At 32.8% G+C, this 144,179-nt stretch overlaps 8 protein-coding genes across 15 annotated transcripts; 6 read left to right on the top strand and 2 right to left on the bottom strand.

The window, feature by feature from the left end:
• The first annotated feature begins 2,578 nt into the window (after positions 1-2,578).
• On the top strand, positions 2,579-15,087 carry LOC100852663 (putative disease resistance protein RGA1). Of its 5 annotated transcripts, none has more exons than XM_059735203.1 (13): positions 2,579-6,202; positions 6,934-7,171; positions 7,286-7,765; positions 8,346-8,898; positions 9,666-10,076; positions 10,197-10,626; positions 10,804-11,328; positions 12,143-12,664; positions 13,273-13,345; positions 13,448-13,653; positions 13,740-14,029; positions 14,118-14,217; positions 14,627-15,087. In XM_059735203.1, the coding sequence occupies exons 1-2, from the start codon at positions 2,685-2,687 to the stop codon at positions 6,935-6,937; spliced, it is 3,522 nt and encodes a 1,173-aa protein (XP_059591186.1). In that variant the 5' UTR covers positions 2,579-2,684; the 3' UTR covers positions 6,938-7,171; positions 7,286-7,765; positions 8,346-8,898; positions 9,666-10,076; positions 10,197-10,626; positions 10,804-11,328; positions 12,143-12,664; positions 13,273-13,345; positions 13,448-13,653; positions 13,740-14,029; positions 14,118-14,217; positions 14,627-15,087. The 5 variants fall into 5 exon arrangements, with proteins under 5 accessions (XP_059591186.1, XP_059591183.1, XP_059591182.1 ...); XM_059735200.1 differs by having other exon boundaries at positions 13,448-13,659; XM_059735199.1 differs by having other exon boundaries at positions 13,448-14,029.
• Positions 15,088-34,391: 19,304 nt separating this feature from the next.
• LOC100257609 (putative disease resistance protein RGA1) lies at positions 34,392-44,698 on the top strand. Of its 4 annotated transcripts, XM_019217304.2 has the most exons (8): positions 34,392-37,991; positions 39,123-39,675; positions 40,371-40,781; positions 40,903-41,332; positions 42,939-43,150; positions 43,231-43,520; positions 43,609-43,708; positions 44,291-44,698. In XM_019217304.2, the coding sequence occupies exons 1-2, from the start codon at positions 34,471-34,473 to the stop codon at positions 39,127-39,129; spliced, it is 3,528 nt and encodes a 1,175-aa protein (XP_019072849.2). In that variant the 5' UTR covers positions 34,392-34,470; the 3' UTR covers positions 39,130-39,675; positions 40,371-40,781; positions 40,903-41,332; positions 42,939-43,150; positions 43,231-43,520; positions 43,609-43,708; positions 44,291-44,698. The 4 variants fall into 4 exon arrangements, with proteins under 4 accessions (XP_019072849.2, XP_019072848.2, XP_019072847.2 ...); XM_019217303.2 differs by having other exon boundaries at positions 40,903-41,311; positions 42,939-43,520; XM_019217302.2 differs by having other exon boundaries at positions 42,939-43,520.
• Positions 44,699-48,048: 3,350 nt separating this feature from the next.
• On the top strand, positions 48,049-48,384 carry LOC104877781 (glutathione transferase GST 23). The gene has a single exon (XM_010646761.1). It carries the CDS (start codon positions 48,049-48,051, stop codon positions 48,382-48,384), a length of 336 nt encoding a protein of 111 aa, XP_010645063.1.
• A 6,992-nt stretch (positions 48,385-55,376) lies between these two features.
• On the top strand, positions 55,377-58,064 carry LOC132252572 (putative disease resistance protein RGA4). Its single transcript, XM_019217340.2, has one exon. It carries the CDS (start codon positions 55,459-55,461, stop codon positions 57,877-57,879), a length of 2,421 nt encoding a protein of 806 aa, XP_019072885.1. The 5' UTR covers positions 55,377-55,458; the 3' UTR covers positions 57,880-58,064.
• A 7,486-nt stretch (positions 58,065-65,550) lies between these two features.
• Positions 65,551-81,904, top strand: LOC100852412 (putative disease resistance protein RGA1). Its single transcript, XM_019217315.2, has 12 exons — positions 65,551-66,614; positions 67,418-67,829; positions 69,044-70,338; positions 70,493-70,677; positions 71,269-71,528; positions 71,847-72,175; positions 72,437-75,285; positions 77,666-78,123; positions 78,444-78,619; positions 80,574-80,659; positions 81,204-81,291; positions 81,392-81,904. The coding sequence occupies exon 1, from the start codon at positions 65,602-65,604 to the stop codon at positions 66,589-66,591; it is 990 nt and encodes a 329-aa protein (XP_019072860.2). The 5' UTR covers positions 65,551-65,601; the 3' UTR covers positions 66,592-66,614; positions 67,418-67,829; positions 69,044-70,338; positions 70,493-70,677; positions 71,269-71,528; positions 71,847-72,175; positions 72,437-75,285; positions 77,666-78,123; positions 78,444-78,619; positions 80,574-80,659; positions 81,204-81,291; positions 81,392-81,904.
• Positions 81,905-93,378: 11,474 nt separating this feature from the next.
• On the bottom strand, positions 93,379-94,243 carry LOC100852878 (transcription factor JUNGBRUNNEN 1; the record flags this gene model as incomplete). Its single annotated transcript, XM_003634757.1, has 3 exons — positions 93,379-93,390; positions 93,460-93,834; positions 93,941-94,243. Coding segments are annotated over 3 exons (690 nt in total), but the record flags the coding sequence as incomplete, so codon positions are not given.
• A 3,786-nt stretch (positions 94,244-98,029) lies between these two features.
• On the top strand, positions 98,030-123,613 carry LOC100259335 (putative disease resistance protein RGA4). The gene is given in 16 exon segments (XM_059735171.1): positions 98,030-98,169; positions 98,914-100,304; positions 100,306-102,987; positions 104,880-105,032; positions 105,604-105,748; positions 106,416-106,764; positions 108,015-108,736; positions 108,891-109,076; positions 110,242-110,380; positions 110,458-110,565; positions 110,826-110,921; positions 112,641-114,918; positions 119,219-119,264; positions 119,404-119,464; positions 119,572-119,681; positions 123,060-123,613. Coding segments are annotated over 2 exon segments (2,808 nt in total). The 5' UTR covers positions 98,030-98,169; positions 98,914-98,924; the 3' UTR covers positions 101,734-102,987; positions 104,880-105,032; positions 105,604-105,748; positions 106,416-106,764; positions 108,015-108,736; positions 108,891-109,076; positions 110,242-110,380; positions 110,458-110,565; positions 110,826-110,921; positions 112,641-114,918; positions 119,219-119,264; positions 119,404-119,464; positions 119,572-119,681; positions 123,060-123,613.
• Positions 123,614-129,406: 5,793 nt separating this feature from the next.
• Positions 129,407-131,313, bottom strand: LOC100243956 (transcription factor JUNGBRUNNEN 1). The gene is made up of 3 exons (XM_002265555.5): positions 130,986-131,313; positions 130,063-130,376; positions 129,407-129,956 (listed from the first exon to the last, which is right to left on the bottom strand). The coding sequence occupies exons 1-3, from the start codon at positions 131,170-131,172 to the stop codon at positions 129,555-129,557; spliced, it is 903 nt and encodes a 300-aa protein (XP_002265591.3). The 5' UTR covers positions 131,173-131,313; the 3' UTR covers positions 129,407-129,554.
• Positions 131,314-144,179: the final 12,866 nt, after the last annotated feature.

Genomic DNA, 144,179 nt, shown 5'->3' with positions numbered 1-144,179 from the left:
TAGGATCATTTTTTTTTTCCCCCAAATATCATTATTGGGGAAAATATTGGAATTTTCATGTGAAAGTTAAATAAAGTGCATGACATAGGTGTACAATCATTGGGTGATAAGGAAAATAAAAAAATGGTTTAAAATCGATTGAAATCATTCACAAAAGATAATCTTGTACACCTTTGTACAATTAGTACATTTTCCTTGTACAATTAGTGTAATACTCTTGTACAATAACACAAATTTCATATCTCTTCTAAGTTATGTGTTCACATAGAAGTGTTTAACCATATTTCCAATGATTTAGTTGAGAAGATGGTGGATGACTTAAGGTCAAAAATTTTTTTCCCATATATCATTATTGGGGAAAGTATTAGAATTTCCATACGAGAATTAAATAAAGTATATGACATATGTGTACAATTCGTGAGTGATAAGAAAAATAAAATAATAACTCATAATCGATTGTAATATTTCACAAAGAGTAGCTTTGTACACCTTTGTACATTTAGTACATTTCCCTTGTACAGTTAATGTAATATAATTGTACAGTGACACACAATAAATGAATAAATGATTTTTTTTATTTTCATATAAAAAAATAGGGTTTTCCATTTTCATTTTCAAAAATAGTTTTCATTTTTTAATTAAATGTATTTTCAAAAAGAGACAATATAGAAAATAAAAATTATTTAAAAAAAATAAAAATAAAATAAAAACTAGAAAAATATTTTAAAACCAAACTCACATATAATCTATATAATTTATAACTACTTGTTTTCATTTAAAATAAGTAAATATATATTTCAACCCTTTTATATAAGAAAAATTCAATCTCTACTGTGTATTGATATAATCCACTTCTAAAATTAGGTCATATGAAAACATTTTAATTGAGTACTTAAAATAAAAACTCTTCATCTATAATCTTTCTTTTTCTTATTTTAATAATTTTTCAATTAATTCAAATCATTAATAAATAAATTTTTAATATTTCATATAACTTATTACTAAAAGTCATGTTAAAAAAGTTATTAAAATAAAGAAGGAAGAAGATTGAAAAAGGTTAACTTTTTATTTTATAATAGTAAAAAAAACTTTAAATAATTTTTAATATAAAATAAATTAAAATAGTGAATATATTTAATTTAAACAGTGTTTTAATCATTAAATTATTTACTTCTAAAAGTAAAAGATAAAAATAAATGTAAAAAATAAATTTTATTTATTTAAATTAATATTTTTTAGAAAGTATTTTTTAAAATAGTCTTTGAATAATTAATATATATTTTTATTTATAATTTAAAAATAAAAATTAATATTGATTTTTTAATTATTTATAAAAGAATTTGAATAAATAATAAAAAATGATTAAATAAGAAAGAATAGTGATATACGAAAGAGTAATAGAATAAAGATAATATTTTTGTTAATTACTATTTCTTGGTAGGGTGGTTGGTTAAAAACATAATTTTTTCCGTATTATTGTGATTTGAAAGCATTAAAAAATAAAAATTAACGTGATGGAAGGAAAGTTTGGCATGTGAACGCTGACATGCACAGGCTTTCCCCGATGTTTTGTTACCCACAAAGCAGACGTTGGCCCCCTGCCAAGTCCCAATGTCTCTCCAGTCCAGCGGCCGTAATGATCCCTGATATCATCCAATGGTCAGGAACGGTTTTCAAAGGCTACTTCATGATCCAACGGTCAGATTTCGATCTGATTGTGATCCAACAATCAAACACATTTCCCAACGGCTATTTTGATTCCCAGTATAAATGCTTTCATCTCTATTCCATTTCCTCTCCATTCCACTTGAAAGCCTTCCTGAACTCGTATTAATTATTGCATCAATTTTTTTTTTCTCATTTTCTCTCAAAATTTTATACTTTTGAGGCACAACTCGTATCAATTGCATCAAAAATTTTCTTATTTCTCTCAAAATTTTATAATTTTGAGTATTAATTTGAGTATGTCAGTAAATTAATATTGTTATAAATTATGCCTATGGTTCAATTTGAGTATTAATTCAAAATTTTTAATATTAAATTTAGATTCATTGTTTATGCTTCATTGTTATAAATTTAATTATTTAATTATTTACTTATTGAGATAACTCTATAATTAATTAATTCAATTTAAATATTAGTTTAATATTTGATTTCATTGGATATAATTTTATGTGGTTTATCATGTACTCTTTATTATTACTTCATTGTTTATTTTTTTAAAATATTTTTAATATTTCATAAGTTTTTGATTAATTTCCATTCATAAAATTCAATCATCAATATTTATTTTATTTTATTTATATAAAATCATCAATTTATTTGAGCTTTAACAATTGACCAATTACATATATAAATCTTATCTTAATTCATTAATAGAAGGAGTGCAACTAATCAATATAAAATAATGCCATAATGTGATGTAAAAATGCATGGCTAAAAATCATAAATACATTGAAATCTCTTTCTAGAAATTATTTGATGAGCATATGATAAGTCCACATTGCTTTTTGACTAATCAAAGTATATCATATTAGGCCCACTGCATCTGACTTCTATTATCCTCTCACTAGCTCTGTGTATATCATCACTACTTGTCTGGTGGTATTCTCTCTTACAATTCTCTCAACTTCTCCTTCTCTTACCATACTTTCTTGGTCTTCTGCTGTTTCAGCTCTTCCAAAATGGCTGAACAAATACCATTCAATACTATAGCTAACGTTTTAACCAAGTTGGGCTCCTCGGCTTTTCAACAAATTGGATCTGCGTTTGATGTGACAAAAGAGTTGACGAAGCTTACGAAGAAGCTGCACACCATCAAAGGTGTACTGGTTGATGCTGAGAAGAGGCAGGAGGAGAGCGATGCGGTAAAAGCTTGGGTGAGGAGGCTCAAAGATGTTGTGTATGATGCTGATGACTTGTTGGATGACTTTGAGACGCTTCAGCTGCAGCGTGGAGTAGCAAGGCAGGTCAGTGACTTCTTCTCGTCTTCCAATCAAGTTGTATTTCGTTTTAAGATGACTGATAGACTCAAGGATATCAAAGAAGAGGTTGATGAAATTGTGAAAGAAATCCCTATGCTAAAACTTATTCAAGGGAAAGTAGTTCACAGGGAGGTAGAGAGTAGTCGGAGAGAGACTCACTCATTTGTGTTGACCTCTGAAATGCTAGGAAGAGATGAAGAGAAAGAGGAGATAATAAAATTGTTGGTGTCATCCGGGAATGAAAAAAATCTTTCTGCTGTTGCCATCATTGGAATTGGAGGGTTGGGTAAGACCACCCTTGCTCAGCTGGTATATAATGATATGAGAGTAGTTGACTTTTTTGAGCTTAAGATATGGATTTGTGTTTCTGATGATTTTGATGTAAAGTTGCTGGTTAAAAAATTTTTGGAATCCTTTAGTGGTGGAGATGTAGATTTGGGGTCATTAAACGTTTTGAAAGATTCCCTGCATGAAAAACTAAGGCAGAAGAGATACTTGCTAGTACTTGATGATGTTTGGAATGATGACTCCCTAAAATGGGAGGAATTGAGGACCTTGTTAATGGTTGGTGATAAAGGGAGTAGGATTCTAGTAACCACCCGAAATAGAAACGTTGCATCAACTATGGGTATTGATCATTTTCCTTTTTCTTTGAAAGGTTTGAAAGAAAACCAGTCTTGGAATTTATTTTTAAAAATAGCATTTGAAGAAGGACAAGAAAGACTGTATCCAAGCCTTGTAGAAATTGGAAAAGAAATTGTAAATATGTGTAAAGGAGTTCCTCTTATCCTCAAAACACTAGGAGCAATATTGCGCATTAAAACTGAAGAAAGTATGTGGTTGTCCATTAAAAACAACAAAAATTTGTTGTTATTGGAAGGTGAAAATAATAATAGTGTTTTATCAGTGCTCAAGTTAAGCTATGATGCTCTACCATTCCATTTGAAGCAATGTTTTGGTTATTGTGCGTTATTTCCAAAAGACTATGAGATTGAGAAAAAAGTGTTGGTACAATTATGGATGGCACAAGGATATATTCAAGCTTCAGGTGTAGGAAACTGGTATTTTGAGGAATTGTTGTCAAGATCATTATTGGAGGAGGTTACAAAAGATGCATATGATAATACATCATATTACAAAATGCATGATCTTATACATGATCTTGCACAATCAGTTGTTGGATTTGAGGTCCTTTGTTTAGGAAATAATGTGAAGGAGATCTTGGAAAGAGTTTATCACGTTTCATTCTCTAATTCGTTGAATCTTACGGGGAAGGATTTGAAGCTAAAACACATAAGGACCATGTTGAATGTTAATAGATATTCTAAAAATGATTCAGTTGTGCGTACTCTTATTCCAAATTTTAAGAGTTTACGTGTGTTGAGCCTACATGGATTCAGTGTAAAAAAGGTGTCGAAATCTTTAGGCAAAATGAGTCATTTAAGATATCTCGATCTTTCATATAATAATTTCAAGGTACTCCCAAATGCTATTACATGGTTATATAATTTGCAAACATTAAAACTTATTAATTGTGGGCATGTAAAAAAATTTCCCAAGGATATGAGGAGATTGATTAATCTTAGGCACTTGGAGAATCAAGGGTGTGGGAGTTTGACTCATATGACATGTGGGATGGGAGAGTTATCTTTGCTTGAAAGCCTACCACTGTTTGTTGTTGGAACTGGGAGTAAAGTTGGCAGATTGAGTGAATTAAAAATGCTGAACAACCTCAGAGGAGAATTGTGGATTGAAAAGCTTGAAAACGTGATGGATGCTAAGGTAGAATCCAGGGAAGCAAATTTGGTCGAAAAACAATACATTGAGTCCTTGGGATTAGAATGGTCATATGGTCAAGAAGAACAGTCAGGTGAGGATGCTGAGTCAGTGATGGTAGGCCTCCAACCACATCGAAACCTAAAGGATCTCTTTATAATAGGATATGGAGGTAAGGGATTTCCACGTTGGATGATGAATGGTGAATTGAGTACCATGCTCCCTAACCTCACCACAATTTATTTGGCATCATGTTTAGGATGTCAGACTCTACCATGCATTGTTCGACTCCGTCACCTCAAGTCTCTGAAGCTTCATCATCTGGGAAAGGTGGAGTACATGGAGTGTTCATCAGAAGGGCCATTCTTCCCATCTCTTCAAAATCTCTATCTGAGTTCTATGCCAAAGTTGAAGGAATTATGGAGGAGGGACTCAGCAACACAATCACCTCCTTCATTTCCTTGTCTTTCACTATTGCTGATCAAGAAGTGTGATGACTTGGCATCCTTAGAATTGTATCCGTCTCCTTGTGTTTCTAGTATAGAAATCACCTTTTGCCCTAAGTTGACATCCTTACTACTACCTTCATCTCCTCTTCTTTCACAATTAGAGATTAGGTATTGTGGTGACTTGGCATCCTTGGAACTGCATTCATCTCATCTTCTTTCTAGTTTATACATCTCCCATTGCCTTAAGCCCACATCCTTGAAACTGTCTTCCTTACCTTGCCTTGAGAGTCTGTGTCTGAATGAAGTGAAAGAGGGGGTATTGCGGGAGTTAATGTCGGCCACTGCTTCTTCATTGAAGTCTGTGAGGATTCAAGACATAGATGATTTGATGTCTCTCCCAGATGAGCTTCATCAACATATTTCCACTCTTCAAACTCTCAAAATTGGGGACTGCTCTCATTTTGCAACATTACCACATTGGATAGGCAACCTCACCTCGCTTACACACCTTCGAATCACAAATTGTCCTAAATTGACATCATTACCCCAAGAGATGCATTCCCTCACTGCCCTACACACACTCTCAATTGACTACTCTTGTGGTTTGACATCATTACCAAACTGGATAGGCGGCCTCACCTCGCTGACTGATCTTGAAATTGGTTCTTGTCCTGAATTGACTTCATTGCCAGAAGAATTGCATTCTCTTAGAATCCTCAAGAGTCTCACAATTCACGACTGGTCTAGTTTGACAACATTACCAGCTTGGATAGGTAGCCTCTCATCACTTGAATACCTTCAAATTCGTAAATGCCCTAAATTGATATCACTGCCGGAAGATATGCGTTCCCTCACAACCCTCTACCTACTCGAAATCTCCGACTGTCCACACTTATCTAAAAGATGCCGAAGGGAAAAAGGTGAAGACTGGCCCAAGATTGCTCATGTCCGAATAAAAGTGGATGACGGGTTTGATGCAGAAATCCATTTGAGGTATGAAACGTACACCATATCCATTTGATAAAATGCTTAAATGAGGAAGTTTTGAAGTTTTGCTCTTCAATTCAATTGCTAATGATGGTATAAAATTATAATTCAATGTTGACCTTAATTTTGTTAATATCTTATAGAAGATTCACCTTATTTAAGAGGTTTGTGATAATTCTTCAATTCCCCAACATAAAATCACTGCCAAAAGTTTGGTTTGGTCTAAGGATTTCTCATGGCCCAAAAATTCATATCTACCAGATGGCCAATATAGAATTTGAGCTTCAAAGGTAATGGATGATTGATTCATAAAATATTTATGTTCTTTGATTCAACAATATCATCTTTGATATATTTCAGTTTTGCAATCCAATGTTTCTTCTTGCTTTTAATAGCTTCGATTTTTATTATTTACTGCCAAACTGTTTGATAAAATGATGAGTTTGAAAAAGTCACTAAGTTTGAAAGGTTTGCATCTTTAAATCAATGTACAATTAGAAAAGCCATTAAATTTGACACAATTTGGACAGACTTAAGTCACTTCCACCATACTCTCCAATCTATGATCTCTTTAGTTTGTGTCCCATCCATAATATTTATTCATCATCCGGGTTTGCAATTTCTCTCTTTTTTCAGCTTTTGATCCTTTAGTCATTTATCATTTATCATTTTTCAATCAATTTATTAAAAACTCTGTACTATGTCTTTAGTTCTGACCTATGGATACTCATATGCAGCTGAATAAGAAGTTCAGTGAGGAACTAAATCTGATTGAAGTTCACATTGGCCTCCTCTTCATGGAAGTCTCAAAATATCTCTGCCAGAGGTGGGACTGTGACACCTCCCTTCTCTCGAGGACTGTAAACTGTCTGTGTAGAGAATAATGTATTTGTCTTAGCGTATTCAGCATGTCACAGCTGTTGAGAAGAACTTCATCTGTTAGAGAATGAGGATGATAGCAACCATATATTTCGGGTACCCCTCTTCCTGTTATTGATGGCTACTTCATCTTTTATTTTTCTATCTATCTATTAAGATTTCTGTGCACCTTTGTAATCTTGTTTGTTAAATGGATCGTGTAACTGTCAGGTGAACTATTTTATTGAAGATGTAATTGTTGCCACATCAAAGTAAAACCTGATAGTGTTGTAAGCAAAAGGAGATAGTGTTGTGGCTGAAACACCTCATTTCCCTTCAGTAACTGGAAAGCAAGGATTCTCTTTTGCAATGATTCCACACCTCACTTTTCTGGAGCTATTGAAAATTCAAAGCTGTTGTGTCCTAATGTGTCTGTCTCAAGTGATTCCTAATCACTACCCTTGAAGCCTCACAAGCTATCTCTACGGTTTGGCCTTCAGTTGTTGACTACCCTGATATGAAAGCACTTCCAGAAGAGATGCGCCGTGAGCCTACTATCTAAGCTTAGAAACATGCCGAAAGGAAAACTCAAAGACTAACCTCTTGAAATTTCTCAAGTTCCCACAAATGATGTTGACTAGAAATGATGGTTGATTCTTGAATTGATCTTGCTCTCTTCAATTCAAGCATGTCATCTACAGTATGTTTTAGGTTTGTAATAAAACATTTCTCCTGTTTTTGAAGACTTCATTTATTATAATCTTACAATCAATCTTCTAAGAGTTTAAATACTTTGTTTAAAATTTTGTTTTCCTAATTCTCATATGTACTAGCATGTATAAAGAGGGGGAAAATCTATGTTGTTGGCCTTCCATCTGCTTTTTACATGTTAAAACTGTTGATTGTTAATTTATTACTTCCCATTCAATTTGTTAAAGACTTGCACATTCTGTTTGGAGTTTTGATTTTTCTAATTTTCATATATAGTAGAACACCAACAATTTTCACGAGAAGTGCATCTTATTGAATCATACGACAATCTGGTCACCCTTTATTTTAGGTTTCTTGACCTTTTGAATTAAAATGCTATGGAGTAAAGCAATAATGGTATTGAGATCATCTTTACTTTCACTGAAAGGCAATTTGTAACATCATTTTTCTCATTCCTGAAAGTACTCAATCTTAATAGTTTGAGACATGAAACGAAATATGTTTGTTGAAATGATTTTCTTATCTCATGTTTGCTTTCTATACATTTGGAAGCTTTCTTATACTAAATATTTTGTTACAGGTGTTAATAGTTTTCAAGATAATGCAAAAAAAGGTGATGGTGAAGATAAGTTGAATATTGCCTATGCCTTCTGATATATCTTGACAGGCTATTGAGAGCTAGTGCAATAGGAAAGGCTTTGCTCACTTGCTGAGGGACAGACTCTCTTCTCTGTTCTAAATTGACAACATTCCCAGGCTGGATAAGCAGACTCACATTACTTGCAGAGCTCCGAATTCATTCTTGCCCTCAATTGATATCATCACTAGACGAGATGGATTCCCTCAGCACTCTACAAAGACTCACAATTTGGGACCGTTCTAGTTTGACAACATTACTAGACTGTATTGGTAGCCTCACATCAGCTGTTCTTGTTTAGCAGCTTTATCAGACTGAATAACCATCCCGACCTCTCTTAATGAGCTTCAGAATGATGTCAGCCTTAAATTGAAATCACTGCCAGAGGGGGATGTGTCCCCTCAGCACTTCAATGTTGTCGAAATTGACATGGATGGCTGATTCATAAAGGATTTCTGTTCTATAATTCAAGCATGTCATCTACAATATATTTCAGGTTTGCAATCCAATGTTTCTTCCTGTTTTTAATGGCTTCAATTTTTATCATTTTTTTCCCCAGTCTATTTGGGAAAATGCTTAGATCTCACTAAGTATGAAAATGTTGCATCTTCCAATCAATGTACAATTAGACAAGTTCTTAATTGGTAATTAAGAACCAATGTAATCATGTTACTTTAATTTTTACATCCTAAGATTTTTGGAAAATGCTAGGGTTGATTTAGTTACTTTCTTGCAAACTCGAAACTCAAGATTATTCATTGGCCTAAAGCCCAAAGAAGATCAGTCTTGAATTTACCTAAGATTTCACATGGCCCAAAAATTTATACTCTTAGATGATTCATGCAGAAAGGAATTTTGCTTCCTTTTCAATTTAGGTAATCCTTCTCCCACTATTGATGACTGCATCATCATTGATTTTCTACATTCCTTGTCTTCTCTATGCTGTGTGTATGTATTAGCATAGACAAAATAGTAGGATATTTCTATGTTTTAATACTATTTTCTAAATATCACTTGAACCAAAGCACAACATAGACAAAAACACTTGATTATTATGTCAACCATTGATAGGGTTAGCATAGAGAAAAAAAAATGTTCCATTGATATTATAATTTAGTTGAACCTTTGTGGCCTGAAAGCATGCTTGTAGTTAATAAAGTTTGAAAAATGTATCTTTAAAGATATCAATTGCTAGTTCTGTTTTGCTAAAATGATCTTGCTATTTGTGTTTGGAAGTTTCTCAGGTTAACTATTTTCTTGCAGATGTAATTGGTGTAAATTCAATGTAAAAAGGGATAATGGTGGGGCTTGGACATCTCTATCAGTGGATGCAATATTTAATCACCTTTGAGAGGTGGAATAAATGTTACAGAGAGACTTTTTTGTCGAATACTAAGTTGATGCCTCCGTTATTGGAGCTTGGAAATGTGAACATCATGGAAATCCTTAAAATCATCCATTTCTCTTGTTTTGTAACTTTACTAGACTAGAAGACAGCTTGACATCTCTTAATGAGCTTGAAAATGCTGTTGGCCCAGAATGGGAATCACTGCCAGAAGGAATGCATCACTCAACACTTCAACTTTCCTGAAATTGATATTGACTAGCAATGGTACCTGATTTAATAGGATTTCTGTTCTTCAATTGAAGCTTGTCATCTACAACATATTTCAGGTTTGCAATCCAATGTTCTGTCCTGCTTTTAACAGCTTCAATTTTTATAAGTTACTGTCTATATGTTCAAATAAATACATAGATCACTAAGTTTTTGAAAATTTTGCATCTTCAAAATAGTGAGGAACTAAAGCTGATTGGAGTTCACATTGGCCTTGCCTTCATGTAAGTCTCCAAATATCTCTGCTAGAGGTGGGACTGTGACACCTCCCTTCTCTCCAAGACTGTAAACTGTCTGTGCAGAGAACAATGTCTTTGTCTCAACATATTCCGCATGTCACAGCCGCTAAGAAGAACATCTGTTTGAGAATGAGGATGATGACAGTGGCACACAATTCAAAGGGAAGCCTCATAACCATATGGATTGGTGGCTTGACACCACTGGAAGGTAACGATCCATTGGCACTCTACACAGCCTCAAAATCTCTTAATACATAAGGAGAAGATGCCAAAAGGAAAATGACAAATTTATATTGACAAGTAATAGATGGCTGGTGCATGAAGGACTCACTGGTCTCTTTTAGTTCGAGTGAGTCTTCCACAATTCCAGGTTTTCACTGCCAATCTCTCTTCCTACTTTTTTCGGTTCATGTTTATTGTTTTAGAACCCGTCAGTTACAAATATTGCATTATTCTGGTAATATTCATCATTAATAGGCTGGAGATAGACACTGATAAATTAATATTTCCTCTACTTCTGCCTTTTCTTTCATTTTTAATTGTACAGTTGGGTACACAAGCAAAAGAGAATTGTTTTCCATGCTATTTGTGAGTGCTTGAGCCACCGTGACAACACAGTTATGCTGTTTGAGCCCTTCAATGTTCCAGAGACAAATGTTGGCCAGTTATGGATGGCTGATGAATATGAAAAGGGTTATCTCAATTGCATCACCAACCTTAGCCCTCAGTTTTTGTTACTGGTCACAATCATTCTTTCTATTCAGGTTTATGCTTTTGATCCCTTTATTGTTTATTACTTCTCAATCAGTTTGTTAAAAAAGTGTTCTACTTTGCTTGCAATGTTGATTTTTTTATTCCCATGTGTAGTCTATAGCTGAGAGTTGAGTGAGCAGCATATACTGCTGAATCAGTAAAACATGAGTTTGGTTAATTCCCATCTTTGAAGCTTCTCAAGCTTGGGAACCTAAATGGTTTGCATTGACCATTGAAGGTAGCACTATTCTTCTCATATCTGAAGTAGCCAGACTCAATAGTTTGAAAAAGTACTTTGAAAGGGAGTACCATTGCCAGAGTAAGTGACATTATATCCATACTTGATAATGTATACATGAAAATCAGAATGTTATACTTATTGAAAGATGTCAAGAGGACTACTATGCTCTTTCATTCAAGCATGTCATCTATAATATTTTTCAGGAGTGCAATCCCTCCATTTTTTTTGACCATTTTTTTATCATTATACTGTTGGTCTTCCAAAATTGTTGCCCTCTATTTTTGTTTTTCTGATGCAAAAGTAGTTTACTGAAGATATGAAATCTTAAATAGATTCCATGTTAGGCAAACCTTCTCCATGGTTTTGAATTGTGAGTTAATTTAATATTTTTGGATGAATGTACTTATAATTAAGCCAACCAATTACTTTTGGAAAGATTAATAATGTTATTTAAGTTCACTGTGCATGTTTGTTGAATAATTAGGTTAGTTTTGAAATTTATTTCATGCTTGTTATCATTAATGACTAATCATTTTCCAATAAATCATAAGTTGCCGTGTTTTCTGTCCAAAGTTTAGATAATGTTGAGAACTTACTCATTGGTTCAATATTCGAGAGATAAATGTGTATGGCTTATTAATGGTTGATGCATATGGAAAGAGAGCTCACTTTAATTAATTTTTTTTTTTTTAATTTCATCGTTCTCCTAAACCTATATGTTTTCTTTCATTTTTGTCTGTTGTCTATAATCTCTTCATTATTGAGGTCTATAATTCCTCTCTCTCTCTCTCTCTGTGCTTTTAGTTTTTGGATTATTAATTTATTGCTGCCCTTTATATAATTTTTTTCTCCACAATTCTGAGCTTTTTTAGTTTGTTCTCATATACGGTAGAATACTAACACTTTGGTGAGGAGCACACGTAGTACTAAATCATAAGAAAATTTGGTTTCCCCACTGTTCTAAATTTTCTTGAGCATGGGAATCTAAATACTCTGAAATATACTGACAGTAATGGTAATTACTTTTCTTGATCTTCATATTCTATTTCATTGAAAGGGAATTTGGTGTATCACTCTTCCTATTCTCAAAATACTCTAACTTAGGTTAAGTATTTTATTGCAGAGGATGTTTGATCATTACTTGGCTGATTATGTCATCCTACAATTGCCCTTGAAGTTAGAGCTACTTGTTGTACATATGCCTTGGCATCCTGTATTGTGGTGTACTATTGAAAATCATTTGAATAAAATTTTGGTATTAATGAAATGACATATGGCTCTCAAACTATTCTAATCTTGGACCCCTCTATATATAATATGTATGCAGAGATCCAACGTGGGGTTGATGCTACAAGAGCTACACTGATGATCCCAAAATTGTGCAGGAAATGACAAATTATGCCTGGGTTTCAAGGTGAGATTCCTGCCAATTCAAGGAAGGGCATTCCTTATGTTGGTGGAAAGTAAGTTCAATCCACCTTCATGTAATATAGTTGTGCATATTCTTCACATTCTACTGAAAACATGTCAGTCCTATAGCCCAAACAATTGGTTTCTGACCAAAAGAAATTCAGAAGTTGTGTGGAAGATAGCCTCAAAATTGGTGGGAACTTCTCTAGAAAATGAATATTCAGTGTCAAATTGTGTCTCAAGTAAATTCTAAAATTTGCAAGGTACTTTTCTTTTGTGGTTCATGTGGCAGCTTGTAATTTCCTCCATGATAGACCTTTGCAATGGCAAGCAATATAAATTTATTTAGCTAGCCTTTTTTTTTTTTGTTAAATTGGTTTTTCTTTTTTCTGATACTAGCCGTTATGATTAATTTACATATGCCTATCTTTAAAATATTTTCAGATGGCAGTTCTCTAAAACCTAGTTTTTGAAGTTGTTAAACTATCCTGTTATATGCAAGTTCATTTCCTTTCATGTATTTTGAAAGATTACAATAGGTGGGTTTTTAATGAAACCTTAGAACTTCTTATGCTTAACTGGAAATTGGTATTAAGGCTTCTGGTTTTGCAGAGTTTTTACCAAGTTGCCAATGTAAAATCGGAGTGGAACTGAATCAAAACTTTCACTATTTTGTCTGGCACAGGTTTTGTCTCATTTTCTTGCAAACTTGTGTCACATTTATCTTGCTGTCTTATCATTCTTCCATTACAATCTTCAATATGACTTCTTCTAGTCCTGCATGCAGGCAAAGCAACTTGAGTAAAATTTGGTCTAGATAGGTGCAAAATACTTGGCTATGGGATCAATGGAACGGAACCTCCACATATTTGGCCTCCTTGGAGATGATGGTCCAATAGAGTCATAAAACACCTTCAGCTCAACCTTATTCCAGAAACAACCCTCTCAGTATTTCCTGCAGCTGTTGGGTCAAGTGTATTTTACAGGCTTTGAGTAATGGTGTAATTTTGAGCTTTATCATATTTAATCCTTTGGTGTTGACTGGATGCTCCAATTCTAATCCGTTAAGAATTCTGCAGCAATCATCCCTAGGCCCAGCGAGCTATTGCGCCTGATGATTTACCAAAAGAGAACTGCACAATGTCTTCATTGGAGCCAAATGTTTTACCAACTCCTACAGATAGAAAGTCTCTAGGGGAAAAAGGTTGAGCGGCTCTACTAGATACTCCAGGCATCCAACTATGATGATTTACTCTGCTATCAAGAATTATGTCGTGTCCATAATGCTACTGAGTTCTCAACCGACATTGGTTCAGAATTAGAAGAATCTACTAGAAATCATTCTCAGCTTGATGGATATCATCTTCATGTATGTTAACAATATCATTTTACGTGTGATTGCTGGGCAAGATTCAGAAAGTTATTGCTAAATTCAACTGAGATATTTTATCTTGCAGCCGTCCTTCAGAAGATGGTACCATTCCATTGAATATCATTGCAGAGGGCACCAAACTTTCCGTAGAGAATGTGGAATATCTTCTCATGAAGAGCCTTTCTGTAAGTCCATGTATTTCTGAAATTTCGATGAATTGTAAAATGTTTAAAATTCATTTTGAGCATCTATTTTTAATTAGCTTCATCTTCTTCATATGGGCACTACCATATTGTTTTAATAAAACATAATAAGACTGTAAGAGTGTGTTTAACAGTATTTTTACTTAAAGTATTTTTAGTGAAGTATTTTCTCTGAAAGTGTTTTTTTTAATGAAAATTACCTATCAAGTGTTTCTTTAGAAAACATTACTAAGTAATTTTTCAAATTTTTAGAAGTGTTTCCTAAATTTTGTTTAACACTAATTTTTTTTAAAAAAAAACTTTTAGGTTAACCAGACTCTAAATATAATTGTATAGAAAAAAATTATATTGATATGATATTTGATATGTTCTATTCACATATATGCCACAGGCATTTCTTGTAACTTCAGAAGGATTTGACTATGTTAGCCCTTGACAAGGACCATCCGACACTAAGGCCTCATGAGTGATCTAGGACTATAGCAAGGTGGCACAAGGGCTCAATACCTTGCGCAAGGAGATGACTTGGTGAGCCATGGACACAATACCATGGCAGGTGTAGCACCAAGAGAGAGACTCGAATAGGGCACATCAATGTGAAAAGTCGAAGTAGGACATCAAAGCTTGCCAGTCATAACAGTCCAATGATACCTCCATCTCTAGTTCTTAGACTATTTTAGAAGTAAAAATTAATCACCATTCTAAAGAACTTCTCGTGTGACAAATGTTTTCTGTGATCTATAAATGTGATTCAAGTAATTACGTTGGAAATATATTTCATGAAGCTTTAATGGGATATGTTAATGTGTTCTTCTAATAAATAATTTCATGAAATTTCAATTATAGGTTATGTGGGTACCCAAACATTAAGATAATTAGGTAGGCAATCCAAATAAAGCTGGTCAAAGTGGTCCCACTTGACCAAAACTTGGCCAGGCAGTAAGCCGCCATAAGTAAATGACTGTTATGCGCCAGTTGATTGTTACATGTCATCAATGGGGCAATGTTACAAGATTAAATGAAAATATCTCTTTTGTTCATATTTTTTGTTTTTGTTTTATTTAAAGAAAATTCTAAGGTTCAAAATGCATGAGTAGCATAACAAAATTCAAATACGAGTGATTGATATGTATAACAAGAGAGAAAAGAAATTAGATTATTTTATTCTTTATTGGCTGATATGTGTAACAATATACAAAGAAATAAGATTATTTTGTTGATTTGTAATATGTTATAATATGAATGACACCTAAAAACAATTTTTTAGTATCATATGATAATCTTTTATTTTATTATTAATTTATATTCATTTATTTTTAACTTGAAAAGTAATAATTTTTCTCATTAAATTTGAATTCATAAAATTTCTATCCATCAATGTTTTTGTTAATTCTATAATTATTTAGAGTATTCGAACTTGTAGGCAATTTTAAAAATATTTTTAAAAGTCTTGTAAGGAATTTAGAAGCTATTTCTTTTTTTACTCAAATAATAATTAAAATGTAATAATTTTACTATAACAAGTAAATGTCAATTATAGAATACACCTAAAGGGGAGGTGGAATAGGTGTTTTTGTCCAATTTAAAAGCCTCTCAATACAAGTAACTAACCTTAACAATTTTTACAATTGTTCCTTGTCTTTACAAACACTTAAAAACACAAATTAGAAATCACATACAAATATGAATGCAACAACACTCCCCAACAAGAATAAAATGCAATTCATATGCATATGTTCCAACACTTCTCAACACAAAAACTTAGAACAATTTTTTATTAATAACAAGAGCAAAATATCTCAAATATACCTACCTATGAATAATATTAAAAAATAACTGATAAAACAAAGGCTATGAATAATTAAAGAAAATACCCAAAAGGGGGGGTGAATTGGGTTTTTCAAAATCTTTTTCCACATAATAATATATGCACAAAATAAATAAAGGAAAGAGATAAAGTTAGAGAATTCAAACTCGGTTTTATAGTGGTTCGGCGTTTTCTTACCTACGTCCACTCTCCTCAATCTCCTAACCGAGTGAGGGTTCCACTAATCTTGAAGCTTCAATCAAGCTTTCAATCTTCTTACACTTGGATTCCGGCTCCAATGGGCTCTTACACAATCTCTTTAAGATTTGAACCACTTGAAGGCTTTCACACTCAGTTTACACAAAGATGAAACTCTCAACCTAGCTTAAGGATGACTCAAGTATAAGAGAAAGCTAGGATGATTTACAATAGTGCACTAAGAATATGCAAGTGATGGTTTTAATGCACTAAGAAAGAAATGAAAGCTTTTTGATCAAGAACAGGTAGGTAGGCTTTGAATGCAATTGTTCTCTTGGTCATGAATGAAGTGGAGCTCTCAATTTATAGGTTTCTAAACTCGGGAGTCAAAAACAGCAAAAGGCAGCCTCGTCCGGTCGAGCTAGGGGTCGACCGGTTCACTAGCTGTTGGAGCATTTAATGTATGACAGGTTACCGTTGCCTCAACCGGACCTCGACCAGTCCTCGACCGGTAAAGGAATCACCTCGACCGGGAAAAGAAGGCTACTGGGAGAGAGAAAATGTTTTTAACCTTCCTCGTCCGATCCTCGACCGGACGACCTCAGCTGGTCGACCGGTTACTCAACCGGTTGACCGGTTGGCCTTAGCCTCGACCGGTTGAGCCTTTTGGCTCCGAAAACCTATCCTTTTTTATTTCTTTCTTTTCCAATACTTAGGCAAGGTCTTTAGGTGAGTTAATATGCCACTTTTGAATCAATTTGCCTAAGGTATGTTTGATAAAACTCGGGTTTTAAAGAAAATCAAGTTTTAAAGAATAAACCGAGTTTTCTAAGATGCATGAAAAGGTATGAACATCCTAAGTGCACTCATGCTATCATCTTACATTCATTTCCTATGATCTCAAGTCTTCCAAGCGTCTCGATCTTGTATCCATTTGGTCATTTGATGAATTTTCGAGTTTATACCTGAGATTCTTAAACATTAAACCAATTAGTTACTTAGCCATGGTTTGTTATCATCAAAACCCGATTAGGAGAACCCTTGGGCTAACAATAACATTAAAGGTAACTCATATATATTTTACCTCAACATTCAACCAAAAATTAAACGTCCAAAATATCAAAGATAGCTAAAATTGAAATTGAAATGAAGAGGAGAATGAGAGACAATGAGACCAAATTTTAACGTGGAAAACCTCCGAATAGGTAAAAAACCACGGGCCAACAACCAATAAAAAATGTCCACTATGAAGAATAAAAACTGAATACAAGATTTTACTTAGTTCAAACCTACCAATCCTTACTAATACCTTTCACTTTCAACTTCTCACCTTCTTCTTCCAAAGCACACTTGGAGTCCACATCAAGTTCAATCTCGGGTTCTTCTTGAATTCACACAAGAAGAACATTTGTTTTTACACAAACCCAAATAGATTCAAAATTGAGATATGAATGAATGAAGAATCATCCCATTCTTTCTCAAGAAAATCCATTAAAAATTTTGGTTGAAAACTTGAATGAAATTTTCTTGAAAAGCAAGCAACCTCAAAGAGAGAAGGGAATGAGGAGCACAAGAATGACTGCTACAGTCTCTCAGTTTCCATTGATCTTTCCTTGCTGAAATAGGTGTTGCCTTAAAATGCATTACTGAAACATGGAAAGTAAAAAAGGGAATGTATGGATTAAGAGGATGTTGATTGATAAAGGAATGGTGGATTCAAAATTCTCCATCATTGTTATCATGGGTGATTGTTGAAGCTTTAATTCAAACCCAAACATGAGATCATAGCACTCATGGCTTCTAAACCTTCCTCAAGTGTATTTGTTTTCTAAACATTAATAGATGACTTATTATGTATTAATATATCTCTTGGAGTAGTACTTCAATGATGTTTATTTTTTGGGTCCTTTTCGACTTGTTTGTATGTAAATCTTTTATCTGAGTTCATTTTTCCTTAGGATCTTTTCTAGTTTCTAATATTGAGCCCAATATACTGAGTGCTTTATATTTGAATTTGAAATTTTGTTTATTTAATTGATTTTAGTTCATTTTTATGTTGTCTCTGTATGCTGTAATCATCTCCAATTTTTCCATTTACTGGCACACCATGGGTTTGTTACTCTAAAAGCCTAAAATGAAAAGAATACTTGAGCCCTGAATGCTGACTGTGTTGATTCCTCAAGTACAGGGAGTCTTTCACAGGCATGATGTCCCAAAGTGGTGCTGATTTTCTCTTTAAATTGTGTTGTGGTTGAAAGAGGATTGTTTAATAAGGAGATATTGAGATATTGGAAGACCTGGGAAATATTTGGTTAAAAAAAAGCGAGAAAAAAAATTATTTACAGCTATGTAAACACCGAATAAACTTAACATTCCAACAAAAGGGGGTCTAATGAAGTTCCTCCTTTCACGGCCAATACACAACTTAGAGCCTCCAACAGATAAACATTTACTTGTAGCTCTGCCTTTGCAACCTTAACCTTTCTATCATTTTAACAACCTTATTTTCATCCTAATGCCAATGTCAGATTTAAGACTATATTAATTCCCAGAAAATATTAAAGAAAAAGAAAATAGTATTAAAGAAAAATGATTTCCTACTATTTGGTTTTGTTTGAAAAAGTACAAAAAAAGAAAACAATCAAATGTAATTAGAATTAATTAAAAATTTATGGATTTTTAATTTATTTAATTTTTATATAAAATAATAAATAAAAAAAATAAAACTGAATGAATTTGAAGTAGCATATAAACATAATTTATTAATGTTCAATTTTTTTTCTTTGTATTTTTGTGTTTTTGCTCACATTTTTCTTCAATTCTAGCCTAAACTTCAAAGTTCAAAGACAGTTACGACCCTCAGCACATAAAATACCTTAAAAGCAACTTCTAAGTTTCCATTCCAAAGAGCAAAATGGGTTTGGGAGGCTTCGATTACAAGGTGAAGACAATATCAATTCATCCCGTGAGGTGCATTAATTGTTCCTGAAGGGACTTCACGGACCACCCTCCTTAACTTTGAAGAACTATTGGTCACACATGATAAAGAACAAAGAGAATAAGGTCAGAACTTGCAATTCAAAAAAACCATTAAATTGAAGTCCAAAGTGCTCAAAATCTATACAAAACTATAGGCATCTATATTAAAATCTTCAAAAACTAATTACACATGAACAATGCAATGAAAATTACTAAGAGAGCCTGAGAATAGTAAAGAATACACGAGGATGGTAGCTGAAAATTCCTCAGACTATCTCCTGCTTTGGGGTTTGCCCAAAAGCTTTATCCCCAACTACTATGAGGGAATTCTTAGATCCCAAAATGTTGTCTTCATGATCTGGTGATTTGGGACCATATATACTCTCAAAAGCCTAAGCTAAGAGGGATAAATGTAGCTTCACATATAAGCTCCAATCATCGTTGGTAATCAACTGATTTGGAACATTGGAATTCCATTCATCCTACTTCAAACACTCCCACTTAGTTGCTAGCACCCACATTAGCAACTACAAGGTAAACTAAACCAAACATTGCATATGACTCACCAAGATATCCCTTATCTCCATTGAATTTCCCTTTTCTAATGATTTCATTAAACATTTTAGTTCCTAAATGCAAATTTTCATTTTTTGAGGCCAAGTTTTTCTTGAGTTTTTCAATTTCTAGAATTTAACTTTGTTTTTTCTCTCAACCAAGCAACTATGTTAATTCTCTAGAAATCTAATTTTTTCAAGTAAGTTTTCTTTCTCTTTTCGAAACAATATTCTTATCTTTAAGTGAATCATTTAAAGCAAATATCTCAATAGATTATTTATCATTCACTAGCATGCTTTCTTTCTTTCTTTAATTTGATGCATTCATTCAAAAGACTAGCTTTGATAGGCTTCATCAGTATCACCAAACACACATACACTATCATCAAAATTTCTATCATTAAAAGAATTATTATCATATTCAAACAGGTGCAACCAATACAAAGTAGTCATTTTGATTGCTATTCTCACCAAAATTCCATGATTTACTTTCACTTGACTTGGACTAACTCCAAGTCACTTTCTTGACTTTCTTATGTTTCTTTGGACCGACTAATTTTTTTCCTACAAGATAATTCTCTCTTGCAATTATTTATTTCAAGAGTCAATGATTTTTTACTTTTATGACACCAATGATTTTCTTTTTCAAAGAAGGCAACTTTATTGGAAAGTGATCATTTTTTTATTCAAATTAGCAACTATTTCATGCTGCCTTTTTTTATTCAAGAGATAAATACTCACATACGAGTTCTTGTTACTTGAGTTTTTTATCCAACCATTTATATTCTTTATGCAATCTTTCCCGACTAAGAAAAAAAATTTACAAGCCAAAAGTAAATATTTTTTTCTTTAAATTCCGTGAAAACAATATCAAAGATAGGAATTGAAGAAAATTTTGATTTTTATATATTTTTTTTCTAACTATGATACCAATTGAAAGTTATAGGTCTTGTTATGAACCTACCTAAAGGGCATTGAATAGATAGTTCTTTCTTTTTAACCTAACTTTTTATTTTTAAATTCCTTTTCAAGAATTACATATGAAGTAGAGAAATATAATTACATAAGAAGACAACAATTTACAAAATCACCCACTAAGTCTTCCAAAGACTTTGTGAAAATAAAAACTTTAGGGTCAAGAGACCATAGAGTTGTAATATACTAAATATGAAGACTAGGTACATAAATTTACTTGATGGTTACTACTTCCTGAGACTTACTTACACCTTTGAACCTACACCTAATTTCTCATCTACATGCAACACAACTGTGCTCCTTAGTGGACTCCTCAACAACTTAAGGGAATGCAAATCTTTCTCATGAATCCAAGAATGAAAACAAACACCTTTGAGAGTTTCGGGTTAAGCACAAAGAATAATGACTTAAAGCTTAGGTGTGTGAGTTCTTAGAACTCTCCTAAAAGACATATTTATACTAAAGAAAAACTAGTTGACTTAGAATCAATTTAGAAATCGTATTTTAGAAAAAAAAAAAAAAAAAAAAAAAAAAAAGAGGTTAGTTTCAAATACTTAGAGAATTTTGGAAATATTTTCTTTTTAAAAAATCAAAGAGATTTGAAAAGATTTTCATTTTTAAATTCCAATTTAAATTCCTTTCTAAATTTCTTAAAAGATTTGGAAAAATTCTTCTTTTAAAATTGTCAATTTAAAATTATTTTTCAAATTTATTTTATTATTTGAAATTTTAAATTATCAATTGAAAAATCGTTTCAAATTAATGTTATTCATAATTTTCATATAATTCCACTTTATTTCTTTTATGTTATTATTCTTTGAAAAACCTAAGTCCAGTAGGATAACACCTATAGAGGTTGAAGTATTTAAAAAAAATATAATATAAGGAATGAAATTTATTAACCTAAATTTAAATAGGGAGAATAGTTTTGAAACCCAATTAAACTTGCAATATATCAAGGATAATTTATATGATCAAAGTAACCACAAAATCACAAAATACGTCGTGAGACATAGAAATTTTTATGTGGAAAATCCTGACACTAATTGTGGAGATAAAAAAAAAAACCATGAGGCCTAAGACCACTAATCTAAATCCATTATATGAGATCAAATTACACAAATTTACCTAGTAGTTTTACCATAAAGACTTACTCTTTAGTATTTACAATTTGATTCAAGTACACGACGCAACAACTTCCTATTAGTTAAGTGAATACTATAAGGTGTGGATATTGTCCGCTCTATGTATAAAGAGGTTCTCATAACTTTAAAACACGTCTACAAAGTTAAGAGGAGTTCATACATATATAGTCTAAGTAATTTTCTCTCTCATCCAATGTGGGATATTACAAACACCCCTCATAGGACCAAATAAACCTCCACATTGGGGTCGAGGATCGACTTTAATACCATCTGTAATGACTTAACCCTCACGACTTTAAAACACATCTACAAGATTAAGAGGAGTTCATACATATATAGTACCAATAACTTTCTCCCTTATTTGATGTGGGATATCACAAACACCCCCATCTAGACACATTAACATCTTTGTTGTGTCCCATGGGATTACGAGGCCAAACAAACCCCTACATCGAGGTCAATGATTGACTTTGATATCATTTATAATGACTCACACCCGTGTAGAGATTGTCAGCTATTTAACCTAAAGGGGTGTTTTGTTTATTTGGCTTCGTAATCTCATGGGCATAATGAGGATGTTATGTCTACATGAGGAGAGAATGATGAATGGTGTTTGGATATCCCACATTGAATAGGGGAGAAAGTTCTTAACACTGTATGAACTCCTCTAATTTTATAAATGCATTTTAAAGCCATAAGGGCTCATTTGAGCCTAAAGTGGACAATATCTACACAGTTGGGTGCAAGTCATTACAAATGGTATTAAAGTCAATTCTCAACCTTGATGTTGGGGTTTGTTGGGGTTTGTTTGGCCCCATAAGGGGTGTTTGTTTGTTTGTCCCCATAATCCCATGGAACCCAATGAGGACATTGTGTCTACATATAGGGTGTTTGTGATATTTCACATCGGATAAGGGAGAAAGTTAGTGGGGTTATATATGTATGAACTTTTCTTAACCTTGTAGATGCGTTTTAAAGTTGTGAGGGTCCTTTTGGGTCCAAAACGGATAATATCTACATGATTGAGTATTAGTTGTTATAAATACACCTTAACCTCATTGAAGGGATGCAGGTCTTCAATTAACTAGATTCAATACTTGAATCTTTCTTGAGATATTGGGAACTTTGTTAATAAAAATCATTCACAAAAATACATAAATGAGTTCTATAGGTTTTGCAACTTTATCACAAAATCCTTAGGGAAATTGGCTAGATAATTCCTTGTCATTTCGAAAACCATTTTAACTATGAATATCACTAAACAAAAATGGTTCTCATCTAGAAAGATTCTTCATTCAATTTATAAAGGAATGAAACCAATTAGGCACTTGGATAATTTTAAGTTCTTAAATAAAGTTGTAATGCAATATGAACCTAGTGCACTTACAACCTTATAAAAAGATATTGAGAATAGGTTTTCATTCTTCTTCTTTTTAAGTCCTTTCTCTTTCTTTTTGATGTCACTTAGTTTTTATATATCTTTAATTGCTTCTTTAGAAATCTTCTTACCTAAACACACTTAGGATCAATCATTAGTTTCAAACCTTATTTTGTTATTATCAAAATCAATAATAATCAAACTTTGGTTTAATAGAGTTCATAAGAAAATGAAGGATATTGGAAAACCAAAATTTTATCTAAACTTATAGATCAATTATTTTCTAAGAGGTGTGTTAGTCCATCAGTTGACATATATACAAAAAGTCTTAAAATACTTTCCTGTGGATAAATGACACTCATTTAGCTTTAATATAGTTATTTGTTCACTTGAAGTAAATAAAGATACATTTCATCCAAAGAAGAAAATGGAAGTGTTTGGTCCAAAAGTATCATATCTCAATGCAATTAACATAATGATATATCTTGCAAATTGTACAAATTAATGTACTAGCAAGATGTATAGTTCCTATTCCAACTCGAAGGCATTAGAACAAGATCAAACATATATTGATTATGGAAATTTGGTCAAGCAATGAATTGTAGCCACCTCCTCAAATCATTCCAAAATAACATGATTCATGAAGCAAGTTGTGAATGTGAGTTGTTAATATTTATGATCAAACATATTTGAGACTGTTCTAAATTATCCTCTATCAAAGAAAATCCAATGGTAGCAAATGAATACCATATTGAATAAATTGCATTATATATTAAATATTATAAAACAAAGCATATTTCATCAAATTCTTTTCAAAAGTGTTGTCAACTACAACACTCTAGAGGCTTATAGCCAACATTGAAGTGTCTCTATTAGAGTGCATAATATACATTGTGAGCCCAAATCTTATAAATTTAAGCTTTTAGAAAAATCGATATTCAACATTGGTGTCAAAGTCAAGGTCATAGGTTTGAGCCACAAGAGCATCATGTTAGGGGGGGGGGGGGATTATTGGGGTGTAACAATGTCGTTCTTAAGCTTGGTAGATGAATCACTTAAATGATGGTAGTCGAATGCAATAAAAGACTTAGCCTATCATCACTATATACCAATTAGATTTCAAACGAGATAGTCAAAGTCGGATCTAATAATCCCAAATCATATTATGTATATCATGTAGTCTAACAATGTCATAATCAAAAAATTTAAAAATAGTAAATTTGATAGGCTCACAAAAGATTGTCTTAAATTGAAACTAACCAAAGTATTTTAGTATTATAATGTTACAATAAATACTTTTATACTAATTATGAAGTTTACATGGATATCAAAAACATATATTATGAGAAATGGTAACATCTACAAATTTTTGCACCTAATTAGAATACACACCATTGGATGCTAACCATTTTAGAACATCTTACAAAACCTTAGTAGGGAAAACCCAATGGAAAAAACTTGAGTAAAAGAAAAAGAGTATAATATTATTTTAATATTTTTATACAACAAAAATTATCTTATTAAAAACCATGTCAGCAAAGCCCAATGAAATAAAACTTGAGCAAAGAAAAAAAAGAGTACAACATAATAACATTCTTATTTATTTGTTCCTCGTCATGTTGACATAATTATACTTTTTCTAATAGTCCAACATTAGTAGAAAAACTAAAGATTATAAGATTAAGATGATCAAATCCTGATCCAAGAATTGGTATTACCTAGAGCCTTTGTTGTTGGAAGGTCAATAGTTTGAACCTCACCACAACATGTTTATTTACTCAATCCATAAAGCCCACATGTAAACCAAAAAATGGAGGCTATTGTAAGGGAGAAGAAAATGAATATCATGTGCTCTAATAGATATTTAAGCTTATAAGATTAGACCTCATAATATATATCATGCACTCTAAGAGCCATTGACAATGATTAAATTAAACCTAACTAAGAAATGTTTGTTCTTGTGTATTATTTTCTACCAAATAAAAGCCAAAAGATTCTCAATTAGTTGTGGAAACTTCCTTAGTTGTTGGAAGGAGGTTGCTAATAATAAACTTGTTTGATTTCCTATTTTTTAATATATAGTTTCTTTTTTATTTTTAGGTTATTATTAAGTCAATGCTATTCTTACTTTATTAGATTATAGTAAATTGTCTTCATATGCAATATTTTAATCAAGCCCCTCTTGAATATTTTTATGGTTAAGTGGTATTCTGTACACTTGTCAAATTTGCTATTTAAAAAAATTTTGAACTATGATGTCAACGACTATTAAGTTAAACCCACCTAAAAGACTTTTATTTTTTTGGTACAATATTTTTTCCATGTAATGAAAAAAATCAAAACTCAAAAAATGCTCGGCTAGGTATGGAAGCTTTCAGAGTTGTTGGAACATGAAAGGAAGTTGCTAGTAAGTAATGATGAAAATATCGGTAATTACGGATATATCAGTACTTCGATTTTACGGATATATAAAAAATATCGGTGCAATGAATATTATTCAAAATTTATAGGAATACTTGGAAAAACTAAAAAAAAAATGATAAAATAAGCAAGAATACACATTTTTAAGTTATTTTATAAGTGTAATTGACATAGATATGGTCAAGAAGAAAAATATTGGTAAATAGAGATATATCAGTAGATTTGATACTTGGATTTTAAGAATAATAAATATGAATTTTGGAAGTGTACACTTAGAAAGTTAGAATTGAATTAAGAAATGTTTGCTTTTATTGAATAAGAATAGTTTATACATAAATATAATACATATGACATTATAATAGTCCTTAGTACCAAAATGAAGATGGATGTGGATCTATCATATTATTAGATGAATGAGGCCTTATATTAAAAATTTTAAAATATTTTTATTAAAACATGTTTTATTACATTTTAAATGAAAAAATAAATTAATTTATATAAAATATTTTATTTGAGATTTAATATCTAAAATTTTATTAAAAATATGTGGTAACAACTTTTTCTATTAACATTAATTTATTTAAATCATTAAAATTATTAATAATTTATCTTATCAAATTAATTTTAATTTATAAAATATTAGAACTTCCTTAATTTTTTATATTGTAGCAATTTTTTTGGGTAAAATTATATTTTTAATATTTTAAAATAAAACATTTAAAATTAAATAAAATTGAAAGGATAAATATAAAAAAATATTTAAGAGTGAAGTGATAATAATTTTTTAAAATAGGATTAATGAGATAAATATAAAAAGTAATTAAAAATAAAATGATAATATAAAAACACAGGTGAAATCTAGGTCATCGAATTGTCAAAAATTCAAATCTAACCGTTGGATCGTCAAAAATTAAAAATTAAAAAAATTAAAAAATTGGCTATTTTTTGCCAATTTTTTCACTAATATTTTGCCTCCAAACCGATATATTGTCAATATTTCAATGATATTACTAACAATTTTTCAAAATTCCCAATGATTGATAATGGATGCCCAATATCGTGTTGGGCACCATTGATATTTGATATATCGACGATATTTTGCAGATGAAAACTGAAATTTTAATCCTTGTTAGTAAGCTTCCTCCATTTGCTATTTTTTAATAGATAGTTTTTTAATCTCTGTAACACTATTCTATATCAAGCCTCTATTGCTTCTATTTATTAGTTTATCGTGCATTGTCTTCATGTGCAATATTCAAATCCATTCCCCCTAAAAATATTTTTAGTCGGTTTCAATTTTCATGATCATAGTTAGGTGGCCTTTTATAAGCTTGTCAAATTTGTTATTTTAAAATTTTGGACTATGATGTCTTCAATGACTAAATTATTAAACACCTAGAAGATTTTGTATTTTAGTAAATTGTTTTCTCTTGCAATGACCAAATCAAACCTAAAAGATGATCAGTGACTTGTTGGAGATTTCATTTTAATTTCTTGGCTAGTTGACATTATTTTATCCTATTTTTCTGGCTTAAGCTTTGTCACATGTAGTATTTTATGGGTAAACGTCATACTTTCACATGACATTCTTCCCGTCTTTGTTATAATTTATTATTCCCTTATATACATTTTTTTATATTAAAATTGAATTTTTGATAAATTTAATTCTTAAAATAATGATCTCAATAGCCTTAAATAGCACTTTCATTCTATACAATAATATAAAAGAGATATATAAGCCTCAAAAGATTATAATTCTTCCCAAAGCTCACTATATTTTTTAATATTCTTCCCAAAGCTCACTATAATTAATTTTAATTTATAAAATGTTAGAACTTCCTTAATTTTTTATATTGTAGCAATTTTTTGGGTAAAATTATATTTTTAATATTTTAAAGTAAAAAAATTTTAAATTAAATAAAATTGAAAGGATAAATATAAAAAAATATTTAAGAGTGAAGTGATAATAATTTTTAAAAATAGGATTAATGAGATAAATATAAAAAGTAATTAAAAATAAAATGATAATATAAAAACACAGGTGAAATCTAGATCATCGAATTGTCAAAAATTCAAATCTAATCGTTGGATCGTCAAAAATTAAAAATTAAAAAAATTAAAAAATCGGCTATTTTTTGCCAATTTTTTCACTGATATTTTGCCTCCAAACTGATATATTGTCAATATTTCGACGATATTACTAAAAAATTTTCAAAATTCCCAACGATCGATAATCGATGCCCAATATCACATTGGGCACCACCGATATTTGATATATCGATGATATTTTGCCGATGAAAACCGAAATTTTAATCCTTGTTAGTAAGCTTCCTCCATTTGCTATTTTTTAATAGATAGTTTTTTAATCTTTGTAACACTATTCTATATCAAGCCTCTATTGTTTCTATTTATTAGTTTATCGTGCTTTGTCTTCATGTGCAATATTCAAATCTATTCCCCTTAAAAATATTTTTAGTCGGTTTCAACTTTCATGATCATAGTTAGGTGGCCTTTTATAAGCTTGTCAAATTTGTTATTTTAAAATTTTGGACTATGATGTCTACAATGACTAAATTATTAAACACCTAGAGGATTTTGTATTTTAGTAAATTGTTTTCTCTTACAATGACCAAATCAAACCTAAAAGATGATCAGTGACTTGTTGGAGATTTCATTTTAATTTCTTGGCTAGTTGACATTATTTTATCCTATTTTCATACTTTCACATGACATTCTTCCCGTCTTTGTTATAATTTATTATTCCCTTATATACATTTTTTTTATCTTAAAATTGAATTTTTGATAAATTTAATTCTTAAAATAATGATCTCAATAGCCTTAAATAGCACTTTCATTCTATAAAATAATATAAAAGAGATATATAAGCATCAAAAGATTATAATTCTTCCCAAAGCTCACTATAATTAATTTTAATTTATAAAATATTAGAACTTCCTTAATTTTTTATATTGTAGCAATTTTTTTGGGTAAAATTATATTTTTAATATTTTAAAATAAAAACATTTAAAATTAAATAAAATTGAAAGGATAAATATAAAAAAATATTTAAGAGTGAAGTGATAATAATTTTTAAAGATAGGATTAATGAGATAAATATAAAAAATAATTAAAAATAAAATGATAATATAAAAACACAGGTGAAATCTAGGTCATCGAATCGTCAAAAATTCAAATCTAACCGTTGGATCGTCAAAAATTAAAAATTAAAAAAATTAAAAAATCGGCGATTTTTTGCCAATTTTTTCGTTGATACTTCGCCTCCAAACCGATATATTGTCAATATTTCGACGATATTACTAAAAAAATTTCAAAATTCCCAATGATCGATAATCTGTGCCCAATATCGTGTTGGGCACCACCGATATTTGATACATCGACGATATTTTGCCGATGAAAACCGAAATTTTAATTCTTGTTAGTAAGCTTCCTCCATTTGCTATTTTTTAATAGATAGTTTTTTAATCTCTGTAACACTATTCTATATCAAGCCTCTATTGCTTCTATTTATTAGTTTATTGTGCATTGTCTTCATGTGCAATATTCAAATCTATTCCCCCTAAAAATATTTTTAGTCGGTTTCAATTTTCATGATCATAGTTAGGTGGCCTTTTATAAGCTTGTCAAATTTGCTATTTTAAAATTTTGGACTATGATGTCTACAATGACTAAATTATTAAACACCTAGAGGATTTTGTATTTTAGTAAATTGTTTTCTCTTGCAATGACCAAATCAAACCTAAAAGATGATCAGTGACTTGTTGGAGATTTCATTTTAATTTCTTGGCTAGTTGACATTATTTTATCCTATTTTTTTGGCTTAAGCTTTGTCACATGTAGTATTTTATGGGTGAACGTCATACTTTCACATGACATTCTTCCCATCTTTGTTATAATCTATTATTCCCTTATATACATTTTTTTTTATTAAAATTGAATTTTTGATAAATTTAATTCTTAAAATAATGATCTCAATAGCCTTAAATAGCACTTTCATTCTATACAATAATATAAAAGAGATATATAAGCATCAAAAGATTATAATTCCTCCCAAAGCTCACTATAACTAAATGCATATGAGAATAATGATTTTTTCGTGAAAAATTACTAGTCTTATCCAACTAGAAGTGAATGTAACCATTTCATAATGTGTCAGTGGACAAAAATGTGATCATATGAATTGTGGTATAAAATAACTCTTGAATCTATGGATGTTATAGTTTTCCCAAAAAGAAGACTACACTTTCCCATCAAAATTGATAAAATGATTAAAAACAAAATACTTGTAAAATAATCTATGCAAAACCATAAAAATGATTGTTAAAGGTATGACATATAAGGACAATTAATGAGTTTCAGTCCTACAACTAAGCATTTCATCCCCGATGAATAGTTATACATCAACTCATTGCGTTAACATCATATGGATATATATTAGACATTTCTTAGTGACTGGTTTATCTACACTCCTAAAGGGTAGTATGACATGCATGCTTTGAGAATTTCTATTTTAATGAAACAATTTTCTCACTATTAGGGATGGGAAAGCCAATCTAGAAGAATGACATGCAACTTTTTAGATAATTTTTATACAAGTGAATATGATAAAGTGATGTCCTTGCATGACAATTAACTAATACAATAGAAGTATGATAAAATATTTGGTGCTAAAGATAATTAATATCCTAATAAGGCAAATAATTATTATAATGACAAATGAATGTAAGATGCACTTGAAGCATGGTAGACTCGTGTGGTTAAGATTTATGATCCAAGATATATGAGAGTCTTGTTAATTATTCTCTATCAAAGACAATCCAATAGCATTAAATGAATATCATGTTGAATATATTCCACAAATTAAAATATAATATATTAAAGGTTATCAAACCAAGGGCATTTCATCAAATTCTTCTACAATCATAAGCTCTTGAAGAGCACTGTCAACTAGGGATGGCAATGGGACGGGTATGAGACGGGTTTGGGATTTTTTTTTGAAACTCGGGGCGGGTTTAGGGCGGGTTCAGGTATTGCCCCGCCCCGATTATATATAAAATTAAAATTAAAATTAAATTAAATTTAAAATTTAAAATTAATTTAATTTAATTTTTATTTTATTATTTTTAATATATAGATAATAATAAATTATTTTTAATAAATTAAGTTATAAAAAATAAAATAATTTAATTATTTATAAAATATATTTATTTTAATATAATTAAAAATTTTAAAAGTAATTTAAAAAATTAAAATTAAAATTAAATAAAAAGTTAAACGGGGCGGGTATGGGAATGTAGCATACCCGCCCGCCCCGCCCCACCCCAAACCCGCCCCGTTGCCATCCCTACTGTCAAGTGATAATTTAGCATACTTGCTGACAAAAGCATTACCAATTGCAACACTTCAAAAGCTCATAGATAACATTGAAGTGTGTCGACTCAAATTAAGATCTTCATGATGAGTAATTAGAGAAAGTATAATCATGTTAATATGATGAGGATCCAATTAATAAGGGTACTTATATACTAGATTCTTTTTTCCTTTGCTCGAGTTTTATCTCATTGGATTTTGCTAACAAGGTTTTCGACGAAATAATCCAAAAATATGAAAATAATATTATACTTTTTTTCTTTCACTAGAGTTTTTTTTTTTTTTTCTTCACAAGGTTTTTCCTAATAAAACCTAATAATGTTTTAGTGATACATATTCTACAGTGGTTAACATTTAATGGAGAGTATTTATAAATAGGTCCAAAAGTTTTTAGATATCATCATTTCTTGTAATAAACTTTTAAGATATTCACAAAACCTTCAGAATTATCATAAAAATATTTATTATAATTATTATGATTGTAACCTTATAAATAAGAATAAGGTTATTAAAATTTTTCTTTATTTTTTTACTTTTATCATAGTGAAATATTTTTAGTTAATTGTATTTTAGGATGGTCTTTTTTTAGCATATCAAATTTGTTTGTTTGTTTTTTTTTTCAAAATTTCAAACCATGCCATCCAACAATGACTAAATTAAACCCAGCTAAAAAATAGTTGTTTTTAGTATATTATTTTCTACCAAATCAAACCCAAAAGATTCTCAATTAGTTGTTAAAACTTTCATAGTTGTCGGAAGGAGGTGGCTATTAAACTTGTTCAATTTGTTATCTTTTAATATATAATTTTTATTTTTATTTTTAATTTTTAGACTATTATTAAGTCTCTGTTGTTCTTACTTTATTTTATCATAGTGTATTGTCTTCTTATGCAATGTTTAAATCAAGCTCTTCTAAAATATTTTTAGTAAGTTTGAATTTTCATATTTACTGTTAGGTGGTATTTTGTACACTTGTCAAATTTTCTTTATTAAATTTTTTTGAACTATGATGTCAGCAATGACTAAATCAAACTTAAAAGATTCTCGATTAGTTATGGGATAGCTTTGAGAGTTGTTGGAAGGAATTGCTAGCAAACTTTCTCCATTTGCTATTTTTTAATATATAGGTTTTTAATCTTGGTAGTACTATTCTATATCAAGCCTCTATTGTTTTTATTGATTAGTTTACAGTACATTATCTTCACGTGCAATAATCAAATCAATCCCTCCTAAAAATATTCTTAGTCGGTTTCAACTTTCACGATGATCATGGTTAGATGGTCTTTCTTTAAGCTTGTCAAATTTGGTATTTTTAAATTTTGGACTATGATGTCCGTAATGACTAAATTATTAAACCCACCTAAAAGGTTTTTGTATTTTAGTAAATTGTTTTCTCATACAGTGACCGAATCAAACCCAAAAGATTATCCAAGACTTGTTGGAGATTTCATTACAATTTGTTGGCTAGTTGACATTATTTTATCATATTTTCTTGGCTTAAGTGGTCAAACATTTAGTGCTATACCGGTAAAGGTCACACTTTCGCATGACATTCTTCCCATCTTTATTATAATATATTATTCCTTTATATATATATATTGGAGAATCCAATGTCATATTAATTATAGATTTTTATTAATTCATAAAATTTATCACTTTTGATCATTGTGAGAATAATTAGACACAACAAGCAGTATTTGAAATCCTATATAAGATGACTTTTGCTTGTGAATATAAATACATTATAGAGAAATTTTAATTTTAATAAGAGTATTAACCTTATTTATGATTTGAAATTTTAATTAGACACAACAATCAGTATTTGAAATTTTAATTTTAATCAAATTGATTTGTTTTGATCAAGGTCAATTCAATTTATCTTTTTCATATCCCTACTCAAAATTGAAAAAAGATCATTTTCTTGAGAATTAACCTTATTTATGGTCAAGAATCATTGTCTTTTGTATGTGATTTTACATTTACTTAATTTTTAAATGGGGATTAATACATGAGATTTTAAAATATATCACAATTTTAAAAAATATTTTTTAAAATATTATAATTGAAAAAATATTTTCAAATGTATTGTAGTTGAAAAAAATTCAATTGAAAGTCGAATTTTCAGTTGAATATGGAAATTGCTTTTTAAGATGATAGTTTTAAAATAAAATAAAATAAAATTGTAGCTTAGGAAATAATGCTACAAATTATCATATTTTACTAAATATTTTAAAAATAAATAATATTTTTGTCAAAATGTCATTGATATATGCGTCAAATAATAATAATAATAATAAAATAAGATCTCACAAACTTAATTTTTTCGGGACAATTGTGTTTTGAACCCAATTGGGCCAAAAAATTAAGTTTTGATCTATATAAGTTGTATAATTGATAGAAATGATATAAAATATGAAAAGACTAATACCTTTTAAAACTATTTTCTACCATAATATTTAACAAACTTTTTTATCTTAATTTTTTTAATAATTATTTTGAAAATTTATTATTTTTAGAAAACTAATTTTTTTAAAAATATATCATTTAAAAAAAATTGACATATTTTTAGTTATTTTTTATATATACAATTTCCAAAAAAATATATTTTTCAAGATGTTTGATTTTTAAATAATAATAATAATAATAATTTAGTTTTATTTGTTTGAAAAAGGGTGTATTTTTTTTCTAAATCACTAAATTATATTAAATTTTATGGAGATATATAAAAGAAATAAAATTTAAATTAACATATATATATATATATATATATATTCTTAGTAAATAAAAATTATTTATATAAAAATAAAAAATTTATATTATTTTTCTTAATTTTCACACTTTTTGGTTTTAAGCTTAAACGTGAAGGATGAAAGCTTTCCAAAACACAATTCTCCCGATTTCTTCCGTGGTCCCATCAACATGTTTGTGTACGTAATGTACAATGGAATCCCATCTTCTGTTCACCACCCTATTTTCTCCACTTAAATATTTGATTTCATTGGATATAATTTTATGTGATTTATCATGTACTTCAGTATTATTACTTTATTGCTTATTTTTGAAAACATTTTTAATGTTTCATAAGGCATAAAATTCAATCATCAATATATATATATAATTTTAATTCATCCTTAATAGGAGTGTAACTAATCAATATGAAATAATGTCATAGTGTGATGTAAAAATGCATGCCTAAAAATCATAAATTTGAAGAGCATGTGTCTCATTATTATATAATAGCCCCACTGCATCTGAGTACTTCTATTATCCTCCCACTAGCCCTGTGTATATCATCGCTACTTGTCTGGTGGTATTCTCTCTTACAATTCTCTCAATTTCTCATTCTCTTACCATACTCTGTTGGCGTTCTGTACTTTGAGTTCTTCCAAAATGGCTGAACAAATCCCATTCAGTACTATAGCTGACGTTTTAACCAAGTTGGGCTCCTCGGCTTTTCAACAAATTGGATCTGCGTTTGGTGTGACAAAAGAGTTAACGAAGCTTACGAAGAAGCTGGACACCATCAAAGGTGTACTGGTTGATGCTGAGAAGAGGCAGGAGGAGAGCGATGCAGTAAAAGCTTGGGTGAGGAGGCTCAAAGATGTTGTGTATGATGCTGATGACTTGTTGGATGACTTTGAGATGCTTCAGCTGCAGCGTGGAGGAGTAGCAAGGCAGGTCAGTGACTTCTTCTCATCTTCCAATCAAGTAGTACTTCGTTTTAAGATGAGTGATAGACTCAAGGATATCAAAGAAGAGGTTGAAGAAATTGTGAAAGAAATCCCTATGCTAAAACTTATTCAAGGGAAAGTAGTTCAGAGGGAGGTAGAGAGTAGTCGGAGAGAGACTCACTCATTTGTGTTGACCTCTGAAATGGTGGGAAGAGATGAAGACAAAGAGGAGATAATAAAATTGTTGGTGTCATCAGGGAATGAAAAAAATCTTTCTGCTGTAGCCATTATTGGAATTGGGGGTTTGGGTAAGACCGCCCTTGCTCAGCTGGTATATAATGATATGAGAGTAGCAGACTTTTTTCAGCCTAAGATATGGATTTGTGTTTCTGATGATTTTGATGTAAAGTTGCTGGTTAAAAAAATTTTGGAATCTTTAAGTGGTGGAGATGTAGATTTGGGGTCATTAAACGTTTTGAAAGATTCCTTGCATGAAAAAATAAGGCAGAAGAGATACTTGCTAGTACTTGATGATGTTTGGAATGATGACTTCCAAAAATGGGAGGAATTGAGGACCTTGTTGATGGTTGGTGATAAAGGGAGTAGGATTCTAGTAACCACCCGAAATAGAAACGTTGCATCAACTATGGGTATTGATCATTTTCCTTTTTCTTTGAAAGGTTTGAAAGAAAATCAGTCTTGGAATTTATTTTTAAAAATAGCATTTGAAGAAGGACAAGAAAGACTGTATCCAAGCCTTGTAGAAATTGGAAAAGAAATTGTAAATATGTGTAAAGGAGTTCCTCTTATCCTCAAAACACTAGGAGCAATATTGCGCATTAAAACTGAAGAAAGTATGTGGTTGTCCATTAAAAACAACAAAAATTTGTTGTTATTGGAAGGTGAAAATAATGATAGTGTTTTATCAGTGCTCAAGTTAAGCTATGATGCTCTACCATTCCATTTGAAGCAATGTTTTGGTTATTGTGCGTTATTTCCAAAAGACTATGAAATTGAGAAAAAAGTGTTGGTACAATTATGGATGGCACAGGGGTATATTCAAGCTTCAGGGGTAGGAAACCGGTATTTTGAGGAATTGTTGTCAAGATCATTATTGGAGGAGGTTACAAAAGATGCTTATGATAATATATCATATTGCAAAATGCATGATCTTATACATGATCTTGCACAATCGGTTGTTGGATTTGAGGTCCTTGGCTTAGGGAATAATGTGAAGGAGATCTTGGAAAGAGTTTATCACATTTCATTCTCTAATTCGTTGAATCTTACGGGGAAGGATTTGAAGATAAAACACATAAGGACCATGTTGAAAGTTAATAGATATTCTAAAAATGATTCAGTTGTGCATACTCTTATTCCAAATTTTAAGAGTTTACGTGTGTTAAGCCTACATGGATTCAGTGTAAAAAAAGTGTTGAAATCTTTGGGCAAAATGAGTCATTTAAGATATCTTGATCTTTCATATAATAATTTCAAGGTACTCCCAAATGCTATTACATGGTTATATAATTTGCAGACATTAAAACTTATTAATTGTGGGCATGTAAAAAAATTTCCCAAGGATATGAGGAGATTGATTAATCTTAGGCACTTGGAGAATCAAGGGTGTGGGAGTTTGACTCATATGACATGTGGGATAGGAGAGTTATCTTTGCTTGAAAGCCTACCAGTGTTTGTTGTTGGAACTGGGAGTAAAGTTGGCAGATTGAGTGAATTAAAAAGGCTGAACAACCTCAGAGGACAGTTATGGATTGAAAAGCTTGAAAACGTGATGGATGCTAAGGTAGAATCCAGGGAAGCAAATTTGGTCGAAAAACAATACATTGAGTCCTTGGGATTAGAATGGTCATATGGTCAAGAAGAACAGTCAGGTGAGGATGCTGAGTCAGTGATGGTAGGCCTCCAACCACATCGAAACCCAAAGGAGCTCTTTATAATAGGATATGGAGGTAAGGGATTTCCACGTTGGATGATGAATGGTGAATTGAGTACCATGCTCCCTAACCTCACCACAATTTATTTGGCATCATGTTTAGGATGCCAGACTCTACCATGCATTGTTCGACTCCGTCATCTCAGGTCTCTGAAGCTTCATCATCTGGGAAAGGTGGAGTACATGGAGTATTCATCAGAAGGGCCATTCTTCCCATCTCTTCAAAATCTCTATCTGAGTTTTATGCCAAAGTTGAAGGAATTATGGAGGAGGGACTTAGCAACACAACCACCTCCTTCATTTCCTTGTCTTTCACTATTGCTGATCAACAAGTGTGATGACTTGGCATCCTTAGAATTGTATCCGTCACCTTGTATTTCTAGTATAGAAATCACCTATTGCCCTAAGTTGACATCCTTACTACTACCTCCATCTCCTCTTCTTTCACAATTAGAGATTAGGTACTGTGGTGACTTGGCATCCTTGGAACTGCATTCATCTCATCTTCTTTCTAGTTTATACATCTCCCATTGCCTTAAGCCCACATCCTTGAAACTGTCTTCCTTACCTTGCCTTGAGAGTCTGTGTCTGAATGAAGTGAAAGAGGGGGTATTGCGGGAGTTAATGTCGGCCACTGCTTCTTCATTGAAGTCTGTGAGGATTCAAGACATAGATGATTTGATGTCTCTCCCAGATGAGCTTCATCAACATGTTTCCACTCTTCAAACTCTCAAAATTGGGGACTGCTCTCATTTGGCAACATTACCACATTGGATAGGCAACCTCACCTCGCTTACACACCTTAGAATCACAAACTGTCCTGAATTGACATCATTACCCCAAGAGATGCATTCCCTCACTGCCCTACACACACTCTCAATTGACTACTCTTGTGGTTTGGCATCATTACCAAGCTGGATAGGCGGCCTCACCTCGCTGACTGATCTTGAAATTGGTACTTGTCCTGAATTGACTTCATTGCCAGAAGAATTGCATTGTCTTAGAATCCTCAAGAGTCTCACAATTCACGACTGGTCTAGTTTGACAACATTACCAGCTTGGATAGGTAGCCTCTCATCACTTGAATACCTTCAAATTCGTAAATGCCCTAAATTGACATCACTGCCAGAAGAGATGCGTTCCCTCACAACCCTCTACCTACTCGAAATCTCCGAATGTCCATACTTATCTAAAAGATGCCAAAGGGAAAAAGGTGAAGACTGGCCCAAGATTGCTCATGTCCGAATAAAAGTGGATGACGGGTTTGATGCAGAAAGCCATTTCAGGTATGAAACGTACACCTTCTCCTTTAGATAAAATGCTTAAATGAGGAAGTTTGGAAGTTTTGCTCTTCAATTCAATTGCTAATGATGGCATAAAATTATAATTCAATGACCTTAATATTGTTAATATCTCATAGAAGATTCACCTTATTTAAGAGATTTGTGATAATTCTTCATTTCCCTGAAATGGCTTTGTGGCTGATAGTGTTGTAAGCAAAAGCAGATAGCATTGTGGCTGAAACACCTCATTTCCCTTCAGTAACTGGAAAGCTAGGATTATCTTTTGCAATGATTCCACACCTCACTTTTCTCAAGCTATTAAAAATTCAAAGCTGTTGTGTCCTAATGTGTCTGTCTCAAGTGATTCCTAATCACTACCCTTGAAGCCTCACAAGCTATCTCTACGGTTTGGCCTTCAGTTGTTGACTACCCTAATATGCGCTGTGAGCCTATTATCTATGCTTAGAAACATGCCGAAGACTGACCTCCTGAAATTTCTCAAGTTCCCACAATTGATGTCGACTAGAAATTCAGGTTTGTAATAAAACATTTCTCCTGTTTTTGAAGATTTCATTTATTATACAATCAATCTTCTAAGAGTTTGAATACTTCGTTTAAAATTTTGTTTTCCTAATTCTCATATGCACTAGCATGTATAAAGGGGGGGGCGGGGGGGGGGGGGGGGTGGGGGCGGGGGGTGGTGTGTGAATCTACGTTGTTGGCCTTTGCTTTTTACATGTTAAAACTGTTGATTGCTAATTTATTACTTCCCATTCAATTTGTTAAAGACTTTCACATTCTGTTTGAGTTTTGATTTTTCTAATTTTCATATGTAGTAGAAACCAACAATTTGCACAAGGAGTGCATCTTATTGAATCATATGACAATCTGGTCACCCTTTATGTCAGGCTTGTTGACCTTTGAATTAAAATGCTATGGACTAAAGCAATAATGGTATTGAGATCATCTTTACTTTCACTAAAAGGCAATTTGTAGCATCATTTTTCTCATTCCTGAAAGTACTCTTAATAGTTTGAGACATGAAACGAAATATGTTTGTTGAAATGATTTTCTTATCTCATCTTTGCTTTCTATACATTTGGAAGCTTTCTTAAACTAAATATTTTGTTACAGGTGTTAATAGTTTTCAAGATAATGCAAAAGAAGGTGATGGTGAAGATAAGCTTAATATTGCCCATGCCTCCTGATATATCTTGATAGGCTATTGAGAGCTGGTGAAATAGGAAAGGCTTTGCTCACTTGCTGAGGGACAGGCTCTCTTCTCTGTTCTGAATTGACAACATTCCCAGGCTGGATAAGCAGACTCACATTACTTGTAGAGCTCTGAATTCATTCTTGCCCTCAATTGATATCACCACTAGACGAGATGGATTCCCTCAGCACTCTACAAAGACTCACAATTTGGGATCATTCTAGTTTGACAACATTACTAGACTGTATTGGTAACCTCACATCAACTGTTCTTGTTTAGCAGCTTTATCAGACTGAATAAACAACCCGACCTCTCTTAATGAGCTTCAGAATGCTGTCAGCCTTAAATTGAAATCACTGCCAGAGGGGGATGTGTCCCCTCAGCACTTCAATGTTCTCGAAATTGACATGGTTGGCTGATTCATAAAGGATTTCTGTTCTATAATTCAAGCATGTCCTCTATAATGTATTTCAGGTTTGCAATCCAATGTTTCTTCCTGTTTTTAATAGCTTCAATTTTTATCATTTTTTTTCCCCAGTCTATTTGGAAAAATGCTTAGATCACTGAGTATGAAAATGTTGCATCTTCCAATCAATGTACAATTAGACAAGTTCTTAATTGGTAATTGAGGACCAAGGTAATCATGTTACTTTAATTTTTACATCCTAAGATTTTTGGAAAACACTAGGGTTGATTTAGTTACTATTTCTTGCAAATTCGAAACTCGAGATTATTCATTGGCCTAAAGCCCAAAGGGGGATCAGTCTTGAATTTGCCTAAAATTTCACATGGCCCAAAAATTTATACTCTTAGATGATTCATGCAGAAATGAATTTTGCTTTCTTTTCAATTCAGGTAATCCTTCTCCCACTATTGATGACTACATCATCATTGATTTTCTACACTCCTTGTCTTCTCTATGCTGTGTATGTATTAGCATAGACAAAAACACTTGATTATTATGTCAACCATTGATAGAGTTAGCATAGAGAAAATGCAATGTTCCATTAATATTATAATTTAGTTGAACCTTTGTGGCCTGAAAGCATGCTTGTAGTTAGTAAAGTTTGAAAATGTATCTTTAAAGATATCAATTCCTAGTTCTGTTTTGCTAAAATGATCTTGCAATTTGTGTTTGGAAGTTTCTCAGGTTAACTATTTTCTTGCAGATGTAATTGGTGTAAATTCAATGTAAAAAGGGATAATGGTGGGGCTTGGACATCTCTATCAGTGGATGCAACATTTAATCACCTTTGAGAGGTGGAATAAATGTTGCAAAGAGCTTTTTTTGTCGAATAATGAGTTGATGCTTCCGCTATTGGAGCTTGGAAATGGTAACATTCTGGAAATCCTTAAAATCATCAATTTCTCTTGTTTTGTAACTTTACCGGACTAGAAGACAGCCTGACATCTCTTAATGAGCTTGAAAATGTTGTTGGCCTGGAATTGAAATCACTGCCGGAAGGAATGTGTCACTCAACACTTCAACTTTCCTGAAATTGATATTGACTAGCTATGGTACCTGATTTAATAGGATTTCTGTTCTTCAATTGAAGCATGTCATCTACAACAAATTTCAGGTTTGCAATCCAATATTCTGTCCTGCTTTTAACAGCTTCAATTTTTATAATGTTACTGTCTATATGTTCGAATAAATGCATAGATCACTAAGTTTTTGAAAATTTTGCATCTTCAAAATAGTGAGGAACTAAAGCTGATTGGAGTTCACATTGGCCTTGTCTTCATGGAAGTCTCCAAATATCTCTGCTTGAGGTGGGACTGTGACACCTCCCTTCTCTCCAAGACTTTAAACTGTCTGTGCAGAGAACAATGTCTCTGTTTCAACATATTCAGCATGTCACAGCCGCTAAGAAGAACATCTGTTTGAGAATGAGGATGATGACAGTGGCACACAATTCAAAGGGAAGCCTCGTAACCATATGGATTGGTGGCTTGACACCACTGGAAGGTAACAATCCATTGGCACTCTACATAGCCTCAAAATCCCTTAATACATAAGGAGAAGATGCCAAAAGGAAAAGGACAAATTTCTATTGACAAGTAATGGATGGCTGGTGCATGAAGGACTCACTGGTCTCTTTTAATTTGAGTGAGTCTTCCACAATTCCAGGTTTTCACTGCGAACCTCTCTTCCTACATTTTTCGGTTCATGTTTATTGTTTTAGAACCCGTCAGTTACAAATATTACATTATTCTGGTAATATTCATCATGATTAATAGGCTGGAGACAGACACTGATAGATTAATATTTCCTCTACTTCTGCCTTTTCTTTCATTTTTAATTGTACAGTTGGGTACACAAGCAAAAGAGAATTGTTTTCCATGCTATTTGTGAGTGCTTGAGCTACCATGACAATGCAATTATGCTGTTTGAGCCCTTCAATGTTCCAGAGACAAATGTTGTCCAGTTATGGATGGTGGATGAATATGAAAAGGGTTATCTCAATTGCATCACCGACCTTAGCCCTCAGTTTTTGTTACTGGTCACAACCATTCTTTCTAGTTAGGTTTATGCTTTTGATCCCTTTATTGTTTATTACTTCGCAATCAGTTTGTTAGAAGTGTCATACTCTGCTTGCAATGTTGATTTTTTTATGCCCATGTGTGGTCTATAGCTGAGAGTTGAGTGAGCAGCATATACTGCTGAAATGAGTAAAACATGAGATTGGTTAATTCCCATCTTTGAAGCTTCTCAAGCTCGGGAACCTAAATGGTTTGCAATGACCATTGAAGGTAGCACTATTCTTTTCATATCTGAAGTAGCCAGACTCAATAGTTTGAAAAAGTACTTTGAAAGGGAGTACCATTGCCAGAGTAAGTGACATGAAAATCAGAATGTTATACTTATTGAAAGACGTCAAGAGGACTACTATGTTCTTTCATTCAAACATGTCATCTATAATATTTTTCAGGAATGCAATCCCTCCATTTTTTATGACCATTTTTTTATCATTATACTGTCAGTCTTCTAAAATTGTTGCCCTCTGTTTTTGTTTTTCTGATGCAAAATTAGTTTACTGAAGATTTGAAATCTTAAATAGATTCCATGTTAGGCAAACCTTCTCCATGGTTTTGAATTGTGAGTTAATTTAATATTTTTGGATGAATGTGCTTATAATTATGTCAACCAATTACTTTTGAAAAAATTAATAATGTTATTTAAGTTCAGTGTGCATGTTTGTTGAATAATTAGATTAGTTTTGAAATTTATTTCATGCTTGTTATCATTAACGACCAATCATTTGCCAATAAATCATAACTTGCTTTGTGTTTTCTGTCCAAAATTTAGATAATGTTGAGAACTTACTCAAATTGGTTCAATATTTGAGAGATCAATGTGTATGGCTTATCGATAGTTGACGCATATGGAAAGGGAGCTCAATTGAATATATATATATATATATATATATATATACATATTAATTTCATCGTTCTCGTGAACCTATATGCTTTCTTTCATTTTTGTTTGTTGTCTATAATCTCTTCATTATTGAGGTCTATAATTCCTCCCTCTCTATGCTTTTAGTTTTTGGATTATTGATTTATTGTTGCTATTGATTTATTGTTGCCCTTTATATAATTTTTTTCCCCGCAATTCTGAGCTTTTTTTGTTTGTTCTCATATACGGTAGAATACTAACACTTTGGCGAGGAGCACATATAGTACTAAATCATAAGAAAATTTGGTTTCCCCACTTCTTCTGGTCCTGCATGCAGGCAAAACAACTCGAGTAAAATTTGGTCCAGATAGGTGCAAAATACTTGGCTGTGGGATCGATGGAACGGAACCTCCACATATTTGGCCTCCCTGGGGATGATGGTCCAACAGAGTCGTAAAACACCTTCAGCTCAACCTTATTCCGGAAACAACCCTCACAGTATTTCCTGCAGTTGTTGGGTCAAGTGTATTTTACAGGCTTCGAGTAATGGTGGAATTTTGAGCTTTATCATATTTAATCCTTTGGTGTTGACTGGATGCTTCAATTCTAATCCGTTAAGAATTCTGCAGCAATCATCCCTAGGCCCAGCGAGCTATTGCGCCTGATGATTTACCGAAAGAGAACTGCACAATGTCTTCATTGGAGCCAGATGTTTTACCAACTCCTACAGATAGAAAGTTTCCTGGGGAAAAAGGTTGAGCGGCTCTACTAGATACTCCAGGCATCCAACTATGATGATTTACTCTGCTATCAAGAATTATGCCGCGTCCATAATGCTGCCGAGTTCTCAACCGACATTGGTTCAGAATTAGAAGAAGCTACTAGAAATCATTCTCTGCTTGATGGATGTCATCTTCAGGTATGTTAACAATATCGTTTTACTTGTGATTGCAGGGCAAGATTCAGAAAGTTATTGCTGAATTCAACTGATATATTGTATCTTGCAGCCGTCCTTCAGAAGATGGTACCATTCCATTGAATATCATTGCAGAGGGCACCAAACTTTCCGTAGAGAACGTGGAATATCTTCTCATGAAGAGCCTTTTTGTAAGTCCATGTATTTCTGAAATTTCGATGAATTGTAAAATGTTTAAAATTCATTTTGAGCATCTATTGCTAATTAGCTTCATCTTCTTCATATCTGGGCACTGCCATATTGTTTTAATAAAACATAATAAGAGTGTAAGAGTGTGTTTAGTAGTATTTTTACTTAAAGTATTTTTAGTGAAATATTTTCTTTTTTTAATGAAAATCACTTATGAAGTGTTTCTTTAGAAAATACTACTAAGTAATTTTTTAAATTTTTGGAAGTGTTTCCTGAATTGCTAATACTTAAAGTTCATTTGGTAGTAATTCTAGGAAACAGTTTTAATACTTGAAATTTTTTATTATTTAAGTATTAGAAATGCTAGAAACACTTTTTAAAATCACTTTTAAACACACTTTTAATTTTTTTGAAAGAAAACTTTTAGGTTAAAAACACTTCCTATAATCAATGTCAAACAGACTTTAAATATAATTGTCTAAAAAAAATTATATTGATATGATAAAGTAGCAATGGAAACTATCATAAAAAGTACTTCAACAAAGATAGATTTTTGATATGTTCTATTCACATATATGCCACAGGCATTTCTTGTAAGTTCACATGGATTTAACTATGGTTAGCCCTTGACAAGGACCATTCGGCACTAAGGCCTCATGAGTGATCTAGGATTATAGCAAGGTGGCACAAGGGCTCAATGCCTTGGGCAAGGAGATGACTTGGTGAGCCATGGACGCAATACCATGGCAAGTGTAGCACCAAGAGAGAGACTTGAATAGGGCACAACAATGTGAAAAGTTCAAGGAGGACATCAAAGCTTGCTATTTATAACAGTGTAATGACACCTCCATCTCTAGTTCCTAGACTGTTTCAGAAGCAAAAATTAATCACCATTCTAAAGAACTTCTCGTGTGACAAATGTTTTCTGTGATCTATAAATGTGATTCATGTAGTTACGTTGGAAATATATTTCATGAAGCTTTAATGGGATTTGTTAATATGTTCTTCTAATAAATTATTTCATGAAATTTCAATTATAGGATATGGGGGTACCCAAATAGTCAGATAGTTAGGTAGGCAACCCAAATAAAGTCGGTCCAAGTGGTCCCACTTGACCAAAACTTGGTCGGGCAGTAAGCCGCCACAAGTAAATGACCGTTATGCGTCAATTGATCGTTACATGTCATCAGTAGGGCAACGTTACAAGATTAAATACAAATATCTCTTTTGTTCATATTTTTTATTTTTGTTTTATTTTAAGAAAATTCTAAGGTTCCAAATGCATGAGTGGCATAACAAAATTCAAATATAAGTAATTGATATGTATAACAAGAGAGAAAAGAAATTAGATTATTTTATTCTTTATTGGTTGATATGTGTAATAATATACAAAGAAATAAGATTATTTTGTTGATTTGTAATATGTTATAATATGAATGACAGCCAAAAACAAATTTTTAGTATCATATGATAATCTTTTATTTTATTATTAATTTTTATTTATTTATTTTTAACTTGAAAAGTAATCATTTTTCTCATAAAATTTGACTTCATAAAATTTTTATCCATCAATGTTTTTGTTATTTCTATAATTATTTAGAGTATTCAAACTTGTAGCCAATTTTAAAAATATTTTTAAGAGTCTTGTAAGGAATTTAGAAGCTATTTTTTTTTTTACTCAAATAATAATTAAAATGTAATAATTTTACTATGAAAGGTGAGTCTCAATTATAGAATACACCTACAGGAGGGGAGGGGTGTGAATAGGTGTTTTGTCCAATTTAAGGTCTCCCAACATAAGTTAACTAACCTTAACAATTTTTACAATTTTTCCTTCTCTTTACAAACACTTAAAAACACAAATCAGAAATCACATGCAAATATGAATGCAACAACACTCCTAACAAGAATAAAATGCAATTCATATGCACATGTTCCAACACTCCCCAACACAAAAACTTAGAACAATTTTTTTATTAATAACAAGAGCAAAATATCTCAAATATACCTATGAACAATATTCAAAGACAACATTAAAGTTAACACATATCTATTTTACCTCAACATTCAACCAAAAATTAGATGTCCAGATTATCAAAGATAGCTAAAACTGAAATTGAAATGAAGAGGAGAATGAGAGACAATGAGACCAAATTTTAACATGGAAAACCTTCGAAGAGATAAAAAACCACGGACCAACAACTGATAAAAAACGTCCACTATGAAGAACAAAAACCGAATACAGGATTTTACTTAGTTCAAATCTACCAATCCTTTCTAGACCACTTGACTAGTACCTTTCACTTTCAACTTCTCACCTTCTTCTTCCAAAGCACACTTGGAGTCCACATCAAGCTCAATCTTGGGCTCTTCTTGAATCCACACAAGAAGAAAATTTGTTTTTACACAAACCTAAATAGATTCAAAATTGAGAGATTAATGAATGAAAAATCATCCCATTCTTTCTTAAGAAAATCCATTGAAAATTTGGCTGAAAACTTGAATGAAATTTTATTGGAAAACAAGCAACCTCAAAGAGAGAAGGGAATAAGGAGCACAAGAATGACTGCTACAATTTCTTAGTTTCCAAAAAGGGGATAAATTTGTATTTAAAAGGGAAAAGAAACCCTTAATCTAATGGCTGAAAACTAATCTCAAAAAGAGGTTATTTGGATCGATCTACCCTTACACTTGGATCGATCTAGAAACAGGGGAACAAAAATCTTTTAGCAAAAATATTTTTCTCATGCTTCCCTAACTCTTTTAAAATGTTCCAAGACAATCAACATTTTGAAAATGTGGTTGATTCAAATTTCATCCAACTTCAACTCCAATCTCAACTACATAACTTTGTCTCTTAACAAATTCAACAACTTTATCTTCATTAAGTAAATAGTCCAAAGAAGGATTGTAAAAACCGAGTTAGACGACACTTAGGAATTTTGTTCGGAATTGCCAACCTAGCTAAACACTCAAATACTACATAATTAAAATGTTAAAAAAAAAAAAACCCTAAATCCATAATTGAACCCAAACATCTTTCTTTTCCTTGAAAAAAAAGGTGGAGAGTATCCAAACCCCGTCCACTTATTTGATCTTTAACATATTTGTACCACTCCATGTGAATTCAACTATTCTACACTCTTGTGTTTGCAAAGCTAAAATATACTTCTATATTTGTTGACTTAAGTTTCCATCCTCATAATATTCAAAATTTATTATTATAAGAGTTTATAAACTAAAAGTTATAGTTAAATTATCTAAATAAATGGTCCTTAGAAAGGGTATATATGATATAGAATACTAGCATATTGCCATTTTTAATGTTTTCACAAAATCATAACATTATTGTGGACCCCGCATTTCGGCTCATGCGCTTCCACTCGATGGCGAGCTCGATTTTTATTTTGAGAAAATGATTTATTTGTTAGAAAAAGAATTGGAGTCGCCACTTATTTTTGTTTTATTTTAAAAGGGTAAACAAATTAAAAAAGAAAACCCTAAGTGTGACTCCTTATTTTGAAAAAGGTGGTCAATGAAAAACTAGATCGGGCTCGGGAGTCAGGTTACTTATCGGAAAGGTACAGTAAAGACTGTAGCACCCCTCTAAGTCCCTAAAGTCGGGTCTCTACTAATAAAATGAATCAATCATGACAATTGATAAGTAAATCAATGAATACCCAGAACGATCATGCACGTATGAGAGTCAAAACATGCACAGAGAATGACTAGGATTCGAGTAGATACGTATCTGGGCAACGAGCCAAAATGAGCTATCAAGAAATGAGGTTAGTGCACAAATAATGGACATAAAACATAGCTCACATGCCACTAAATCGAGTACGAAGTCGTCATATATCACAATTCAATCAAATTGATTTTCAAAGGAAACATCCAATAATGTTGGGCCCCCATCAAAGCCCATTTTATTTTGTATGAATTAATTCCAATAAATCCATTACTCGGAATCACGGGATTAAATTCACGCTTATTTTCAAAATATTTTAAAAGACCAAGAAAGATTAGAAAATTGCTTGCCGAATAGAAAGTGGAAGCAAATTTTATTTAAAAGGGATTTTATTGACTTTAAGATTACTAAGAAAAAAATAATAAAATAAATAATAATAAAAAATAATAAAATAAAATGACAAAATGAAATAATAAAATAAAATAAAATAATGAAAAGATTAAGGAGTAAAAGAAAACTACTTGAAAATCAAATTTTTGAAAATCAATTTTTGAAAGCAAAGATGGAGAACTTAAGAAATGAAACATCCACTTGTTTTAAGAATGGCTCACCAAAGGTGGCCATGCATCTCCTGAGAGAAAGAAGGTGGGCCATATGGTCAGATTTGGCCTTCCCCACATTTTTAACACATGCATGCTGCTGCCTGTGCTGGATAGTCTAGGAACAATAAGTGCAGAATTTGTGGCAGGAGGACAGACCATCAGATTTGTTGATCTTGCGTTAGGTTGGCTTGATATCTTGATCAGCATATTGAAGAACATTGCTGGTCTGAAGATTGTGCAGGAGGAAAGGTTGTCGTTGTTGTCCGCATGGATACAAGATTTTGCAGACGCTCAGATAACTAAAGGTAACTGGCCACCTCAAGCCCAAATGCTTGCCAATTGTCATGCCCTTCTTGATGCCAGCTGCACAGCAGCAGCATCTAAATGAACCAGTTCATGATTCTTTGCTTTCCTTATTTAGTTGCTTTCTTCATTAATATCAAACCCCCCAGTATCAATTAGACCAAATCTCAAGGTTTCTTATACTTCTCAAATTTGAGCTTCTGCCACCATTAGAAACTTCAGGTTATGACAAAGGGATTTTGACATCTGATTATCTCTCGACCCCAATTTCAGCTAAAATATTTCAAACTTTATGGTGTCATATGGGAACTTGAGAGGTAAGTTGTACTTTGATGCTCAAAATACTCCTTTATCAAAAACTTGTGAGTGGTGCCAATCAATTGAAGAAAAAGCTTCTACCCATAGAAATAGAGGAGCTTCACTATGAAATAACATGGTCATTCCAAGTTCTCATATTATCGTATGTCGCCTTTCAACCATACTTGTTTGCTCTGGAGTATATGGACATGATACCTAATGTATAATTCCGATAGAGAGGAAGTGAGATGATAACTTGAAGTTTATGAATTCTCCCCCTCCATCCGAGTGCAAGACCTTGATCTTTTTGTTAAATTGTCTGTTGACATATTGTTCAAAAGCTAAGTAAGCATTTACAAAATCAGATTTATGTTGTAAGGGAATTATCCAAGTATACTTGGAAAAGTCACCAACTAAACATGCATAATATCTGAATTTTCCAATAGATAAAATAAGAGCAGGTCCCCACAAATCACAATGGATTTTTTTCAAAAATGCTAGAACTTAGATTTTTAGAACAAGAAAAAGGTAATCTATTAAGCTTCCCTAATTGGCAACTGTCACAAATATGTTCGGATTTGACATTGCCAATAACATCAATCAACCCTTTATTTTTTAAAAATTGTAAAGCAGAAACTGGGGATGTCCTAAACGTTGATGCCAAATGTCTGCGGAACCGGATTTGAAACGATGAGAAAAATAGAGCTCCGACGAGTTGGGAAGCACATAGAGATCACCGTTGCGTCTCTATGTGATCATTGGTTGTCCTGTTTGTCGTTCCTTTACACAAAAATCAACATTAGTGAATTCACAATTAACAAGAAACTGAGTTGTTAGTTGACTTACGGAGAGAAGATTTTTTTTTAAATGAGAGACTAGCAAAACATCATGAAGCGATAAGACTTTATTCTTCTGCTTAATGCTAGAATCTCTAATACCAAGAATTGGTAGAGAAGATCCATCACCAATAAGAACTGAATCTGAACCAGAATAATTTCAAATATTAGTTAACATACCTTGCTTACGGTCATGTGATTTGAGGCTCCTGTGTCTGAGGTCCATTCCGTTTAAGCAATTATATTATCCAAGGTAAGTGCTGCCAGTGCTTGTGGTATGTCATCTTGTTGTGTAGGCCTTTTGGGCACCCACCAACATATTTTTGCAATATGTCCTACCATGCCACAGTATTGACATTTTTCTTCACGATAAAGGTCTTTTTTAGTAGGTGTCATACGTCGCTCTCCAGGTGGGGGGTGGGGGGTGGGGGGTCATCTTTGTTGAGAACTGGATGTTGGGCTAAGGGAGTAGCCACGGTTTTGGTTCTTTGATTGTTGTGCTTGGAATCCTCTTCATGTTGAAGTGAATGTTTGTTTGTTGCCTTGATATCCTATGGAGGATTGTGGAAATCTTTGTTGTTGTTGTCCATAGAAGGCCATTTGAGGGGTGAGTGCATGGGTGGCATTTGCATGGTTTGAGAACCAATTTCGTCTTTGATCAAGGCTTTGAAGTTGTGAGACAAGCTCAGAGTATGATGGTCTTAGTGGTTTGAGAATGGTAGTAGTTAAAGTTTCATATTAAGGACCAAGACTCGTGAGAAGACAAAATACCTTTTCCTTGTCTGGGACTGGTTTCCCAATTGCCGCAAGACTATCGCATAGGCTTTTGAAGGTTCGAATATGTTCTCCAATTGTGTTGTCATCTTCTTTCCGAAGATATGTTACTTGTTGCCTGAGTGTGAATTCTCGTTCTTGTGAATCTTCAGCGCATGCATTTTTCAATGCTTCCCATACGACATTTGTTGTATCTAAGCCCACGGCGAGGCCAAGTGTTTCTTTAGAGAGTGTTCCAATTATCCACCCTCAAAGAAGACGATCCGCTTTATGCCATGCAATGTATGCTTCGGTTATTCTTGGTGCATACATTTCTGCAGTTGGGGTATTACTGGAATCTGGTATGGTGTATTGAGGTGGACCAAGATCTTCATTAGTAAGGAGACCGAGCAATTCTTAGCTTTCTGCAAGGGCCAAGGCTTGTTCACACCACAATGGATAATTTGTGGGGCTGAGTTTGAGAGTAATAAAATTTCCAACATTGAGTGAGAGGAAAGTCATGGTTATTTGAGGGCAAGGTGCTAGGTTGTGCCGTTGTCACAGTGGCTTTGATACCAAAAAGAGAATTTGAAAAAACAGATGAAGAGGAAAAGAATGAGTTTATACGTGACATGGCTGGAGATGTAACACCTTTGTTTTTTTTCCAGAATACAACATATAGAAGACCACGTCCTCTATTTAAACACAAAAGAAAACTGGGATAACAAAAAATAAAAATAACAGAATTCTTCAAGATAAGCTCTATTTTGAATCCAGGATTTACTCAGTCAATTTGTTGACATTTCTTTAACTAGTCAAACTACCATTTCGAGTTGAAGTTGTTGCCATTGAGACTCCTTCATCTTTCAACGTCTCTCCACTGTTGTAGCATGAATTGTGGGAGTTTTCAACCTTATCACTCCTTTGAGTCCCACAATTCACGCCAAGGTGTTGAGTTGTGCCAATATCCTCTTCATGGAAGTCTCAAAATATCTCTGCCAGAGGTGGGATTGTCCTAATTTATACATCCTGTTTGGAATTGTCTTAAATCCCTAATTAGCAAAGATTCCTTTTTGTAAAGAATATTTTCTAAGTTAAATATATTATTGTTATAATAGATTTCCCAATAGAATAAGGAAAGTTGTTAGAAATATCTTTATAAATGTTTTAAGTCATAAAGGGAAAAAATTATAAGATGAAGATAAACATGTAGAGTATATACGAAGTGGATAGAGATGTGAGAAAGAACGGAAAATACCCGAAGAGAACCCAATAGTTGTATCTAGTTCTCTTCTTTATAATATTCTCTATTGTATAGTAGAATGATTCTCTTATTCGTGAAGGTAGGCATGATTGGTTAAACCACATTAAAACTTTGTGTACCATTTGTATTGAATTTTTTATTTTTTTATTTTTTATCTTTGTGTTCTTGAATTAATCTTATTTGCATGAAAGCCTTCGCTATCACAACGTACATATCCCACCACCATCATGCATTGGTCCACAGTCAAGCATCCACTTCGTTATTTGGTTCGTACACTTTCATCATGGTCTCTTAAGAATTCTCCACTTCGTCTGCATGCCTTTTTCAATGTTGATTGGGCAGGTAACTTTGATGATAGATCTTCAACTAGTACCCATGTTGTTTTCCTCACGAGCAACTCCATTTCCTAGCTAGTCCTCTAAGAAGCAGAAGTCAATCGCCCGATCATCTACTGGAGTTGAATATTTGGTGGCTTATTTCCACCTCTTCATTAGAAACATAGCGTATTCAAACCCTTTTTGATACAAATTTATGGGTAATGCTGATCTTTATCATAATCAAAATGTGTAAATATGATGAGAGATAGCATCCAAAGAAATGTATCATTTGAACATTTTGATATAATCAATTGGAAAAAATGTGTTTGGCATACACTTTTCAAATAAATAAATAAATAAATAATTTTTCAATAAATAATTAAAATTTTATATGCTCTCGTATCAAAGATATTATCCATGGGAATAAAAGTTCATAATATAATAAATATTTTAGAATTTCATGATATGAATTAAAATATGAAAAAATAAGTTTTCATTTTGTATATATTTTCAAATATGCACACAGGAAAAAAAACATTAATTTCATGATTTTTTATGATATTTGATCTTATATTTAATTTTAAAAAGATTTTTAAAGATTTTGACTAAATGTTAATATACTTTTATATGATTTTTTAATCCAACAAAAATTTGTGTCATTTCTAACAAAATATAAATATGCATGTCTACTTCTTTTTAAATCTCCTCCTAGGATTTTAAAATTTAAACTAGAGGTTAAACTTTCTATCCAAATTAAAAACAAAGACTCCAAAAATAAGTTTAAACACAAAAAAACAATACAATATAATAATATTGCAGCTTATATGAATTTATCATTTGATTACTATGATTTAATTAAAGGCTTTAATAAAATCAGTGATTCAATTCTTCAATAATTAAATTCTCATTTTCTTTGTAAAATAAAGAAAAGATTGAATCCATACATAACTAAATAAAATGGAAATATATTATTCATTCACATCACTTTAAACTTACATTGCTTTTCAACTAACAACATAACATTGAATTTAATTTAGAAGAGTACAAACATGTGTCACTAACCATATATATATTTATCATATTGAACCAAGTCACAAATAAACCAAGAAATTTTAAGATTGATGCTTCAAAAAGAGAGAAACAAATAAAAAACTAAATAAATTATTATGATACTATACTTTTACTGTTAAATCAATTAGCATAGCAAAATTATAACAAATATAATTTGAAAAATTTTATTTGACGTAAAACAAGAATAATAACATGGTGTATCATAATTTTATTTTCTTAGACTAGTATCATTTTATTTATTATGTATTTTGATAGGATTAAGGTGTGTGGATCAAAAAATTATATATTGATTTTTAACGTAAGCGTTAACATACATCAAATAAAATATAGAAGATTAATCAATTTATAAAATTAAATTTGATATATTTAATCTTATGGTACACAAACAATATTTGAAAAATTAATAACACTAAATTTGCTATATTTGGTTTATGCTTTAAAAATCTGTTTGTTATTTTTATAATTATTCTTAGTATTAGAATTGATACTAAGCTTTGACTACAATTTAATATCTTTTTATTTAACTTTTCAATCAATAAATTCAACTGAAATTTTTAATCTTTTAACTTAATTTTATATAATTTAAGATTTTATTAAAAAAGAAAAATGAAAAAAGAAAATCAAATTGATTTGGTTTGGCCATGAAAATTTTGAATTACCTTTTTCCCAACCCGACTCAAAATCCAAAGAAACCCTTCTCTTGGGAATTAACCTCATTTATTATCAAAGATTATAGTCTTTCATGCCAAGTTTTACATTTATTTCTTTTTGGAGTGAGTGTTCATATATGGGATTTTAAAAAATACAATAATTTAAAAAATTAATATAAAAATTGATAAAATATTTTCAAATCTATCTAGGTGAGAGAAATCCAATCAAAAGTTGAATTTAATTTTGTAATTGTCTTTTAAAATGAATAATTTAAATTAATACCTTAAAAAATATTATGACTATATTTGGTTCACTGAAGTTTTGAGGAAAAATACAAGAAAAAAATAAATAAAAAAAGTAAAAGAAAATAAATAATGAAAAAAAATAAAAAATAAATTTAAATTTAATAAATTATTTTTAAATATTTATTCAAACACATTTCACTTATTTCCCTTTTATTATATAAAAATTAAATGATTTTAAAATATATAAAATTTTAATTAATTTTAATTATATTTTATTTTTTTATATTTTCTATAATAAAATCATGAGAACACTAGTTTCCTTTAGAACCACACATACTCTCAAAGTTTGGGAATAGTTTTAAAATTATGATATTTACTAAATATTATTTCAAATAAATGATACTTTTGTCAAAATCGTGATAGTACATGGCAAATATTTAGCCTTTTTCTACCTTCACATTACTTTGATACCAGCTGCCGTAGATCACTTTGCTGTGTCGGTTTGATTATATGAAGAACCACAACATGACATCTTATGATTGTCTTTCAACAACTTTTGTTGAAAGGTCAAACTCGGCCCCACTTATTGCTCTTTCTAGTCTACCCACTTTTAATGTCACCACCACCTACCACTTCTTCTAATATTCTCCCTATTATTCAAATAACCTCCGAAGAGAAATTATAGAGATAAAGTAAACTATAATTATCTTATCTTAATTCATCCTTCACAGAAAAAATGTAACTAATTAATATAAAGGAATGTCAAAATGCATGACTAGAAAATCGTAAATTTGAAGAGGATGTGCCTCGTGAATATATAAATATTTATAATGATAGTACATGAAAATCATTTTTTAGAAGGTTAAATTTAATATTCATAAAATTACAAAGAAACCCATTATTAATGTTATCTAAATAATATCATCTAATATTTAGGTTATATTTAGATTTGAGAAAAAAATGTAAAGGAAGAAAAATAAAGAAAAAAAGATAAGAAGAAATAAAATATGAAAAATAAAAAAAAATTAATAAATTATTTTTATACGTTATTTCAGATTCATTTCATTTATTTTAATTTTTTTATATAAATATTAAATAATTAAAAAATACATGAATTTATAATTAACTTTAATTATGTTTTATTTTGTTTTATATTTTTATAATACAATTAAAAAAAAATCATTTTTCTTGGCATTCTTTTTTCTTTTTTTTTATAATTTTGAAAACGGAACATAATCTAAAAATTACTCATAAATATGTTTACATCCCATGTACATAAGTTAGGCCCACAAAAAATAGCCTAATCTCTACTCCCGTTTTTGTCGTCTTCATATAGATATATTTAATTAATAAGGAGAAAGTATAGAATTTAAACCCCTCCAACTTTAAGTATCAAAGAAAGAATTAATAGTTTGATTCATTCTAAAAAAATTTAGATTTTAAAAATTGGAAAATGTTAACAATAATCTTTTCATCTAATACAAATTATTAAATCATCCAAAGATTTGTCCAGAGAAAAGTTGATTGGCAGTGTCCTATGTCAATATCAACCATATGATGAGTTCACACTGCTTTTTGACTAATCGAAGTATATCATATTAGGCCCACTGCATGTGACTTCTATTATCCTCTCACTAGTCTGTCTGGTATTCTCTCACAATTCCCTCAACTTCTCCTTCTCTTACCATACTTTGTTAGCGTTCTGCAGTTTGAGTTCTTCAAAAAATGGCTGAACAAATCCTATTCAATATTATAGCTGACGTTTTAACCAAGTTAGGCTCCTCGTCTATTCAACAAATTGGATCTGCGTTTGGTGTGGCAAAGGAGTTGACGAAGCTTACGAAGAAACTGACCACCATCAAAGGTGTACTGGTTGATGCTGAGAAGAGGCAGGAGGAGAGCGATGCAGTAAAAGCATGGGTGAGGAGGCTCAAAGATGTTGTGTATGATGCTGATGACTTGTTGGATGACTTTGCAACCCATCAGCTGCAGCGTGGGGGAGTAGCAAGGCAGGTCAGTGACTTCTTCTCATCTTCGAATCAGCTCGTATTTCGTTTTAAGATGAGTAGTAAGGTCAAGAATATCAAAGAAGAGGTTGATGAAATTGTAAAAGAAATCAATCTATTAAAACTTGTTCAAGGGAACATAGTTCAGAGGGAGGTAGAGAGTAGTTGGAGAGAGACTCACTCATTTGTGTTGACCTCTGAAATTGTGGGAAGAGAAGAAAACAAGGAGGAGATAATAAAGTCGTTGGTGTCATCTGATAATCAAGAAATTCTTTCCATGGTTGCCATTGTTGGGATTGGGGGGTTGGGTAAGACCACCCTTGCCCAGTTGGTGTACAATGATGAGAAAGTGGTGCAATATTTTGAGCCTAGAATATGGGTTTGTGTTTCTGATCATTTTGATGTGAAGTCATTGGTTAAAAAATTCTTAAAAGAAGTGTGTGAGCAAGATGTAGAATGGTTGGAGTTGAATGGTTTAAAAAATCTCCTTCATAAAAAGATTAGTCAAAAGAGATGCTTGCTAGTCCTGGACGATGTTTGGAATGAAAATCCTGAAAAATGGGATCAATTGAAAAGTTTGTTGATGGTTGTTGGAAAGGGGAGTAAAATTTTGGTGACCACCCGACATAGTAAGGTCGCATCAATAATGGGAATTAATTCTCCCTTTTTTTTGGAAGGGTTGAAAGACAGCCTGGCTTGGGATTTATTTTCAAAAATAGCATTCGCAGAAGAACCAGAGAAAGTGCATCCAAAGTTGGTGGAAATGGGAAAAGAAATTGTAAATATGTGTAACGGAGTTCCGCTTGTCATCAAAACACTGGGAGCAATGTTGCGCCTGAAAACAGAGGAAAGTCATTGGCTGTCCATAAAAAATAATAGAAATTTGCTATCACTAGGAGCTGGAAATGATAATGTTTTATCGGTGTTGAAGTTAAGCTACAATGATTTGCCAATCTATTTGAAGCAATGTTTTACTTATTGTGCGTTATTTCTAAAAGATTACAAAATTGAGAAAAACATGTTGGTGCAATTATGGATGGCACAGGGTTATATTCAACCTTTAGATGAGAATGTAGGACATCAATATTTTGAGGAATTATTGTCGAGATCATTGTTGGAGAAGTTTAGAAATGATGCTTTTAATAATATATTGAGTTGTAAAATGCATGATCTCATGCATGACCTTGCACAGTCAGTTGTAGAATCTGAAGTCCTTATTTTAGAAGATGATGTGAAGGAGATCCCGAAAGAAGTTCGTCATGTATCGTTGTTTAATTCAATGAATCTTAAGTTGAAGGCTTTAAGGGCAAAACACATAAGGACCTTTTTAAGCATTCCAATACATGGGTACAAAGATGATTCAATTCCAAATATATATTTTTCGAGTTTTAAGTGTTTACGTGTGTTGAGCTTAAATGGATTCAAAGTAAAGGAGGTACCGAAATCTCTAGGTAAATTGAGTCATCTAAGATATCTCGATCTCTCCCACAATAAGTTTGAGGTACTCCCAAATAGTATTACAAGGTTAAAAAATTTACAAACATTGAAGCTTATTGGATGTCATGTGTTAAAAGAAATGCCCAAAGATATGAGACAATTGATCAATCTTAGGCACTGGGAGTATGACGGCTATTTGAGTATGCCATGTGGAATAGGAAAGTTGACTTTGCTTCAAAGCCTACCACTATTTGTCGTTGGAAATGAGAGAGGGGTTGGTAGATTGAGTGAATTGAAAGGGCTTAACAACCTCAAAGGTAAGCTAAGGATTCAAAAACTCGAAAATGTGAGGGATGCCGTGGACGAATCCGACAAAGCAAATTTGAGGGAAAAAAAATACATTCGGATGTTGGCCTTGGGATGGGAGAACCGATCAGCTCAGTCTGGCAGGGATGCTGAGAAACTGATGGAAGGCCTACACCCACCTCCAAGCCTGGAGGAGCTCAGAATAGGACGTTATGGAGGTATGGGGTTTCCGAGTTGGATGAGGAATGGTGTGTTGAGTCAACTCAAGTCCCTGCAGCTTGTTGATCTGTCGGAGGTGGAGTACTTGGGGTGTTCATCAGTGATAGAAACCATGATTTACGCAGCGGAAACAAATCATGATGAAACAAGCATGGAGGCAAGCCAAAACCATATGTAAAAGACTGACCTTTTTCTCTGCTGAAAACGCCCACAATCTCCTACAATCTTCTGCTGTTTACCTTATCAATTTTCCGGACTATGATTTCTGAGTGGGCAGAAAAAACAATAGCTAGGGTACGTCACTCTCTTTTCTGTTTCTAATATATATCTCTTCGATGGGAAGAAGACCACTTTGTTAGAAACTCTTTTTTTTGTTTCTAATATATATCTCTTCGATGGGAAGAAGACCACTTTCTTAGAAACTCTTAAGCACATAATTTGCTTCAAGAAAAAAGATATAAGCGTGACTCTCTTTCCCTTAAAATGCTCATTTTAAATAAATTAGATTATCTATTTTTAATTAAATAAAATTTAATTAAAAACTAATCTATCATTTATTTAAAACACATAATTCATGTATAGTCCAAACAATTAAGGCACAGCAGGGACCGCAGGAATAAAATTAACAAGGCTACTAATTATAATAAGAATTCATACAGGACCAGTATATTCTCACTATAATTAATCACAAATTATACCACTAAAAATTCATGATTGAACTCCTTATTAATCTTACAATTCCATTACATAATAATTTATGTTTCCCACGTTAAGATTACAGATGCTATTTACATCAAACAAATTACTGACAATTTATTTGAGTAACAATAGATCTTCAAGATTTTCGCTTAACTTAATTCATGTGTCGGATAAAAATCCACCTGCAGGGTTTATACTATGAAACCTTATAAGCTTACTTAAAGTGCATCATCAATCTCTATACCGAGACGTGGATTCAATCATTATTTAATACATCGCAAACATAAAGCGTCTTTGTCCAACTCATCGAGTCTTATCGCTCCAATAAATGAAACTCACTCTTTAATGAATCAAAACACAAGATATTTTATATTTGCTCATATTAATTAAATCATGATTAAAAACATAAATCTTATTTCTAATGTCCTAGAGAATATGTTTTAACAGTCAGTACAAAACATCCATTCTCTACTTGGTCCAGTTAGTTATATATAAAATATACTAACACAATTATTATTAAATTATGCCGAAAGATTAATTTATCTAATGCAAATCTCCAATTAAATACAAAGAAATAATTGTTTATAGAATGACATCATAATAACATACTATTAAATTCACGCTTATGCATGGTTAATAGTATATCTCTATCAATCTCCCACTTAGACTTATAACCATGCATCTGCTACTTTAACCCCCATTCCTTCTACATGTCTTTCAAAAGTCGTGGACGATAAGCTCTTTGTAAAAGGATCTGCTAGGTTGTTTTCCGATGCAATCTTCATCACCACCACATCACCCCTTTGAACTATGTCTCGTATCAAGTGATACTTACGCTCTATGTGTTTTGCCCTTTTATGGCTCCGTGGCTCTTTCGAGTTTGCAACCGCCCCGCTATTATCACAATAAAGTGTAATAGGCGATTGAACCGAAGGAACCACACCTAGATCCAAAAGGAAGTTTCTAAGCCACACAGCTTCCTTGGCTGCCTCAGAGGCTGCCACATATTCAGCTTCCATGGTGGAGTCAGCAACACAAGTTTTTTTGATACTCCTCCAACTAATGGCTCCACCTCCTAAGACAAAAACATTTCCCGAGGTAGATTTACGAGAGTCCTGATCAGATTGAAAATCTGAATCTGTATACCCTATGGGCACAAGATTTTCTGACTGGAAAACTAACATATAATCTCTAGTTCTTTTTAAGTACTTGATTATATGTTTAACTGCAGTCCAATGTTCTCTCCCCGGGTTAGACTGAAATCTGCTTACCATGCCAACAGCAAAACAGATATCGGGTCTAGTACACAACATCGCATACATGAGACTTCCTACTGCAGAAGCATAAGGAACTGCCTTCATGCTTTCTATCTCTTCAGGAGTCTTAGGAGACTGATCCTTAGATAGAGCGATTCCATGTCTAAAAGGAAGAAAACCCTTCTTTGAACCCTGCATGTTGAAACGATTGAGAATAGTATCAATATAAAGTGCCTGGGATAAGCCTATCATCCTTTTCTTGCGATTTTGCATAAGCTTGATCCCAAGAATATGAGCAGCTTCTCCCAAGTCCTTCATATCAAAACGCTGAGACAACCAGTCCTTGACCGAAGTCAACATACCTATACAATTTCCTATAAGTAGAATATCATCCACGTATAGTACCAAAAACACCACCTTCTTACCATTCCACTCCTTATACACGCAAGACTCATCATGACACTGATCAAAACCAAAAGTCTTGATCGTCTGGTCAAAACAAGTATTCCAAGATCTAGATGCCTGTTTAAGGCCATAAATGGACCTATTCAATTTACATAGCAAATGTTCTTGCCCATTTGTTATGAAACCTTCTGGTTGCTTCATATAGATGCATTCATCAAGACTTCCATTTAAGAAAGCTGTCTTGACATCCATTTGCCAAATTTCATAATCGAAATAAGCTGCAATGGATAAGAGAATTCTAATAGACTTAAGCATGGCTACTGGCGAAAAATTTTCCTCATAATCGATCCCTTCTTTCTGAGTATACCCTTTCGCAACAAGCCTAGCTTTATAAGTTTGCACTTTTCCGTCTATACCTCTTTTTTTCTTATAGATCCACTTACATCCAATGGGTTTCACCCCTTTAGGTGGTTCTACAAGTTCCCAGACTTGATTAGAGTACATAGACTCCATCTTAGATTTCATAGCTACCAGCCACTTATCAACATCTTTATCTTGTAGTGCATCGTCGTAACATACTGGTTCGGTATTCACTTCTTCAGGGATTCTATCAAATGCTTCTCCCAAGAGTGTATATCGAACCAGTGGTCGTCTTGTTCTCCCACTACGACGAAGTACTATAGGTTGTTCAGCCACACCTTCATCTTACTGTGGCTGTAAGGCCAGCAAGTCTATGACTGGTGGGACCACATCCTGTACTTCATCAATATGTTCTTCAAACGGCACATGTACTGGTGCTTCAACATTTTCTTCATCACCAACAGGCAATGAAATGTCAGAAGTTTCAAATTCCGGTCCACTAACATTTCTCCCACTACGTTGATGTAACGGAATGTCAGCTCCGACCATGAATGGTTCAGGTTCATGTTCTGATGGAAAAATTCTAGTTGGTATGGTGTCTCCTCTCAACTCATTTAAGGCTAATTGGCTTTTGGGAATATGGTTTCTAATATAGTCTTCCTCAAGATAATGTGCATTGGTGCTAACAATGATCTTTTTATCTTTAGGACTATAAAATAAACCACCTTTCGTTCCTCTAGGATATCCAATAAAGAAACATAATTCTGTTTTTGTTTCCAACTTATCTGTTTTCCCTTTCAACACATGTGCTGGACAACCCCACATCCGAACATGTTTCAAGCTGGGCTTACGTCCAGTCCACAGTTCTGTAGGAGTCTTAGGTACTGACTTAGAAGGAACTAAATTCAGAATGTATGCTGCTGTCTCAATTGCATGTCCCCAGAATGAAATTGGCAAATCTGAATAACTCATCATTGATCTAACCATTTCCATAAGTGTCCTATTTCTTCTTTCTGCTACACCATTCTGTTGTGGCATACCAGGTGCAGATAACTGTGAAGTAATCCCTTGTTCTGATAAAAAGTTAATGAATTCCCTAGAGATGTATTCTCCACCACGGTCAGACCGTAATGTTTTGATATATTTCCCATGTCGCTTCTCCGTTTCTGCCTTGAATGCTTTGAATTTCTCAAAACACTCAGACTTACGGCGCAATAAGTAAATATATCCATACCTTGAGTAATCATCTGTGAATGTCACAAAATACTCAAAACCACCCCTAGCTTGGACACTCATTGGACCACACAAATCAGAATGGATTAATTCAAGAACATCGTTGGCTCTATTACCCTTTAAGGGAAAAGGTCTCTTAGTCATTTTTCCTTCTAGACAGGATTCACACGTTGGTAGTGCCTCCACTTTCAATGAACTCAAAGGTCCATCTTTAACCAACAGAGAAATTCTATCTAAATTAATATGACCAAGTCTCAAATGCCAAAGATAAGTATAGCTCAATTCAATAGGACGCTTTCTTTTCAATGGAGCAACAATATCAAAGTTATTTACTTCAGAATTAGTAAGTTGCAATTCAGGTGTAACTTTAAGAATATATAAACCATCAATTAAAGAGCCAGAACATATCATTTGTTCTCTAAATTTAATAATGACATAACCATCATAAAATTCATTAAAACAAACAGAATATCCATTCTTACTCAAACTAGAAACTGAAATCAAATTCCTTCTAATCGAAGGAACATACAAGACATTCTTTAAAATCAATGTTCTATTATTCTTAAAATTCAAAGCAATGTTTCCTACAGCTAAAACTGCAACTTCAGTGCCATCTCCCAGAAAAATGTTCACTTCCCCTTTACTTAGCTGGCGTGTTTCCTGAAACCCCTGCAATGAATTGCAGACATGATTAGTGGCTCCTGAGTCTACACACCATTGGTGTGCAGTCAACACCGCTAAACAAGTTTCAACAACCAGTAAATGAAAAAGAGATGTACCTTGCTTTTTCTTGGCTAGCCATGTCGGACATTGTAGCTTCCAGTGACCAGGTTGCTTGCAGTGAAAACACTTACCTTTCGGCTTTTTCACAACACCATTTACACCTTTAGCAGCACCATTGTTGTTCGGCTTAACATTTTTCTTTTTCTTACCCTTTTTCTGGACAGATGAAGAAGCTCGCTCAATGTTAAGCACAACAGGTGCAGCTCCTTGCTTAATAATAGTCTCAGCAGCTACCAGCTCATTCAGCAGTTTAGACAGAGTAAAATCCATTTTATTCATGTTATAGTTCAAACGAAACTGCTGAAAACTGGGAGGCAGAGTGTTCAAGACCATCTCAATATGAGTAGCCTTGTCAACTTCAGCACCTAGAACCTCCATGTCATTCATAAGACTCATCATCTTCAAAACATGAGTTCTTACTTGAGTTCCTTCCTCCATTTTAGAAGTCAGGATCTCCCTTAGTGCGTTCTGCCTTGCTGCACTAGTTTGGTCTCCAAACATCTCCTTGAGATTTTCTAAGATGTCATAAGCTGTATCCATTTTCTGATGCTGATGTTGCAAAACATTTGACATAGATGCCAAAATGTAACATCGCGCCATCTCATCAGCTTTAACCCATTTCTGGTGAGCCTTAATTTGATCTTGAGTGGCACCTTCACCGGGTTTTTCAGGACACACTTCACTGAGCACAAACTTATATTCTTCTGCAGTAAGCAAAATGTGCAAGTTTCTTTTCCAATCAACATAGTTAGGACCCTCAAGCTTGTTTTGGGTTAGGATATTGGCTAAGGGATTGAAAGATGTCATTCTGTCACAAGATTATGCATAAAATAAAATTACAGCAATTCAATAATAATCAAAAACTGAATTTAAATCAAGATTGCATAATAACAATAATGACAGCAAAATTCATATATGCATCATAACATCCATGGACAGTAATCTCAATGGGAGAATTAAACTAAACATATGTTATGCATATAAAAGCAACATAAGATCAACATGTACCACTCGATGGGAGAAAACATGCCTCTTAAATATAAATGTGAAATTATAACTTCTAGTCTATGTCCCTAATTAATTTACTCAGATAGAGAGATAAATAAATATAGACAATACTAGAAGAGTTACAATGATTACATCAAAACATATCATCTGCCAATGAGGAAGAAAATGTAAGTAATCACAACTAGCAACTCTTGAAATACTCACAAATTAATGGAAATAAATGAGCTGCTGGTTTACTAAAACATTCATGTTATCAAAACCAAAACTGCAGCAAGCATGTTCTGATTTGCGATAGAAAAATAACCTTACAAAAATCAGCAATAAACACCAATGTTCAGCCATGTAGCATTCTAATTAATGTCTTTTGCGCAGTCTACAACAGCACAATCTTATTGCAGAAACTCGCATGGCAAATCACCAAAATCACAAATGAAATTATGCATGACATTCGGATGAACAGCAGTGAACCTATGCACTTTTATTAAAAAAAATTGCAGCCATTATCACTCTTGATTTGCGGTAATTAGAAGCATTCAACAATACAATATTATAATTGAAGCATTTGATGAAAACGGCAGTCATTAACATCCTTATATGCAATATAATATTATAATATAAAACACCCATCATGCCAATCAATATAATATTATAATATAAAACACCCATTTTCGTCATTCAAAATCTCTCTTTAACAGCAAAAAACATGCATCAATCTTTTTGTGATTTTGAATCGTAAAACACCCATATCATACAATAGATGAAAAAAAAAAAAAATAATCCATCGTAAATATGAGAATCTATATAAAAGATGTTTAGCTACCTCCAAACGAGTTTCAGACAAGGCTCTGATACCAATTGATAGAAACCATGATTTACGCAGCGGAAACAAATCATGATGAAACAAGCATGGAGGCAAGCCAAAACCATATGTAAAAGACTGACCTTTTTCTCTGCTGAAAACGCCCACAATCTCCTACAATCTTCTGCTGTTTACCTTATCAATTTTCCGGACTATGATTTCTGAGTGGGCAGAAAAAACAATAGCTAGGGTACGTCACTCTCTTTTCTGTTTCTAATATATATCTCTTCGATGGGAAGAAGACCACTTTGTTAGAAACTCTTTTTTCTGTTTCTAATATATATCTCTTCGATGGGAAGAAGACCACTTTCTTAGAAACTCTTAAGCACATAATTTGCTTCAAGAAAAAAGATATAAGCGTGACTCTCTTTCCCTTAAAATGCTCATTTTAAATAAATTAGATTATCTATTTTTAATTAAATAAAATTTAATTAAAAACTAATCTATCATTTATTTAAAACACATAATTCATGTATAGTCCAAACAATTAAGGCACAGTAGGGACCGCAGGAATAAAATTAACAAGACTACTAATTATAATAAGAATTCATACAGGACCAGTATATTCTCATTATAATTAATCACAAATTATACCACTAAAAATTCATGATTGAACTCCTTATTAATCTTACAATTCCATTACATAATAATTTATGTTTCCCACGTTAAGATTACAGATGCTATTTACATCAAACAAATTACTGACAATTTATTTGAGTAACAATAGATCTTCAAGATTGTCGCTTAACTTAATTCATGTGTCGGATAAAAATCCACCTGCAGGGTTTATACTATGAAACCTTATAAGCTTACTTAAAGTGCATCATCAATCTCTATACCGAGACGTGGATTCAATCATTATTTAATACATCGCAAACATAAAGCGTCTTTGTCCAACTCATCGAGTCTTATCGCTCCAATAAATGAAACTCACTCTTTAATGAATCAAAACACAAGATATTTTATATTTGCTCATATTAATTAAATCATGATTAAAAACATAAATCTTATTTCTAATGTCCTAGAGAATATGTTTTAACAGTCAGTACAAAACATCCATTCTCTACTTGGTCCAGTTAGTTATATATAAAATATACTAACACAATTATTATTAAATTATGCCGAAAGATTAATTTATCTAATGCAAATCTCCAATTAAATACAAAGAAATAATTGTTTATAGAATGACATCATAATAACATACTATTAAATTCACGCTTATGCATGGTTAATAGTATATATCTATCAATCAGAAGGGCCAATCTTCCCATGTCTTGAAAACCTCTTTCTCATTCAAATGCCAAAGTTGAAGGAATTGTGGAGGAGGGACACAACACACCCACCTACTTCATGTCCTTGTCTTTCACATTTACAGATCCAAGGCTGCATAGTGTTGGCATCCTTAGAACTGCATTCATTTCCTCTTCTTTCTAAGTTAGAGATCTCCGGTTGCCCTAAGCTGACATCCTTACTACTGCCTCTATCTCTTGATTCTCCTCTTTCTAGTTTACATATCTTCGAATGTTCTGACTTGGCATCCTTGAATTTGCATTCATATCCTCTTCTTTCTAGTTTAAATATCAGCTGTTGTGGTGAGCTCACGTCCTTACTAGTGCCTCCATCTCCTCTTCTTTCACAATTTAATATCAGCTCCTGTGATAAGTTGGCATCCTTGGAACTGCATTCTTCTCTTCTTTCTCACTTATGGATCTATGACTGCCCTAAGCTAACGTCCTTGCTACTGCCTCCATCTCCTCGTTCAGAATTATCCATCTTGCATTGTGGTGATTTGGCATACTTGGAACTGCCATCACTTTCACAATTATGTATTGAGGATTGTGGTCACTTGGCATCCTTGAAATTGTCTTCGTCTCCTCTTCTTTCTAGTTTAACCATCTCTCATTGCCCTGAGCTCACAACTATGCAATTGTCTTCATTACCTTGTCTTAAAACACTAAAACTGTGTAACGTGAGAGAAAGGGTATTCCGGCAGTTAATGCTTGTCACTGATTCGTCACTGGAGTCTCTGTATATGGAGGGCATACATGATATGGAATCTCTCAGACGTGAGCTGCTTGCACATGCTTCAACTCTTCAACGTCTCTCAATTACAAAATGTTATGGTTTGGCAACATTACCACACTGGATAAGCAGCCTCACCTCACTTACAGAGCTTGATATACGTGATTGTAAGCAAATAGCAGAAAGATGTCGAAGGGAAACAGGTCAAGACTGGCCCCAGATTGCTCATATCCCAGAGATTTATATCAAAGATGGTGAAGAGTGAATTCATCCAGAATGTTATTTTAGGTCCGAAATCCCTCAACTTCACTCTCAATTTATTACCTTACATGCAAAATGCTCTGTTTTCATTTTGCTTTGGCACTTCTTTATTTTTGCTTCTTATATGTTTGTCAAAATGCTCAGATCAGAAAGTTCAAAAAATTTTCTATCTAACCAATTGCTCGTACTGTGTACTAAACTAATCATTTTACTTTGAGTTCACACTCTAAGAGTTTTAGGAAATACTGAGGTCTGATTTAAATATTATTTGTCTCAGATTTTACCTTCCTAAAGAAGCTTATGATTGGCCTAATGCCCACAGGAGACCAGTCTTGAATTGGCCTAAAATTTCACATGGCCCATAAATTATCTCTTAGATGACTCATGAAGAAAGGAATTTTTCTCTCTTTTCAATTCTTCTCCCATTATCGATGGTTGCATCAGCATTGAATTTCCACACTCCTTGTCTTCTCTATGCTCTCTGTGCATGTATTAGCATAGACAAATCAGTAGTATATTCCTATGCTTTATACTATTTTACAAAATATCACTCAAACTGAAGCACAACATAGACAAGAACACTTGATTATTATGTCAACCATTGATAGAGTTAGCAATTTAGCATAGAGAAAATAAAATGTTCCATTGATATTATGGTTTAGTTGTCATGTATTATTATTTAGTTGAACTTTTGTGGCCTTAAAACATGCTTGTAATTAGTCAAGTTTGAAAATTGTATCTTTAAAGATATCAATTCCTAATTCTATTTTGCTAAAATGATCTTATTATTTTGTGTTTGGAAATTTCTCAGATTAACTATTTTATTGCAGATGTAATTGCTGCAAATTCAATGTAAAGAATGAATAATGGTGGGGCTTGGACACCTCTATCAGTGGATGCAATATTTGATCTCCTTTGAGAGCCTTAATAAATATTGCAGAGAGCATTTTTGCAGCATAATGAGCTGGTGCCTCCACTATTAGGGCTTTGAAATGTTAACATTCTGGAAATCCTTACAATCATCAATTTCTCTTGTTTTGCAACTTAATCAGACTAGAAGATGGCCTGGTATCTCTTAATGAGCTTGAAAATGTTGTTGGCCTTGAATTGAAATCACTGCCAGGAGGGATGTGTCACTCAACACTTCAATTTTCCCAAAATTGATATTGACTAGCAATGGTACCTGATTCATATATGATTTCTTTTCTTTAATTGAAGCGTGTCATCTACAATATATTTCAGGTTTGCAATCCAATGTTCTGTCCTGTGTTTAACAGCTTCAATTTTTATTATATTACTGTCTATATGTTTGATTAAATACTTAGATCACTTAGTTTTTGAAAATTTTGCATCTTCAAATCATGTACAATTAGACAAGTCATTAATTGGTAATTTAGGACCAACCTAATCATTATACTTTTTCACATTCTAAGAGTTTGGCAAAATGTTAGGGTTGATTTAATCAATATTTTCTTGCAGATTTTACCTTGCTTAAGAACTTCTGATTGTTCATAGGCACAAAGGTGTCTCATATCCCAATGTAAAAAAGGATGATGGTTATGGGCTGAATATTGCCCATGCCTTGGGAACAAGCTTTTGAGGGCTGGTGAAAAGGAAAAGCCTCCATTCACTTACAACATAAACTCTCCTCTGCTATCAATTGACAACATCACTAGACTAGATAGGAAGCCTTACAATACTTATGGAGCTCTGGATTCATCCTTGCCCTTAATTGACATTGCTACTAGAAGAGATGCATTCCCTCAATACCCCACAGAGACTTATCATTTGGGACTGTTCTAGTTAGGCAGCCTCATATCATTTACATGCCTTGAGATTAGTCACTACCAGAAATTCATTTCTACTACATGACCAATGCAGAAAGGACCTTTCCTCTCTTTTCAATTCAGGTGTGCTATCAGACATAAATTTCAGTAAATCCTCCTCTAACCTTTGTAAGCTGGACCATCATTGTTTGTACTTTGTGCTATTGATCTATTAAGAATGTCAGTCATTTATAATTTTGTTTATTGATGGATCATGTCAAGCAAAACTTTTTTATACTACTTGTCTTATCTCTGCTTTCTATGTATGTACTAGCATAAACAAAATAGTGGTCTATTGCTATGATTTGTACTTATAATTTCTAAAATATCACTCTAACTAAAACACCAATGGACAAAAACACTTGATTATTATGCCAGCCATTGATAGCATTAGCATAAACAAAAACAGTAGTCCATTGATATTATGATTTAGTTGTCATTTATCATAATTTAGTCAAACTTTCTTGGCTTGAAAGAATGCTTGTAATTAGTAGAGATTAAAAATCTTATCTTTAAGGATGTCAATTTTAATGTTGTGTATTTTCATAATTTCTTTCTAAAGTGAACTTGCTATTTTGTGTTTGCATTCTTCATGTTTGGAAATTTCTTAGATGAACTATTTTATTGCAGATGTAATTGTTGTTACTGAATGTACAAGGGATAATGGTGGGGCTTGGACATCTCTATGAGGGGATTCAATATTTCATCACTTTTGATACCTTAAATAAAAGTTGCAGTGAGCTTCTTTTGTCAGATAATGAGGATGAGGTTGGCCTGAAAATTGCAAGAACTCCGAAGCATGAGTTGGTGTCTCTAGTATTGAGGCCTGGAAATGTTACTATTCTAGAAATTCTTAAAATCGTCAACTGCTCTTGCTTAGCAACTTTATGAGACTGGATGGATAGCTTGACATCTCTTAATGAGCTTCAAAATCCTATTGGCCCTGAATTGAAATCCCTGCTACATGAGGGATACGCCCCTCAGCACTTCAATGTTCCTGAAATTGATATTGACCATCAACGAATGATCATAAAGGATTTTTATTCTTTAATTCAAGCATGCCATCTATAATACATTTCAGTTTGACTTCCTAAACTCATCACAATTAATTTTGAAAGATGTTTAATATGCTCGACTCTGCCATGCTTCGTTTGAATTCCTCGCCTCAAGTCTCTACAGCTTGATGATCTGGAAAAGGTGGAATACATGGAATGTTCATCAGAAGGGCCATTCGTCCCATTTCTTTAAAAACTCAATCTTACTCGAATGCCAAAGTTGAAGGAATTGTGAAGGGACTTACCAACACAACCACCTCCTTCAATTCCTTATCTTTCACAATTAGATATCGAGTATTGTAAGGAGTTGGCGTCCTTGGAATTGCATTCATCTCCTCTTCTTTCTAGTTCAAAGATCTCGCAATGCCCTGAGCTCACATCCTTACTACTGCCACAATCTCCTCTTCTTTCGAAATTAGAGATAGGGAGTTGTGATGAGTTGGCATCCTTGGAACTGCATTCATCTCCTCTTCTTTCTAGTTTAGACATTCTTGCAAGTGTCTTTGTTACCTTGTCTTAAGAAACTACTACTGTCTAAAGTGAGAGAAGAGGTATTGCGGCAGTTAATGCTTGTTACTGATTCTTCATTGGAGTGTTTGTCCATATGGAAGATATATGATTTGATATTTCTTCCTGAGGAGCTGCATTGACATGTTTCAACTCTTCAACGTCTCTCAATTTACAACTGTTGTGGTTTGACAACATTACCACGCTGGATTGGCAGCCTCACCTCACTTAGTCACTATATACACAATTGTGAGCACCTTGCAGAAATACGTTGAAGGGAACTGGCCCAAGATTGCTTATATCCCATGAATTAACATGTACCTGCATTATTGAAGAGTGAACTTATATAGAATGTCATTTTAGGTCAGAAATTCCCTAGCTTTCTTCTCAATTTTATTATCATACATGCAAAATGCTCTGTTTTCATTTTGCTTTAGCACTTCTTTATATTTGCTCTGTTAAATTGCTCAGATCAGTAAGTTTGAATTTTTTTTCCATTTTCAAACCATTGTCACAGATTTTACATTCCTTAAGAAGCTTATGATTGGCTTAATGCCTAAAGGGATGCTAAAAGGGGATAGGTCTTGGGTTGCCCTAAATATTTCACATGGCCCATAAATTCATATCTACTAGATGACTAGTGCAGAAAGGACTTTTGCTCTGTTTTCAATTCAGGCCTGCTAGTGGACATATATATTTCAGGTAATCCTTCTCCCAGTAGGGATGGCTGCAGCATCATAAATTTTACTATTGATATGTTAAGGGTGTTATACTCATTGATGAGTTTGTTTATTAATGGATCATGTAAAGGAAAAAAATGTCTACACTACTTGTCTTATCTCTACTCACTGTGTATGTATTAGGATGGACACAACAGTAGTCCGTTGCTATGCTTTATACTATTTTCTACAATATCAACTCAAACCAAAGCACAACATAGATAAATACACTTGATTATTATGTTAGCCATTGGTAGAGTTAGAATAGAGAGAAACTGTAGTCCATTGATATTATGATTTAGTCGTCATGTATTATAATTTAGTTGAACTTGTTTGGCTTGAAAATCATATCTTTAAAGATATCAATTACTAATGATGTGTATTTTAATGGTTAAAATTAACTATTATAATTCTTTTCTGAAATGATCTTGCTATTTTATGTTTGGAATAGGTTAATGATTTTATTGCAGATATAATTGTTTTCGGTTTTCTGTAAAAAGTGATAATGGTAGTGCTTGGACATCTCCTCTAGTGCATTCAATATTAACTTTGAGACCTTGAATAAATGTTGCAGACAGCTTCTTTTGTTGGATAATGAGGATGAGGTTCACATGCAAATTGCAAGGACTCAGAAGCTTGAGTTGGTGTCTCCATCATTAGGGCCTCAAAATGTTATCATTCTGGAAATTCTTAAAATACTGTTATTGTTTAGTAACATCATCAAATTGGATAAACATCCAAAGATCTCTTAATGAGCTACAAAATGCTGTTTGCCCTGAATTTGAATCACTGTGCTCCTCAGTTCTTCAATGTTTCCAGAATTGATACTGACCGGTAATGGATGATTGATTCATGAAGGATTACTATATTTAATTCAAGCATGTCATCTACAATATATTTCAGTTTTACAATTCAATGTTTCTTCTTGTTTAATAGCTTCAATTTTTATTATTTACTGCCAAACTATTTGATAAAATTATAATTTTGCAAAAGTCACTAAGTTTGAAAGGTTTGCATCTTTAAATCATTGTACAATTTAGACAAGTCATTAAATGGTCTTTGAGGACCAAGCTAATCATATTACTTTTTAAGTTTTGCATTCTAAGAGTTTGGGAAAATGCTAGGGTTGATCTGATTACTATTTTCTTGCAGATTTCACCTTGTTTAAGATACTCGTGGTTATTCATTGGCCCAAAGGTTTCTTATATGCCATTGCAAATAAGGATGATGGTGAGGATGGGTTGAATATTGCCCATGCATTGGAAAAAAAGCTATTGAGGGTTGGTGCAAAGTTAAAAACTCCTCTTACTTGCATCAGACTCTCTTTTCACTGCTCTCAAGTGATAACATTACCAGACTAGATAGGCAAGCTTACAGCACCTATGGAGCTCTGAATTTATTGTTTCCCTCAATTACATCACTGCGAGAAGAGATGCATTCCCTTAGCACCCTACAGAGACTAATACAGAAAGCCACTTCAGGTCTGAATTCTCAAGATGTCTTCTCATTTTTTATAGCTTCCTTTTTACTATTTTCCAATCAGTATGTTGTATTTACAGTTCTGCCTTGATAATTCTTGGTATTCATTAGCACGTATAGAAAATAACAATTTTGTTATTTATGTTTGCATTTAATGTGATCAAATACTTATACCATGTACCAAGTAATTACGTTACTTTAATTTTTGCATTCTGAGAGTTTAGGAAAATGCTGAGGTTGATTTATTTAGTATTTTGTCACAGATTGCACCTTACTTAAGAATCTTGTGAAAAAGTCCTTGGCCCAACGTGAAATCACTCCCTACAGTAGCCTGTTCGAGCTTGAAAGCACTGCAAGAAGGTAACAAGTTTTGAATTGGCTTAAATATTTCTCATTGCCCTGAAATTCATATTTATAGATGTCTACTGTAGAAAGAATTCCTGCTATCTTCTTCAATCCTAGTTGCTTTGTACCATATATTTTAGGTAATCACCCTACTATGGATGGCTATATTATTTTTGTAATTTAATTATCAATCTGTTAAGAGTGTTATGCTCATTTGTTATTTCTCATATTTACTAGGATACTAACCAAATTGAACAAGTCACAAACATTAAATGTAAATTTTGTAGACTAGTTCTCTTGTCTTTTTCCCATGTGTGTGTATTAGCATAGATAAAACAGAAGTCTATCACAATGCTTTTAATTATTTTTAAAATGTCATTCTAACCAAACACAACTAGGTAAAAGACTTCCTTATTATTCCATCCTATTTGTAATTTTTTTAGGTATAGAACTGTCCCTTTATGTTAAATATAGCTGAATAATTTGGGCTAGAAATCATTAACCAGGTATTGCAAATTAGCAACATCTGTTAAGAGTCTAATTCTATTAATTAATAGTTGTTGGACAAAGTAATTGTGTAATTTCTGTCACTCTTCACCTCTTTCATTAACTCATTAGATTAGTAAATTTAGAAATTCGTATCTTCAAAGATATAAATCGCTAGTGCTTTGTGTTGGGGTGCAAGCAGAATTGCCGACAGGTAAGTCGTGTCCCGGGATAGTGATATGGATAGTAATTTACTATTCTCCTCCAGCTCAGCAAGACCTGTTAAATATTACAGCAAGTAATATTTATGCAATATTTGGGTGGCTATGCCAATCCACAACAATTATAAATATGCAGTTGGGTGGCAAAGCCAATCCACACATAGAAAATTAAATAACAAGTACAGACACCAAATTTAATGTGGTAAAACTCTCAATGTGAGGGAAACCTCCATGGGAAAATAAATCCACTATGTGACAAAATTGGTATAACAATATTACTCAAGTGTTGCCACTACTTGAGTTTCTCACACCCCAGGATATGATCACAATCCTCATAATTTTATCACTCAATACTCTCTCTATGGAGCACTCAAAACTTTTTTCTCTTCACACTCTCCTTGGTGTGATACCCACAACTCTTCCTGGCTGTTTCTCACAACTCTTTGTGGTTGTGTTGCTCAGAGATGAGCTAATGCTCTGCACTTGATGCACCCTAAACGCCCCTATTTATAGGCGTATTCTGGATGCTTATTTGGTGTGTGAACTGAAGAAAAAACTTCAATTTATGTTTCCAACAAGGGTGGGCAGCCTTTGTCGAAATAATGTTTCTCCACATGTGTGCATTAATGGGACTGGACCCCATTACTTTGTACTTGGATGACTATAAGTCAATATATGATCTTGTTACTCCATTTTCCATTCTACTAGTTGGGAAATTTATTGGGTTAACTATTATTTGAGATGTAATTGTTGCCAAGTCAAAGAAAAACTAAATATTGAAGTAGCTGTCTCAACTCTCTAAATGAATTGGAAAATGAGGATTTTCATAGACTAATATCTCTCCTAGTGTCTGCCACCTCACCTTTCTAAGGTAACCAGAAAGTGGGAATTGTCATAGGCTAATATCTCTCCTCCTGTCTAGCACACCTCATTTCTCCCAAGTTATTGAAAATGCAGAGGGGAGGTAGCCTAATTTCTTTGTCTCACAACCCTTAGAGCCTTTAGATTGCTGACTGCTTTGATTGAAATGGTGGTGAGAAGGGATCTGCCTATGAGCACTTTACAAAAACTCATAATCTACCATTGTTGTTGATACTTACTAAAAAACATGCCAAAAGGAAAGGGTTAAGACTGTCCTAAGATTTCTAAATTTCTTGCAATTGTGTTGTGAGTGACATATAAACATGGAAGGGTTAGCCTGTCCATGTGTAAATCCTGTGGTTAGGGGAGTGGTTGGAGCAATGAGGCTCATTTCAGTTTTATTTAAGAGAATCTAGAACCATGCTAAAGGGCCTACTTGAGATATCGACTAGCAAAGATTGGTTGATTCATAAACTACTCGTAGTCTCTCTAATTTGAGCATGCCATCAACAATATGTTTCAGGTTTACAATGCAGTCTTTTTCCTATTTTTTGATGGCTTCAATTTTTTTTATTATTATTTTACAATGTTCTAAAAGTGTTATACTTTTTGTATAATTTTTTTTCCTGATTCTCATATGCATTAGCACATATTGTGTGCATATGTAAGTGCGTTAAGAATTCTTAATATTTAATTCATTACTTCCCATTCATTTTGTTTAAATTGTTCTACTTTGTTTAGAGTTCAGATATTTTCTGCATGCAGTAGAACACCAACAGTTTGAGTGAGTTTCAAATCTTACCAATTCATATGACAATCTAGTTACCTCCCTTCACTTGAGTTTCTTGACCTCTGGGATTGGAATGCTTTGGAGTACACAAACAATAATGGTAATATCTCTCCCAAAGAAGGTACTTCAACCTGTTATAACCCTCCACATTCTCACAATTGACAACTGTTCTGCTTTGGCAATACTACTATCACTTAACTCATAGAGGTTCAAGTTCATTCTTTCTCTGAATTGATATCACTGCAGGATGAGATGAATACCTTATCACCCTTCAGAAACTCAAATCTACAATTATCTATGTCTATCGGAAAGATGCCAAAAGGAATTGATCAAGACTGACCCAAGATCGCTTATATCTCAAAAATTTATATTTTTGTGAAAATTCTACTAATACATAAAGGCATTTCAGGTCTAAGATCCCAACTTTTCTTCTCATTCTCTGTAGCCTCATTTTAATTATTTGACAATCAATGTGCACTTGTTACATTCTACTTTCATAATTATGGCGTGGGACAACATATGAAGCAAAAGATAGCTTTGTTATTTATATTTACACCTTATACATCTGATTAGCTTATACAATAAGTTTGAAAATTGTGCATCTTCAAACCAATTTCTAATGTTATGGATCAAAAATGATCATGTTACTTCATGTTTTGAATTCCAAGAATTTGTGGAAATGCTAGCTTACATTACATAATTTATCACAAATTTAATTAGTGTCCCTACTACTAGAGGGATAATGGTGCAAATATCTTGGGAAAATCTATTCTTATCTTTACCACCAAATAGGCTTTAGGGTTCTTGAGAAACCCATTACATGTTGTCCTTCCTGAGTTTGGGCATCATTCTTATACTAGCTTGAGTAATATCACAAACTCATATGGTTGAGAGAGACCATTAGTTGCCTCAACTATTTTCTATATTAGAGATGTAAGCAAAGAACAAAATATTGATATCAACAAAAGCATAAAAAAAATTTACAAGATTTTGATCTTGATTTAAAAAATCATGGAAATTATCAATTACACAAAAAAAAAATAAAAAAAAATGAAAGTAGTTATAGAAGTATTAATATCACAAAATTTAGAGAGAGGTATTTGCAAGTTCATGATTTATGGGGAGGAAAGAATGCACATGGCTACTCCTAATAAAACATACAAACTATTATAATATTATATAATTTTAACACTTAAAATAGATACTATAGAAATTGTAAATAAAAAAATCATCAGCTACTATATAGGATTTTAGCACATTATAAGATTTTGTACTCTAGTAAATTATGTAAGAGTTTAATAATATGATTCTTATCAACATTAGAGATTATAAGACATATTCAGGACATAGCATAAGAGATTTATATAGACAATTTATCTTATCTTTAATTTTCCTTCACTGTGACATGCTTAGCTTATTAAATATTTTAGGCCAATCTAATAGGAATAGTGGTCAACCAAATTTTAGCCAATGTCCCAGAGATTTATGTTGAAAAACTATGCATGGATATTGTTGCATGTGGATTTCCATCAACTCCTCAAGCTAACCTCTCTTCAATTTGTGTCTCATCCATAATACGTCTTTGTTATTTAGGTTAATGCTTTTGGCCTTTCATTTCGCTTTTGATATGTTGTCATTATCTTTTCCTAACTAATTTGATAAAAACTATTGGACTATGGTTTTGGTTCTGATTTATTAATTCTCACATGCATACCAAAGGGTTAAGCTTTCATACTTGACTTACTTTTTTCTTAAGGATCTACATCTATATAATGCAAGAGAATCTTCTCTAAGTTTTAGGGAAGTGCAAACATACCATAATTTATTTGTGAAAATCTCAATGTCAGGATTGTATATGTTTATGAATTTGGAAATTTACATCTGTGATAGGGAATTGAGCATGTACTGTCCTAAGAAGTTAGATTTTTATGTTGTAAGAAGAAATACTTTTGTTGGATAATGGTGATGATGATGTTATAAATATTTTGAGAATGTTGCTTATATGTTTGAAACCACTGCTTGCAATCATTTATCACCCTATCTTAAAATAACTGTAAAAATTGATGCCAAAATGAAATAGGTTTTGGATTGGGCTAAAAATTTCTCAATGTCTCAGATTGATATTTACTACATGGTTAGCGCATAAAGGATTTCTACTCTCAATTTAGGTTCTCATTACCAACTCTCTTTATTATTCAAGTTTACAATTCCAATCTCTTCCTCATTTTGTCTCTTTTTGTTTTATTATTTGACAATCGATTGTTACATTGTTTTACTTTTCATCTTTTGATTCTTATAGGCAGTAGAACAATAAAGCTTTAAGGGCATGGCACATATTTCAAGTCATTATTCACAATGGAGTTTTTCTTCAAGTGTCTTGTATCTGAGGATTTTATATGTTTATAAATCAAGATATATAAATATATTCTTCTTTGTTCATGTTCTCTTCTAGACATGAGATGGTAATGATTTCTTTCTCTTTTTACAATAGGTACCTCTCTCCAAAGAAAACTCAAGTATAAATGGTGTTTTTTTATAGGTTTCAATTCTTAAGAACTACTACAGAAGCCTAAATTCATCATTTTTTGAGTGCATTTTAAATATTAATTTCTTAATTATCTACCTATTTTCAAGAAGTTGGTTGAGTTGTACATTTAATCTGCAAGTCGAAAAAAGTGTTCATTTTAAAATGGTTTGACATCCTATCTCACTAATGTATTCTAAATTAGTTATCATAATTTTCTAAAGTTGACCTTTTTGTTTACTTCATGCTCTTTTTATATTGATAGGTAAGGGAAGACTGATGCGTAAAGACTCGTGCTCTCTTTAATTCAGATTTGCCTTGTGTCAAATATTTCAGGTTTGCAATGCCAACCATATTTACCATTTTTGTTGGCTTTATGCTTTGTTGTTTTTATAGTCATCTGTTAAGATTGTTTTCTTGTTGTAATAAAGATTAGCCATGCCATGTAGGTTAGACATGCATACATAAGTGGATACGCTTGGGAGTGAAGATAGTTTTCTAAGCTTTTTGGTAAAAGAAATCAATGTTAATGCTCCATAATATCTTATTTGAAATAATTAAATATCGATTATAAAAGTGCTTGGATTAATAATTTTTTTTTTGAAAATTAATTCAGTATCAATGCCAATACTAAAGACATAATGCTTAGTCTTGGTTGAGCGTTGTTCAGTACTCTAGAGGCACATGTTGACAGGCTATGGATGGGTGACACCCATTGAAAAGGTTAGCTCAATTGCATTAGTGATTTATGCTCTCTTATTTTTTGTTACTATCTACTATAAACTTCATTGTTCAAGTTTATAATTTTTACTCTTTTTCTAACTTTGATCTTCTTTATTGTGTATCACTTCTCAACTAGTTTGTTAAAAAAAAAGTATACTTTTTTGCAACATTGATCCATTGATTTTCATGTTCTATTGAATTGGTATAGCATTTTGGACAATACTCTTTTCAAGCTTCTCAAGCTTAGCAATCTGAGTGGTCTAGAATGCACAAAAAATATTGGTAACAAGTATTCTTTTTCTTCTTTCTTTCAATTGAAGGTGGTTGATAGTATGATTTTGCCCATTCTTGAAGATTTGACAAACTTCAAGATATGTCAAGGAGGACTACCACTCTCAAAGCAAGTGACAATTACAACAACACTTATTGCTGATATCATTTCCCCAAGTTGATATCCATGCCACTACATCTACACCTAAACAATCTACACAAAAGGGTATCCCTCTTTACGCATATTGAAAACATCAAGGATCCAATATATCCATCAGTATAGGAGCATGTCATACTCTATGAAAATTTCCAACATTATGGCTTAGAGGCTTAACATCTTTCTAGCGTCTTGATATTTATGTTTTTCCGCATAAGATAAAATGAATATTCATCTTATTATAAAATTAGAGTCTTTCACAAAAGAGATTCAATATATTTTCAATTACCACACTTGAAAATTTTACAATTTGGCACTACACATCATTTTGTGACTCAAACAAAAAGTAATTTGTCTTTGGTCACATTTCTCATTTTTATAATAAAAGAAAAAAATCATTTTCTAATTATGTGAAGAAATATGTTTATAACCATCAATAGATACTTGAATGTCAAATTACTAAAAAATTGTTTCAACATGCCTGGGTAACAGATTAGATTAATTAAGTATATATTTGTCAATGTGGTCACATCCCATCTAATGCAAAAAATGCTATAATAATGAAGATTGGCAAAGTCTCACTTCTGTCCTAGAGGCTCATAATGACAAGTTGTAAATGGTGGGTGCATGGGCATAAGTATATCATACTCCCTATCTTTTGATATCTTTATTTATTTATTTATTTTGTACATTGCACATAATTTGTATTTATTATCATCCATTAATTTGCAACCAATTTGCTAAGACCTTTTATGAATTTCTTCGAGTTTTAAGACAATGGTTCTTATGTACAATAGAGTATCAGCAAAGTGCATGAGCACTAGGAATTATTGAATTGGAGTTCATGAGTCTAGTATTTTAGTATTTCTTATATATAAAATTTCTTATGATGCTACTCAAGACTTTCAATTTAAGTGATTTGACAGTTTTACTATAAATGTTTGAATTAGAATTTTGATTCTAGATTTAACTAAAAATTTATAGGCATAGTTATCCTTTTCTTGGCATGCTATGATGTCATAAATAATTAGTTTGTATGTTTCAACTATTGAGAAATACTATTGAAGCCTAGGTATTTTAATTTTTAATTTTTTAATTTTTAATTTTTAAGTTTATTTTTTTATTTTTTTATTTTTTTGTGGTGAGTTTCAAATGATAATCTTTTCTATTTTTTTCTATAGGAAAAATAAACCATTTCTATGTTTGATATGGGAGTGGGTAGGGTTGATCATTTTCACAATATATGCATGGTAACCTTTCTATACTTTTGATTGATGCTTACTATTGGCATTATGATAGACATTGCTCTTATGGTTCTTTTTATACCATTCTTTTAATATAAGAATTTTAAAAAAGACATGACTCATTTTCTAATAAGATATATTTATTCGACAAGTCGCTTATATAAATGAAGTTCATTTATATCTCAAAGTTATGAGAGAAGGGAGAGATATTGATTTTGATGTTGAAGATTGCTGAAGAGTATGGTTCTATTAATTTATTTTATTTTTCCTGGAGATTGTTCTATTTCTTTTATTTCTAAAGGCCTAAAAGATATGCTACTCAAGTCTTTGAATGTAATTAATCTGATAGTTTTCCCATAAAGGTTCAAATTAGAATTTTGATTCTAGATTTAACTAGATATTTATAGGCATAGTTATCCTTTCTTGGCATTCTCTAATAATATTAGTTGAACCTATAAATCATTAGTTTGAAGGTTTCAACTAATGAGAAGTACTATTGAAGCTTAGCTTTTATCATTTTTTTTGTGGTAAATTTCAAACGATAAATTCATTTCTTTTTTTATTAGAGAGAGAAACCACTTCAGTGTTTGATATGAAAGTGGGTAGTGTTGATTGTTTTCACAATATATGGATGATAACCTTTCTATACTTTTGATTGATGCTTACTGTTGGCTTCATGATAGACATTGTTCTTATGATTCTTTTTATATCATTCTTTTAATATAAGAATTTTAAAAAAGACATGACTTATAGTCTAATAAGATATATTTATTCTACAGGTTGCTTATATAAATGAAATTCATTTATATCCCAAAGTAAATGAGAAGGGAAAGATGTTGATTTTTATGTTGAAGATCACTCAAGAGTATGGTTTTATCAATGTATTTTATCTTTTCTAAAGCTTGTTTTGTTCTTTTTATCTCTAAAGGCCTAAAAGATAGGCTACTCAAGACTTTTAATATAATTAATTAGATAGTTTTCCTATAAATGTTTGAATTATAATTTTGATTTTAGATTTAACTAAACATTTATAAGCATAGTTATCCTTTTATTAGCATGCTTTGATGATATTAGTTGAACCTATAAATCACTAGTTTGAAGGTTTCAACTATTGAGAAATACTATTGAAGTCTAGCTTTTTTCATTTTTATTTTTTTTGTGGTGAATTTCAAATGATATATTGTTTTCTTTTTTTATAAGAAAAATAAGCCACTTCAGTGTTTGATATGAAAATGGGTGTAGGATTGATCGTTTTCATATATGGAGGGTAACCTTTCTATACCTTTGATTTATGCTTACTATTGGCTTCATGATAGACGTTCTTATGGTTCTTTTTATACCATTCTTTAAATATAAGAATTTAAAAAAAGGCATGGCTCATAGTCTAATAAGATATATTTATTCGACAGGTTGCTTGTATAAATGAAGTTCATTTATATCCCAAAGTTAATGAGAGAAGGGAAAGATGCTGATTTTTATGTTGAAGATCATGGAAGAGTATGGTTTTATCAATTTATTTTATATTCCTAAAAATTGTTTTGTCCTTTTTATTTCTGAAGGCCTAAAAGATGTCATTGATCTTTCCTTGCTGAAATAGGTGTTGCCTATATAAGAGCAATTTCTCATAATGGAGAGTGAAGATGGAACCAACCTCACTTCAAAACCTTAAATTGCATTACTAAAACATGCAAAGTATGGATTAAGAGGATGGTTAATTGAGAATGGAAGGGTGGATCCAAAATTCTCTATCATGGATGATTGTTGAAGCTTTAGTTCAAACCCAAACGTACACTAGATGGCAGCAGTTGTGGCTTCTAAATCTTCCTCAGGTGTATTTGTTTTCTAAACAGTAATAGACGACTTTCAGTCTTTATACTTGCAATTTCAGTTTGTCAGTTTTTGTTCCCAAAATTATTGTGGATCTATACATCTTAGAGTGGTACTTTAATGCCTGTTATTTTTGTGGGTCATTTTTGACTTGTTTGTATGTAATCTTTTATTGAGTTCATTTTTCCTTATGATCTTTTCTAGATTCTAATATTGAGCCTAACATACTGAGTGCGCTTTATAATTAAATTTGAAAATTTTTTATTTGTTTTGTTCTAGTTCATTTATTTGTTCTCTGTATATTGTAATCGCCAATTATTTTCCCATTTACTTGCATACTGTGGGTTTGTTACTCTAAAAGCCTAAAATGAAAAGAATTCTTAAGCCCTGAATGTTGACTGTGTCGATTCCCCAAGTACATGGGGTGTTTGCAAGTAAAGAATTTAGTAGTATTCTCAGGCATAATGTTCCAAAGTGGCAGGCAGTGGACATTGAGAGGCATGAGATGAATTAGTTCCAAAAGTGGTGCTGATTTTCTCTTTAAATTATGATTGAAAGAGAGTTGTTTAATAAGGAGATATTGAGAGAATCCTGGGAAATCTTTGGTTAGAAAAAGTGAAAACAATGATTTATAGCTATGTAAAAAACGAATAAATTTAAATGCCAAGCATAGGGGGTCTAATGAGGTTCCTTCTTTCATAGCCAATGCACAACTCAAAGCCTACAACCAATAGCATTTATAGGGAAAAACCTAGGTAGAGTATTTGAAGTGATTTTGTCCAAGTAGCTTTGCCTTGCAACCTTAACCTTCTTTCCATTTTCAAAGCCTTATTGTCCTTGTGATGCCAATGTCAGTCTTAAGGTTATATTTGGTTCTAAACAAGGATTAAAGGAAGAAAAAAAATATTAAGAAAAATAATTTTTTAATATTTAATTTTATCATTAAAAATATTTTTTAAAAATTAAATATGATTAAAATTAATTAAAAATTTATGCATTTTTTAATTATTTGAATTTAATATAAAAAAAGTTAAAATAAGTGAAATGAGTTTGAAGTAGCATATAAACATAATTTATTGATTTTAAGTCTAGTTTTTTACTTTCATTTTACTTTTTTTTTTTCTCATGTTTTCCATTAGGAAACAAAGTAGCCTAAAGTTCAAAAAGGGTTAGAACCCTCAACACTTAAAATACCTTAAAAAGTAACTTCTAAGTTTCCATTCCAAGGAGTAAAATGGGTTTTCCTTCCAATGGGGAATCTTCAATTACATGGTGAAGACAATATCAATTCCTCCCATGATGTGTATTAATTGTTCTCGAAGGGACCTCCCTAACTTTGAAGAACTTCTAGTAACAAACGTTAAAGAACAAAGAAAATAAGGTCAAAACTTGCAATTGATATAAACATTAAATTGGAGTTCAAAGTGCTCAATATCTACATAATAGGGAACTATACTAAAGTCTTGAAAAACTAATTACACAAATATAATATAGCAACGAAAATTATTGAGAGAGCTAGCTTGAGAATAAGAAAGACAACATGAGGATGGTAGCTGAAAATCCCTCAACTTCTCTTCTTCTTTGGAGCTGCCCAAAAGCCTCATTCCCAACTACTATGAGGGATTTTGTAGGTCCAAAATGTTGTCTCAAAGGTTTGGTGATGTAGGACCATATACACTCCCAAAAGCCAAAGCTAAGGGGATAGAGGTAGTTTCATATAAGGCCCAACCAACATCACTAATTAATCAATTTGGAACATTGACTTCCATTCATCTTATGTCAAACACCCTCATTTAGTTCTTGATGTCCATATCAACAACTACTAGGTAAGCCAACCCAAATATCGGTCTAATATTAAATGATGTCAAACCATATACACTCCTAAAAGTCCAAGCTAATGGAGGATAGATGTAGTCCCACATGAGGCCCAACCAATGTTGATAATCAACTGATGTGGGACAATAAACTTCCATTTGTCCTATGTCATTTGGCTAAGTGGTAGCATCTTGGAAAGCAGTTGGCGGTCTAATAAGTGGTAAACAAAGAAAACATGCAAGCCTAGGAGAATTCTAGTGTCTCGAGAGAAAGCACACCTTGAAGATTGTACCATTTTTTATAGTGTGAATTCTTTGCTTTGGTTTATGTCTCTTTGTCCCATTTTCACTTTCTCATGCTTGTAATTTTTTTTGCATTGGGCTCTTTCATTAACTGATATAAATAAGCGAATTCTTCCAATGTATAAAATAAAAATTCCAATTTGTACTCCACATGGAAAGTAAGAGAGTTGGGGGAGAAGAGAGTTTAAGGTCGAGATTACACTTACAATGTGATTTTTGTCCCAATTGACGTTGTGATGACCTAAAAGTTCACTAAGTTAGTGAAGATACAGTATTTTAGAAAGTGACGGTTTGCAAAGTGAATAATGAGTGGAACTACCTTTAATAAAAATACTGCTAATTTTATGGAAGTGACAATTTGCAATGTGAATAACCAATGGAACTACTTTAATAGATTAATATAAAAGAATGGCTAGTGGGCCCCAATGCACCACTTATTTCAACTACTAGCTTCCCTCTTGCATTGTTAAGATAGGTATTTTTGTAATTAGTCTTGATTTTTGTTCTTCAGGGCTTATTTGGCTATGTGATTAGAGAATAGTTTTTTGGTCATATAAACAAAAAGCTATTTTAAATTTCATAACAATATTTAACTATTGTTCTTTATTTTAAATTTTTGAAAATAAAATAAAATAGATAACAATTGTTAGAGAATAAATAGAAATTGTTTTCACCAATTTTTAAAAATAAAGATACATTGATCGAATAGATGACTAAAGCTTAGAATTGATAGCAGTTTAATTTGAATATGACTATTGGTAGCGAATAAGATAGAATAGGTAATTATTCCATTAGGCCTTTATGGTAGAATCAATCAAGGGTCTTAAGAAACAATTTGAAACTCAAAAACCGATTTAATTAGTATTAAAAGGTCATAAAACTCAATAATATTAAAAAGTCATACACTAAAATTTATTTTAAATGACTTGACTAGTTTATTCTTTGCATATAATTATATTTTTACAAATTATGTTCATTAGGAAAATAAACTTCAAATTAAGTCAGACTTAATGGCTTGGATTCATTCATGAATCTACTAATTTTTAAAAATAACTTGAGACTTAAATAGTGATTCAATTAATATTGTAAATTTAAGAGTAAAAATTGATCTAAAATAATTCACTTGTTTCTTTTATACATAAAACATAGCTAAACGAGCCCTTATTTTTTAGTAGGTTTTTTTTAATTATTATTATTATTTTTTTTGAATTTCTTTTGCAAAAGAAAGTTGAAATTTAAATGCATATGAATCAAGAAAACTTTGATTGAACTTGGGAAATACTTAGATGTTTGTCAATAATGATTTATCTTTGATGGTCAAAGTAGGTTTTGAAAGAAATCTACTAGTAATGATCAATAGTATAATGGACAATCTGCCATTAATAAATAACACTCTGCCTTTGTTTGAATCTAGAAAGGGAAATAAACAATATAACATAAGATCATCCAAATTTTGAAGTACAACTTAATAAACTATTTTTGTTAAGTTGAAAATTTTATTCCCATCATCCTAATTTAGGACTTTGTGTACTTTTTTATAATTTACATTCATTTGAAGATTCAAACTTGCCATAGAATCAACTTGGGATTAAATAAATAAGTATGGTTCAATGATTGAGAAAAAAAAAGTCATGGATTTACATGAAAATTAGAAATAACATTAATTTGAAAATAACTTTAAATTGATAATTTAAAAAGAATTGTTTTCCAAATAATAAAATTATTTTGAAAAATAATTTTAAATTTGAGAATTTAAAAGGAGATCAGATGTTGCTTAATCTTTCTTTTCAACACCTAGTGTAAGTTCCTTTCAATATTGCTCCACTCTTCTTAATTTATAAGGTCAAACTTATTACTACATCATTAGTACAGTACCCACATAAATGCATTCAGATGGCTTTTGAAATTTAGCTCCGTTGATTACTTTAGGGCACATTTTTTATTCCTTAGTTTTTATATATTTGTTAGCTACAAAACAAAATATAAGAGGTAACTTGGACTTGGTAAGGATGGTTGAGTTCGTGGAGGAAATGGATGGATTTAGCCTTCAGGGGTTAGGATGTCGAGTGCTCAAGCATTTGGTACCTTGCTTGAGTGTTGGAAACGCTCAAGTGGCAATTGGGGGCGCTTCAGCACAGCGTGCTGGGAATGCTTAATGTCACAAGCTGATCCAAATGAGCCTCCCCATGGCCTTATATAGAGCCAGGAAGCTTCTGGAAACTCCTAGAGTGGGAAGAGTGTGGAAGGTTCTAGAGAAGTCTGGAGGAATCCACACAATTCTACACCATGGTGGAAGGCACGAGAGGAGTTCGGGGCTTTCTAGAGAAATCTAGAAGACTCTTGTATATACTTGTATATAGGCTTGTACCTAGAACATTCTAGAATAGTCTTGAGTTGTAAGGAACCCTCCAAGGTTCTAGAGAGTTCCATTGGTGCCTATAAATAGGTGAGGGCCTCATTTGGCCAAGGCACCAAGCAAGTGAGCTTCTAAGCACTTGTAAAGGCTTCCTTGAGTAATAAGAGCTTCCATTATTTAAAAGTTGCCTCCTACAACTTCTCAAGCTTCCGAGTCGTGAGCATCTTAGCCTAGCAAGCTAAGTGTCAGGGGTAAGGCTGACTTAGCAAGATCAAGTGTCTTGATTTGCCTAAGTGCCGCACGAGCTTAGGAAATGACTAAGTCCGTGACAAGTGGTATCAGAGCGCGGCTACGAAGCGGGCATAAGGGAAGCATGTCGGGCTTTAACGTGGAGGAGACTAGCGAACAAACCCGTGGGAGGGAGGCCGAGCCTACTGCACGGGATAGGGGTAGAGGTAAGAAGGATACATCTCGTGATGTTGTTGCCAACATGGAGGCAAGGTTAGCCAAGGTGGAGCTAGCCATGGCAGACACCTGGGAAGGGGTGGACTTGATCGAGCAAGGCATGGAGAAGGGCTCAGAGGATCTAAGGGAGCAGATCCAAGACCTTCGCGAGGGGGTGCTGGTCTCGCAAGTTCAGCCGGTGTCACACGAGGAGTTCATGTCCTTCCAAGACAAGGTCATGAGCATGTTCGCTAGTGTGGAGTCAAGGATGGAGGCCTTGACTGCACGCATGGAGGCCCGAGACCAAGAGATTCGACAAGAGCTGGCCATCTATAAGACCGCTGTATCAGCACGAGTCATGGCCACTCATGAGGCACCAAGGGTGGAGGTGCCCAAGCCACACGCGTTCAGTGGCAAGAGGGATGCTAAGGAGTTAGATAACTTCTTGTGGCACATGGAGCGCTACTTTGAGGCCATCGCACTAATGGATGAAGCCACTAAGGTACGCACCGCGACCCTTTACCTCATTGATAATGCTACTCTATGGTGGCGTCGACGGTTTGCCGACATAGAGAGAGGGACGTGCACCATAGACACATGGGATGCCTTTAAGAGAGAAATCAAGAGGCAATTCTACCCCGAAGACGTGGCTTACCTAGCAAGGAAGAGTTTGAAGCGTCTCAAGCACACGGGCTCGATCCGTGAGTATGTCAAAGAATTCTCTACTCTTATGCTTGAGATACCTAACATGGCTGAGGAGGAGCTGCTGTTCAACTTCATGGACAACTTGCAAAGCTGGGCCGAGCAAGAGTTGAGGAGACGTGGTGTCCAAGACCTAGCCACGGCCATGGCAGTAGCCGAATCCTTAGTGGATTATAGAAGGGGAGACTCCTCCAAGCCCAAGCCACCATCTAAGGGTAACCAGGCCAAAGGCGGGGGAGACAAGAGGTCGCAAGGCCATACCTCTAAGGAAGGATCAAGCAAAGGCCCTAGTGGCAAGGATGGCAAAGGCAAGGACAAGCGAAAGGAGTTCACGCCTAGGACCAATTGCTTCATGTGCGATGGTCCACACTGGGCACGGGACTGCCCTAAGAGGAAGGCTTTAAATGTTATGATCGAGGAGAAGGAGCAGGAAGGCGATGCTAAGATGGGATCGTTGCAGCTCCTAAATGCCCTTAAGGCCAAGCCGATGCCTAAGACGCCTCAAAGCAAAGGGCTGATGTATGTGGAGGCCTTGGTGAATGGGAAGGCCACCAAGGCCCTGGTGGACACAGGTGCCACTCACAACTTTGTCTCGGAGGATGAGGCAAGAAGGCTGGAGCTCCAAGCATCCAAGGAAGGAGGATGGCTCAAGGCAGTCAATTCAGCCGCCAAGCCATCACATGGAGTAGCTCGCGGGGTGACTATGCACATCGGTTCGTGGGAAGGAAGGGTCGACTTCACAGTGGCACCCATGGACGACTTCAAGATGGTGTTAGGAATGGACTTCCTACAGAAGGTCAAAGCCGTGCCACTACCTTTCCTACGCTCAATGGCTATCCTAGAGGAGGAGAAGCCATGCATGGTCCCTATGGTCACTGAAAGTACGCTCAAGACCCCTATGTTATCCGCTATGCAAGTAAAGAAGGGGTTAAAGAGGGAAGAGGTGACCTACCTCGCCACCCTAAAGGAAGAAAAGGATGATGGGTCGGGAGAACCCATGCCTAAAGAAATCAAGGGGGTCCTTGATGAGTTCAAGGATGTGATGCCGCCCGAGTTGCCTAAGAGACTTCTTCCTAGGAGAGAGGAAGATCACAAGATTGAGCTGGAGTCGGGAGCCAAGCCCCCTGCTATGGGGCCATATAGGATGGCACCACCTGAGTTGGAGGAACTAAGGAGACAACTTAAAGAGTTGCTAGACGCGGGGTTCATCCAACCATCCAAGGCTCCCTATGGCGCGCCGGTCTTGTTTCAAAAGAAACACGATGGATCCCTACGGATGTGTATTGACTACCGGGCACTCAACAAGGTGACGGTGAAGAACAAGTATCTCATCCCGCTCATTGCTGACTTGTTCGATCAACTTGGAAGGGCAAGGTACTTCACGAAGCTGGATTTATGGTCAGGCTACTACCAAGTCAGGATCGCGGAGGGAGATGAGCCGAAGACTACATGTGTGACCAGGTATGGCTCATATGAGTTCTTAGTAATGCCTTTCGGACTCACCAATGCCCCATCAACGTTCTGCACCCTCATGAACAAGATCTTCCACCCATACTTGGACAAGTTTGTGGTGGTGTACTTGGATGACATAGTCATCTATAGTAACACTCTAAAGGAGCACAAAGAGCACTTGAGGAAGGTCTTTAAGATCTTGAGGCAGAACGAGCTATACGTAAAGAAAGAGAAGTGCTCGTTTGCTAAGGAGGAAGTGAGCTTCCTAGGGCATCGCATCAGGGATGGCAAGCTGATGATGGATGATAGCAAGGTGAAAACCATCCAGGAGTGGGATCCACCAACCAAGGTACCTCAACTCAGATCTTTCCTTGGTTTAGTTAATTACTACCGGCGATTCATAAAGGGTTATTCGGGAAGGGCCGCTCCACTCACTGATCTTCTTAAAAAGAATAAGGCATGGGAATGGGATGGAAGGTGCCAACAAGCCTTTGAGGATCTAAAGAAGGCTATGACTGAGGAGCCAGTGTTTGCACTATCCGACCACACCAAGGTCTTTGAGGTACACACAGATGCCTCAGACTTCGCTATTGGGGGAGTCCTTATGCAAGAAAGGCACCCAATTGCATTTGAGAGTCGCAAGCTAAACGACGCGGAGAGGCGTTACACGGTGCAAGAAAATGAGATGACCGCTATCGTTCACTGCTTGCGCACCTGGAGGCACTATTTGCTAGGGTCTCACTTCATAGTGAAGACCGACAATGTGGCCACTAGCTACTTCCAGACACAGAAGAAGCTGAGTCCTAAACAAGCTAGGTGGCAAGAATTCCTGGCTGAGTTCGACTATACGCTGGAGTATAAGCCAGGAAGTGCTAATCATGTGGCCGACACCCTAAGTCGCAAAGCCGAGCTAGCGTCCATAACGAGTCAGCCCCAAGGAGACATAATGGATCTTCTAAGGAAGGGATTGCAACATGATCCAGTGGCTAAGAGCCTCATCGCCCTGGCTCATGAAGGAAAGACTAAGCGGTTTTGGGTGGAGGACGGCCTACTCTACACAAAAGGGAGACGACTCTACGTGCCTAAGTGGGGGAACATAAGGCGGAACCTGATTAAGGAGTGCCATGACACCAAGTGGGCAGGGCACCCTGGGCAACGACGCACTAGGGCACTACTCGAGTCGGCTTACTACTGGCCTCAAATACGGGATGAGTTTGAGGCCTATGTGAGGACTTGTATTGTGTGCCAACAAGACAAGGTGGAGCAGCGACAACCTAGAGGCCTGTTAGAGCCACTACCTGTAGCAGAACGCCCATGGGACAGCGTCACCATGGACTTCATTATCGGGTTACCTAAGTCGGAGGACAGTGGCTCTATCATAGTGGTGGTGGACAGGTTCACTAAGTATGCAACCTTCATAGCAGTCCTGACTGACTGCACTGCGGAAGAGACGGCGAGGCTATTCCTAAAGCACGTAGTCAAGTATTGGGGATTGCCGAAGTTCATCATCAGTGATCACGATCCGCGTTTCATTGGGAAGTTTTGGACGGAGCTCTTCAAGCTTATGGGTTCGGAGCTTCACTTCTCCACAAGCTTTCACCCACAGACGGATGGGCAGACCGAGAGGGTGAACGCTTTATTGGAGCTGTACTTGAGGCACTTCGTGAGTGCCAACCAGAAGGATTGGACTAGGTTGCTAGATATAGCCCAATTCTCATACAACCTACAAAGGAGTGAGGCGACCAACAAGAGTTCGTTCGAGCTAGCCACATGGCAGCAACCGTTAACTCCTCACACTCTAACGATTGGCTATACGGGGAGAAGTCCAGCGGCTTTCAAGTTCGCGAAAGGGTGGCACGAGCAAGCTGACATAGCGCGCTCATACTTGGACAAGGCCGCTAAGAAAATGAAGAAGTGGGCTGACAAGAAGCGACGACACACGGAGCATAAGGTAGGAGACATGGTGCTTGTCAAGCTCCTTCCTCAACAATTCAAGTCCCTAAGGCCGGTGCATAAGGGCCTTGTGAGGAGGTATGAAGGACCCTTCCCCATACTTGGGAAGGTCGGCAAGGTGTCCTATAGAGTCGAGCTGCCCCCGAGGTTGAAGATTCATCCTGTTTTCCATGCAAGCTACTTGAAGCCCTATCACGGAGACAAGGATGATCCAAGCCGAGGGTTGTCTAAGAGGGCACCTACAGCGGTCGTGACCTCCTATGATAAGGAGGTAGAACACGTCCTCGCAGATCGGGTCATCAGGAGACGAGGGGTACCTCCTACTACGGAATACTTAGTGAAATGGAAGGGACTACCAGAAAGCGAGGCTAGCTGGGAGCCAGCAAAGGCACTATGGCAGTTCCAGGAGCAGATCGAGCGATTCCGGGCAGAAGGCGCGACGAGGACGTCTGCGGCATAGGTGGGGGAGAGTGTCACAAGCTGATCCAAATGAGCCTCCCCATGGCCTTATATAGAGTCAGGAAGCTTCTGGAGACTCCTAGAGTGGGAAGAGTGTGGAAGGTTCTAGAGAAGTCTGGAGGAATCCACACAATTCTACACCATGGTGGAAGGCACGAGAGGAGTCCGGGGCTTTCTAGAGAAATCTAGAAGACTCTTGTATATACTTGTATATAGGCTTGTACCTAGAACATTCTAGAATAGTCTTGAGTTGTAAGAAACCCTCCAAGGTTCTAGAGAGTTCCATTGGTGCCTATAAATAGGTGAGGGCCTCATTTGGCCAAGGCACCAAGCAAGTGAGCTTCCAAACACTTGTAAAGGCTTCCTTGAGTAATAAGAGCTTCCATTATTTAAAAGTTGCCTCCTACAACTTCTCAAGCTTCCGAGTCGTGAGCATCTTAGCCTAGCAAGCTAAGTGTCGGGGGTAAGGCTGACTTAGCAAGATCAAGTGTCTTGATTTGCCTAAGTGCCGCACGAGCTTAGGAAACGACTAAGTCCGTGACATTAAGCTCCTAGTAAGGTTGCTTGAGTATTGGAAACGCTTAAGTGGCCATTGAGGGTGCTTGAGCGCAGCTTACGCTTGAGCGGCCCTTAAGGGTGCTTATGGTACCTGCTCAGCCCGTGTGACCATATCTACTGGAAACGCTTAAAATTTCTATTTTAAATTTTTTTAAATATCTATTTTCCTTTTCCTTGATATACAATATGTACATAAAAATTTGTTTCCAAAATAATTATATTTTTAATTTCTATACAATTTAATTTTTATGTCATTATCTTCAATTAACTTAATCATACCTATTTGTGTAATCCAAGTTAATTCTGCAGCAACCTTGATTTTATAAAAATAGTATAAATCATATAAAAATACGCAAGGTCCATGAATGAAATAAAATTGTCAATATAATTAAATAATGCAATCACATTATATTATGATTCAATGTTATTTCGCATACAAGATCAAACCAAATTATAAATTAATTTTGATAAATAATAGTTAATAAATTTATAAATGTACGTAACTACTGCCTCTATAGGAAAACCATAATTGGCAACCCATGACCCACCATCTCCATGCATCATTGCTCCATCAGTCTCTTTCCCACTATGGTACCTGCTCAGCCCGTGTGACCATATTTTTTTCCTCCTCTTTCCACATTCAAAAAACAAGCCACTGCTTCAGCCCACCTTGGGTATGTAAAACGTAACCCTTGCCACTAGGGCAAGTTGCCCTTAATTATTTATAATCACATATATTAAATATATGCTGATTGTGTCAATTAAAGCTTTTCCAAAACCACTTAAATATAAAAATAAAATTTAGATAAATCAATTAATTTTAATTATCTCATGATATAAAAACATGGTGATAATTTTTATAATGAATAATTTTACAATAAAAAAATGTATATAAATATAAACTAATAAATAAGTCATAAGCATTTTTAAACAAAAAAAAAATTACATAAATCATCTTCTTTTTTTATATCAATATATCTATGCAATATTTTTTCTAGTAAAACAACTTTACTATTTATATTATTATTTTTATTATTTCTTAAAAAAATTTATAATATTTATATAAATTTTGATTAATTTTCATTTTATCAAGTTTTTTTTTCAAAATTTTCATCAATATTTATGATATTTATGATTTTTATGTAAAACCTAAGGATTGATATTTTCGTTATTTCAATATTTTAATCATTGAGTGTGACTAATGAAAGATAAGAAAAATATACAAGACACCAAAAATTTTAGAAATTTAAGAAGGCATTATGATTAATCCCATTAAGATACACAGTAAATAATGAAAATATAGAAATACCAAGAAAAATACTGTAGCATCCTATGTCAGTATACATATACATCTATCTGTTTGTGTATCTATCTGTGTGTGTGTGTGTTTTGACTATATAACTAAACCTAGAGCTATTTATGTGTGTGTGTGTTGACTTTATAACTAAACCTAGAGCTATTTATGTTTCTAACAGCTAGATGGTGAAGCCGGCCACTGATCAGGGCCAAGGTGTTGGTAGGTTTACATTATTAAATCAGCCCCCAAATCCAATCTTGAAACCCCAGCAGCCTCAAAATCTATCAACTTGTGTGGTGACCATGATTTCCATAAATTAATTTTCCCAATATGACCACACTAATTCTGCTAAAGATGATGAACAGTAAGTTACTAGAAAGAGAGCAATATTCAACCACGAAATTAGTTTTATGCATACATCAAACAGTAATCTGCACCCCCAGTTGAAGACCATATGTAACTGAAATTCAGTACTAATGCATAATTTTAAAATTATTCACAGATGATGGATCAAAAGAAAGCTCCATGACTGATACGATCTCACCCCAATTTCCATGTGCAAAGAACTCCCTAGCATCGTTACTCAAAATGCTTGATGAACATGACTCTGGTTGTGAACCTTGAACAATCGAGCTCACCTGGCCTGCGGGCAGTGGGTTCCCTTCATAAATGTGACTACCAACAGGCTTCTTCCCTTTATGAAGAGAAACTGGAGCCCCAGAACTAACGTAGCCTTCCCAATTTTCTGGACTCATATCACATGTTTTAGGTTTTGAATTCGTTGGGTTGCGTTTAGCAGGTACTTCTCTCCAATCTGGTGTGTACCTTCTATGTGGCACATTTCGCTTAAAAATTCGACAAAGTGTCCATACTTCCTACAATCCCACAAAGCATAACACAAAATTAACCAACGTACTAGAGATTTTGAGGAAATGGTAAATTCAATGGTACATATATATTTGGGAACTGTTTTTTTCTTACAGCTTCTTGATCAGCAGCCTTGGCAGTGGGGAGAGTAGCATTTTTCTGGTCTGCGGGGAGGCGGAACTCATGCATCATGCAATCAGATTTGGTGCCTTTTCCTGTACTTCCACAATAGTATACTAATGATTTCTTTAACCAAATGCAGTCACCACCACGGCTGTGTCCTTCAACAGAATATATTGGCTTGTCTACGCCGGTTGTTTTCCAAAATCCAGACCCCGTGACTCTATTGAGTCTTACGCTATTCCTATATTTTCTCCCTCTTCTGCAAAAGAAATACCACTCTTTGTCTGTAACAGTTCAGCTATTTTCTGCATATTTACAAAAAGATAGTTATGAGAGAGAGAGAAAGAGAGAAGGAAAGTTGGATCTTCATTGTAGATGTCATAAGAAAATACTCAACTGTTAAGATATATCCATATAATTTTCTAGGGTCAGCAAGATGAAAAAAGCTTGAATAGGAATGAATGGTTAAGCTCAATATATAAGAGAAACCGCATGCATAGATCTTCTCAGGATTTGATGATGGTTAAGCTTAAAAATTGTCTCATTAAAATGATAATCTACACAACATGTCATTTTAGCTTTTAAGTGTATAGGTAGACTAGTCACTAAATAAAAACTTCTGGTTTTGTAATGTACATTCATATAACCTTTTATCCCGGGGGACCAAGTGGGTCTTAAAAGATTCTTTTGGATCTATCATTGTATAAAATGTCATTCACATGGAATCAAATACTACTAGTGACATAGTATAAACTCTTCTGGAGCCTTTAATTAGGTTTCTATTATCTAATGTAGTATTAGCATTGTTTGTCATCAATGTTGTGCAATTAATGAAATAAGAGTTTCATCAAAGTAACAAGTCATAAAAAATTGTCATAAAGACTTCGTCTTTATAGAGTTAAATAAATATTATCATAGAGAAAAAGTTAAAATCAATGGAAAAATATTAGTTATCAATGATAACTTAACTTAATAAGTTATGTAAAAGCAATGAGAGCATATATAACACAATAAAACAAATATGAAAAGATAATTTAAAGTTATATATTTTGTAAGTATCTCACACATTTGATTTTGTAAGTGTGGAGCAATTTATACATGAAATAACTAGGAAGTATTTCAATAATCAAACTAATTGTAATGATGGATCAAGGTATGAGAGAGATCCATGTACCTTCAAGTATAAATAAAGAAAAGAATTTAAATGATAAATAATAAAATGTGAAATAAACTATAAAATATTAACAATAAACAATGTGTTAAAAAATGATAACAAAGTAAACATATTTGCAAAGAACTAAATAAAAACATAACGTTTAATCATAACAAACATTTCCATCACCAATTAGATGGTCAATTTTCTCATTAGGATTCTCAAAGAAATCCGAAACATCTAAATGGGTTAGATCCACTTGGTCATTACTATCAATGAAGTTCATTTCAACTTCCTTTCCTTTTATTGATGCTTGGTAAACGTCAACCAAATGTTTGAGCGTACAACAAGTACGCGACCAATGTCCCTTCATACTACATCTATAACACTTATTCTCATAGTTCTTAGGAGGTTTATCTTATAAACACTTCTCATTTTCTTGTTTTACCTCAGTATTATTCCACTTCTAGTGGTGCAATGAGGCTTTCATTTTCTGAGAATTTGGTGAATTAATACTACAAGAACCATGGTATCGGGAATTTCTTCCACGATCACGACCACGTCCTCGTCATCGTCCACGAGTTTGGGACAATATTACATTCACTCCAGGGAATGATTCAGATCTAGTTGGACGAGACTGGTGATTTCTCATCAAAAACTTTTTTTTTGTTAAACCTTCATGGAGATGATGACGAAGGAAAACTAGTGTTTTTACGCAATCCTACAGGGATGCTTGATTTCTTTCTTTGATCATAACTCCAAGATTCATTGACAATTTTGTTTTGAATAACTTCTAGTTATACAAGAGAATTAGAAATTCTATGCATAGCTTCTGGTTATGAAACTATTGTTAATAAAAATTGTTTTCCATAATTCCTGTTGTGAAAAATAAGTGAGTACAAAATAAAAAATTAAAAGCCAATATTTTTCATAACTTTGAATTATGATCATTTTTTCAAAAACAAGAAAATATGCAAATTTGTACATAGCTTCAAGCTATGAACTATTTATGTATAACTTCTAGTTACACAATATAATTAAAAGAAATTAAAAATAAAATAAAAGTTAATATCTTTCATAGCTTCAGGTCATGATTATTTTGTCAGAACAAGAAAATATTTAAATTTGTTCATAATTTCAGGCTATGAACTATTCATTTGGTAGATTTGTGCATAGCTTCGGGCTATAAACTTTCATTATGTAGATTTGTACATAGTTTTAGGCTATGAACATTTATTTAATTATTTACTTTATAGCTTCTGACTATAATATTGTTTGGTGTAACTTCTAGTCATGTATTTGTAATTTTATAATTTTCTCTATAACTTCTGGTTATAGGGATTGCATATATTTTTCATAACTTATGGTTATGAATTTATCTTATAATTTATAATTTATCTCATAACTTCTGGTTATAGGGATTGTACAAATTTATATATTCAAATAAAATAAATGAAAATAGAGAGTCAAATGGTGATAAAGTAGAAAATCATGATATAAGTTTATCACATACCTTTTTGTGAGAAAGAAAGAGAGAAGATCTTTCTATTTCTCTAAAGAGAACGCCTTTCTTATTTCTTTGAATAGAGAAAAATCTTTATATTTCTTTTATAAAGACTATTCGTACTGATAACATGTTGTAAAATTATAAAGTGAAAGGAGAAGAAAATAAGAAAGAGAAATTAGAATATTGGAAGAGAATAAAATAGATTTTCATTAGAGGTATCTTTCTTTTATAGGAAGTCACAAAGAGATATACATCAATATGGATGATCATCCACAAGTTCTTATAATCTGATAAATTCTCATATTTTCTAACATCATGATAATTTTTATATTTTTAGTAATTAATTAAATAAAAATTTTTATTTGATTATAAAATTATTATCTTTTAATATTTTGTTTATAGGATAACTTTTAATATAAATATATTAAGATATTTTAAAAGTTAATATATATATTACACCACTTAAAATAAGATGAGTTGCACTCCTCAACTTAGCAGAAAATAAAGTGAGCTTTGATCACGTTTGATCGTCTGACCAGCGTTGGAGCTGGGGGCAAAAAACAAGGTGAGCTTTGACTGCGTTTGATTGGAGTTGGCAACAATTTGTCAAAAAAATGCCAACAAGAGATATTTTCCCTATTTCACATATTAATCGATAAATGCCCGAATTTCGGCAAAACATGTCGATTTTTTTGGATATTTATGCCCTTTGAAATTTTGATCCCCTGTTTCATTTTCATGACTATCGAAACGTGATATTTCGACTAAATTTTATCGAAATTTATGGAAATTTTCATCCATAATTGATATAGGATACTAGAATATTACCATTATTAACATTTTCACAAAATCATAACATTATATTTATAAAAATATGAATATGTGTCACTCATCATCCTAAACTTATCATATTTAATCAACTCTAAAATAAATCAAGGAATTTTAAGATTGAAGCTTCAAAAAGCGTGAAACAGGCAAAATAAATAAATATGTAAATTATGATGAAAATACATTTTGTATGAGATTTTATATTTACTTAATACATGAGATTTAAAAGAATATCATAATCTAAAAAAAAAAAAAATATGATAATTGAAAAAATATTTTTAAATATATTGTAGTTGAAAAAAAATCAATTGAAAGTTGAATTTTCAATTGAATATGGAAATTGATTTTTAAGATGATAATTAAAAAAAAAAAACGTGTTTTGTTACACGCAAGGGAGACGTTGACCCGCTCCTCCCAACGGCCGTAATGATCCCTGATACCATCCAATGGTCAGGAACGGTTTTCAACGGCTCCTTCATGATCCAACGGTCAGATTTCGATCTGAATGTGATCCAACAATCAAACACATTTCCCAACGGCTATTTTGATTCCCAGTATAAATGCTTTCATCTCTATTCCATTTCCTCTCCATTCCACTTGAAAGCCATCCTGATCTCGTATTAATTATTGCATCAATTGTTTCTTTTTTTCTCATTTTCTCTCAAAATTTTATAATTTTGAGACCGTTGAAGCTGCAGATTTGTTACAAATCAACGACAACCACTACTTAAGGTATGTCAGTAAATTACGACTATTGTTCAATTTGAGTATTAATTCAATTTTTTTAATATTAAATTTAAATTCATTGTTTATGCTTCATTATTATAAATTTAATTATTTACTTATTGAGATAACTCTATAATTAATTAATTCAATTTAAATATTAGTTTAATATTTGATTTCATTGGATATAATTTTATGTGGTTTATCATGTACTTCCACATCTGTATTATTACTTCATTGCTTATTTTGTAAAATATTTTTAATATTTCATAAGTTTTTGATTAATTTCTATTCATAAAATCCAATCATCAATATTTATTTTATTTTATTTATATAAAATCACCAATTTATTTGAGCTTTAACAAGTGACCAATTATATATATAATTATCTTATCTTAATTCATCCTTAATAGAAGGAGTGTAACTAATCAATATAAAATAATGCCATAATGTGATGTAAAAATGCATGCCTAAAAATCATAAATTTGAAGAGCACGTGCCTCATATTTATTTATAACCATAATACATTGAAATCTCTTTCTAGAAATTATTTGATGAGCATATGATAAGTTCACATTGCTTTTTGACTAATCAAAGTATATCATATTAGGCCCACTACATCTTCTTCTATTGTCCTCTCACTAGCTCTGTGTATATGATATATCATCACTGCTTGTCTGGTGGTATTCTCTCTTACAATTCTCTCAACTTCTCCTTCTCTTACCATACTTTCTTGGTCTTCTCCTGTTTCAGCTCTTCAAAAAATGGCTGAACAAATCCCATTCAATATTATAGCTGACGTTTTAACCAAGTTAGGCTCCTCGGCTATTCAACAAATTGGATCTGCGTTTGGTGTGGCAAAAGAGTTAACGAAGCTTACGGAGAAACTGGACGCTATCAGGGGTGTACTTCTTGATGCTGAGGAGAAGCAGGAGAAAAGCCATGCAGTAAAAACTTGGGTGAGGAGGCTCAAAGATGTCGTGTATGATGCTGATGACTTGTTGGATGACTTTGCAACCCATCAGCTGCAGCGTGGAGGAGTAGCAAGGCAGGTCAGTGACTTCTTCTCATCTTCAAATCAACTTGTATATCGTTTTAAGATGAGTAGTAGAGTCAAGAATATCAAAGAAGAGGTTGATGAAATTGTAAAAGAAATCGATCTGCTAAAACTTGTTCAAGGGAACATAGTTCACAGGGAGGTAGAGAGTAGTTGGAGAGAGACTCACTCATTTGTGTTGACCTCTGAAATGGTAGAAAGAGATGAAGATAAAGAAGAGATAATAAAATTGTTGGTGTCATCTGGGAATGAAAAAAATCTTTCTGCTGTTGCCATTATTGGAATTGGGGGGTTGGGCAAGACCACTCTTGCTCAGCTGGTATATAATGATGAGAGAGTGGTAGACTTTTTTGGGCCTAAGATATGGATTTGTGTTTCTGATGATTTTGACGTAAAGTTGCTGGTTAAAAAAATTTTGGAATCCTTGAGTGGAGTTGTAGAAAAATCTGAGTCATTGGAAGTTTTGAAAGTTTCCCTTCATGAAAAACTAAGGCAGCAGAGATACTTGCTAGTACTTGATGATGTTTGGAATGATGACTTCCAAAACTGGGATAGATTGAGGACCTTGTTGATGGTTGGTGCTAAAGGGAGTAAGATTCTAGTAACCACCCGAAATAGAAACGTTGCATCAACTATGGGTATTGATCATTTTCCTTTTTCTTTGAAAGGTTTGAAAGAAAACCAGTCTTGGAATTTATTTTCAAAAATAGCATTTGAAGAAGGACAAGAGAGAATGTATCCAAGACTTGTAGGAATTGGAAAAGAAATTGTGAATATGTGTAATGGAGTTCCTCTTATCATCAAAACACTAGGAGCAATATTGCGCTTTAAAACTGAGGAACGTCCGTGGTTGTCCATTAGAAACAATGAAAATTTGTTGCTATTGGAAGGTGGAAATAATGATAGGGCTTTATCTGTGCTCAAGTTAAGCTATGATGATCTATCATTCCATTTGAAGCAATGTTTTGCTTATTGTGCAATATTTCCAAAAGACTATGAAATTGAGAAAAAATTGTTGGTGCAATTGTGGATGGCACAAGGATATATTCAAGCTTCATATGTAGGAGATCGGTATTTTGAGGAATTATTTGTCAAGATCATTATTAGAGGAGGCTAAAAAAGATGTTTATAATAATATATCAAGTTGTAAAATGCATGATCTTATACATGATCTTGCACAATCTATTGTTGGATCTGAAATCCTTGTTTTAAAAGAAAATGTGGAGAACGAGAAGATATCAGAAAGAGTTTATCATGTGTCATTCTTTATGATGTTGAATATCCATTGGAAGGATTTGAAACACATAAGGACCATTTTGAAATTTAATAAATGGGTTGAAGCTAATTATTCAATTCCTAATACACTTATTCCAAATTTTAAGTGTTCCCGTGTGTTGAGCCTAACTGGAATCGTTGCAAAAAAGATACCAAAATCTATAGGTAAATTGAGTCATCTAAGATATCTCAATCTTTCATACAATGATTTCAAGGTACTCCCAAATGCTATTACAAGGTTATATAATTTGCAAACATTAAAACTTATGGATTGTAGAAATCTAAAAGAATTTCCCAAAGACATAAGGGAATTGATTAATCTTAGGCACTTGGAGAATGATAGGTGTGAAAGTTTGAGTTATATGCCATGTGGGATAGGGAGGTTGACTTTGCTTGAAAGCCTACCACTGTTTGTTATTGGAACTGGGAGTAAAGTTGGCAGATTGAGTGAATTGAAAAGGCTAAACAACCTTCGAGGAAAGCTATGGATTAAAAAGCTTGAAAATGTAAGGGATGCTAACGTAGAATCCGAGGAAGCAAATTTGGGGGAAAAACAATACATCGAGTCCTTGGAATTAGAATGGTCATATGGTGAAGAAGCTCAAGCTCAATCGGGTGAGGATGCTGAGTCAGTGATGGTAGGCCTACGACCACATCGAAACCTGAAGGAGTTTTTTATAACAGGATATGGAGGTAGGGGGTTTCCAAGTTGGATGATGAATGGTGGTTTGAGTTGTAGACTCCCTAACCTCAGCACAATTAATTTGAAAAGTTGTTTAGGATGCCAGATTCTACCGCCATTTGTTGAACTCCCTCACCTCAAGTCTCTGAAGCTTCAGTGTTTAGAAAAGGTGGAGTACATGGACCACTGTTCATCCGAAGGGCCATTCTTCCCATCACTTGAGTACCTTGAACTCGAGCGCATGCCAAAGTTAAAGGAGTTGTGGAGGAGGGACTTATCTCCAACACACCCACCTTCATTTCCTTGTCTTTTAGAATTAACACTCACAAATTGTGATAAGTTGGCATCCTTGGAACTACATTCATCCCCTCTTCTTTCCAAGTTAGAGATTAAAGAATGTCATAAGCTAACATCCCTGCGACTGCCTTCTCCTATTCCTTCACAATTAAACATTAGGGCTTGCCCCCGACTATTTTCTCCACCTTCACCTCCGCCTCCACCTCCACCTCCACCTCCACTTTTTATAACAGACCGATCATTGAATCGAAAAAGTTACTAGTTCAAGGTTCACTGATCGAACCGTGGTCGAATCAGTGACGTCATAAATATATAATTTATATATTATTGAAATTAAAATAATTATAAAAATAAAAATAATATAATTTATATATTCGAAGGAATAAGACATAATAGTTTTGAAATTATCGTGAGAATCAAATTATTTTATGAAATTATTGTTTTAAAGAAATTATTTTTGTCCAAACACATTAGAGAAAAAGAAACTGCATTCATCTCCTCTTCTTTCCAAGTTAAAGATTACACAATGTCCTAAGCTGACATCCCTGCGACTGCCTCCTTCTCTTCTTTCGCAATTAGATATTCGGTATTGTGGTGACTTGGCATCCTTGGAACTGCATTCGTCTCCTCTTCTTTCTAGTTTAGACATCAGGAATTGCCCCCAACTGACATCTTTACTATTTCCTCCATCTCCCTGCCTTGAGAAGCTGTACCTATGTAAAGTCAAAGAGGTGGTACTACGGGAGTTGATGTTGGCTACTGCTTCTTCATTGGAGTCTGTGTCTGTTGAAAGCATAGATGATTTGATGTCTCTGCCAGACGAGCTTCGTCAACATGTTTCCACTCTCCAAACTCTCAAAATTTGGGACTGCTCTCGTTTGGCAACAATACCACGCTGGATAGGCAACCTCACCTCACTTACAGAGCTTGGAATCGGATACTGCCCTGAATTGACATCATTGGCCCAAGAGATGCGCTCCCTCACCAACCTACGTTCACTCTCAATTGACTACTCTTGTGGTTTAGCATCATCACCAAACTGGATAGGTGGCCTCACCTCACTGACTGACCTTGAAATTTGTTCTTACTCTCAATTGACATCATTGCCAAAAGAACTGCGTTCTCTTGGAATCCTCAAGAGTCTCACAATTCACGACTGGTCTGGTTTGACAACATTACCAGATTGGATAGGCAGCCTCACCTCGTTAACTGATCTTGAAATTGGTCCTTGCCCTGCATTGACAATCACTGCCAGAGGAATTGTGCTCTTTTAGAATCCTCAAGAGTCTCACAATTCACGACTGGCCTGGTTTGACAACGTTACCAGATTGGATAGGCAACCTCTCCTCACTTGAAGAGCTTCGAATTTGTAAATGCCCTAAATTGACATCACTGCCGGAAGAGAGGCGTTACACAGTCGAAATCATTTGTTAACAATTCGGGAAATGAGTGGCCCAAGATTACTCGTGTCTCAGAAATTAGTTCAGAAACGAACTGATGCAGAAAGCCATTTCAGGTCTGAAACGTACCTTTCTTTTCATTCTTTGTTGCTTTAGTTTTTGTTATTTTTACAATCAATATCCTGTAACAACATGAATTCTATTTAGGTTATTCATGTGAAGCAAAAGTTTATATTATATTCTCATATAAGGCAAAATTTGATTTTGTTATTTACGTTCGCACCTTATCCATTTGATGAACCTTAAAGATTGCTACTGACGGTACAAAGTTATACTACATAGATTGACCTTGATTTAGTTACTACAGCAGATCCACCTTACTTAAGAAGTTTATGATTATTCCTTGGCCCACCTTGAAATCACTACCTGCATTCTTCAATTCCCCAGCATAAAATCACTGCCAAAAGTTTAGTTTGGTCTAAGGATTTTTCATGGCCCAAAAATTCATATAGATGGCCAATGTACGTAGGAAAGACATCTACTCCCTTTTAAATTCAGGTGTGCAATCTACCATAACTCACTTCCATCATCTTTTATTTTGATACTGATTAGTTAAAAGTGTCATACTTACTAAAATTTGGTTTTTTAATTCTCATAGTAACATATTGTGTAGGACAACAAACATGTAAAGCAGAAATTTTGTTCCTTTGTATTTGCTCTGGGTTTATTAGCACAGACAAAACAGAAGTCCATTTTTTGTGCATTTTTCATATTTGAGAAATTTCATAGTTTAACTATGTTATTGTAGACGTAATTGTCTTCATAGCATGGAGCTTAGACACTTGACTTTCTTTTAGTAACTAGAAATTAAGGGTTTGCTTAGACTAGTATTTCTGTATCAGTGGCTAGCATACTCGACTCTTTCAAGTATTTGAAAATTCAGAGATGCGACAACATAATGTCTTTGTATCAATAGATTCTCTATGTCATCTTAAGAGTTTAAAATGAATGTTGCTTAGAGCCTCATCATTTATATAAAGAGGATGAAGTTGTCATGCTAATCCCAAGGAATTAGAAACTTTATCTTTGCATTCTATATTTTGGAAATTTCTTCAGTAAAGTATTTTATCGCAGATTTAGTCAATGCAGAAAGGGATAAGCATGTGTGGCTTGGACACTTAACTTCCTTGAGTAACTAAAATTGAGGGTTTCCATGGACTAATGTTTTGATATCAATGGCTTCCACACTTGACTCTATCACGTATTTTAAATTTCAAAGGCGAGATAAAGTAATGTCTTTGTATCAATTGATTGCACATTTCATCACCCTTAAGATCCTAGAATGAATCTTGCACAGAGCTTCATTTATTATATAAAGAGGATGAGGTTGGCATGCTAATCCCAAGGAGTTAGAAGCTTGAGTTGTTGTCTTTACTATTACGGCTTCAACCAGTTACCGTTATGGAAATTATAAAAATCATCAGTTGTTTTGGTTTAGCAAAAGACTACTTCATGCACATTTCTTAATGAACTACAATTTGCTGCCTGCCCTGGATGGATATGACCTTTAGCACTCTTATGTTCCTCATATTGATATTACCTAATTCATGGACTCATAGGTTCTTTAGTTATTTCAAGACCATGATCTAAACTCTCTTTGCTTTTTTGATGGCTTCATTTTTTTTATTACATTGCAGTTAAAGTGCTAAGAGAAAATGTTAGTACATATGAAGAGAAAATTTGGAGCCAAAGTCATATGATGTGCCTTTAGTTGTTCAAGATATCACTTGTGTTATACATGTAACAGTCATATAACACATAATGCAAGCCTTTTCCATCATTACTTTAGGTTCTTGCATTTTAAGAGCTTGGGAAAATGTCGTGGCTGATTTAATTACTCTTTTCCCCATGGATTTCATATGGCTTAAGCAGCTTGTGATTATTTGTATCTACTAGGTGGCTATGGTGTCTACTAGCTAACATCCTTCTCCTCTTCTTTCACAATTAGATATCTGGAATTGCGGTGACTTGGCATCCTTGGAACTGCGTTCAACCCCTCTTCTTTCTAGTTTATACATCTGGGAATGCCCTAAGCTGACATCCTTGCAAGTGTCTTCGTTACCTTGTCTTAAGACACTAGGACTGCATAAAGCGAGAGGAGGTATTACGATAATTAATGCTTGTCACTGCTTCTTCATTGGAGTCTCTGTATATTTGCATCATAGATGAAATAATATTTCTCCCGCATGAGCTAAGTAGAACATGCTTCAACTCTTCAATATCTAAAAATTCGCGAATGTTTTGGTTTGGCAACGTTACCACCCTGGATAAGCAGCCTCACCTCACTTACAAACCTTCATATATCTAATGTGAGCACCTAGCAGAAAGATGTAGAAAGGGAACTAGTAAAGACTGGCCTAAGATTGCTCATATCCCATACATTTATATCTATGATTATAAGAAATGAATTGATACAGAAAGCCCTTCAGGTGCAAAATCCCACAACTTTCTTCTCAATTTTATTTTCTTACATGCAAAATACTTTGTTTTCATTTTGCTTTTATATTTGCACATCATATGTTTGTCAAAATGCTCAGATCAGTAAGTTTGAAAATTATTTCTATCTAACCAATTGCTTGTGTTGTGTACTAAACTAATCATTTTACTTGGAGTTCTACATTCTAAGAGTTTTACGAAATACTGATGTCTGATTTGAATATTATTTGTCTCAGATTTTACTTTCCTAAAGAAGCTTATGATTGACCTAAAGCCCAAAGAAGACCGGTCTTGAATTGGCCTAAAATTTCACATGGCCCAGAAAGCTATATCTCTTAGATGACACATGCAAAAAGGAATTTTTCTCTGTTTTGAATTCAGGTAATCCTTCTCCCACCATCAACGACTGCATCATCATTGATTTTCTACTCTCTGTCTTCTCTATGATCTTTGTGTATGTATTAGCATAAACCAAACAGTGGTATATTCCTATGCTTTATACTATTTTCTAAAATATCACTCAAATTGAAGCACAACATAGACGAAGACACTTGATTATTATGTCAACCATTGATAGGGTTAGCATAGGGAAAATACAATGTTACATTGATATTACAATTTAGTTGTCATGTATTATACTTTAGTTGAACTTTTGTGACCTGAAAGCATGCATGTAACAGTAATTTGAAAAATGTATCTTTAAAGATATCAATTCATAATTCTGTTTTGCCAAAATGATCTTGCTATTTTGTGTTTGGAAATTTCTCAAGTTAACTATTTTATTGCAGATGTCATTGCTGTAAATTCAATGTAAAAAGGGATGATGGTGGGGCTTGGGCATCTCTATCAGTGGATACAATGTTACATTGATATTACAATTTAGTTGTCATGTATCATACTTTAGTTGAACTTTTGTGGCCTGAAAGCATGCATGTAACAGTAATTTGAAAAATGTATCTTTAAAGATATCAATTCATTGTTCTGTTTTGCCAAAATGATCTTGCTATTTTGTGTTTGGAAATTTCTCAAGTTAACTATTTTATTGCAGATGTCATTGATGTAAATTCAATGTAAAAAAGGGATGATGGTGGGGCTTGGGCATCTCTATCAGTGGATGCAATTTTTTATCACCTTTGATAGCTTGAATAAATATTGCAGAGAGCGTTTTTGTCAAATAAGGAGTTGGTGCCTCCACTATTAGGGCTTCAAAATGTTAACATTCTGGAAATCCTTACAATCATCAATTTCTCTAGTTTTGCAACTTAATCAAACTAGAAGACAGTCTGGCATCTCTTAATGAGCTTGAAAATGCTGTTGGCCTTGAATTGCAATCACTGCCAGAAGGGATGTGTCACTCAACACTTCAATTTTCCCAAAATTGATATTGACTAGCAATGGTACCTGATTCATATAGGATTTTTGTTCTTTAATTGAAGCATGTCATTGACAATATATTTCAGGTTTGCAATCCAATGTTCTGTCTTGTTTTTAATAGCTTCAATTTTTATAATGTTTGATTTTAGATCACTAAGTTTTTGAAAATTTTGCATCATCAAATCATGTACAATAGACAAGTTATTAATTGGTAGTTTGGGACCAACCTAATCATTATACTTTAAGTTTCATATTCTAAGAGTTTGGCAAAATGCTAGGGTTGATTTAATCAATATTTTCTTGCAGATTTTACCTTGCTTAAGAACTTCTGATTGTTCATAGGCACAAAGGTGTCTAATATCCCAATGTAAAAAAGGATGATGGTGAAGATGGGCTGAATATTGCCCGTGCCTTGGGAACAAGCTTTTGAGGGCTGGTGAAAAGGAAAAGACTCCATTCACTTACAACATACTCTCTCCTCTGCTCTTAATTGACAAAATCACCAGACTAGATAGGAAGCCTTTGAATACTTTTGGAGCTCTGAATTCATCCTTGCCATTAATTGACATTACTACTAGAAGAGATGCATTCCCTCAATACCCTGCAGACTTATCATTTAGGACTGTTCTAGTTAGGCAGCCTCATATCATTTACATGCCTTGAGATTAATCACTGCCAGAAATTCATTCCTACTACATGACCAATGCAAAAAAAGACCTTTCCTCTCTTTTCAATTCAGGTGTGCTATCAGACGTAAATTTTAGTAAATCCTCCTCTGACCTTTGATGGTTGCATCATCATTATCATTGTTTGTACTTTGTGCTATTGATCTATTAAGAATGTCAGAGTCATCTATAATTTTGGTTATTGATGGATCATGTCAAGCAAAACTTTTTTATACTTCTTGTCTTATCTCTGCTTTCTATGTATGTACTAGCATAAACAAAATAGTAGTCTATTGCTATGATTTGTACTAGTTTCTAAAATATCACTCTAACCAAAACACAACATGGACAAAAACCCTTGATTATTATGTCAGCCATTGATAGCATTAGCATAGACAAAAACAGAGTAGTCCATTGATATTACGATTTAGCTGTCATTTATCATAATTTAGTAAAGTTTGAAAATCTTATCTTTAAAGATGTCAATTTTAATGTTGTCTCTTTTCATAATTATAATTAGCTCATCATTTCTTGCTAAAGTGATCTTGCTATTTTGTGTTTGCATTCTTCATGTTTGGAAATTTCTTAGATGAACTATTTTATTGCAGATGTAATTGTTGTCAATTGAATGTACAAGGGATAATGGTGGAGCTTGGACATCTCTACGAGGGGATTCAATATTTCATCACCTTTGATACCTTGAATAAATGTTGCAGTGAGCTTCTTTTGTTAGATAATGAAGATGAAGCTTGAGTTGGTGTCTCCGGTATTGGGGCCTGGAAATGTTACCAACACAACCACCTCCTTCATTTCCTTATCTTTCACAATTAGATATCGAGTATTGTAAGGAGTTAGCGTCCTTGGAACTGCATTCATCTCCTCTTCTTTCTAGTTTAAAGATCTCGCAATGCCCTGAGCTCAGAGTCTTTTTTCTATTCTAGACATCCTTGCAAGTGTCTTTGTTACCTTGTCTTAAGAAATTGCTACTGTCTACAGTGAGAGAAGAGGTATTGCGGCAGTTAATACTTGTTATTGATTCTCCATTGGAGTCTTTGTCCATATAGAAGATATGTGATTTTGATATTTCTTCTAGATGAGCTGCATCGACATGTTTCAACTCTTCAACGTCTCTCAATTTACAACTATTGTGGTTTGACAGCATTACCACATTGGATTGGCAGTCTCACCTCATTTGCACACCTTAATATATAAAATTATGAGCACCTTACAGAAAGATGTCGAAGGGAACTGGCCCAAGATTGATTATATCCTATAAATTAACATGTACCTGCATTAGTGAAGAGTGAACTTATACAGAATGTCATTTCAGGTCAGAAATTCCCTAGTTTTTTTTTCAATTTTATTATCATACATGCAGAATGCCCTATTTTCATTTGCTTTGTCACTTCTTTATATTTGCTCTGTTAAACTGCTCAGATCAGCAAGTTTGAAAATTTTTTTCCATCTTTAAACCATTGTCACAGGTTTCACCTTCCTTAAGAAGCTTTATGATTGGCTTAATGCCTAAAGGGATGCTAAAAGGGGACAAGTCTTGGGTTGCCCTAAAGATTTCACATCGCCCATAAAAACATATCTACTAGATGACTAGTGCAGAAAGGACTTTTGCTCTGTTTTTAATTCAGGTCTGCTAGTGGGCATGTATATTTCTGGTAATCCTTCTCCCAGTAGGGATGGCTGCAGCATCATAAATTTTACCATCGATATGTTAAGGGTGTTATGCTCATTGATAATTTTTTTTATTAATGGATCATATAAAGGAAAAAAATGTCTATACTACTTGTCTTATCTCTACTCTCTGTGTATGTATTAGGATGGACAAAATGGTAGTCTATTGCTATGCTTTATACTATTTTCTACAATATCAACTCAAACCAAAACACAACATAGATAAATACACTTGATTATTATGTTAGCCATTGATAGCGTTAGAATAGAGAGAAATAGTAGTCCATTGATATTATGATTTAGTCATCATGTATTATAATTTAGTTGAACTTGTTTGGCTTGAAAATCATATCTTTAAAGATATCAATTACTAATGATGTTTATTTTCATGGTTAAAATTAACTATTATAATTCTTTGCTGAAATGATCTTTCTATTTTATGTTTGGAATAGGTTAATGGTTTTATTACACATAATTGTTTTCAGTTTGCTGTAAAAAGTGATAATGGTAGTGCTTGGACATCTCCACCAGTGGATTCAATATTAACTTTGAGACCTTGAATAAATGTTGTAGGCAACTTCTTTTGTCAGATAATGGGGATGAGGTTCACGTGCAAATTGCAAGGACTCAGAAGCTTGAGTTGGTGCCTCCATCATTGATGCCTCAAAATGTTACCATTCTGGAAATTCTTAAAATACTGTTCTTGTTTAGCAACTTTATCAGATTGGATAAGCATCCAAAGATCTCTTAATGAGCTACAAAATGTTGTCTGCCCTGAATTTGAATCACTGTGCTCCTCAGTTTTTCAATGTTTCCAGAATTGATACTGACCGGTAATGGATGATTGATTCATGAAGGATATTCTTTAATTCAAGCATGTCATCTACAATATATTTCAGTTTTACAATTCAATGTTTCTTCTTGTTTTTAATAGCTGCAATTTTTATTATTTACTGCCAAATTATTTGATAAAATTATAATTTTGAAGAAGTCACTAAGTTGAAAGGTTTGCATCATTAAATCAATGTACAATTTAGACAAGTCATTAAATGGTCATTGAGGACCAAGCTAATCATATTACTCTTTAAGTTTTGCATTACAAGAGTTCGGGAAAATGCTAGGGTTGATTTGATTACTATTTTCTTGCAGATTTCACCTTGTTTAAGAAACTCATGGTTATTCATTGGCCCAATGGTTTCTTATATGCCATTGCAAATAAGGATGATGGTGAGGATGGGCTGAATATTGCCCATGCCTTGGAAAAAAGCTATTGAGGGTTGGTGCAAAGGTAAAGACTTCTCTTACTTGCATCAGACTCTTTCTTCACTGGTCTCAATTGATAACATTACCAGATTGGATATGCAGGCTTATAGCACCTATGGAGCTTTGAATTTATTCTTGCCCTTATATCACTGCCAGAAGAGATGCATTCCCTTAGCGCCCTACAAAGACTAGTACAGAAAGCTACTTCAGGTCTAAATTCTCAAGATGTCATCTCATTTTTATAGCTTCATATTTACTATTTTCCAATCAGTATGTTGTATTTACAGTTCTGCCTTGATAATTCTTTGTATTCATTAGCATGTATAGAAAATAACAATTTTGTTTTTTATGTTTGCATTTTATGCAATCAAATACTTATACCATGTACCAAGTAATTATGTTACTTTAATTTTTGCTTTCTGAGTGTTTAGGAAAATGCTAAGGTTGATTTATTTAGTATTTTGTCACAGATTGCACCTTACTTAAGAAGCTTGTGATTAGTCCTTGGCCCAACGTGAAATCACTCCCTACAGTAGCCTGTTTGAGCTTGAAAGCACTTCAAGAAGGTAACAAGTTTTGAACTGGCTTAAACATTTCTCATTCCCCTGAAATTCATATTTATAGATGTCTGATGTAGAAAGAATTCCTGCTATCTTTTTCAATCCTAGATGCTTTGTACCATATATTTTAGGTAATCTCCCCACTATGGATGGTTGTATTATTTTTTAATTTAATTATCAATCTGTTAAGACTGTTGTGCTCATTTGTTATTTCTCATATTTACTAGGACTGTAATCAAATTGAACAAGTCACAAACATTAAGTGTAAATTTTGTAGAGTAGTTCTCTTGTCTTTTCCCTATGTGTATTAGCATAGACAAAACAAAAGTCTATCACTATGCCTTTAATTATTTTTAAAATGTCATTCTAACCAAACAAAACTAGGCAAAAGACTTCCTTATTATTCCACCCTATTTGTAATTTTTTTTAGGTATAGGACTGTCCCTTTATGAGCAATATAGGGATCGTTTGGCTAGAAATCATTAACCAAGTATTGAAAATGAGCAACATCTGTTAAGAGTCTAATTCTGTTAATTAATAGTTTTTGGACAAAGTAATTGTGTAATTTTTGTCATTTTTCACCTCTTTCATTAATTCATTAGATTAGTAAATTTAGAAATTTGTATCTTCAAAGATATAACTTGCTAGTGCTTTGTACCTGGATGACTATAAGTCAATATAAGATCTTGTTACTTCGTTCGCCATTCTACAAGTTTTGGAAATTTGGGTTAACTTTTATTTGAGATGTAATTGTTGCCAAGTCAAAGAAAAACTGGATATTGAAGCAGTTGTCTCAACTCTCTAATATGTCTCCTAGTGTTGCCACCTCACCTTTTAAGGTAACTAGAAAGTGAGAATTGTCATAGACTAATATATCTCCTACTATCTAGCACCTCATTTCTCCCACGTTATTGAAAATGCATAGGGGAGGTAGCCTAATTTTTCTGTCTTACAACCCTTTAAGCCTTAAGTTGTCTTGAAAATTGAGGCTTTAAATGGCTAACTGCTCTGATTGAAATGGTAGTGGGGGGAGGGGGTAGCCTAATTTCTTTGTCTTACAACCCTTGAAGCCTTAAGTTGTCTTGAAAATTGAGGCTTTAGATTGCTAACTGCTCTGATTGAAATGGTGGTGAGAAGGGATCTGCCTATGAGCACTTTACAAAAAGTCACAATCCACTGTTGTTATACTTACTAGAAACATGACAAAAGGAAAAGGTTAAGACTGGCCTAAGATTTCTATAATTCCTGCAATTGTGTTATAAGTGTCATATAAACATGGAAGGGTTAGCCTGTCCATGTGTAAATCCTGTGGTTAGGGGAGTGGTTGGAGCAATAAGGCTCATTTCAGTTCAAATTTTTATCCAAGAGAATCTAGAACTACACCAAAGGGCCCACTTGAGATATCGACTAGCAAAGATTGGCTGATTCATATTGGCTGATTCATAAACTACTCCTAGTCTCTCTAATTTGAGCATGCCATCAACAATGTTTCAGGTTTACAATGCAGTCTTTTTCCTATTTTTTGATGGCTTCAAATTTTCTTGTTATTATTTTACAATGTTATAAGAGTGTTATACTTTTTCTATAGTTCTGTTTTCCTGATTCTCATATGCATATGCAAGCGTGTTAAGAATTCTTAATATTTAATTTATTACTTCCCATTCATTTTGTTTAAATTGATCTACTTTGTTTGGAGTTCTGATTTTTTCTGATATTCATATGCAGTAGAACACCAACAATTTGAGTGAGTTTCACATCTTACCAATTCATATGACAATCTAGTTACGTCCCTTCACTTGAGTTTCTTGACCTCTGGGATTGGAATGCTTTGGAGTACACAAACAATAATGGTAATATCTCTCTAAAAGGAGGTGCTCAACATGTTATCACCATCCACACTCACAATTGACAATTGTTCTGCTTTTGCAATACTACTATCACTTAAACTCATAGAGCTTCAAGTTCATTCTTTCTTTGAATTGACATCACTGCAGGATGAGATGCATTCCTTATCACCCTCCAGAAACTCAAATCTACAATTATCTATGTCTATTGGAAAGATGCCAAAAGGAATTGGTCAAGTCTGACACAAGATCGCTCATATCTCAAAAATTTATATTTTTGTGAAAATTCTACTAATACATAAAGCCATTTCAAGTCTAAGATTCCAACTTTTCTTCTCATTCTCTTTAGCCTTGTTTTAATTATTTGACAATCAATATGCACTTGTTATATTCTACTTTCATAATTATGGCATGAGACAACATATGAAGCAAAAGATAGCTTTGTTATTTATATTTACACCTTATACATTTGATAGCTTATACAATAAGAATTGTGCATCTTCAAACCAATTTCTAATGTTATGGATAAAAAATGATCATGTTATTTTATGTTTTGAATTCCAAGAATTTATGGAAATGCTGGCTTAGATTACATAATTTATCACAAATTTAATTAGTGTCCCTACTGCCAAAGGGATAATGGTGCAAATATCTTGGGAAAATCTGTTCTTACATTTACTACCAAATAGGCTTTAGGGTTCTTGAGAAACCCATTACATGTTGTCCTTCCTGAGTTTGGGCATCATTCTTATACTAGCTTGAGTAATATCACAAACTCATATGGCTGAGAGAGACCATTAGTTGCCTCAACTGTTTTCTATATTAGAGATGTAAGCAAAGAACAAAATATTGATATAAATAGAAGTATAAAAAACATTTACAAAATTTTGATCTTTATTTAAAAAATCATGGAAATTATAAATAACACAAAAATAAAATAAAATTAAATGAAAGTAGTTATAGAAGTGTTAATGTCACATAATTTAGAAAAGGGTGCACATAGCTACTCCTAATAAAACATACAAACTATTATAATATTATATAATTTAACACTTAAAATAGATACTATAGAAATTGTAAATAAAAAAATCATCAACTACTATATAGGATTTTTGCACATTATAAGATTTGGTACTCTAGTAAATTATGTAAGGGTTTAATAATATGATTCTTATCAACATTAGAGATCATAAGACATATACAAGACATAGCATCAAAGATTTATATAGATAATTTATCTTATCTTTAATTTTCCATGATTGTGAAGTGCTTAGCTTATTAAATATTTTAGGCCAATCTAAAAGGAATAGTGGTGAAGATCAACCAAATTTTAGTTAATGTCCTAGAGATTTATGTTGAAAAACTATGCATGGATATTGTTGCATGTGGATTTCCATCAACTCCTCAAGCTAACCTCTCTTCAATTTGTGTCTCCTCCATAATATGTCTTTGTTATTTAGCTTATTAAATATTTTAGGCCAATCTAAAAGGAATTGTGGTGAAGATCAACCAAATTTTAGTTAATGTCCTAGAGATTTATGTTGAAAAACTATGCATGGATATTGTTGCATGTGGATTTCCATCAACTCCTCAAGCTAACCTCTCTTCAATTTGTGTCTCATCCATAATATGTCTTTGTTATTTAGGTTAATGCTTTTGGCCTTTCATTTTGCTTTTGATATGTCGTCATTATCTTTTCCCAACTAATTTGATAAAAACTATTGCACTATGGTTTTGGTCAGTGTTTTGAAAGGCGCTCTTAGAGGCGCGCTCTAGGGCGAGGCATCTAGAAAACGCCTTAAGGCGTTGGCACAACAACATTGAACACAAAAGGAAATGCCTTTGACGCCTTGCTCACTAAAGCGTGAGCCTTTGGTTTGCTAAGGTGGCTAATAAAAAAAAAATAGAAACAACTTACCGTTGAAGACTTTATAACCCCGCAAACACATTGAAGACTGAAGAGGGAACAAAGGGAACAAGTTGGGGGAGAAACCTAACCCTAACCCTAGCTCTTCGTGGTTCGTACCTTCGATGACCTGAAGATTAGCTTCTTCTTCGGCAACCTGAAGATCGACTTCTTCTTCGGCAACCTGAAGATCGACTTCTTCTTCGGCAACTCCTCTTTCTCACTCTGACGACTTCATCTCGATTCTCAATAGGTAGGTCTTTTCTCTCTGTTGCTCACCCTCTCTTAGTCTCACACAGTCCCAACCTTCTCATCTCCTCTTTTCTCTCTCTCTCTCTCTGTTTTTCACTCTTTTTGTCCAACTTCTCATAGTTTCAACGACACTATTTTTTCTTCTCTGGTTCTTGACCTTCATTTTTTTTCCTCACAACCATCTCAAATAAATCCTTGCAGCAGCCTTTCTTGACCCTACAACAACCTTTGTTGACCCTACAACAACTTTATTGCACCCTGAAACAACCTTAATTGCACCCAGCAACAACCTTTATTGCTTCCAATAGCATTTATTGCACCTGGCAGCAACATTTATGCATGCACAGTGCAATAAAGTTAAATGATGCTGCACCATTTTTAAAACAATGCACAACACTAAAGTTTTAAAGAGTCACCCGACACTGTTTTCTCACTCTTTCTTGCTGTATTTTTAATTTTTAATTGTTAGTTTGATATTTCAATTATGTTTTATAATTATTTTTAAGGTCAATTATATAATGAAATTTAATTATTATTGTTATTATTAATTTTTAGAATGAGTTCCTCCGATTCGAAAGCTTCACGAAAAGATTTTGTGTGGAAATATATTATTGAAGTCTCTGAGGAAAATTATATACGATGTAAGTTTTGTAATCAAATATGCGCGGGAGGGGTGAATAGACTAAAACATCACCTTACCGGAACTCATCATGGTATGAAACCATGTACTAAAATCAGTGAAGGACTGGAATGCCAAGAGGCATTGAGCAATTATAAGGAACAAAAATAAAAAAGAAATGAATTGCTCCAAGAAATTGGTGTGGGTCCAAATGAGAGTGTTTTCTCTAAAACAATGGGGACATTGCAGAGTGGGAGTGGTAGTGGTAATGAAAGTGGTAGTGGGAGTGTAAATGGGAGTGGGGAACCTATACCTAGGGGATCCATGGATAAATTCACAATTTCACAACCTAGACAAAGTACTTTGAATTCTAAGTGGAAACTAGAAGAAAGGAAGTGTGTAGAAAAATTGGTTGGTTTATATACTCAAAATGTCTCCCATTTAATACAGTGAATGATCCTTATTGGGTTCCTATGGTTGATGCAATTGCAAATTTTAGGCCTGGGTTTAAGCCTCCAGCTATGCATGAATTGAGGACATGGATTTTGAAAGAAGAGGTGAATGATATAAATATCATGATGGAAGAGCACAAAAAAGCTTGGAAGCAATATGGATGCTCAATTATGTTAGATAGTTGGACAGATAGAAAGAGTAGATGTCTTATAAATTTTTTAGTAAATAGTCCTGTTAGCACATGGTTTTTGAAATCAATTGATGCATCTGATACGATAAAAAATGGAGAATTGATGTTCAAGCATCTTGATGAGGTGGTTGAAGAAATTGGAGAGAAGAATGTTGTGCAAGTTATTACTGATAATGATCTAATTATGTGAATGCTGGAATGAGGCTTATGGAAAAGAGGAGAAGATTGTGGTGGACTCCTTGTGCTGCTCATTGCATAGATTTGATGTTGGAGGATGTTGGGAAGCGAAATGTTCATACTAATACACTTTTGCGAGCTAGACAAGTGGTGAAGTTCATATATGGGCATATTTGGGTTCTTAGCTTGATGACAACATTTACAAAAAATCATGAACTCATTCGTCCAGCAATTACACTATTTGCTACTACATTTCTTACTCTCCAAAGTCTTTATAAGCAAAAACAAGCTCTTATAGCAATGTTCTCATCTGAAAAATGGTGTTCTAGTACATGGGCCAAAAAGGTAGAAGGTGTAAAAGCTCGAAGTGCAATATTGTTCGATCCAAATTTTTGGCTTCATGTTGCTTTTTGTATTAAGACCACTATTCCATTAGTAAGTGTCTTAAGAGATGTTGATTCAGAGGAAAGACCAACCATGGGTTATATTTATGAGTTGATGGATTTAGCCAAGGAGAAAATTGCATTTAATTGTGGGGGCATGGAGAGGAAATATGACCCAATTTGGAGAAAAATAGATGCAAGATGGACTCCGCAACTTCATCAGCCTTTACATGTAGCAGATTTATTATGTTAATCTGCAATTGCGCTATGAAGATAAGTTCTCTGATGTGGATGAGGTGAGGAAGGGATTATTTGAATGCATGGATAGGATGTTGGATTACCAAGAACGTTTAAAAGCTGACATTCAGTTGGATTCATATGACCAAGAATGGGTGAATTTGGAAGCCGAATTGCAATTGATTCTCGAAGATTAAGAAGTCTTACGAGTTGGTGGATGAGTTTTGGGGGTTCCACACTGGAGTTGTAGAAGTTTGTTGTTCAAGTCCTTAGCCTCACTTGTAGTGCTTCAGGATGTGAGAGAAATTGGAGCACTTTTGCATTAGTAATATTTCTACTTTTTAAAAAAATTTAGTATATGCATTTTTATTCTAATGTTAGAGAACTTTAATTTAATTTTAATATATAAATTTGTTTATATTATTATTTGTAGATTCATACCAAAAAGAGAAATAGACTCGAACATAAGAGGTTAAATGCTCTAGTGTATGTGAGGTACAACACTAGATTGAGAGAGCGAAGTCTACAAAGGAAACAAAATGTTGATTCGATTTTGGTAGATGAGATTGATTCGGATGATGAGTGGATTACGGAGAAAGAAGATCCTCTCCTCCCGCTTGATCTTTGTTGGCTTGAAGATAATGAACTATTTAATGTTGATGCTATTAGAATTGTGTCATCCCAAAACCAAGAGACTCAAGCATCATCAGACAACATGGTTTCTTCACATTCCAACAAAAGAAAACATGATGAATTTGCAAGTAAGTACTCAAAATTTAAGTTATAAATTTTGTTAAATTTATTAATGAACTTATAATATTTACACCTAATTTATACTTTATGTTAGGTGAAAGTGGAGGCAAAGGCAAAGAGAAGGAGTTGAATTTGACACCAATTCATGAAGATGAGGAATTAGATGAGTTGGGAGGGTTTGATAGTGGGAACTTTCCAACTATTGATACGTTGGACGAGGATGATGATGACATTGGAGAGGATGATTTAAGTTGAAACGTTCTAGTAATATGTGTTAAACTCTATTTGATATTTTGTGACTTGGTTATGGTTGTTTGGAACTATTAGTATGGTTGCCTTTATTTCCTATTGTGAAAGTATGGAACTAGTAAGGTTTTTTTTATAATTCTAATGGATTGTTTTCATGTTTTTAATTTATGCTATTTTATTTTTATTTTTTATATATTGTAAAATATTTATTAATTATAAAATAAGGGTCTCAAAAGGCTTACGCCTCAACGCTTCGAGGCTTACGCCTCGCCTCATGGGCACAAAAATGCCTCACCTTACGCCTTCGCCTTTAAAAACTTTGGTTTTGGTTATGATTTATTAATTCTCACATACAACAGACCAACAGGTTGTATATGTGTTATCTTAAGGATATGTTTATGAATTTGGAAATTTACATTTGTGTTAGGGAATTGAGCATGTATTGTCCTAAGAAGGTAGGTTTTTTTGTTCTAAGAAGAAATACTTTTGTTGGATAATGGTGATGATGTCATAAATGTTTTAAGAACGTTGCTTGTATGTTTGAAACTACTGCTTGCAATCATCTATCACCCTAGCTTAAAATAACTGAAAAAATTGATGCCAAAATAAAACAAGTTTTGGATTAGGCTAAAAATTTCTCATGTCTCACATTCATAGTTACTACATGGTTAGTGCATTAAGGATTTATGCTCTCAATTCAGGTTCTCATTACCAACTCTATTATTCAAGTTTACAATTCCAATCTCTTCCTCATTTTGTGTCTTTATGTTTTATTATTGATTGTTACACTCTATTTTACTTTTCATCTTTTGATTCTTATAGGTAGTAGAACAATAAAGCTTTAAGGGCATGACACATATTTCAAATCACTGTTCACAAGTGCGTTTTTCTTCAAGTGTCTTGTCTATGAGGATTTTATATGTTTATAAATCAGGATATATAAATATATTCTTCTTTGTTCATATTCTCTTATAGAACATGAGATGGTGATGATTTCCTTCTCTTTTTACAATAGATATCTCTCTCCAGAGAAAACTCAAGTATGAATTGTGTTTGTTTATAGGTTTCAACTCTTAAGAACTACTATTGAAGCTTAAATTCATTCTTTTTTAGTTCATTTTAAATATTAATTTCTTAATTATCTTCCTATTTTTAGGCAGTTAGTTGAGTTGTGCATGTGCATTTTGATTTGAAAGTTGAAAACCCTTTTGTTTGCTTCATGCTCTCTTTATATTGATAGGTAAGGGAAGACCGATGCTTAAAGACTCATGCTCTCTTTAATTCAGGTTTGCCTTCAGTCAAATATTTCAAGTTTGCAATGCCAACCATATTTACCATTTTTGTTGGCTTCATGCTTTACTGTTTTTATAGTCATCATGTTAAGATTGTTGTCTTGTTCTAATAAAGACTAGCCATGCCATGTAGGTTGGACATGCATACATGAGTAGATATGCTTGGAAGTGAAGATAGTCTCCTGGGCTTTTTGGTAAAAGAAATCAATTGTTAATGCTCCATAATATCTTACTTGAAATAATTAAGCATTGATTACAAAGGTACTTGGATTAATCATTTTTTTTTTGCAAATTAATTCAGTATCAATGCCAATACTAAAGACATAATACTTAGTCTTGGTTGAGCATTAATGTTCAATACTCTAGAGGCAAATGTTGACAAGCTATGGATGGGTGACACCCATGGAAAAGGTTAGCTCAATTGCATTAGTGATTTATGCTCTCTTATTTTTTTGTTACTGTCCGTCATAAACTTCATTGTTCAAGTTTATAATTTCTACTCTTTTTCTAACTTTGATATTCTTTATTGTGTATCACTTCTCAACTAGTTTGTTAAAAAAAAGTATACTTTGTTTGCAACATTGATCCATTGATTTTCATGTTCTATTGAATTGGTATAACATTTTAGTCAACACTTTTTTCAAGCTTCTCAAGCTTAGCAATCTAAGTGGTCTAGAGTGCACAAAAAATATTAGTAACAAGTATTCTTTTTCTTCTTTCTTTCAATTGAAGGTGATTGATAGAATTATTTTTCCTATTCTTGAAGATAATAGTTTGACAAACTTCAAGATATGTCAATGGTGAGTACCACTCTCAAAGCAAGTGACAATTACAACACTTAATACTGGTATCATTTCCCCGAGTTGATATCCATGCCACTACATCTACATCTAAACAATCTACACAAAAGGGTATCTCTCTTTGTGCATATGACATTAATTTTTGTTCATATTGAAAGCATCAAGGATCCAATATATCCATCGGTATAGGAACATACTCTATTAAAATTTCCAACATTATGGCTTAGAGGCTTAACATCTTTCTAGTGTTTTAATATTTATGTTTTTCCGCATAAGATCAAATGAATATTTAGCTTATTCTAAAACTAGAGTCTTTTCATGGAAGAGATTCAATATATTTCCAATTACCACACTTGAAAATTTAACAATTTGACACTAAGCATCATTTTTGCGACTCAAACAAAAAGTAGTTATTTGTCTTTGTTCATTTCCCATTTTTATGTTAAAAGCAAAAATCATTTGCTAATTATGTGAAGAATTATGCCTATAACCATCAATAGATACTTTAAAAACTATTTCAACATGTCTAGGTAACATATTAGATTAATTATGTAAATATTTGCTGATGTAGTCACATCCTAGGTAATGTAAAAAAGCAATAATAATGAAGGTTGACAAAGTCTCATTTCTATCCCTGAGGCTCATAATGAGTCAATGACAAGTTGTAAATGGTAGAATGATATTATTGAACCTAAATCATTACTTTGAAGGTTTCAACTATTGAGAAATACTATTGAAGCCTAGCTTTTTTCATTTTTTTTATTTTTTATTTTTGTGGTGAATTTCAAATGATAAATTCTTTTCTCTTTTTTTTTATAGGAAAAATAAACCACTTCAATGTTTGATATAAAAGTGGGTAGGGTTTATCATTTTCATAATATATGGAAGTACCCTTCTGTACTTTTGATTGATGCTTCTATTGGCTTCATGATAAATATTATTCTTATGGGTTTTTTTTTTTACCATTCTTTTAATATAACAATTTTACAAAGGACATGACTCACAATCTAATAAGATATATTTACTCGATAGGTTGCTTATGTAAATGAAGTTCATTTATATCTCAAAGTTAATGAGAGAAGGAAAAGATGTTGATTTTTATGTTGAAGATCGCTAAAGAGTATGGTTCTATTAATTTATTTTATGTTTCATGAAGACTGTTCTGTCCTTTTTATTTCTAAAGGCCTAAAGGATATGCCACTCAAGACTTTTAATATAATTAATTTGACAATTTTACTATAAATGTTTGGATTAGAATTTTGATTATAGATTTAACTATACATTTACAGACATAGTTAGCCCTTTCTTGGCATGCTCTAATGATATTAGAAGAACCTATTGAGAAATACTATTGAAGCCTAGTTTTTATGTTTTTTTTTTTTTTTTTTTTTTTTTTGTGGTGAATTTCAAATAACAAATTCTTTTTTTTTTTTTTTTTTAATAGGAAAACTAAACCACTTTAGTGTTTGATATGAAAGTGGGTAGGATTGATCGTTTTCACAATATATGGATGGTGACTTTTCTATACTGTTGGTTGATTCTTATTATTGGCTTAATGATAGACGTTGTTCTTATGGTTCTTTTTATACCATTCTTTTAATAAAAGAATTTTAAAAAGGACATGGCTCATAGTCTAATAAGATATATTTATTCGAGAGGCTGCTTATATAAATGAACTTCATTTATATCTCAAAGTTAATGAGAGAAGCGAAATATGCTGATTTTTTTTTTTTTTTTGGTTGAAGATCACTAAAGAGTATGGTTCTATCAATTTATTTTATTTTTCTTGGAGATTGTTTTGTCCTTTTTATTTCTGAAGGCCTAAAAGATATGCTACTCAAGACTTTGAATATAATTAATTTGACAATTTTCCCATAAATGTTCGAATTATAATTTAATTGTAGATTTAACTAAATATTTATAGGCATAGTTATCCTTTTCTTGGCATGCTCTGATAATAGTAGTTGAACCTATAAATCATTAGTTTGAAGGTTTCAACTAATGAGAAATACTATTGAAACCTAACTTTTTTTTTTTTTTTGTGGTGAATTTCAAATGATAAATTCTTTTCTTTTGTCTATAAGGAAAATAAAACACTTCAATGTTTAATATGAAAGAGGATTAACCTTTCTGTACTTTTGATTGATGCTTTGGCTTCATGATAGACATTGTTCTTATGGTTCTTTTTATATCATTCTTTTAATAAAAGAATTTTAAAAAAGACATGACTTATGGTCTAATAAGATATATTTATTTTACAGGTTGCTTATAGAAATGAAATTCATTTATATCCCAAAGTTAAAGAGAGAAGGGAAATATGCTGATTTTTATGTTAAAGATCATTGAAGAATATGGTTCTATCAATTTATTTTTTCTTTCCTAGAGATTGTTCTCTTTTAATATAATTAATTAGACAGTTTTCCTATAAATGTTTGAATTAAAATTTTGATTCTAGATTTAACTAAACATTTATAAGCATAGTTATCCTTTTATTGACACGCTTTGATGATATTAGTTGAACCTATAAATCACTAGTTTGAAGGTTTCAACTATTGAGAAATACTATTGAAGCCTAGCTTTTTTTATTTTTTTTTTGTGTTGAATTTCAAATGATAAATTCTTTTCTTTTTTATAGGAAAAATAAACCACTTCAGTGTTTGATATAAAAGTGGGTAGGAATCGTTCGTTTTCACAATATATGATAGACATTGTTTTTATTGGTTCTTTTTGTACCATTCTTTTAATATAAGAATTTTAAAAAAGACATGACTCATAGTCTAATAAGATATATTTATTCGATAGGTTGCTTATATAAATGATGTTCATTTATATCCAAAGTTAACGAGAGAAGGTAAAGATGCTGATTTTTCTGTTGAAGATCACTGAAGAGTGTGGTTTTATTAATTTATTTTATATTTCTAAAGATTGTTCTGTCCTTTTTATTTCTGAAGGCCTAAAAGATACCATTGATCTTTCCTTGCTGAAATAGGTGTTGCCTACATGAGAGCAATTTCTCATAATGAAGGGTGAAGATGAAAGTGTTAATCTCTTACACTTGGGAACCAACAGACAACCTCATATTTCAAAACCATAAAATGCATTACTGAAACATGGAAAGTCAAAAACGAATGTATGGATTTAGAGGATGTCTGATTGAGAAAATAATGGTGGATTCAAAATTCTCCATCATCTCTATCATGAGTGATTGTTGAAGCTTTAGTTCAAACCCAAACACGAGACGACAGCAGTTGTGGATTCTAAATCTTCCTCAAGTGTATTTGTTTTCTAAACAGTAATAGACGACTTTCAGTCTTTATACTTGTAATTTTAGTTTGTCAGTTTTTGTTCCCAAATTTTTTGTGGATTCATACATCTTAGAGTGGTACTTTAACGCCTGTTATTTTTTTGGGTCATTTTTGACTTGTTTGTATGTAATCTTTTATTGAGTTCATTCTTCCTTATGATCTTTTCTAGATTCTAATATTGAGCCTAACATACCGAGTGCGCTTTATAATTAAATTTGAAAATTTTTTATTTGTTTTATTCTAGTTCATTTATTTGTTCTCTGTATATTGTAATCACCAATTATTTCCCCATTTACTTGCATACTGTGGGTTTGTTACTCTAAAAGCCTAAAATGAAAAGAATTCTTAAGCCCTGAATGTTGACTGTAGATTCCCCAAGTACAGGGAGTCTTTGCAAGCAAAGAATACGGTAGGATAGGTATGGTTTTCTCAGGTATAATGTTCCAAAGTGGCAGGCAGGGGACATTGAGAGGTATGACGTGAATTAGTTCCAAAAGTGGTGCTGATTTTCTCTTTACATTATGGTTGAAAGAGAGTTGTTTAATAAGGAGATATTGAGAGAATCCTGGGAAATCTTTGGTTAGAAAAAGTGAAAACAATGATTTATAGCTATGTAAAAAACGAATAAATTTAAATGCCAAGCATAGGGGGTCTAATGAGGTTCCTTCTTTCATAGTCAATGCACGACTCAAAGCCTACAACCAATAGCATTTATAGGGAAAAACCTAGGTAGAGTATTTGAAGTGATTTTGTCTAAGTAGCTTTGCCTTGCAACCTTAACCTTCTTTTTTCCATTTTAAAAGCCTTATTGTCCTTGTGATGCCGATGTCAGTCTTAAGGTTATATTTGGTTCTAAACAAGGATTAAGGGAAGAAAAAAATATTAAGAAAAATAATTTTTTAATATTCAATTTTATCATTAAAAATATTTTTTTTAAAATTAAATATGATTAAAATTAATTAAAAATTTGTGTATTTTTTAATTATTTGAACCTAATATAAAAAAAGTTAAAATAAAATAAATGAGTTTGAAGTAGCATATAAACATAATTTATTGATTTTAAGTCTAGTTTTTTACTTTCATTTTACTTTTTTTTTTTCCCCCTCATGTTCTCCCTAAAATTTTAGGAAACAAAGTAGCCTAAAGTTCAAAAAAGGGTTAGAACCCTCGACACTTAAAATACCTTAAAAAGTAACTTCTAAGTTTCCATTCCAAGGAGCAAAATGAGTTTTCGTTCCAATGGGGAATCTTCAATTACATGGTGAAGACAATATCAATTCCTCCCATGATGTGTATTAATTGTTCTCGAAGGGACCTCATGGACCACTCTCCCTAACTTTGAAGAACTTCTAGTAACAAATGTTAAAGAACAAAGAAAATAAGATCAAAACTTGCAATTGAGATAAACATTTAATTGGAGTTCAAAGTGGTCAATATCTACACAATAGGGAACTATACTAAAGTCTTGAAAAACTAATTACACAAATATAATATTGCAACGAAAGAGAGCTAGCTTGAGAATAAGAAAGACTACATGAGGATGGTAGTTGAAAATCCCTCAACTTCTCTTCTTCTTTGGAGCTGCCCAAAAGCCTCATTCCCAACTACTATGAGGGATTTTGTAGGTCCAAAATGTTGTCTTAAAGGTTTGGTGATGTAGGACCATATACACCCCCAAAAGCCAAAGCTAAGGGGGGTAGAGGTAGTTTCATATAAGGCCCAACCAACGTCACTAATCAATCAATTTGGAACATTTGACTTCCATTCATCCTATGTCAAACACCCTCATTTAGTTCTTGATGTCCATATCAACAACTACTAGGTAAGCCAACCCAAATATCAGTCTAATATTAAATGATGTCGAACCATATACACTCCTAAAAGTCTAAGCTAATGGAGAATAGAGGTAGTCCCACATGAGGCCCAACCAATGTTGATAATCAACTGATGTGGGACAATAAACTTCCATTTGTCCTATGTCATTTGGCTAAGTGGTAGCATCTTGGAAAGCAGTTGGCGGTCCAATAAGTGGTAAACAAAGAAAACATGCAAGCCTAAGAGAATTCTAGTGTCTCGAGAGAAAGCACACCTTGAAGATTGTACCATTTTTTATAGTGTGAATTCTTTGCTTTGGTTTATGTCTCTTTGTCCCATTTTCACTTTCTCATGCTCGTAATTTTTTTTTGCATTGGGCTCTTTTATTAACTGATATAAATAAGCAGATTCTTCCAATGTATAAAATAAAAATTCCAATTTGTACTCCACAGGGACAGTAAGAGAGTTGGGGGAGAAGAGAGTTTAAGGTCAAGATTACACTTACAATGTGATTTTTGTCCCAATTGACATTGTGATGACCTAAAAGTTCACTAAGTGAAGATACAATATTTTAGAAAGTGACGGTTTGCAAAGTGAATAATCAGTGGAACTACCTTTAATAAAATACTGCTAATTTTATGGAAGTGACAGTTTGCAATGTGAATAACCAATGGAACTCCTTTAATAGATTAATATAAAAGAAAGGCTAGTGGACCCCAATGCACCAATTATTTCAACTACTAGCTTCCCTCTTGCATTGTTAAGATAGGTATTTTTGTAATTAGTCTTGATTTTTGTTCTTCAGGGCCTATTTGGCTATGTGATTAGAGAATAGTTTTTTGTTCATATAAACAAAAAGCTATTTTAAAAATTCATAGTACTATTTAAAAATTGTTCTTTATTTTAAATTTTTGAAAATAAAATAAAATAGATAACAATTGTTAGAGAATAAATAGAAATTGTTTTCACCAATTTTTAAAAATAAAGACACATTGATCGAATAGATGACTAAAGCTTATAATTGATAGCAGTTTAATTTGAATATGACTATTGGTAGTGAATAAGATAGAATAGGTAATTATTCCATTAGGCCTTTATGGTATAATCAATCAAGGGGCTTAAGAAACAATTTGAAACTCAAAAACCGATTTAATTAGTATTAAAAGGTCATAAAACTCAATAATATTAAAAAGTCATACACTAAAATTTATTTTGAATGACTTGGCTAGTTTCTTCTTTGCATATAATTATATTTTTACAAATTATGTTCATTAGGAAAATAAACTTCAAATTAAGTAAGACTTAATGTCTTGGATTCATTCATGAATCTACTAATTTTTAAAAATAACTTGAGACTTAAATAGTGATTCAATTAATATTGTAAATTTATGAGTAAAAATTGATCTAAAATGATTCACTTGTTTCTTTTATACATAAAACATAGCTAAACGAGCTCTTATTTTTTAGTAGGTTTTTTTTTAATTATTATTATTATTATTATTTTTTGAATTTCATTTGCAAAAGAAAGTTGAAATTTAAATGCATATGAATCAACAAAACTTTGATCGAGCTTAGGAAATACTTAGATGTTTGTCAATAATGATTTATCTTTGATGGTCAAAGCAGGTTTTGAAATTAAAGTTTGAAAGAAATCTACTAGTAATGATCAATAGTATAATGGACAATCTGCCATTAATAAATAACACTGTGCCTTCATTTGAATCTAGAAAGAGAAATAAGCAATACAACATAAGATCATCTAAATTTTGAAGTACAACTTAATAAACTATTTTTATTAAGTTGAAAATTTTATTCCCATCATCCTAATTTAGGACTTTATGTACTTTTTTATAATTTACATTCATTTGAAGATTCAAACTTGCTATAGAATCAACTTGCGATTAAATAAATAAGTATGGTTCAATGATTGAGAATAAAAAAAGTAGTGGATTTACATGAAAATTAGAAATAACATTAATTTGAAAATAATTTTAAATTGATAATTTAAAAAGAATTTTTTTCCAAATAATAAAATTATTTTGAAAAATGATTTTAAATTTGAGAATTTAAAAGGAGATCAGATGTTGCTTAATCTTTCTTTTCAACACCTAGTGTAAGGTCCTTTCAATATTGCTCCACTCTTCTTAATTTATAAGGTCAAACTTATTACTACATCATTAGTACAGTACCCACATAAATGCATTCGGCTTTTGAAATTTAGCTCCGTTAATTACTTTGGGGCACATTTTTTGTACCTTAGTTTTTATATATTTGTTAGCTACAAAACAAAAGATAAGAGGTAACTTGGACTTGGTAAGGATGGTTGAGTTCGTGGAGGAAATGGATGGATTTAGCCTTCAGGGGTTAGGATGCCGAGTGCTCAAGCACTTGGTACCTTGCTTGAGTGTTGGAAACGCTCGAGTGGCAATTGGGGGCGCTTCAGCACAGCGTGCTGGGAATGCTTAAGCTCCTGGTAAGGTTGCTTGAGTACTGGAAATGCTTAAGTGGTCATTGAGGGTGCTTGAGCGCAGCTTACGCTTGAGCGGCACTTAAGGGTGCTTAAGTGCAAGGCTTTGGAGAGCGCTTGAGTGGCCCTTAAGGGCGCTTGAGTGCAAGGCTTTGGGAACCCTTGAGTGGCCCTTGAGGGTGTTTTGAGTGCAATGCTTTGGGAACTCTTGGACGAACCCATGAGGGCGCTTGAGTGCTATATGCTCTAGTACTGAGATTAATATTTCTATTTTAAATTTTTTTAAATGTCTATTTTCCTTTTCCTTGATATACAATATGTACATAAAAATTTGTTTCCAAAATAATTATATTTTTAATTTCTGTACAAGTTCATTTTTACGTTATTATCTTCAATTAACTTAATCATACCTATTTTGGTAATCCAAGTTGATTCTGCAGCAACCTCGATTCTATAAAAGTAGTATAAATCATGTAAAAATATACAAAGTCGGTGGATGAAATAAAATTGTCAATATAACTAAAAAATGTCATTACATTATATTGTGATTCAATGTTATTTCGCATACAAGATCAAAACAAATTATAAATTAATTTTGATAAATAATAGTTAATAAATTTTTTAATGTAACTACTGCCTCTATAGGAAAACCATAATTGGCAACCCATGACCCACCATCTCCATGCATCATTGCTCCATCAGTCTCTTTCCCACTATGGAACCACTATTGTCTTTCTTAGGAGTATGGTTCCTGCCTCAGCCCAAGTGTGGCCAAATTTTTTTCCCCCTCCTCTTTCCACATTCAAAAAACAAGCCACTGCTTGAGCCCACCTTGGGTATGCAAAACATAACCCTTGCCACTAGGGCAAGTTGCCCTTAATTATTTATAATCACATATATTAAATATATGCTGATTGTGTCAATTAAAGCTTTTTCCAAAACCACTTAAATATAAAAATAAAATTTAGATAAATCAATTAATTTTAATTATCTCATGATATAAAAACATGGTGATAATTTTTATAATGAATAATTTTACAATAAAAAAATGTATATAAATATAAACTAATAAATAAGTCACAAGCATTTTTAAACAAAAAAAAAATTACATAAATCATCTTCTTTTTTTATATCAATATATCTATGCAATATTTTTTCTAGTAAAACAACTTTACTATTTATATTATTATTTTTATTATTTCTTAAAAAAATTTATAATATTTATCTAAATTTTGATTAATTTTAATCTTATTGAGTTTTTTTTTTCAAATTTTTCATCAATATTTTTTATATTTATGATTTTTATGTAAAATCTAAGGATTGATATTTTCGTTATTTCAATATTTTAATCATTGAGTGTGACTAATGAAAGATAAGAAAAATATACAAGACACCAAAAATTTTAGAAATTTAAGAAGGCATTATGATTAATCCCATTAAGATACATAGTAAATAATGAAAATATAGAAATACCAAGAAAAATACTGTAGCATCCTATGTCAGTATACATATACAGTGTGTGTGTGTGGGTGTGTTATCTACCTGTGTGTGGGTGTGTTTTGACTTTATAACTAAACCTAGAGCTATTTATGTTTCTAACAGCTAGATGGTGAAGCCGGCCACTGATCAGGGCCAAGGTGTTGGTAGGTTTACATTATTAAATCAGCCCCCAAATCCAATCTTGAAACCCCAGCAGCCACAAAATCTATCAACTTGTGTGGTGACCATGATTTCCATAAATTAATTTTCCCAATATGACCACACTAATTCTGCTAAAGATGATGAGCAGTAAGTTACTAGAAAGAGAGCAATATTCAACCACGAAATTAGTTTTATGCATACATCAAACAGTAAACTGCACCCCTAGTTGTAGACCATATATAACTAAAATTCAGTACTAATGCATAATTTTAAAATTATTTATAGATGATGGATCAAAAGAAAGCTCCATGAATGATACGATCTCATCCCAATTTCCATGTGCAAAGAACTCCCTAGCATCGTTACTCAAAATGCTTGATGAACATGACTCTGGTTGTGAACCTTGAACAATCGAGCTCACCTGGCCTGCGGGCAGTGGGTTCCCTTCATCAATGTGACTACCAACAGGCTTCTTCCCTTTATGAAGAGAAACTGGAGCCCCAGAACTAACGTAGCCTTCCCAATTTTCTGGACTCATATCACATGTTTCAGGTTTTGAATTCGTTGGGTTGCGTTTAGCAGGTACTTCTCTCCAATCTGGTGTGTACCTTCTATGTGGCACATTTCGCTTAAAAATTCGACAAAGTGTCCATACTTCCTACAATCCCAAAAAGCATAACACAGAATTAACCAACGTACTAGAGATTTTGAGGAAATGGTAAATTCAATGGCACATGTATATTGGGGAACTGTTTTTTTCTTACAGCTTCTTGATCAGCAGCCTTGGCAGTGGGGAGAGTAGCATTTTTCTGGTCTGCGGGGAGGCGGAACTCATGCATCATCCAATCAGTTTTGGTGCCTTTTCCTGCACTTCCACAATAGTACACTAATGATTTCTTCAACCCAATGCAGTCACCGCGGCTGTGTCCTTCTTCAACAGAATATATTGGCTTGTCTATGCCGGTTGCTTTCCAAAATCCAGACCCCGTGACTCTATTGGGTCTTACGCTATTCCTATATTTTCTCCCTCTTCTGCAAAAGAAATACCACTCTTTGTCTGTAACAGTCCGGCTATTTTCTGCATATTTACAAAAAAATAGGTATGTGAGAGCGAGAGCGAGAGAGAGAGAGAGAGAAAGTTGGATCTTCATTGTAGATGTCATAAGAAAATACCCAACTATTAAGATATAACCACATAATTTTCTAGGGTCAGGAAGATGAAAAAGGCTTGAAAAGGAATGAATGGTTAAGCTTAATATATAAGAGAAACCGCGTGCATAGATTTTCTCAGGATTTGATGAAGGAAAAATCAAAGAAGAAAAAGGATGGAACAACCTCTTCCTATCAAACCTTTTATAAACTGAAACTCCATATTCAACTCATCTCAAATTCTATAATGGACAGTTTACAGGTGCCGGAGGATTTGTTTTTACAACATGCATGCCCAAGAATTATAAAAGCTGGAGGTGCTTGGATTATTGTTTGTTTTACCATGCAAAAGCTACAAATCCTATTCTTTTTCTTTTCTATTTTTGTTGGGTAAATATGAAGCCAGTTCCTTCATATGCACTAAATATCATTCCAAGCCCTAATCAACAGAGAACCTAAGTAAAGAACTGGTGCAGAAATCGAAAGAAAACAGGAATGAAATAAAACAATGAAAAGTTAGAACTACAGAATTTCATACTTGCAAGATCCCAGGGGTCATATTTGTAGATGTCAATCTGTTTTATAAGCTCAATAGCGGTCAGCTTCTTCTCGATCTTTTTGAGAAGATAAAAGGACACTAGCTCTTCATCGGTGGGATGAAACCGAAACCCTGGCAACAAAAATTGATCGTCTTCTTTATCAGCATCCATGCTTCTCATCATCATCTGTTGCACCTCTTTGTTTCTCTAGCTGTCTCGCCCTTTTTAGTTGGGAGAAACTTCTTTATAATGGGAAAGGCACCGGCCAAGTCATGAATTTTGAGTCTTTGCTAATGAAGATGATAGATCTTAGAAAAAGTCTTCTTTGGATCATCTCAGCTTTACATAAAAACCATCCCAATAGGTACGAAGGTACGTGAAGGCTAGGACATGACCTTGTATCGTAGTCTTCTCCTCCCCGCAGTCCATTAAATATGCCAATTATTGCATCACATCAAATAGAGGTGGAAAAAGTAAAACATATTTGAAAAGTAAAACATATTTGAAAAATAAAATTTCGAATTTTCAGCTAAATTTTTGGATTTGAATGCCTGCAAGACACAATTATACTAATCTAATTCTTTTAAACATCAAAGGATGTAAAAACTATAGAACAAAGAAGACTTAGTCTAAATTTTTTTTTACTTTTTTTTTTCATTTTCTTCTTTGATACTTTTTCACCCTATTCTTTTGTAATGTTTGATTATCAAAATGTATTAAAAAAAAACATATATATTTAAAAATTATTTTATCATGTCGGGCTATTTTATAGAATTTTTTTAAAAAAATAAATAAAAATAAAAATAATTAAAATTTTATATATTTTAAAATTATTTAATCATTATATTAATAAATTAAAATAAAAAAAATTAAACATGGCATTCACGTCGGGCTATTCTTTTTTTTTTATTTCTATTTTTCCTCTTCATTTCTTTCCCTCACGTTTTTCCTTAAATTTTCTGAACCAAACATGGCATTATTCAACTTCTCCTTATCCAAATAGAGCTTAAGAATAAAATATAATTTATAAATTCACAGTGCTAAAATTGTAATTCATAAAATTTAGCGTCCCAATAAATGTCTATGTATATATATTCAAACTTTGAATTTTTGACTTCAAAGTCAAATTTTGCCAACCCAGTTCTGTGTCTCCGTACCCTTAAGATTAAATCCTGTAATGATGAATAGAAGTTTGCAAGGATGTGGAGGATGTGTGATGGTTAATTAATACTTAACTAGAAGAGAGAATTGCCATTTGTATAATTCTTAACTAAAAAATAGAGCAAGGAGAATGAGATGAAGGGCTAATTGTATCATCCATAAATAATTGATTTGAGGTTTCTTTTTCCCTTCTTTTTTTTCCCCTTATTTGATGGTAAAGTGAATTATCATTGTATAATCCTTTGTTAGTATAAAATATTTTATAAGATGAGCATTAACTTGTAGCGAGGAATGACTTTATTAATAATTTGTATGATAATTATTCTAAGAAACATTTTTAATTTAAAGAATGTTTTTGAAAAAACTTAGGTATTTGATAAATTTTAGGAAATATTTTTAAAAAAAATTAAAATATCATTTATAATATTTTTTAAAGAAACATTTATAAGAGATTTTTTAAGAAACATTCATACAGAAAACGCTTTTATTAAAAATATTTTAAATAGAAACACTAATGCACTCTAAATTAGCAACTAAGGAAATTAGTGATATTGAATCCTGAGAGAGCTTTGACTTTAGGCTTCGCATGCTAGGCATTTTATAATGTATTAAAAATTAAATTGGTTGGTTTTTAGTTATAAAAAGGACAATTATTTAGTGAATGAGAGAATTCAATCTTAAAACTTAAAGTACGTTTGACCATAATTTTAGAAAGTACTTTTAATTTAAAAGATGTTTTTAAAAAATAATTAGGTGTTTAACAAATTTTAGGGAACACTTTTAAAAATATGAAAAATCACTTATAATGTTTTTTGATACTTTAAAAAAAAAACACTTTAAGTAAAAGCATCGTAAAAAACACTCTTAATTTTCTTCTTATATTTGCTGTATCTATATTAGAGGTAAAAGAAGTGTGTTTGATTATGGGATGAAAATTTTTATTTTTGAGTGAATAAATGTTTTAGAAAATATTATTTCAAGAGTGTAACTTAAAAAAATATGTTTGTACAAAAATTAATACAAGAATTACATTATCTAATTTTGTTTAGTTGAAAACCTTATACGAAATTTTTTATATATAATTTTTAATGTTGCTTTAATTATAATGGCATGATATTGGTCCTTTGCATACTTTTCAATAGAGCTCCAAACTCCTCATCTCAAACTAATTTAATATATTTTCTAATTTGATTTTTTCAATGATACTCTTTTATTCTATAAAAAAAAATAGAATGAATAAAAAATAAATGTTATATAATTTAAAAATATAAATATCCCTTAATAATTTTAATTACATTTGATTTATTTTTTTTCGTATTTCTAATAATAAAGCAAAACATGAGAAAATAATTTTTTTAACATTTTTTTTTTTTTTTTTGATACTTTCCAAGAACCAAACATAGCCTAAATCATTACAAACAAATCAATCATCCTAATGCCTAAATCTACTCCTCTTCCTTAATACTGGACAATCCACACCAAGTCCAAGGTGATTATATTTTTCCTTTTTCTCTTTTGTTTTCTTTGGGCTAACTACTTTTGATTGTTTCTTATGACAATTGAAGGTGAAAAGCTTTCCAGAAGGTGCAAATTGTTTGACTAATAGATGAAAAAACTAAGGTCGTCATGTTCCTTAAAGCATATGTAACCCCCAATTAGTTAAGGGAGCTAAATTTCAAAAGGGCATCCGAAAACATGCGGTGCTTTGTTGGTTAATTTGTCAACATGCTCGACTCACTGCGCAGGAAGTTTGATGAAGGCTAGAATTTTGATACAATTGTTAATCAAGAATAGTAGGCCAACACTCTAGAAGAATCTGGAAGTCCCTTTTAGTAGGTGTTGAAAAAAGAAAAAGATTAAGCAATATCTACATATATATATATTGGGAGAGAGAGAGGGGTTTGACATGTTCAGAGCCACAGCCTTTGAATTTTGGACCATCTTATTAGTGCTATTTACATTAGGTGAGTGGAACTCAATTCAAAGAGAAGGTGCAAGAAGCAAGCTAGTCCCAATGTTTTAAAAATCGCATTAGTCATTTAACCAAAAAAAAAAAAAAGGTTATCGATAGACTATTTCCTGATCTAATAATGGTTGAATCACAATGGAATAAGTCACATAATAAATATATAATTTATATATTATTAAAATTTAAAATAATTTTAAAAAGTTTAAAAATATATAAATAAATTAAAAATCAATAATATTTATTTTTTATTATTGATATTATCAAATTAAATCAATGTATTAATGTTTTAAATTTTATTAAATGAAATATGTATAATATTTAAATATAAATTTATTGAAAATGAAAGAAAATTCAATTATTTAATTTTAACTTATATTAAAAGTTATATATTCTAATTTATATATATTTTAAAATATTATATTATTTTACTTATGTTATTTAAATACAAATATTACAATTTTTTTTGTAAAGAATATTATTTGTTTACATTATTTTACATAAAACATAGGCAGCCTAGTGGTAAACATGGCATATTTTGAATTTGAGGTCCAGGTTCAAAACCCATGATGTCTTATTTTAAAAAAATTTCTAATACTCAATATGATGCATCCCACATCGAAAACACATTTACAAGCAGAAAAAAGAATTTGCACAAATGTAATAGATTATTAATGCACACTCATTTAAAGAAAAATTACTTATATTTAGTGCTACTCCTTATTTTTCGTTTTTAAATATATAGATAGAAAGAAATATAAAAGTTGAATATTTTATACAAAAATATAAGGGTTCATTTGATCATGTTTTTTGAAACTTGTTTTTAAAAACTATTTTTTATTCTTTAATTTAAAAATAATATTGTTAAAGGGATCCCTGTTTTTCTATTGTTTTTTAAAAACCGGTGAAAACAATTTCTATCAATTCTTTAAAAATCATTTTCTATTTTACTTTGTTTTTAAAAATTATTTTTAGAGAACAATGATAAAATAATATTAGAAATTTTTAAAATTAAAAAACTTTTTTTAAATTATAAGACCAAACGGGTTTTAAATTTATTTTAATTTTTAAAAATCAATTTAAAAATTTTAAAATTTAAGATAGTAAATTTTTTTTAATACTTTAATTTTTTAAAATCATTAAATTTTTAATGTAAGCTTCTAAATGTTTTTATAATCAAAAGAGACGAAATGTATTCAATTGGTTTTTTTTAAGATAATAAACTATTTTTTAATACTAATTGATTTTTGAGGCATTGAATGGAAGCCTTCTCAATTCTGATTACCAAAAGGATGTCAAAGTAGCCTAGTTTAAAAAAAAATTGATTATGGGCTAGCAATGGAAAATTTCAAATTAATTAACTATAATAATATAGTAAGTTATCTATTGTGTATTCCTATTGTAGAATTTATGATCTTTATTAATGAATATACTATTATTGTGGTGGTAAAAATGATTAAAAAATAATAATGAGAAATTTTTTAAAAGGAAACAAAAAAATAAAAATAAAAACACATAAAGCATATAATAGTTTATGTGATTTGGTCTAAAGCCAACCCCATGAGTGAAGATGATAAAGAAAATTCATGCCTATAAAAGAGCTCTTACATACTTTGATATAAATTAAGTACATGCAATGTCTAAGCCTAGTTACAAGATCAAAGTTTGGTAATTATATATCCACTAGATTATTTATTGTAGAAATATTTTTTTGCTATACTAATACCATAAGCAATCACATCCTTGATGAAATGCACCTTGATATCAATATGTTCGGTCTCCACATTGAACATTTAGCTTGTAATTAGATGTATGAAACTTTCGCTATTACAATATTCAATTAATAGTCAAATCTTGTATTGTAACCCCAGATCACCAACCAAATTCCATAGCCACATAACTTCGCTCACTACTTTTGTGGCTACAAATATTAATTGACAAAGCAAGTGTTGATTGCATATTGCTTTCCATCTAATCTTATGAGATGCCTTTTTTTTTTTTTTTTTTCTCCTCTAGCAACTTAAGTAACAACTCTTCTAAAGACGTTAATTACTACTTCTTTCAAATACTAATTCAACTCTTATATGCCTCTTGAGCATTGAAGTAACCATTTCACTACTTATTAATAGATTTTTCTATGGTGCTCCATATATCTACTAGTTTCTAAAATTCTAGTGAAGGTTTTATCTTTAAAAATTTATTCAATAGTTCAATTCACTCATTCAACTAATATAATGTTGATACTCAAAGATCTAAAACCAAAACAATCTCTTCTTAAGAAATTAAAAAGGATTGTTTAGCTAGCTTAGTGGCTAGGTCATCTCTACAGGGATTTACTATAAGTAGTCATATTTCTAATAATAGTCAATTTAATTTTAGCTAGAGATTATTCTATCAAAAAAATAGAAAACATAGTTGATTAAATAAAAGCAGACTTTTTAGTTTTTAAAGTTAAGTAGTGAATAAATATTTGCACAAATGATAAGGACTAGTATTTGGAAAGCTCAATTCACAAACAAATATAAACAATATAGGATAGAAACTCCTATTTTTCTATTGACATCCTCTTTTAGAACTAAGATAATAATTCTTGCATGCATGGATTCATTCCTATTCCATTCCTAGACCTAAAAATGTCAAATCAATAGAAAATAGTAGATCCATGCGGCATAGAGCATCTATCATGTATTCAATGTTGGTTCAAGGTTCTAATAAATAAGCAAATCTAACTTAGCTTAAAACAAACAAACAAGAATAAGAAAAGAGGAGTAAAAAAACTAATCCAAATATATCGGCTGAGGTGTGACAAGGCATTTCCACCTCCCTCAAAGATGAACTCAATGCACAAGGGAACTAACATTCTACCTCCAAGATTCAATAGCTAATGAAACCTCACCTTAGGTGCACTTCGTAGGTAAGATGTTATACAATTTAAGTGGTATTCCTCCAAACAAGGGGCAATGGAAGAAGTTTGCTGTAAGGGTACAACACAATGTATCAAGCATAGGCCAATGCCCACGGATGCAACAGATAAGTGGAGCATAGGCTAGTGGTCATGGATGCAACAGGCAAGTGGCAAAGTAGATTAGTGGAGCACAAGCCAACTGTAGAATTGCAAAAAGCGACAATTGATGTGGCAAAAAGGAGAGTAGTAGATAAAACACACTCATTGATCTCTAAAAACAGTTGTAAAAAGAAATAGGAATGGAATACAAATTGAGAGGGTAGAAGACACTTTGAAAACTTAGCCCAACTAAATGACCAAGTCAAAAGGAATTAAAAAGATAAAATAATAATAATTTGGATTTGCAAAAAGCCACTGGACTCGTGTGCGTACGCAGGTGGTTTCCCCAACCTCCCTATGCAGGATATGTGTGCAGACATGTCTTGCATTAGGGGTTTCTGGTCTAAGGCGTTGAATTTCCACTAAAATAGGTTTTGGCCCTCTGGGCGCATAAGGCTCCCCCTTGCCTCTCCACAAGTTCATGAGGCTAAGGAAAGTGGGTTAGTATATATACCCACTAAACGTGTTTCTTTTTTTTCCGATGTGGGACAAACTTGAACACTTTAAAACACACACACACACACACACTATGCACTCTTCCTACAATCCCCCACAAAGTGTATGAGTGAAAAAGAGAATGACTGGAGGAAAAAAATAGAATCTAATGCATTAGTACTAGTGGTCATAGGCTATGAACTAGTCTTAGAATAAGTAGGTATTGAGTCATAGAAACATGGTGAAAAATATATTTCTATGAACTAGTATTTCTTGATGTAATTCAAGGAACCTATTATCCACATTGGTTTCTCAACTACAATTTGTACATAATAGGTTGACACTAATAGGTCATGCACCTTGCCTAGATATTCATGAGAGCTCTAGAGAATTTGCCTAAGTTCTCATAGGAAGCGGCCCCACTTCCACTTTCATGTAGGTGAATCCATCAATTGTGTTATGCGCTAAACACACCGTCTATAAGGAATATGACATTCATTAAGAGCAAATATTCAACCTCAGTCGATGTAGAATATGTTTTGTCTACACCATAGGGATAAACTCTTTAATAAGCATAATTGATAGAGCACCTTATAGTCAACAAGTGATTTGTTATTAATAATATGAATCTACTTTATGGGATCTCTATTCTAGTAAGTTTGGTTACCATCACTCTTGACTTTTATAATAGGCATAAGTCTCATCCTCTTCAATGTTTCTTCCACTAATTTCCTATTTAGTGGTTTGTCAAAGGATTGACCAAGTTCAACTCTAAGCTTAGAAATTCCATAGATATAATCCCTATTTCAAGAGTTGTTATAGAATATTATGCCTTAAGCGTATATGTTTGTTCTTCCCATTAAATATTTTCCTCTTAGCCTTAGTAATAGCAGCTTGACTGTTACAAATGCATAGATATATAACAAAGTTGGTCTCATCCATAAAGGGATATCTGCTAAAATGTTTCCAAGCTACTCAGTCTCAAAACTTGTCTTTTCTAAGGCAATAAACTTAGTCTCCATAATAGATCGAGTAATGCAAGTTTGCTAAGCAGATTCCCAAGAAAATGCACTTCCTTTAAGAGTTAAAACATACCCACTAATGGATTTCATCGTATTTGAATCAAAGATTCAGTTGGTATCACTAAATCCTTCAAGGACATTTGGAAATCCACTATAGCATAAACCATAGTCAATGGTGCCTCTCAAGTACTTAAGTACTCTACAAATAGAAACCTAGTGATCCTGATTAGGACCTTGGGTGTACTAACTCAATCTTCTTACTGCATAAACAATATTAGGTCTTGCAAATTTTCTAAGTACATTAGTCTCCCAATGATTTGGGCATACTTGTTTGGGCAACCCTATGTTCTTTATTTTTCTTCAATTGTGAGCTAGGATCATATAGAGTTGTCATTAGTTTACAGCCAAAATATTCAAAATTCCTTAAGATTTTCTCAAATAGTGTTCTTGAGAAAGTTTAAGTGCATTAGGTGTTCTAGTTGATCCCTATAATCACCTCTGCCTTTCCTAGGTATTTCATGTCAAATTTTGATCTTAGGAACTTCTTGGTCTCACAAACAATCAATAGGCTAGTTCTAAAGATAAGCATATCATCAACATATAAGCAAATGACAACATGTGTTATTCTCAACCTTGCAATAAATGCATTTATCAGCGTCATTAATGGAAAATCCATTAGATACCAACATATGGTCAAATTTTCTATGTCATTGTTTGGATACTTGTTTTAACCTGTAAAGTGATTTAACTAGTCTACAAACATTTTGCTCTTTTCCTGAAACTATGCAACCCTTAGGTTGGTCCATATAAATTTTCTCTTCCAATTCCCCATTCAAGAACATAGTTTTATCATCCATCCGGTGTATCACAATGTTATGAACACAAGCTAGAGCGATCAACACTCTAATTGAGGAAATTCTTGTTATAGGGGCAAAAGTGTCAAAGTAATTTATATTGTTCTTTTGTTTAAAGCCTTTAGCAATTAGATGTGCCTTATACCTCTCTATGGACCTATTTGGCTTAACTTTCTTCTAAAGATCCATTTATAGCCTATAGTCTTCACACCAAGAAGTAAATCCATATTCTCCCATGTATAACTATACATGATTGATTCAATTTCATTGTTAATGACCTCATTTTAGAATGGTGCAATAGGAGAAGTTATAGCTTCTTTATAGGATCTAGGGTTCTCATCTATTAAGAAGGTGTAGAAGTCATCTCTAAGATTTGTTTCTTTCTTATCTCTTTTACTTCTTCTTAGTTCAAATTTAGAAGGTTCATTAGACTCGTCTCTAGTTGTTCTCTGAAGTTGTTGTTCACTACTTGGTTTCAAGGGAAAGATGTTTTCAAAGAAGTTGACATTCTTTCCATGATGGTGTTCACTTCTACAAGGTTGTTTTCTAATTTAACAACCATAAATCTTTATGTCGCATTATTCTTAGCATACCCAATGATACTACAAAGGTTTTAAGACCTAATTTTCATTTCTTAGGTTAAGGTAAAATTACTTTTATCAAACTCCCCCTCACTTTAAAGTATGTAATATTAGGAACATAACTCATAGGTGTTTTACCAGTCTTTTTGTACGGTATTCTATATTGAATATGACAAGTGAAGAGGATAGTTTCCCCCCACAAATTCAAAGGTGCTCTTGAACTTACCAACATAACATTCATCATATATTTTAAGGTCCTATTTTTCTTTTCAACTACTCCATTAGATTTAGGGGAATAAGAAGGAGTAGTCTTGTGAATGATTCCATGATTTTCACAAAAAGAGTTAAAGGGGCTTAGCTCATACTCTTCTCTTCTATCAGTTCTAAGTCTCTTTATTTCTTATTGAATTGATTTTCTACTTCATTTTTATATTTGATGAACACATCTTTTGTTTCATCTTTGTTTCTCAAAAGATATACCCGTGTATACCTTGAATAGTCATCTATGAAAGTTATGTAGAATCTTTTACCACTTCTAGTTATTGAATTTTTTAAATCTCCTAAGTCACTATGAATTAAACTTAATAGTTCTAATTCATTTTCTATGGATTTACAAGATTTCTTTGTGATTTTAGATTCCATGCATGATTCACATTTTTCATGGTTTTCTAAGGATATTTTAAGAATTAGACTTAGACTAGCCATTTTCTTTATATAAGGATAGTTTACATGCCCAAGTCTACCATGCCAAAGATCATATGAGTTAACTAAGTAAGCAGAAGAAAAAGTATTATTATTGATAATTTCCAAAGCATTCAACAGAAAGAGACTTTGATTATAGTAATCTTTCCCAACAAAAACATCTTTTTTGGTTAAGACTATTTTATTGGAGTCGAACAAGATTCTTACTCTTGCTATCCTGAGCAAAGATAATGACACTAAGTTCCCATGGATATCTAGCACATGAAGGACATCACTGAGGGTAAGCATTTTTCTTGAGGTTAGCTTGAGGAGAACTTTCCCTTTACCAATCATTGGGAAAGATCTAGAATTGCCTATGAACACTTGTTCCTTTCTTTCCTATACCATGGTATAGGAAGTGAATGCACTTTTGTTGCCACATATGTGCCTCATAGCCCTAGAGTCTACCACCCAATCCTTCGCATTCGTGACCATGCGCACCTTAGAAGAGACTACTGTTGTGATCACCTCTATCTCTGTTAGGTTTTCCCTTGAGTTGGTCTTCTCAATTCTCTTTTTGTGGTGACACTGAGTTGCATGATGTCTAGGTTTGTCACGGACAAAGCTGTTACCTTTTTTTTTTTAAATGGTTGGTTCTAAACCTTGTTTGTTGTGTTGTGCTTGGTCCTAAAGTTTTGTTTTCTAGACCTACTATTTTTTAGTTTAGGTTTTTCTTTTACCACATTAGCCTTGGAAAACAATTCTTTAGTTTTCTCAGCCTTGTCTATATTTTAATTTTGTTCCTCAATCCTAATATGGATTATGACATCTTTTAAGGACATTTGTTTTCTTGTGTATAGTTTTTCTAAGAATCTAGAAGAGTCTCTATTAAAAACCTAACCACAAAAGGTTTATGTAATTTTATGTCCTTGTTGGCTAAGTCATTAATAAGAAGGTGGTAGTTGTAGATTTGAGATGATACATCTCCATCCTTAGTCATTTGGAATTTCCTAAAATTCCCTATGACATATTTCTAAGTTCCTACATCTTCTAGAATATATTTTTTATTCATGACATCCCAAATATCTTTTGCAATTTTATATTGACAATAAAAATCAAACAATTCATTTGTGAGTGAGCTAAGAATAACATGTCTAACTTGTTTATTTCCAATTTCGTAAATAGGCAAAAATTCATAATCATTTTCAAGTTTTGTGTCAATCAAAATATGTCTAAAGTTCACAACATCTATAGCAGAAAATAACCTTTCTTGTCATCTTTTGAAGAGTGTTATGTTGAAGGGATCTATTTTAAAGGTGTCAAGATAGGTGTGAACTAGGGAAATCTTCATTTATGGAACCTACTTTAAGATTTCTGTTTCCAAAGTGTAAAATAATTAATCAAAATGACCTAGCCCAATACCAAACAAACAAGTAGCAAAACAAATAAGAAGAGTTACTTATTGAATAATCAAATTAAAGCATGACAAAACACTGTCTTTAAAGTAGGCTCGCCCTCTTCAAAGATGAACTCAATGCAGAAGGGTAATCAATGCCTTACCTTTAGGATACAATAGTCAAGACCTCGCCTTAGGTGCATTCCCATGGTGAGGTATATAGTATAACTCAAAATATGCTAAATATAATTCCTACAATTAAGGAAAGTATTAGAGGGATGCAATTAGATAGGGATGTAGTAGATTTGGAAGGCTACAACTAGCTTCCAATAGTGACTCAGGTGTAGTATGATTGAATGTAGCACTTGTAGCTGTAGCCTTGAGTGGATAATTGTAGCAATGTGGGTGTTGCAAAGGCAATGCTACAGAAGGGTTGCTGCAATGGAAGATGCAGTGTGTGATTGCTGCAAATGGAAGATACGAGATGTGATTAATTGTTATAATGAAAGCAAGTTGCAACACGTGATGCTACTAGTTGTAGCACGCACTGATGGTTCAAGTAATGGTTACATCTTTTATAGCAGTAAAGAGCAAACAAAGAGAAAGTGAGAGACAAATACTTAGAGAGAGAGAGAGAGAGATAATTGGATAGAATGGATGATAAAAAAAAGGAAAAAAATCTCTGAAGGGGCTACTTTATAATAGGCAGAAGACTTAACGAAACTCTTTAAAAATGGTTGAGTGACTAACAAATAACAAATTTTTATTTATTTATTTATTTATTTTAAACAAAAATCACATTGACACATGACCCGTTCTTTCCCTTAATAAAGAAAACTTAGGTGGTGTTTGTTTTTTTGGCTTTTTACTGAAAACAATTTGTTTTCAGAATTTAGATAGTTTGTTTTTCTACTTTTCCATAGCTTATTATAAACTTTTTACTAAATAGAAAAAATTAAAATATATAGCTTTTTCTAAATAGAAAAAATAACCTATTGATTTTTTTATTTTTTAATACTTAATAAAAATAAAATACTATAAAAACAAACAATATAATATTTAACACTATTAAGCATTAAGGTTTTATTTAGAATTAAGTAAAAAAACAAACACCACCTAAATTACTCGCTAAAAGGCCAAGTCAAAACAAGGAGAATGCACCGCTGTAACCCATGCACCCCTACCCACACTACTGAGCTTGTTCACTCATGAAAGTCACCATGTTGCAGTGCACTAGATCATGCTACAAGAGTCTCCTGGTTCTGGTTCTCCTACTATAGAAGTTCATATTTATCTTTGGTCTGATCGTACTTGATGACTAGAGATTTTTCATGAATAATGATTTAAAATTACCCTCCATTGGTGTATGCACTACATACTAATCTTTCTACTTGATTTGGTTGATGTAGCATAATTGATCCTAGAGAAATTCACCCTCCATGATCTCTTAATTATTGATAGTGCTAAATGCCCTAATCTTCATGTGCAAAGGCTAGATACTTGCCCCCTTATTAATCCACGAATTGGAAACCAACGGATAAGAACATATATAAGATACTTTCCTATTGATAAAACCTTGACTAAACTAAGTTACATTATTTCTAATGAAAAGAAAAAAAATATTATCAGTGAAAAGATAAATTAATTGAGAAGGTAAAGGGTTTGTTTTTGTTGGATTAAACTAGATCAAACCATATTGCTATTTTCTAAGACCACTTCCCTTTTATAAATCCTTTTGTAGACCCTCTATTTTGCCTTTTTGGCATATTCCATCCAAAATTGTCTTCCTACATCCTTTGTTGCCTTATTGTACACTTGTAATCATTTTCTGAGTTGTTTTGAACTCTTATCAGTGGTTCACTGTAACTATTTCGATCACTATTTTTGGATTTTCTGTAAAAGATATTTCAAAGGAATTAGGTAGATCTCAACCTTAATTTTGGTGACCCTTGATTCTTAGTTTTAGAATTAGGTGAGTCTGGATCAATTTTAATTTTTGATTATGTGTAGACCATTTTTTATATTGGATAGTT

The sequence above is a fragment of the Vitis vinifera genome, chromosome 19, assembly GCF_030704535.1.
Source record: "Vitis vinifera cultivar Pinot Noir 40024 chromosome 19, ASM3070453v1".
NCBI classification, from domain to species: Eukaryota; Viridiplantae; Streptophyta; class Magnoliopsida; order Vitales; family Vitaceae; genus Vitis; species Vitis vinifera.
This window is presented reverse-complemented; position numbering and strand designations above follow the sequence as displayed.

Coding starts and splice junctions, on each gene's coding strand:
- LOC132252572 (XM_019217340.2), top strand. CDS start 55,459: ATGGCTGAACAAATCCTATTCAATATTATAGCTGACGTTTTAACCAAG.
- LOC100852663 (XM_059735202.1), top strand. CDS start 2,685: ATGGCTGAACAAATACCATTCAATACTATAGCTAACGTTTTAACCAAG.
- LOC100852412 (XM_019217315.2), top strand. CDS start 65,602: ATGCCAAAGTTGAAGGAATTGTGGAGGAGGGACACAACACACCCACCT.
- LOC100243956 (XM_002265555.5), bottom strand. CDS start 131,172: ATGATGATGAGAAGCATGGATGCTGATAAAGAAGACGATCAATTTTTG. Junction 130,377..130,985: donor TGACCCCTGGGATCTTGCAA/GTATGAAATTCT, acceptor GTAAATATGCAG/AAAATAGCCGGACTGTTACA. Junction 129,957..130,062: donor AGGCTGCTGATCAAGAAGCT/GTAAGAAAAAAA, acceptor TTGGGATTGTAG/GAAGTATGGACACTTTGTCG.
- LOC100257609 (XM_019217303.2), top strand. CDS start 34,471: ATGGCTGAACAAATCCCATTCAGTACTATAGCTGACGTTTTAACCAAG.
- LOC104877781 (XM_010646761.1), top strand. CDS start 48,049: ATGGTCAGATTTGGCCTTCCCCACATTTTTAACACATGCATGCTGCTG.